Source organism: Halichoeres trimaculatus, unplaced genomic scaffold (genome assembly GCF_033239565.1).
Source record: "Halichoeres trimaculatus isolate MK-OKI-2021-1 unplaced genomic scaffold, fHalTri1.1 fHalTri1_scaffold_6, whole genome shotgun sequence".
NCBI lineage: Eukaryota > Metazoa > Chordata > Actinopteri > Labriformes > Labridae > Halichoeres > Halichoeres trimaculatus.
This window is the reverse complement of record NW_027437184.1, coordinates 27,482,762-27,626,940: the sequence shown is the minus strand read 5'-3', so window position 1 is coordinate 27,626,940 and position 144,179 is coordinate 27,482,762. Positions and strand designations below refer to the sequence as shown.

The following is a 144,179-nucleotide window of genomic DNA, read 5'->3' as shown; positions in this document are numbered from 1 at the left end:
CCATTTAAAAACTGTTTAGAAAAAAAGCATATTTTATCCACTGTTTAAAAAAAAACAACAACAAAAAAATTGATGTTAAAACTTATCCAAAGATAAGCCGACAGAAAACATCTGAGCTATTTTCTACACTTCTTTGTGAAGGCCCCTGAAGTGATCCATCCAGGATAATGACAGTATCAGCAGAGGCATGTTTATTTAAGAAAAAGTAATATGTGCACATAGATCGACTAAATGTCTATAAAACAGCTAAATTAAGTTTCTTTTTGGGGTTGTGGACTGAAAAGCTTGGCAACCCTACGCTATATAAGATCCCCACCCCCTCTTTAATGAACAGTGCTTCATTCAGTTTGTCTGATCTGCTTTGAGACCAGCCCGGCCTTGTCTCTGCACCTCTACAGACAGATGTTCAGACCTGTGAGAAAGTAAACTAGACTGCAGTCTGAGCAACAATGACTAAGCCAACAGAGAAAACTGTTGTCATAAGAGTATTTGTCTCTTCGCTTTTTGATGTCCTGACCTGAATGCTTCACATAAATCCTGGATCCTGGAGCCAAACCGCTCAAACACTGAATGAACTCCCTCTCATTTTCTGGCAGCTGCAGAACAAAGCTGCCCCGTGCTGCTTAGAAGAGATTAACTATGTAGTTAGTCAAATAAATGAAATGTCAGGTATCGGGTGCGTGTTGCTGTTAATGAGTGATTATCCTGATGAGAAAGGAGATCAAACCAGTGAGAGCTGCTGTGAATACACCCAGAGAAAACACAGTGAAGGACTGTTTTTGTGGACAATTAAGTGTTCAGTTCAAAACAAATCACAATGAAAACAAGTCTCAGAGTGTTTTAGGTTGGTGTTAGGATTGATAAAGCTATATACAATTGCCACTTGGTAAAAAATACCTCCATCACCTTCATACAGTTTAATGGTAAGAAGCAAGCAGGATGATGAATCAAAGTGAGTATTGGTTGAATCTGGCATCTGTGATAAAAAGCTGTAGGAATCCAGTTTTCCTCCTTCATTTAGAAAATAATGTGTAAAAACAGTTTCCAGCTGCTAAAAACTGAGGATTCAATGAGGCTAATGTTAAAGGTAGAGTATGCAGGATTTCCTAAAAAAATGGAACTTCTGGGCCTCTACGTGTGTCAGTTTCTGTGTCTGCCTAGGAACCTGCTCCTCTGCCTGTATGTTGATTTTCGGTTATATCGATACGTTTCTGGACAGAAAGTAGGCGCGGTTACCTCAGCCAATCTCAGCGAGCCCCGTGGGCAATGTGTGATGATTGGCGAGTGGGAGGAGCTATCCCAAGCAGCGACAACAGTGGACGTAGCACAGCGAAAGAAAAACACAATCAAACTAAAAAGATATGCCAAAGAGATAAAGCTTTTTCCTTAAAAAGGGTGATGCTTGGCTCGACCTTCACTCGCTTTTGGGCACTTGGGGAGCAGCACGGGACAAAGAGCAAAATGCAAGTTGGCTTTCTACCAAGCAGGTATGTGACAGGTCTCTGTGATTAGTTTGTGCTAGCATGCCATCCTAAGTAGAAATGCAATGCTATGGGTGGTTGCTGGGCAAGTGAGTGTGTTCACGTAGAAACTGTCAGAGGCAGTGCTGCTACTGGCACTAAGGATGGCATCCCCCTTCTATGGTTTTTTTTTTTTTTTTTTTTTTTTTAAATCTTCCGTCCACATACACCGGGCAAGTCTGGTGGTGATGTGGTTTGAAGTATGCCAAACCCATATATTGGCAGTGTTTTTCAGAAACCTGTGCCATCCAATCAGGATGAACCCTCATTTTCAGCTGTAACTTTCGAGAAACAAAAACTCTGTTTCCCAGCGTGTACACAGAACCACGAAACTAAAGTTTTCCAAAATCTTTACTTTGGCTGGAGTTTTCAGAAAACATTTTCAGTAACCTCAAAGCTGCGGTCCATGTGGACAACAGGCCCAAACATATAAAATATGCTGTTTCCCAAACACCCAGCTACGTATGAACATGGCCTCGTTATGAGCTTCTGGAACCCCCAGGTGTGGACAATCCCCCAGGTGTGGACAATCAGGCGTCTGATTGGCACCTGATAGTCAGCACCAATGAGCATGGGTTGCTGTGGTCAGTTTGTGCCAAGAATCAGCACGCTGCATTTGACACAAATAGAGCCTATGTGATAAGGAAACTTCAACCTGGTATTGCACAGAGTGCAGCATTTTTTGCTGTGAGCGCTAGAACCATCTTCAAGGTCAAGGTCAAGTTCCATCTAACGAGAGATGTCAGAGACAACCTCTACCAAGTGGGTGTCCAAAAAAGAAAAATGTTTCTTGACCATGTCAGCAATCAAGGACCGTAGGCGGTACTTTAGAGATCTGCTGCCTAGCTTTAAAGGTTTAACATATGATAGGTCAGCTAACTGACTAGTTGACCTCTGGTTGTCTGATAACCAGTGTGGTTTCTCCTCCTGACTCCAGACTCCTGCTGCGCTGAATCATCAGAGAAAAGCAGGAATAGAGAGAGGTGTAAATGTAACAACACTAACAAGAGTGTCATTGAACTCATCACAACTTTAAGACCAGCACGAGTATATGAAGGTGTCTTTAGCATCACTTTAGTCAAATGTGTGAAACTGAAGATGTGTTGTTTGTCTTTAAATACAGTCACAATATGATTTAACACATTTGATTGGCCCAACCTGTCACTGTCTGTCACGTCACCTTCAGGTATCACAGACAGAGAGCAGATGAAGACAACCTCTGAGATTTTAGCATCACAAAAACATGCACTGTATCTGTTTTATTACAACTCCAACAGCACTCTTATGTGGTCCAAGGACAGACAGTATACTGCAGTAGACTATACACTACCATGAGACCCTGAGAAGCACACAGGCAGTGAACAGACTGAGTGATCACAGTGGCAGAATAAAGCCAGACTCAGGCTGTGTTGCCTTTGTGATGAGGGAGCTGTACTGACAGAATTTGACTTCAAACAGAATGTTAAAATTACAGAAAAAATGGGAAGGAAGTGTTCCTCAAATCTGAAAAAATGTCACCACCAAACCTTGAGGTTTGACACAGAGGGAGAATTAATTTAATTTAATTTGGGAGAAAACGACGACTTGAGGTGTTTGCATCTTGGTGTCATTTCGTAGATACAGTTTGTCAATACATACAACAGTATTGAATCTGCCCACTTTGTGATGTCACAAGGAGACCTGACCCTACACCTGATACCTACACCCTCACCTTTGGGACCTCACCATTATAAACATAGTTTGTTTCTCATGAGTATTATCCTCTAGGGTTTTGAGATCTCACATGTAGCTTGATTTTATTTACATTTGTTTACTTTCTAATAAATTATTAGGGAGATAAAACGTGACATAGGCCTTCACACAAGCCGAACATGTATATGCATAAGGTTGATCTCCAATTTAGCCACCATATTACACTGACATCTGAAACCAGAACTAAAGTTTGTAACTAACAGTTAAAAAACATCTTGTAGCATACTTGGTCTTTACCCTTCTTTGACGGCATTTCTTAAACCTGGCTGTTGTACAATCATATATACTTACCACAAATAGTAAGGGAATTTGTGTTTGTTATATTGGGTATGAGGGTTGCGCCCATTATAGATTTGCCAAATATTCTCTGCCAATGCCGAACGGATAAATTTACCATTACCTCTTGAATTACTGTGGTAGCACACTATAGGACCCAATCTCCATAGCCACGCTCACAGATTTTGAGGCATCCCTCACAAGACTGTGAGGGCTTAAGGCCTATGCACAATGAGTCTGTTTATGTTTTGTTTTGTTTTGTTTTTTGTTCGAAACTGACGTGTGTTTATAGAGATTCGGTCCTGTACTATGTCAATCATGTTTGCACCATAGACTGTGAAAAAAAAACAAATGGACGTCATCTTGCAGCTCAGCTCAAAGTGAGGTCACCACAAACACTGCTCCCCCTGGTGGCCTGCTGGAGTATAGGTCAAAAATTCCATCTCCCCAGACAAAGTTTTGTTTTCATTAGCTAGAGGTTAAAAAATAAAGTTTTATGTCACGTTTCACAATGATTGACAGCTGCCCTTCTTGTGTATTTTTTTCAGGAATTGCAAAATAAGTCAGGAGGGTGAGTGAAGAAGAAATCAGACTCTCAAAAGAAAAAAAAAACATGTTTTTGTCACCCGGGTCCACTCAGATTCTCTCTGAGTCTGTCATAGTCACTGCTACACAGACTCTGGCTGCCCAATGGGGGCGCATCTGTCAGAGATATTTTGGCTACAAAACCGTTCCATTGTAAATTGCTGAACCAAGCTATCATTTTTTTTTTTTTTTTCATTTTTATCCATTCTATATACAGTCAATAGTTTGCACACTGACAACAAAACCTTCATCGGACATATATCTTTTCAGGTTCAATTTTTTGCATTTTTTGCATCCGCCCAGCTTGTTGCAGGGTTGTAAGGCTATGTTTAGATGATGAATGAAGATTTTGTGTATGCGAGTTTGTATGTGTGTGCCTACATCGGTGTGCGTGTGTGCAACCTACCTCAAACAAACTGACAGACGCTGCTGAGGATCAATTGCTTGATGAGTCCATTGTTCTTGTACTCAAATTTTCTCATTAATCTTTGTCTCTATGTCTTTACACATATGTGACTGTGCATTTTAATTAATATAAAAGTTTTTTTTATACTGATAAAGCCATTCTTTCATTTTTGTGGTTAAGCTGTTTTGACCTATTGGGGTGTTTTTGTAAAAAATTCAATAGTTTCTGAACTAAAAAAAAAATCTAACATTGCTGAGGTGAGCTACGTGATGACATCCAGGTTGTGTGAGAAGTAGTAAAGTGTTGTCTAGTTACTACTTATACCACTATGAGCTTACTCACTTTCCGGGTGATGTTAATTAAGTCTGTAAGAGCTCTCAAGATTCAGCCTATCACACCGAGCTGAAGACGAGAGCGGTGTTAGAAGAAGTTCATTTGATTTAAAGAAACACCAAAACCAAGAGTTTAAGAAAAGCTTTTCAGAGCTTTAGAAAACCTCCTCTGATGCCTGATTTATATAATATCCAGACTGAAACGTGGTAAGGATGTTTCATTTAGACATCAGGGTTTTGATGCCACCTTTAAAGCTCTCACCTAAAATAACATGAACACGATATGAGTTACAACATTTTTTAATAGTGCTTTCTATACAGCATGTCATCTGTTTCCATCCCTGATCTTCAAGAAAACATGGGTCATGTTTCATGAGGAGGCTCAGAAAACTGCTCGGTTTATTGTAGAAAGCAGTACATCAAACAGATCAGTTTTCAGATTGCTGCGTTATGCTCAGCTTGCTGCCACAGTTTGTTTAAGAATTTACTCCTGATTGCCATTAAGATTTTCAATCGATGTCTTATCGAGTGCCTGTACATGTGTAATAACACGTGTAATAAACTAATGAGCAGTTTCCCTCAATCTGCAGTGATTTGTCTCATTGTTTGTCACTGTTTTGGAGAATTCTGTTTGGCAACTTAAACGCTTGGTTCAGACTGACAGCATCGATCCCAGCAAGAACACACACAGACAAATACACACACTAGCAAGATCTGGCAACACAAACATCTATTGTCCCATATCAGGCAGCACAGATTGCTCTGTTTTGCAGCTGAAACACAGGATCAAAGGAATTCATTTCTTTTGTTCCAAACCAACTGTTTGGAATAAATGTTCAGTTTGTTTTAAATGATTTTTGTTTGTTTGTTGTTTAACATTTAGGTTTAACTACTTTCATAGGGAAAGGGAGAAAAAGCCTAATAATCACATGCACCATGACCAGGCTACAGTCACTTACAGTGCATTCCTGGTATTTTTGTCAAAAATTAAAGGTGCCTCATTTAAAACAGACTTTTCCTGTTGATAAGGCTGGTAAAGCAGTGAAGATGTATGGTAAAAGGGTGATTATGCAAAAAAATATGTGGACAAGGTGAAACATGACCCTTGTGTGAAGATTTATCTTTCTTAATACCCAGCTAAACATGAAAACAAGTTATCGCAGCAACTTTAACTGTAAACCTCCTTTGATAATTACACAGGATGTATTTTTTTCCCAAACAAATTTTTGTGTAAACCACCTCATCTGTCTGGAAGACGAGACTATGTTTCCCTGGTGCCAAATGCCAGAAGCCACACGCTGTCACTTGAAAGAACGTGGGGTCCCTCAAGGGTTGGTTCTTGGCCCCACCCACAACAATGTTCCATTGTTGTGCTGATGATACACACCTCAACATAAAAACGGACCCTTTCCCATCTGCATCATCATCATCATATTATCATCACCATCATCATCATCGTGATTGGCACTGAGTACCTGTCTTAAAGACATATCACGCTGATCCCTGATTTAATACTTACATATAAAATAATAAATTTGAAAACAAGCCCTTTCACCCCCTGAATTTTCAAAAAATGAGATATTGTATTTTTTCTGATATCCTAGAACAAGATTTGATGCCTCTGAAAATAGGTCATTGACATTTGGCTTCGAGATTTCGACCTTCGTGACGACACAAGGATCCTCTCTTTTTATTGGAGTAAACCTGATAAAGCAGCTCCTCTTCTGTGAAGTCAGTTAGTCACACAACACATACAGCACCCTACCAGCTCTGGCTTACTTGACTGAGTGCTGGATACAGGGATTCTGCTCTGCTGAGCAGCTCGGCTTTACATGGTGAATTCGCAGTTCAAACACTGTAGTTTTAGCAGACGTCGTAATACTTGTGAGACTGTGATACTTGCATGCTTGTTCTGACATGCACTGTGAACCTGGACCACAATAATGCTGCGGTAATAACATAGTGATGAACTGACGGTAGAGGCGATCTTTAGACGACACTTTCAGCATGATGGATAAAACAGACAGAGAAAAGTGAAGGAGCAGGATGGAGCCCTGTTATAGAAATAGTTTATTGGTGAAGTCTGCCTATATTTCCACGTATAAACTATACATGTTACAGTACCGGTGAAGCGTCCTGAGATGATCTGTGTCAAGGTGGATTTTCTTCCTCCTGAGCTGCAGAACCGTTTGGGTCTGACTCGGGGTCCAATACAAAAGGACGTATCCTACACTCTGCCATTTTATTAGTGCTATCAATGCCTTACGGTGAAGTTTTGGCAAACAGCAAACTCGCTCGGTCTGCTCCATTCAATCTGGCGATTTTGTAAATACTGCCATGCTGCAAAAACCGCCCCCTGGCTCTACCCCCTTCGCCCCTCTGATAGAGCTGACCAATCAGAGCACAAAGGGCTGTGACGTTGCGAGGTTACTGGAGGTCATTCTGGAAACGGAGCGTTTCAACGAGATCTTCAGAATGGCCTAAAATGAGGATATTGAGAACGCTATTGTGGGGAAATGAAGGAACTAAATGACTTGTACTGAGGGCAGAAATGCTTTACAGGTATCCTAGTCTGGCATAGTGAAAAGGAAAAACAAGCATGATATGTCCCCTTTAGAAAAAAGGTTGGCGTGGATGACTAAGAACTTCCTGCAGTGAAATAGCTCAAAGGTAGAGTCATGAGCTTGATAAATGTACCAGAGCTCCTAAGGGTTTAAGATGATGAGTATGATCTTGGTATTGATACATGACCAAGCATTAGCAAGGTAAACAGGCTGTTTGTGCTAACGGCGAAAAAAACAACAAAAAAACTGATCAGCGGTATGCGTGAGTAAGGTTCACAGGCCAAAAGAGCATTAAATTTAATGGAGGTATACCTCACCATAACAGACGCTAAAATTGCATCGTGCAATGCATTATCTTTTGAGACTAATTATATTAAGACAGTGGACAATCATTTGGAAAGGTGGCGATGTATAGCCGTACAGAAAAATTTGATTTAGGAGACACAACATTTTTTCAGTGAACAGATGAGATAAGGGAGGCAATCAAAGTCTCAAACAGGCGAGGCTTGTTGCAGTCAGTTTTACCAGTTTGATCCGCTCTTTGTCTTTATACGTCTGGGTCCTTCCAAGATGTGTGTGGTGTAATGTTGGAGTTCATAAACTGCTTCAAAAGTTATTCATTGAGTTACTGGAGCTTTGCTGCAGCGCTTGTTTTGCAAAGCAGCTTTCATATCACTGATTTATTTTTGAGGTTTTCTACTGTACACTTGGAAACACCACACACATTTACTCTGTTCAAGATCTCCAAACTTTCTCTTTCTCTTTGTTTATTCTATTGACTCACTTAAAACAGCTGTTTGTCCACATGTATTTTTGTAATAAAATCTCCATTTCTTCCGCTGAAAAATGTCTTTCTTGATCTTCTGCCAGTCACACCGTTGCCACTCGCCAGGTTTATTGCTGTTTATAAGTGGTCGACGTGCGCAGTTTGAATTTTTTTGATGGGTTTTTCCAGGAGGTTCCCCTTAATTATGATATAATCTGCACCTGCGTCACTTACATGGTATAGTTAGTTAACTGGATGATTGTCTGCGGCTAACGCTGCAGCTTAACGGGCCGTTCCATAATGGAACATTAGGACTAATGGTCCCGCTTGTTTAATGACTGGACTTGCAAACGTCACTCTTGCTATTAACAGGACTAATCACTTCTGTGTGGTTTTAAATGATCAGAAAAAAGTCTTTCACACAGCCAGGTAAGAAGTAACACAATAGGGCAATAACAGATGTTGGATGAGCTGGATTGCTAAAAGTTGCTGTACAAAACTCCACTTGGGTGTTTTTCCACTGAAGTCTATTAGGAGGGAGATATTTGTTTGCTTTATTAAAAACTTTCAGACCTCAGGTAATTTTGGAACTCTGTGCACTCCAAGCGTGACAAATACCAGGCTATTAGAGGTCAATGTGCCTTTGTTTGTCCTATAAAACATTAGTCTTTCCTAAAGTTTGATCAGATTGTTTTCTAACTCCTAAAAACTGCTTCACAGACTCATAATTCAAGGCCTTAACAGCTCCACAAGCACATTAATATGAGCGAAAGCCAACAATAGCTTTCACTTCTTTCATTCATAATGCAGAGTCGGAGGTGAAGCTGAAATAATGTGTTTTGATTCAACAATTATGTCCTTTTCCTTCCTCCCCTCAGACGACAATTAACTATGACTATTAATAAGTAATTAGACATCTTATTTGTAAAAGGGGCATAGGCTCTGGAAGTCTGAGCGCTGCAGTTCCAGCTTCAGTTCCCCCACAGCTCTGTGAGCATGCTGTCTGCACACCAAGTGTCCATCTTTCAAGTAGGACCCCCGAGGAGTCGTCCCCTTTTCAAGGATGTTATCCAGAGCGGCACAGACAGCAGCCATGGGGGACAAAGGAAGGAAGTCGCTGTCATTTCAGGCAGCTAAGAGTCAGCCTTCCAGCAAAGAAAGTCTACAAGTCTGAACAGCCGCCAGAGGGTGAAGCTGGCCTCAGTCAGCCCCCCTCCATCGACTCTGCAGCAGAGGAGTCAGTGTGTGACAGCCGAGCAGCTGATCAGAGCAGAATGACAGCAGGGACGCAGATCCGTGCTCCTTCAGAGATGAATGGAGCACCCAAAGGCCTGTCGTTACCAGAAGGACCTCCCAGCTGCTTGATATGCAGACAGAAAAAACTGCAGGCTGATGTAGCACATGGTAATGGGCAAGAAGTCAGACACAGACGTTGCTGCAGTGAGCAGGGCCCTGAGGGGGAGGTCAGGAGCGGACAATGGCCCCTTCCTGCTAAAATACCCACTTACTGTGCTTAAGTGGGAAATAGAGCAACTCTGGAGTTTCTCAAAATGACCACAGTTTTTAATTTACAGTAAGACAAGGAAAGAAAACATTTTATTTAAAAGAACTATTGTGGGATTCAACAGAAAATCATCTACACATCAAATCTACAAACAAGTCCATCCAATGCTCATGGTCGAAGAAAGGAAAGTTCCGTGCTGCTTTTTTATGTTTTAGACTGTTAGCATTCAGGCTGGGTCTATATGCTTTTCTCGCAATTCGATTCTATTGTGATTTTTGTGGTGCCAATTTGATTTTAATTGCGATTCTTCAATATTTTTTTTTTTTTTGTGATTTTTAGTTTCCTTTAACACCATGTGAAAAAGGAGCCATATTTTCCCATAAAAAGAACATTACTTGAGTCAGAGAGAAACATTTCACCCTCTGCTGGAATAAAGTGGTAACTCTTTGTCTAATCAAATTTACAAACAAAGACTGAAATGAGGAATTTGAATTAAAAAAAAAAAAAAAAAAAAAAAAAAAAAGTTTATTTGACAAGAATCATTTTGATATTGTCCAACAAAAAATCCTGATATATCAATTGTCAATTTTTCCTCTCATCCCGAGTTAGTATAACTAACCCTTACATCCGTGGAGGAAAAGATTTCATTTATCCACTTTTATTTAAGATTTTTGCCCGATTCTCTGGTTTGTCATCGCCAAGCAGAGCCTTTGGTGATATACTGTATACTCTCCCAGTGTCTCCACCTCACCCTCCTTACAATAATGTACTCCATCTTTTTAGATCACGTTAAAAATAAAGACTAAAACAGAGAAATATGGGAAATGACCAGTAAATCCTGAGTGACATAAATTTATTTTGTCTCTTTTTTCTTTGTCTTTTCTCTCCGTCTTTTCTTTGAATGAAATGAAATGAGAGAAGCCAGATATACTCAGTATCAGATGTTAAGGCTGTTTATTGTTTAATTGTAAGATGTGCATCAAACTTCCAGCTGCCGTCAGGTTAACTTTCCATTATGACAAACGTCTTTAATCCGACATCAGATGTGACGGGACAATTAATATATATATAAATGTATATGCTGGTTCAGACGGTTATATTAAATAGTGATTACTGCGATTGTTTATTGCATTAAAATGTGCCTGACACTCTGGAAACCTGCCTCTGAGTGTTTGGTGACATGTGCGCCTGTCACCAAATTACAGCTGCGTGGGGTGCGCTCCGCCTTGCGCCGAGGATAGACCAGGTTGGAGCTGGCGAGCTTTCAGCACACTTTTTTTGGCAAGAAATTGTCACTGCGCCAACATGAATCTGCTGACACCTCCTCCTGGTGCACCGTCAACTCCCCCTGGTGCGCCGTTACACCCATCTCTGCACAGACGGTCTACCAAATTGTCAAATTGGCAGTGCACTGTGGTGCGCAGGACGAAATTAACACTGCGCAGGCTGCGCCAGGCTGGAGCCCCCTGCGCTGCGCCACAAAATTAGAGCCCAATGGCTGGTATTTGGGAGTCTTAACATTAATAAAGTCAGATGACCCTTTTTGTGTGAGATTTGAGTTTGACATGCGCCCTCCAGAAAACTGTGTTTGTCTTTTTAACTCCCACCTCAAACTCTGATGTCAAACCTGTGTGGCTTTAATGACCCCTTTGCAGATAAGTAAGCTTCCCATGCCATGAACACACAGGCATCCTTGCACCATCAGAGGTGCTGATTTTTCACTCTTATCTCAGATAAGACACTTAAGTCTTGATTAACTTTCTAATAAAGAACGATAACGGCTTGTTAACAGTATCTTTTGTAGATCAGTCTTGAGCATGAACACTTCAGAGATGTTTAACCCCAGATTCAGATCTGCAGTAACCTTTTCCTCACATCGGGATGTTTCTTCTGCATCGACCGAACATTTAGTGAAGCAGCTCTGATTGCAAGGAGCAGAGTGACAGCGTGTTATCACAGGAGGTCGAGCTACATAATTAGAACAGTTGTGGAGGCTGAGTGAGGCTTATCAAGCTCATGTTCAAAATTATAAATAGAGAAAGTCACAGACTTGACACTGGAGATATTTAAATTTTCATTCATGAAACAGCTGGTTAGTCCGTTAAATCATCATGTATCTGTTTGGTGCTGGCATATCTTGATTTAGTTTAGTAACTGACTACTCATCTGAAATCTTAATCTTTTTTTCAGATTTGGTGGAAATTCTAGATGTCAAAATGTAACAGACGCCCTAAATTTGGAGCATCACCCTGTGTTAGAGTCAGCTCAGTAAATAAACTGACTAATGAGATAAATGTATTAAACTTTTTTGAAAAAGCATTTTTCAGTTGCAAAAACAACTTAGTTACATTAAAAGCAACATAAATATTCAAAAATTGCTGAAAGTGTATTTTTTTCAATCATGAACTAGTTTCAGTTGATCTCACCTGGTGATCAGCATCTGCCACAAGACTTACCACACACTCACACACAGATTACTCCAGGGGGTGTCACATGACTAGCTAGATTGCAGTTGTTTGCGATGACCACTTGGCTCCCGCACACAAAGGCATCTGTCAGGTGTCAATCCGTCCAGAGACCTTTGTAGTCAGAGCTTTGTGAATGAAACATGATCACATACGCAACCTTCATTTTCTTCTATAGAAGCAGTTTAAATTGCCCTCTTTGATGTCTCTCTGTTTACCTCACACAGCCTTTAAACGAAAGTTATGTTTCTACAAAGTTTAAATGAAAGACACATTGCCCTACAATAATGTCTTAAGGTTGATGAGACTGGAGAATGGTTTTGGAGGAATATTAATCATTTCCATTCTCCTTTTACTCATTAATAAATAATGTTGTAATTGTGTTTCACTCCTAGGAAAAGGTGGTTGGAGTTACGTCCTCTGTGTTCAGACCTGACCTTATCCTGTTTTCAGTCAAATTTATCCTTGAATTTTGTTGTCAGTGCTCACTGAGTTAGTCATCATTTCCAGCCCGGAAGCAGAATCATAGTTCTGTTTTTCATTTCATGTGGACCTGATACCGCAGTGCAGTGCAGGGATTTACAAACATCTTATTTAAAGATGTCATGAAGAGGATCTGTTTTAATTGGGCTGCCTTGCCACCTTCTGGCCCGTATTCTCACGCACACTGTTGTGAATTACTTTTAGCGAGGCATGTGTTTGTTTTGGAGTTGAGTGGAGATACAGCTCGAGCTAATTAGCCTTTAGCCTTTAGCTCGGGCTGTATCACTCTCCCATTTAACTTTCTTCTGCTCTTCAGTCCTTTTTTCTGACAGCTAGGCTCCTGTGTCCACCATCACTACAAAATTAGTCACAGAAATCTTTTTCAGCAGAGAAAAACACAGATCTCTGTGTGTTATGACCCATCAGATGTAAATAATTATAGACCAATCTCTATAATCTCTGTTATTGCTAAAATCTTTGAAAAACTCATCTTTCAACAATTACTTCATTATGTCACCCAAGCTAATATTTTGTCTCCATATCAGTTTGGTTTTCGACCAAATTTCTCCACAACTACAGCTTGTCTTAAATTCACAAATGACTTGTTCTCAGCATTTGACACTGGGCAACTTACAGGTGCTTTTTTCATTGATCTTCCAAAAGCCTTTGACTTGGTTGATCACTATCTACTCCTTGACAAACTCCATCATATTGGTCTAAATCGTAATGCAGTCCTTTGGTTCAACTGTTACCTTCACAATAGGCATCAATATGTTCATATAAGTGATTGTCAGTCTAGACAAATGTTAGTTGATTCAGGTGTTCCACAAGGCTCTATATTAGGCTCTCTTCTTTTTTCTATTTTTACTCATGATTTACCTCAATTGTGCTTAAACAGTAATGTTCATCTCTATGCTGATGATACAATTATTTACCATTCCAGTAATAATATATTACAGATCCATGATAACTTACAACAGGATTTTAACACTGTCCAACAATAGTTCTACAATACTTACTTACTTACATACGTACTTAATATGAAAAAAACTTGTTATATGGTATTTGGCACTAAACATAGTTCATCACACTCACCTGAGCTGTTAATTGATTTTATAGATGGGACTCCACTAGATAAAGTTAATATTTATAAATATCTTGGTATTTGGTTGGACCCAGAGCTTACTTTTCAACCCCATATCGATTATAAAGTTTATGGCTGCCTGGGTTCTCTATAACGATCAATCAGTTGCTTTTCATTTCAAATCAGAAAAAGAATTGTTTCACAACTGCTTCTTCCTATACTCGATTATGCAGATGTTGTTTATTAAAACACCACTGACTCTATCCTCAAACCTCTCAATATCTTGAATAACTCCTTACGTAGATTTGTCTTAAGATGTCCTTTCAGAACTCATCACTGCCTCATGTACGAGGCCTTAAACTGGCTTCATCCTCAATCCAGGCGTCAGTTTCACTGGGTTTTGTTTCTTTTTAAATGTATTCATTTACATGTTCCACCATACCTAAAACAGCTTCTGGTCCCATATACATCTCAAGATCCTCTTAGACATTTGACCAATCTATTTTTCATGGTCCCAAAAATCCGTAAAGAAGTAGGTCGTAGGTCCTTCAAGTTCAAAGCGCCATCTGATTGGAATAATCTTCCTTCCTCGTTAAAGTCAACCACCTCTTTTTTCATCTTTAGATTAAATTTATTTTCACACTTACAAGCAGGGTGTACATGTTTTTGATTTTGATGATTTATTTTATTTACTCATTTATTTATTTACTTATTTCTCTCCAAGTTGCCATGACATTCTGCTGCTTCTGTTGATTGTATTATATTGTATTGCATTGGGACTGTGCATAAGCGCAAGCACAATTTTTCCATTTATTTATTTATTTATTTATTTATTTATTTTTGTGAAGTGGTGATGGGTTTGGAGGAGTGAAGGGTGTGGGTGTGGGGGCTGTGGAAGTTGTAGAGCAGTGTGTTTTGTGTATTACTGTGATGTACATTTTGTGTTTGTGTATTATTGTTATGTATGTTTATGTGTTATTTTTGTATTTGTGTGTATTTTTGTTGGGACCCCCTTGAAAACAAGATGCTGCATCTCAAGGGGCTATCCTAAATAAATTCAAATTCAAATAATCTCATCTCACCACTAAACTTTGTCTGCCGGCGTGTTGTTGTCAAAGAGATCTTGACATGCTGTAAATCAACCTGGTCCTGCTGGACCGGACCTAGAAGCCAAGAAGTAGCAATTTAAAATAACATGTAACCTGCAATATTGGCGCTGATAATTTCATTTTAAAGTGTGGACTGCGATCATGCATATATCTAGAAAGGAGACATTTCCAAGATCACTTTCAAACTCTTTACTGCCCCTTTAACTGGACATTTTTGCGGTAATTTAAAATTAAAAAAAAGCTTCTGGGGCTTTTCTACTGCAGAAACTTCCCCTTGGAACCAGAGACTGCTGCTAAGGGTACTTTTCAAAGGTACTGGAACTCCAAGAGTCAGGGCCTGCAATTCTGGTGACCATGGTAATGTCACAAGGGAGCCCTCCTCAATGAGAAGCCTGGACTCTCAGTGGCACGGTAGAAACATCGCTGACCCACAGAGGGGTTACAAACTAAATCTTTCCAGTCAATGAAGCTCCCTCAGCGTTTTTATTTCACCCTCTGTCCACTCCAAACAGCTGTGCTTCACTTGCTTCAATAACTCCTAAAAATTGTCTTTGAGCCACTAAAAGGAACATGTCTCTGTCAGCTCACGGTGTTATGGTTTAAAGAATGAGCCTTTAAAACTGGAGATTCTCAGCTGAATGTGCCAGTGGGTACACTGAGTGTACACCAGCTGCTGAAACATGGATAAAGTCCCCAAGAATGCATCCAGATCTGGTTCTGTACACGTCAAAAAGTTTTTCATGATAATCTTAAAGTGATATTCTGGGATGGAACAAGTTGGGTCCTATTACAAGGTTTAGGGCAGAAATTACCCCTACAGCAGTGTTTTTGTGCAGCAGTAGCCCAGAGCGCACGCATCAAACACCCCCTCCCTGCTCCTCTGCCGGTTTCCTCTGCACTCAGACGGGGCCATATTTTACTTGACCAAAAAACACAAATAAACGGACTCCCACTGAAAAAATCTGATATCAGTCTGCATTCACGCTTTATTAAGAGAAATTTAAGCGCGTTACTTTCACACAAAAACACCGCTAAATAAGGCTTTAGTTCTCATCATGTCGTAAAACAGCGCTACCTCCGCTGCAGAGTTACAGCTAACTACGAGGCGCTCGCCGCTTAGAGTATCAGTCCGCACACGCAGCGTGCCTGATATAAACAAATGCAGGTAGTCTGCCAGGACGAATTATGCAATAACAACGTAAAGATGAGCGATTATGAGAGCGAGGACGACCTCCCTTTCACTTTGAATAAAGCGTGAATGGTCATTAAAGTCACACAGGTTTTACATCAGAGGTTTAAAGTGATACTCTGGGCTGGAACAAGTTGGGTCCTATCACAAGGTTTAAACTGCAGCAGTGTTTTTGTGCAGTTAACCCTAACTGAAAAAATCTAATATCGGTCTGCATTCACGCTTTATTTAGAGAATTTTCAGCGCGTTACTTTCTAACAAAAACACCGCTAAATAAGGCTCTAGTTCTCATCGTGGAGTATAACGGCGCTACCTCCGCTGCAGAGTTACAGCTGGCTTAGTGTATCAGTCCGCGTGTGAGGCGTGCCAGATATAAACAAACGCAGGTAGACTGCCAGGACGAATTATGCAATAACAACGTAAAGATGAGCGATTATGAGAGCGAGGACGACCTCCCGTTCACTTTGAATTAAGCGTGAATGCAGACCGATATCAGATTTTTTCGGTGGGAGTCTGTTTATTTGTGTTTTTGGTCAAGTAAAATACGGCCCCGTCTGAGTGCAGAGGAAATTGGCTGACGAGCAGGGAGGGGGTGTTTGGTGATGCGCTCTGGGCTTCTGCTGCACAAAATCACTGCTTTAGGGGTCATTTCTGCCCTAAACCTTGTGATAGGACCCAACTTGTTCCATCCCAGAGTATCACTTTAAGTTTAGGCTTGAAGACCTCAATCATTGCTCTTAAGAGCCCCGTTTCCCCCAAGCAGTTTAGTTGGGTTCATCTCTGTACGGCAAGCATTTATATGGCGTTTCCGTCGACTTATCCTGGGACAGAGCACCAAATAACAGAACTGTATAGTCCCACTTTTTGGGACCCTTCTGTTGGGGCGCCAGATGTACTGATCTGACCCCAGAAGGTGGAGCTACAACACTGCAGTGGCTTGACTGGTTGAAAAAATTGTCACTCACTGTGGGAGTGGGCTGTATTCAGCCTTCTCTGAAACAAAAACTTGATTGTGCTTTTTAACAAAGAGCCACATGTAAATCTCAAAGAAGAAGAATTGCTTGATGTCTTTTATTGTTGCTCTTTGTTAACTGTGTCGTGGTTTTCTTCTTCGTTTGATTTATTAGCGGGGTACACTGTGCCGCTGTTATCGGCATCTCACTTACATGCCTCCTACCGAGAAGAGGCACGGTTGGCTGTGAAAACACAAACAGGATCAGAATTTATGGATTCAACCCGTACCAAAGCGTACTAATCCAAACAGGACTGCTTGGTGGAAAACGGGGCTTAACTCTCGTGTCTGTCTCTTGTGTCATAATGCTGTGGTGGCTGACAAGCTTTTCTCCTTTCGGATGTCAATTCTCAAACTTTACCACTAAATTCCTGAGTTCAACAGTTTGCAGCCCACAAATCATATTCTCACACTATATGACCAGATGCTCTGATGTGGCTACACTGCTCACACTATATGTCCACTTGTCAGACACTGTAAGCTTCTTCTCCTATGGGGTTTGGGTGCTGGACTCTTGTATCCAGCTCTGCAACATCAAAAGGAGGAGAAGAAAAAAACCCAGAGGTGGGAGACACACACCAAAGATGCTCAACGAAAACAAACGCACCGCCTCAGTAATTTGTGACATTCAGCGTGAAGAGACAATGAAACAAAAAAAAAATAAGGAGAAGAGGAAGACGTGTATGGACTAGGAATTGGCCGGGAAGATATGGGAAATACAGTCACTCAATTCCTCAGTGAGAACAGGATGTAAGCAGTGACAGCTAACTTCTTCCAACTTAAGGCATCACTTCAGAGATCGCACACCCTCTGTGCAAGAGGTTGAGGCAAGTCGGCTCCTTGTTACTGCTCCTACTTAGCGATACCTACACGAGGAGTGTTCAGGGTTTCAGACATGTTTGATTTTCTTGTAATCAACAGATTTTTGATCAGGAGCACGTTGTGAGCATAGACTGTATATAGAGTGGACGGCGTGGCTCCACCATTTACCACTGTACGAGTTTGAAGCCAAAATTCCCCCGTCGAAGGTGCAGCCATTGGCAGCAGTTGTGCAGCCAGAGTCTGCGCAGTAGAGACTGTGAGGGATTCTGGAAGACTCTGTGGAGCCGGAGGTGACAAAATAATAAGTATTTTTTTTCTTTTGAGAGTCTAATCACTTTTTGACTCTATCTCCCGACATATTTTACAATCCTCGAAAAAAATACACAAGAACGGCAGCTGTCAATCATCGTTAAACGTGATGCAAAACCTTGTTTTTAACCTTGTGTAACTAATGAAAACGAAACTTTTCAGAAAAAAGAGGACTTGATACAAGACAGCCAAATGATATCTTCTAACCACCACAACAATCAGATGTGAAAAACCTTATTTACGAGGTGTATTAATTTTTTTAAAGTCTGACCACAGCCCATCTGGAATGACTGGAGAGGTGGATTTTTTGACCCATACTGCAGCCAGTCACCAGGGGGAGCAGTTTTTTTGTGGCAACCTCACTTGGGGCCGAGCAAGATGACGTCCATATTTTTTTACAGTCTATGGTAGTGAGGTGTCGATCTCTCCTTGTTACCCCACGTTTACTACATAAAGCATGACATACAATTGAGCTGAAATTTGTCCCGATACAAAAAATGGTCGCATGAGTGGCATATCGGCTCACAAAGAGCCAACAATTGTACAGAGTGTGCCCACCTTTATAAAGCACCTTCAGGCATGTAGGCAAGTCCTAATGGCGGAAAGTTAGGGCTAGGGATGGGTACCTAATTAGGTACTTTTACAGGTACTGACCGAATTCTGTCAAAAGTACGGGGATTCATGTCAAATCAAAAGGTACCTAAATGCATCCTTGTGACTGTGAGGGAGTGGAAGAGTAGGTGATTTTCCATGCTGGACATGAACACAGCATTGCAAGGTTATATATTGAAGAATAAATATGTTTAATTAAAAAAAAACCTATACTTTAAAATTAAACAAACAGATATTTTTTTACCACATAAACACAAAAAAGTACCGAAAATTGGTACCGTTGAGTACCGATACCGATTGTCAGGTACCGGGCATCGGTACCGTATGGTTTCAAATGTGAAAGGTACCCATCCCTAGTTAGGGCTGGTGTCTTGATGTGTTAACTGAATTTAACATTTTTTCCATTGATGTCTTCATCAGCTGGGCTTCTGCATTTGAAACCAGTGAAACACAAATTAGTAGATTCTTCCCATCAGATACTTATTTGCTCCCTTTACAGTAAACTGTGTGTTTTCTTGTTATTGCGCAGCTTTGGTCTGTGAGTTCACAAACCTAATGTTACACTGCAGTAGGTTTAATATGTTCTTTGATCATCTCTCTGCTGTTTGCTTTAGACTTAACAAACCTGCATCTCAGTTAGACTTTGACTGCTCCTCTGATGTATGTTCATGTCTCTATGGATGCATTAAGAAAATGAGCAGCAGTGAGTCTCACTGTGTGTGGTAGTAAAGAGATCAGAGCAGAGCCTTTGAAAGAAGTCATTTTTTACAATATCACAGAAAATACAGCCCACGTGCTGTTTGTTTGCACCCAGAGGCTCCCTCCAGCGTCTTTTCTTTGGTGACTGTTTGACTTAGTGTTTGAATTAAAAGTGACCAATTAGAGCAACTACATTAACAAGATTAATTTGTTGTTCTCGATCCAGGAACCAAATCAAAATGGCAGGAAAAAAAAAGACCAAGCAGCATTCATCCGTATAATTAAAGCCATTGATCACATGGTGCAAAAATATCTGTGATTGATTTCTTGCAGGAAGAAATGGAGGGTGTTGCTTAGAGACAGGGCGGTTAATTAATGGCAGGCACGAACACACAAAGGTTGTTTTCTGTGTGCAATTTAAGAAGAGAGCAAAAAGAGATTTTCTGGATGTTCTCTTGTTTTTGCATCCTCACTGATGAAAAGGAGGAGATCATTTATCGCTGGAGTCTCACTCTAGGTAATAAAAAAAAAGACACTGGTGGAGGTTTTCTTGTCTCATCAGTGAAAGTAAAACAAAGACAAACAAGAAATGTCTGACTCTCACTTCCTGACTCTTTGTTTGCACAAAAATGAGCGTTGTGTGGGGAAAGAGATCTTTTGGTAAACAGCAGGCAGATATTTGAAAAGTATCAGTGTTTGTCATCCACACAAAGTCGGCTTTTCATTGACTCTCACAAAGCTTTTATTGATTTTACACAGACGTGTTTTTCTCGTCTTTTATCACCATGTGCTCGTCAAATGGATTTATACGTGGAGCTTTATTGGAGTCGCAGCGTCTCACAATAGAGACAGAGTGTATCAGACACGATCACGGCGGGTTACACTCCTCATAGAGCCGGGGGTTCTTACTTGTCCTCCATTTTTAACAAGAGAACACTGCAAAAAAAAAAAAAATCAGCGCACCTTTGAGATGAGGTTATATCTACAGGTGCGGGAAGAAAATGGCAGCTGTCAGACAGCGTGAAAGAAGGTGTAAGTCAAATTCACAAAGCGCCTGCATGGTAGTAATAGAATATTAATAAACTCTCCTTCCAATACAGCTAGATGTGTTGTATTAAAAACCTCCTGAGACCTGCAGAGGATATTTATGAGTGAGTGAGGACATTAAAAGCAAATAGAGTTAGTGTGCAGACATGGCTGAGCCCCGTGCTGCCTGCATCTATACTTACCCTGATGAGACGGCTCAGAGACGCAGATGACTGCGGGCCAATGGAGATTGCTGTCTGAGAGCAGATCCATTAGTTGACATTTACTTCAGCTGAACAATAACCCTCATTAGAAGATGGGTCTGCTCCTTTTTTGTTACTGCATCCAGTGATTCTTATCGCAGAGAAAGGGAACATGCAGGGAACGTAGCTTAAAGGTAATCTACTTAATTTAATGCTAATGCACCTAATGAGCAGTGCACTTATGCTTTCACTGGCACAGAGCAACAGACGTGGACAACTTCCATCAGAGCAGTGAAAGAGGTTTTTTAAGGGTTTTCACCCACAATATGTAAAAACCGAGATTCAGATTTATTAACTGTATATAAAGACTTTCACTACCAAACAGGGCTGCAGCTATCAAATATTTTAGTAATCGAGTATTCTACTGAAAATTCCATTGGTTTAACAAGTAATGGAATAAAACAATTTTTTGTTCGGTTAAAGAGCATTTTTTTTCCAAATGAAAATTTGTTTCAAACAAAAACAAGGGATTTTAGGTGATTCATTTTGAGTCCAATGAGATTTGACCAGATATAAAAGGTTAGTATTGGCAAGAACCTCATGATAAGATACGCATAACGATACTTTGTGATATTTTGTAATATTCTACACATTAACTATTTGATTGAAAACAACTTTTCTATTCAATTGTGTTTAAAATACTGAAAGTTAGATGCAGTTTTTCATACATAAATTTAACTTAAAAAAATAACAGTGTTTCCCCTACCATTATATGGTAGTGGAGTTACTTTTATTTTCCATACAGCGCCAGATAACAGCAGAAGTAATTCAGAGTTCTCTCTTTTATAAATCAGGTCCATACCTTGTTTTGTTTTAATCCAACAGACTAAGTAGCCGTATGATATTTATCTAATTTTCATGATAGGACACAGTGATGGGCGATACGACGATATATATTGTACATACGATAGAAAACTGTCTATCGTGTCATTTTTCTACTATCGTTTCTATCGCCGTTTTATCAATGAAAGTGAATCTTCACAGCATTGGCTGTACTGCGACTGTGATTTTGCGACATTACGCTGCTTTATGTCAGTCACGTGGTACCACCCACGCCGAAAAACGACCAACAACACATGCACACGAGCAGGGACAGATAAACATAGAGGAGGACGGCTCGGGAAAAGTTCTATCGCAGTCACAATGGACACATACAGAGTCCCAGGAAGCTCCAATCGAGCTTGTGCCGAAAAGAGGGGGCATGTCTGTGGTTTGGGTACACTTTGGGTTTAACGCATCAGACACGGAGCAGAAAACCGCGGTTTGCAAACTGTGCCACAAGGTCGTTCCATTGCCTCACCCAAACACAACAAACCTCTTCTATCACCTGCAGAAGAAACACAAGAGGGAGTACATAGATGTTCAAAAGTTGCGTTTGAGCAAAGAAAGAAGTGAAACAGGGCCATGTTGGGCGAAGAACTGCTACTACACTCAACAGAGCCTGCAGGAGTTTTTTGCACGAGGCACACTGTATGAAAAAAATTCACGGCACCATAAACAGCTCAATGATGGTATTACGCGTTTGATATGTAAAGGTGGTCTCCCAATTGAGCTGGTTGACAAGCCAGAGTTCCGAGAGCTCATGGAACTAGCCGATCCACGGTAATTAATGCCCAGTCAGAAGCACTTCACTCGAGTTGAGATGCTTTGTTTATATGCTGAACGCCGGACTGAAGTAGCGAGGGAAATCAACCATGTGGCACATAATTCCCTGTCAACTGATCTGTGGACGAGCCGACAGACAGAGCCCTACATGTGCATTGATCACTTCATCGATGACGACTGGACCCTCTGTTCTCGCTGCCTACAGACGGCCTACTTCCCACAAGACCACACAGGAGCTATGATAGCCCAGGGTATGTAGCCTACTTTAAAATAATTTACTTGTCTGCTGTTAGTTATTTTTGGTCTAGTTCATTTACCAACATGTGTATTGCAGGGTATACTTGGCTGGTTTTGTATTGTCCTGTTTATTTACTGTGTCATTTGTCGTGTACTGTCATAGTGGTGGTTTTGTGAGAAAGTATTAATAATATTGCCCTATTCAACGTCTAGGTCTGACGGATGCACTGGAGTCATGGGGACTGGAAGAAAACCAGCTAGTATGTGTTACAACGGACAATGCCACAAACAACATCTCTGCACTGGAACAGCTTGAGTGGGAACGTCTACAGTGCTTTGGTCACCGTCTCCAGCATGCCATTGGTAAGTGTAATGCAATTTTTTAAAATGACCTTTTCTACTTTTTTAATGGGAAATATAGTAACAACAATAATAGTAGTTGTAAAAACATTTATTAGTCCTGTGACAGTTTTTATAGACTGCTAGTCTAGTAGTATTATCATAAATTCAGTCCATTAGTAATCATATTAATAATTATAATGTAGAATAAAATGACAAAAAACATTAAGAAATATAATAAAAATATATAATGATTCATTAAGGCAATAAATTAATTTAAATACACAAAAAAACAATATAAAATTGCTCTGGATAATATTTACAATAACTATAATAAAATAATAAAATTTCATTCAGGGAAAAAGTGTATAGTAATTTTAATTTAAATGCATGAAATAATAAATAAAATTGCTCCCAGTAGTATAAACAATTATTAAATCATTAAAATATAAATATGATGATAATAAAAAAAAATCAAGGTAAAACATGAATTGTAATTTAAATGCATGGAAAAACAGATTGCTGTCAAAACATTACTTGCATACTTTTCTTTTTTTGTCTCAACAGATGCTGCTCTGAGAACTCTTGCAGCACCCAAGAAGAATAATGTTAAGTACTGTTGTTGTTATACTGCTCTGACTTCACTACTATTTTGATACCTCAACCTGCCTCTTTAGGGCAATAATGTTAGGTACTGTTATTGATGTACTGCTCTGACTTGAACTACACTGCGCTATTTTGTTATTTTGATAAATAAGGTGATTTATACCATTTGGAATGTACTGAATATGAATCTCCTGAGAGAGAGTAATGTTCAATTCTTTAAGAAGTCAGTTCTTTTGTAAAACTTAAAGCTGAAAATCCTGAATCAGAGTTTTCTTGGGGAAACGTTATCTAACTGCTAAGCTAAGATAGCTGCAGCAGACTAGTCGACGTAAGGCGCAGTGGCTCCAGCACAATGTAAAGTATTGAAAAGAGAACCCTTGAGCACAAAGGCTAATGATATCGATGGATTGAAGCATTTCTTATTGATTCTCAACAGGAACCGGTTTTCGATTCCCATCCCTAGTGGGCTGGATTTCACATTAAGCAGATATCAAGTGACGGGCTGAAATGGTGTAGCGATCTGAGAGTTTGAGGCCCTGGCTCTAAAATGTACCAAAAAACCACTACTATAATAAACTTGACATTCAGAGTTTGGAGCAATAATTCCACAAACATGAGACCTCACAAAAAAACACATGATCAATCGTGACTTCAGGAGATAAACATGGAGGAGTTCCCTCATGTGAGCCTGCTTTTCTAGTGTGCAGGAACAAAAACAAATGAAGTATATGGACAAATAATGCCATGTGTTTGTCTTCATTTTTAAATACTATCTTCTCAGCTCAAGGTTTATTTTGTTTATGTTCACTGCCACGTTCAGGAACTGGAACAGTTTATCAAGAGTTTACGACACTTCCACCACAGTGGGGAGCGGTGAAATGGTCGGACTGACACATTATGTTTCTATCTCTGTATACAAATGACAAGTAATTGCCTCTGTCTTGGTTATGTTAAACTCTTTGTATTGCAGTTCGTTCTGTTCATTGTGTCTATGGGCTAACATACCTCTTGTATGGGTATTCTTTTGTAGTAATTGTTAGGATTTCATTTCTACAGATAAGAGACAAGTTGAGACTGTTTTTCTACACATCAGAAAAGAAATGATTAAAAGTTACTAAAAGTGGATCAAACTATTAAATATAAGTCAACAGAAAACAGCTGGAACTGAAAAATATTTCATTTATTTGAAATGAATGAATCACTTGTCCAAAAAAAGCCGACGCACATTTCTCATTTGAGCACTGATTGTTGGTGAATCCTGAGATTGTTGCAGCCCTAAACATCTTTAGTACAAAAAAACAAAAAAAGAAAAATGATGATCATCACCACATGAATGATGGATTGTTGTGTCACTGCAGTGTAATAATGTCACACATGTACCACAGATTTTATTTGTTAATCAAAGTCAGCATGATGTTGATTTGTCGCTTCTTGTTTTTGTGACAGAAATCTGAAATCCCAACCGGAGGCCGTTTGTCATGTTTCTGTAAACACCACTAACTGACAAATCTGTCAACAAATCCATTACAATAATTAACATGTAAGATTTTCCTGCCTCACAGAAAATGATCTTGAAATTGTACGATTGCCAGACGCACAGATCTGAACTGTGAAATTTGTTGGCTGAGAAAAAGTGTTTGGGGAAAAAAAATGCAAATTGTATCCTGCGCTTTCTGTTTCCAGAGCAAATGATCAAGGAACAAATGCTCACTGAAGGAAATCTTTGAAATAACTATCATAAAGAAAAAAAACAGATGAATCTGGCTCTGTATACATCAGGCCTGAGGCTGTATGAACAGTCTGACTTTACACACAGGCAGTCCAGTTTTCAGGAAACAACAGAAATCACTATTTGATGTGTTTACAGGCCTAATGGCTCAGCATGCTGTGGGAGCTCTGAGATGAATGGAGGCTGCTCCGTCTCTCATCGAGCCATATGTAGATGTTTTTAATTCTGTGAAAGCTCAGAAAGACGGCTGATTTCGAGGACAATGGCGAAGCAACAAAGCCGCTGTTATAAAGGAAACAGAAGCCTGTGGCTGGAAATACTTCATGACTTTAATTTATGATTGTCAGTTTGGAGCGATAACATCTATGAAGTCTGTTTAGTGCAAAGAAATTCTGTTTTTTTCTGAGGTTTCCTTCAACAGAGAAATGTGTTATCAAGTAGTGGAGAGCTGTCAATCATCCTGAGGAGAATTTATATAAGGGCTGAGAAGTAAACTGAAAATCAATGTATCCAGATTTTTTGTTTGACAATATCAAAATTGTGAGTCTTTGTCAAAAAATCTTTTTTCTTTTTTTTTTAATTCAAATTCTTCAGTTCAGTCTTTGTTTTTAAACTGGATTGAAAAAAGTTACCACTTTTCTCCAGCAGAGGGTGAAATGTTTCTGAGTCACATGATGTGCATTTTATGGGAAAATATGGCTCTTGATATAGTCTGTAGACATTATCATCATCATGTAACTTTTTTCACATGGTCTGGGGTCAAGAAAACAAACTTAGAATAGCAAAAACCATAAATATCAAAGAATTGCATTTTAAACCGAACCGGCACCCCAAAAATCGTAATAGAATTGAATTGCGACAAAAGCATCTCTCAGCATGTCTCAGCCCTAATTTATGTTTTGCTTAAATCTTAATTCTACCTGTCTCACCTGTAATGTAAGTCTTGTTTGGCCACAAAAGGAAGACTTCTGCAGTTCTGCATCTTTATTTAGAACCTTTAGAAGTCTTTAAAAGACAAAAAGTATGGAGCACAGATGGCCTAGTGGTTAAAGGATAAGTTCGGTTTATATAGCTTTTACATTGTTTATAGAATGAAGTAGAACAAAATACTAACCCAGAAGGCTTATCTGATCCAAGCAGTGCTTCGGGAGATATTTAGATCCAAAACCGTGCAGCGGACGTCCGTATAATGGGATCCATCGGGGCATAGACATCGCCGCTCCTAAAACTGCATTAATCGTCCAAAAACTCGTGTTTTTCACCAATATTCCATCATGGTCCGCTCCGAGATAGTTCTCTGCTGCAGTCTGTGTCACTCCAGACAGCGCTGTGTGGCTGTAATGACCTCTGAAGTGACGAAGACTTGTTTGCCCCTCGAAGAAAGGAGGAAGTGGAGTCAGCTCTCCAGAGAGTACTGCACATGCGCGGAGGGGCAATCATAAAAAAAGTCTTCGTCAGTTCAGAGGTCAGTACAGCCACACAGCACTGTCTGGAGTGACACAGACTGCAGCAAAGGACTAACCCGGAGCGGACCATGATGGAATATTGGTGAAAAACATGAGTTTTTGGACAATTAATGCAGTTTTAGGAGCAGCGCTGTCTATGCCCCGATGGATCCCATTATACGGACGTCCGCTGCACGATTTTGGATCTAAATATCTCCCGAAGCACTGCTTGGATCAGGAAAGCCTTCTGGGTGAGTATTTTGTTCTACTTCATTCTATAAACAATGTAAAAGCTGTATAAACCGAATTTATCCTTTAAGGGCGCACTCCATGTTGTTCACCCTCGCACAGGTGGCCCAGGCTCAAACCAAGCAGCAACCTCCAGTCTAAAAACATGAGACAATGCGGAAGTGCTGAAATTTGCAGTTTCTCAAGGTTACCGGAAGTCACATACACACAAAGCCAAAAAAAAACATTTTTTAAAGCAGAAATTAACCTATTTACAGCCTGGTTGTAAGAAAGTCTCCTATCTGATGGCTAATTTCACTACCGGCATACACTGTACGGGGGGGGATTTTTTTTCTAACTCGGCCATTCAGAGGATATTAAGATGGCAAGATCGCCCAATCAGAGGCACAGCTCAGCTCACATGACCGATGAGCGCCCTATCGCTGAACTTAAAGCTCCCAACATTTGTAGTATGGCTATGATAGCCGATATGCTTCAAAAGTCAGTTTCAGAAACAGACGGGGACGTCGACGAGACAACATCCATGAATTGCACAGGCTATGCTTGGACCTCAGAGTTGACTCTGTGGTTACTGTAGACAACAGACGATGGGACACTACAAGTGTTTTGATTTGTAGATATAGTCCCAGTTTTCTCTTACTTTTATGGTTGCTTATAAATCGAGAAAAGTCTTGCCAGATTCGAGTTAAAGCTTGCAATCTTTGAAAAAAGCACGACAATATTACAGCAGAATTTGAAAGAAAGTAGAAGAAAATGTTGGCTTTGTAAACCCTGTGTGTGGGAGATGAAAGTGCTGTTCGTGTACTCCTTCAAATAGAGATCCTTGTACCCCTGAAAGTTTGATTTGATAAAACTTGTTTTTTTCTTTTTTTCCATTCTAACATTACAAAGCGGGACTCGCAGGGTTTCTCTTTTTTCAGACAAACCTTTAAAAGAGAAACATCAGTAAACTCATTCTGTCTGATCTCCTCTCTTTGTTTCACGGAGAAATGTTCAGTGGCAGTTTTTTTTTCTTCTTTTGGTTCCACTAACACAGAAAATGGTCAGGCCACTTCACAGAAAAAAGCTCCAGGAGCCTTTGGGTCCCTGTGGATTGTAGTCACTTAGCTCACCATTTATCACTTCAGAAATTAGCCTGGCCCTCCTGTCATTACATTGAACTCCTGAAAGGCAATCAATCTGTAGGCGAAGCCCGAGGAAAAGCCAGAGCTGAGTGATTGATGCGCGAATGAAACAAGACATTACAGAAAGGTGGAGATGGAGGAAAGCAAATAAACATGTGAGCCTGAGACGGGTCTGTGTGGGAGGCTGGGAGGCAAGACAAGAGCTGAATGTACTGGTTCATAGTGTGGAAAAAATCGTTATATTCCTCATCTACACGCCATACATAAGAACAAAGGGATTATAGTGTCTTTTGGAGCAGAACAGACGGCAGAATGATACTGTGGGATTTGGCGTTGAGTCCGCTCAAACATATATGCACACACTCTGTGCCTTTCCATCTCCAAACCGCTCCTCTGAGGCCACAAACTCCTCTTTGAAGCTGGGAGGTGGAACTGAAGCTCCAGCAGCCCGACGCTGCATTCACTGCCCTCTCCACACTGCTGGAATGATCAGCGCTGATGTAGGCGAGCAAGAAAAGAAATGTCACAACATGTTAAGGTTTTGTATAGACGTAGAAATCTCTCATAATGCTTCAGAAGTGGGCGGTTATTGAGTGATGTTTTCAATGCTAAAAAGTTTCCAGCAGCCACGCTCTCCGTCATGCAGCACGAGCAGTCAGGCTCCAAATTGCCCACCCCACAGACCCTCCATTACTACCAGCAAGCAGGCTTTGTGTCCCCACATCACAAAATCAATAAGAGCACACTGAAAACATGACATCCAGGAAAGAATGAAAGAGACACACATACCTGTTCACTGAACCAGCGTCTTTTCTTTAAGCTCATGTCATGCTCTTTCTGTAATTGTAGAATTTCACTAGAGGAGGTTTGCATGATTCAAAGTTTTAAAAAAAATCATGTCATAACTGCAGCAGTCATGAATGGTTACAACAATTCTTCCCTTTTGAAGCCATCTCCTCTGGTCATCCTGTAAAGTGGACACTTGGTCACATCAACAGGAGGGTCATGAGGCAGAGCACATGTTTGTGTACACTGTGAAGCTTTGAGTCCCTGGATACACCATGTCTCCTGTGGTGCCAAGATTCGAGAATGAGCGCCCTATTTACTCAATTATTATACAGCTTTTGCATCTACTAAACGTGTGCAAATGAGCCAAAAAGACATTGTTTGATTCACAAAGAACGCGCACAGGGATACATGCTCCAGCTGCGCTGCACAGGAAACGGCGTCTCTGTGTGCTAGATTTTTTTTTTGCATCCATCTCAATGAACCATTACACATTCATCCGGAGTGACAAAGACCATTTTCTATTTCAGTGAACCTCATGGCAAATCACACCTAATTCACAAACACTGGTGGTAACTAGGAGAGTGAGGATACTAGAGATGGAACGGTTTATGGTAAAGACAGAACCATTCAGTTTTCCTCACTTCGTTCGGGGCGTGTCTGCTCCGTTTGTTTTGTTTTTCTTTTTCCTTGTTTTACAGCTCAGTTTGAAGCAAGTATGTAGCTCCGATCATACGCATGCGCAATTTTAGGCAAAAGATACAGCGGAACAGTTGTGTGGGAAGGCGTGTGTGTTGTTTACACGACGAGCGGAGAATACAGAGTTGGAGGGTGTACCTGGGACGTTGTGTCATTCTGCTGTCTGGAAGCACTTTAGATTAGATTTCAGACACCTCTGCAAGTTTTTTTAAAGATGACGTTTCTTTAGACGTTTCTGGAGTTTGGTGTCTGACGTTGAAGCGTGTTTTGATCGCCTGATAAGCAGCGTGTGGTATCCTGAACCCCACCCCTATCCAAAACACATAGACCGTCCTCACTCACAGCAGATGAAATCACACAAGTGTGTGTCTCATTATGGTCATTTCTGTCAGTCTCCAGCCCAGATAAAGGAGGAGGGTTGATGAATTGACATATTTTAAAAAACAAGAATGAACAGAAGAAAGTTAATTTGGAGTTGTATATTTATGATGTTGTGTTTCAGCCATAGACTGTAAGAAAAATGGACGTCATCTTGCTCGGCTCGAAGTGAGGTCGCCATGAAAACTGCTCCCCCTGGTGTCTGGCTGCAGTATAGGTATATTATTTGGCTGCCTTGTATTCAAGTCCTCGTTATTCCTGAAAAGTTTTGTTTTCATTAGTTATACCAAAACACGGCTTTACGTCACATTTAACATTGCGTACCTACCGAAAGCATTGAGAGCGAATGAAATCAAGTGAAATCGTGCCGAGCTAGACGCTCGAGTTTTGACGCTGGTACAAATGTGCAAAAAACGCTCACCGCTCGCTGCAGCTTCATTGCACGAAAAAGTCCACCATCATCATTTCATCGTTGAATATGGCTCCGATCAACACCATCGCTGCTCTGTACATGCTGTCGAGAAGTCAACTGCGTTCTAGGCGCCGACGTTGGTACTGGATGCATACTACCCTATGGAAACAGTGTGAGCTCGGTGAGTTCCACGTCTCTTGCAGGAGCTGCGTCTGGACGACGGCCGGTTCCAGCGGTGCTTCAGGCTGACTGTTGCCAGTTTGAAGACCTGCTATCCAGGGTTGGTGCCAGGATCTCCCGCCTGGATACCAACTACAGGCGCTCCATTCCAGCTGCGGAGCGCCTGTCCATCGGTGACGATCTCCACGCTGATAGGCTGTCCCGGCGCGTCAAGACACTTGCTCGCTCGAAAAGTTCAATTATTTCAACTTGAGCGGCAAGCGTTGAGCAACGAGTGTTTTTCACTGGCAACACTCGCTGCTCACCGCTTGAACGCTTGACGCCGCTCTGACGCAGCGTCAATTCGCTGTTTTAAATTGACTTTGTATGTAATATCAACGCATGAAAAATTTGCGACGCTTTTGGTGTGCACACATTGTAAGGATGATTTACAGCTGCCATTCTCATGTATTTTTTTCGGATAAAATATGTCGGGAGGTAGAGTCTAGAAGTGTTTAGACCCCCCGAAAGAAAAAAAATATTTATTATTTTTGTCACCTGGCTCCACTCAGATTCTCCCAGAATCCCTCATCGTCTCTACTGCACAGACTCTGGCTGCACAACTGCTACAATGGCTGCGCCTGTGACGGGGGAATTTTGGCTTCAAAACTGTATAATGATAAATGGCCGATTCTTTTCTTTTAGTATTTTGTTGATTTGTATCTCTGTAAAGCACTTTGAATTGCCATGGTTGTCATAAAAGAAGGGCAAAGAACTGAGTTTGATATATCCGTTCTATGGATTCTCCTCTTGTCACTGATACCTGATCTCACCTTTTATTTTTTTATATAGTTTTTAGGCTTTTTGTGGCTTTACTGAAAGACAGGAGAGAGCAGTGGGTAGATCAGGCAACAAGGCAAGAGCTGTAAGTGAGATCTCCATTGAGATCATCATATATATGTGTACAGTCTAGTATCAGGATGATACTGTTAAAGCAGTTTGCTTCACAAGTCGGACTTTGAGAAGGAGATGGTATTCAGGGCAATTGATGTGCAATTTTGATGCTTTTACTGGTAGAGAATCCATTCGCCATAGAAAGTGTAATTTAGTAATGTCTGGTAGTATAATAACGGTACTATAATCTATATGGTGTATATGTATATATAATCTGTAGGCCTGATAAGGTATGATGAAATACACCACATTGCAACTGATATGAAAGTAAAACATGATGCTGATCGTTTTACTTACCTTAACATCTACAGGAAGTGTAGAGCTTACGGCTACAAGTAAAGGTTTTATGTGTGTATCCACACATGTTCAAAACACCTGAACACTTCATGAGATTTTCAGGATCTGCTGTAAATCTGAACATAAACAGAAAAAAAAAATCCTCTTGACTTTAACAAGAATTTTTCCTGCCAGCCCTCGAGTAAGATTCCCTCAAGAAGTTGGACTAGATGATGTAACAATGCAACAGGAATTCACCTCCAGCAAGCAGGTCTGGGTGATGATGTTTATATCATGCAACTCCTGAAACCCTGAAACAGTGAAACGTTGAGACAGTGGAACACAACAGAATGAAGAGAAGGAGAATTAATTCCAAGATGAGAGCAGCTCATCTGTCTCTTACAGGCAGCACTGATCTGTGTTTAAATTGAGCAGCTCTCTGACATTGTGAAGACGAAAAAAAGAGAAAAGCGTATTCGAAAGCTTCCATTTAATCTTCTCTATTTTTCTCCCGAGGATGGACATTGGATGTTCGCAGTCTTCTCTGAATCTGCAGATTGTCCATCATTTGTGGTTCATTTTCTGAATAGCCGTGCACGGTGGGTATGAAACTAAATGACAAAATGTTCCACATCCCTAAAATATCTGCAAGAAAGGCACCAGGAGGAGCAGATGAGATAAGTTTTCCTGCAGTCTTTGTCTCCTGATGAGAGTGTGACAGCGGCGAAGGGATGACCTTTGATGGCGCCGGGAGGAGCCATGAATGGTGAGTCATTATAACCGTGAATAACAAGTAATGCAACGTGGTAGCGCAGTACGATTCTGCCCAAGGTTGAAGAAAAACTGCATAAAAAGATGAAAAGACTGAGGAAAAAAGAGAGGCTCTCACCCAAGGTAGGGCCTACAGTCAGTGTGTGGAGAGTGATTTCAAATTAAAGTCTTCAGCCTGCATTTCAGCTTTAATGAATGGTGCATCTGCTCGAATGTAATCACTATAACAGCACGACAAACCTGGAGCAGGTGGCTCCTCACTAACACACACTTTGTCTCCTATCCTCTGATTCGGTGATGGAGAAAGTGCTCTAATAGCAAGCACCTCCCTCTACAATCGTCCCTCTGCTGGAGCGCTGGAGCCCGACTGATTAATTGAAATGTCTATTGGAGTAAAAAGCTGCTGTAGCCAGAGATCATAGGCTGATTTAGCGACAGCTATAAAATCCAGCCTGAGCCATAAAAATAGACGAGAGAAAAATAGACTTTTGTGTTTGCTGCTCCCACTCATTGCCTCTCCTCCTCCTCATAGTAGTTTCTGTTCCTCTCTCCTCGGTGTATCATTTCTTCTGGTTCTTCAAAGAAGAACACCTGAAAAGAGCATTTTAGAGGCCCTTTGGTGTGAAAATGAAAGAAGAAAATCACGCTGTGAGGTAACCAGCTCTCTGTGGCTGACGATGAAAAGATTTCACTTCTCCTGAAAGAAGCTTTCGTCACACATGCAACTGCTCTCTTTGAAAGTTTCCAACATTGTCCAGGTGGGCTGCACGTGTGAACGCAAACAGCAGAAATAAAAGCCTGACTGAAGTTAGCGGGAGTAGGTTTTTAAAACAAGCCAAAGCAACAATCAGTGTCAGCAGCTATTGAATAAGTGTCTTAGCTGTGAGCAGTTCATTAACTCATGTAAACTAGATGCAACATTTGCATCTTTTTACACCTTTAAGTAGGGATGGGTACCTTTCACATTTGAAATGATACGGTACCGATGCCCGGTACCTGGCAATCAGTACCAGTACTCAACGGGACCAAGTTTCTGTACTTTTTTGTGTTTATGTCGTAAAAAATATCAATTTGTTTAATAATGAAATATAAAAAAAAATCAATTTAACAAATTCATTCTTCAATATATAACCTTGCAATGCTGTGTTCATGTCCAGCATAGAAAATCACCTACTCTCCCACTGCCTCACAGTCACAAGGATGCATTTAGGTACCTAAACATGGTACCTTTTGGTTTTACATGAATCAATACCTGATACTTTTGACAGAATTCGGTTGGTACCTATAAAACTACCTAATTTGGTACCCACCCCTACCTTTAAGGTCAGATGCAGCGTGTGGGTCGTTTCAGAAGGTGTCATCTTTTTCAAGAAGTAATCTGTGTTGGGCAAATTACTTTAATCAGGCATTAAGTTATAGTTTCTTGTTACTTTCCTAAAAAAAAACTGAATTAGTAACTGAATTCCTTCTTCATAAATGCCATAAGTTACCAGGAAAGAACATTTTGCGTTACTTTTTTAAAAAAAAACTTTCATTATGCAAAAAAAAATCTGTTCTTGAGCAGGTTTTGCTCTTGAGCATGATGTTTCTGTCTGTTCTGTTCATGTCTGCTTTTATATCATTGAGGTTGAAGTAGTGTAGGGCTGCAATGACGAATCGATAAAATCGATAAAAATCGATTAGTAAAAGCATTGACAACGTTTTTCCATAATCCATGCACTGTGCTGCACCATTATTATATTAGTTTGTCTTCAGTTTATTCGTCTTCTTCCTTTTTGTTGAATTATTTAGCGGTTGGCAACTAGCTGAAGGTGCATTACCGCCACCTACTTGGATGGCAGAGGACAAGTCGAGCCGGCATGTGAGGGAAACAAGTGAACAAAAAATTCCAGAGTTTGGAAGTATTCAAAATGAAGTAGGAAGGAGTATTCAAAAACCTCGGATGGCACGGCTGTACGACTGCAATGATCAGTAAATATAATTGTCAGAGTAATCGATTACTAAAATAATCGTTAGTGGCAGCCCTAAAGTAGAGCGTTAACTTCCATCCCAAAAACACAAGTTTTAACCACACTGGACTTGCGCAACACTCCCGATTTAAGAGGAATTCTCCCGCTTTTTAACCCTGTCTCTTGCTCCACTCCCAACTTGTAATTTCTCCCGATTAACCCCTTAATTTTCATGTATGGTCCTGTCAAGTCAGCTACCACCCCTCTCCCTCTGGTTGGTTCGATCCAAAGACGCTGCAGGAGATCCTCTCTGACTGCAGGTTACACAGACGCACACAGGAAGCTGTGTGATATTTGTTGCTGAAAAGTTTACTTTAGCATCAGCTCTTTGCTAAAAAAAAACCAAAACGTGTCAACATGTTTGTTCTTATCATTACTTGTGTGTCTGCCACCTTTCCCCACGTTTTATTTGCAGAGCCTCTTTTGAGCCTGGCTGAGCGAGCCAGGTCGATAAAAAGTAATGCGCCTCATTTTACTGTCGCTAACACGGTCATGACATTTGAAATAGTAAGTAATTAGATTACCCGTTAATGGAAAAAGTAACGCTGTCAGTAATGCTGTCATTTTTAACACAGTTATCCTCACCACTGCATGTGACTCATGGAATACTCTGTGATTCGCTGAAATACAGGTGGAAGGAATGCTCTGCATGTTTGGGATTGTTTTTTAAATTCAGTTGAAGTAGGTGAAAAGTTTGTGCTTAGTTTGGTTTAGTTTTATATTCTTTAAGGACAGACTTTTGAAAGCTAATACCAAGACACGGTCTGAAATGTCCCACATGCATCCAACTCAAAAGGATAAATATGTACATGTGGCATCTGGCCTTAAAGGAATATATATGTAGCTGTTGAGTCTGATTTAAATGGGTTAAGTGGGCTGTTACATCCTCTTCTTAAATGGTGGACCGGGTCCTGTCAGGGTTTCATGGTTTGACAGTTTCTCTTGATAACAGCGCCTATAAGGAATGACTCATGGCATGCTCAGTGACGCTCAGTTAAAATTCTCTGTTGTGTTGGATAAACGAGGAGAATGACTGGATGTGAGCATAATGATACAGGAATGCAGGGGTTGTTTTACGTGGACCTGTTTGGGTTTTTCATAGAAAGTGAAACCAGCTCTATCTTCAGTTATCTTCAGACTTCTGTTGAAATTTAGACCCAAATACTACAGATTTATAGACACTAGTCCTGATACACACACCACTTGGTTACTTGGTTTCTGGGTTGGCATCCCAATACAATGTTCAACGACATTCTTGCAATAGAAATAGAACAGCTGGAAACAATATACCAGTGTTCTTTGTGCTGGTCTCCTTCTCCTGCATATTGTTTTCAGATATCCTGACGGATTTTGGAGTCTGTGTTCACTGACATTCTTTAGAAAGCATCAGAGATCAAGTGAAAAGGGGGCAAGAGAGAAAACCAATCAAGTTTTAACAATGTCTCAGTATAACAAAAAGGAATTCACTGTGCCTTAATTATAGACAACTTTCTCTTCAAAGCTTTAGCAACTTATGCACAAAACTCCCATCCATTTGCACAGAGCCCTTGGTATAAATAATAAAAAAATATATATACTTCACTGCATTGTGCTGTAGGCTAAAGACACAGTAAAGAAAAAAAGACAGTGCTGATGGTTTATACTAGGGGTGTAAATCACCAGTTTCATGACGATACGATACGATATCGATTCTTTGGACAACAATATGATATTTGCCGACATCACAAAGTCTGTCACGATACGATACGATTCGATACAATTCAGGGGCCTCCGATCGATTTAAGACGATATTATGTCCTCACTGAACACAATCAGCAACATTTCTCCTGAGGCAAGAAAGAAATACAAAACAATTTTGATAGTTTTATTACTGAAACGTGGAATGATGTGCTGACCTTTGGGTATGATAGTTAGTAGAGGATTATAGCCATCTGTATGATCTCATTATGTTTTAAAATTAAAACTGGTTAAATTCAGGTAAGGTATTTTTTTTGCTCCTACAATTACCTTATGGGTCTGACTGTTATACTGTAATGTTTGATCATTATATCAAGTAATGATGCAACACTATAATTAAAAATTACTGATTACATAAACTTTATTATTGACATCTAACATTTGACCATTTTCTATCAAACCAAAAATGTGAAGCTTTGATTTTAACTAAACCCCAACATTTCTATTGTTCAAAATTAGAACTATCAACTTAACTAACTTAACATTGATAGTTTTTTTTTTTTTTTTTACTGTGATGCCTGATAACCACAGTTTGTATGTCAGTGTGATCAGACTTTGTTTCACTGTGTAATAGTTGATGTGGAGGAGGAATGACACTAAGCTCTCGCCGTTTTACTTTACAACTAAATTAAATTTCATGAATCAGTGGCTACAAAATCAAATTAAGAGATAACTCACTGCAGTCGTGTGATGATGCACTCCTGTCGTGTGTGCAGCATGCATCCTCTGCAGTCAGGTCGACCGTATCTTACCCGGATACAGGAGAGCTATTTTATGATTGGCGGATATGACTGGCTCCCGTTTAGCTCTGTGATGCTAACAGCGTCTTGCTACACGTTCGCCTACAGCGGTGTGACTCGGTGGGCACTGAACAGTACATTTTACAGCAGGAGAAATATCAGGTGTGGCGTGTCAGAGAGTGAAAAGGTTCAAATGTGTGTCTTATACGATGAGTGCGTGAGGCTTGAGAGGAAACTTAAGGACGACTTGCGGTTGTACGGAGACAGACGTGTGTCCGGTCGGGATTTCAAAATAAAGGCGTACATTAAAGACCACAATGATGATCGATGTTTAGACTTTCTATCGATGTGATTGGATCATTGCTTAACCAATCGATGTATATCGATGGATCATTACACCCCTAGTTGTTAATGTACTTAGCAGCAATCTTCAGTCTTGGAAAATGTAAATGTGATGCAGAAGTGATAAAATTTACAGTTAACCATCGAGTCCGCTTGAGGCATGGGAAACAACAAAGACACAAAACCACAAAAAGTCAACTTCACGGCAAAATAAAACAATTTAACAGCCTGGTTAATAAACAGTCTGGTCTAAGTAACTAATTAAGTCTGTAGACGATATATTTCAGGATGAAGAACAAGGCCTAGGCTGATAACAAATTTTGCTGGATGATATATTGTTGATGATCAACTATATTGTTGACAATATTATTTTGAGACCAATTAACCACTAATATATTGATGATGATATAATAATGCAATAAATCCTTTCAAATGCAAGAAATTTTATTTCTCATGAATATGTTTTACTGTTGTAATCTATATATCAATAATATAACAATAAAAATAAAACAGACCCTCAGTCAAAAATAGCACTTCAATAAAAAACGGTTTAAGTGCAGCATTTCTTTTATGATGAACCAAACTACACTATCTGTGTCCATGTAAATTTTCATCATTCAGGTCAGAGTTATTCTGAACACTCCTAACAAGGGAGCTGGACCGTTTGGAGTTTGTGAAGATGTTTCTTTTCTCATCCATGAGGCTTCATCAGCTTCATCCCAAACTATAAACAGACCAATTGTCTCTGTTTGAAGCGTTCAGAATAAACTTCCTGTGAGTGCACACCATTTTCTGCTGTTCAGTTTGTATTTATTTTATGTATGCATTTCAGTTGGTTGTGTTTTAGGTGGGCATGTGAGTTTGTTGTGTTGCCTTTTTTTGTTGCTGCACACTGGCTCGTCTGTGGTGATGGGCTCATCTTGTTCATTCAGTTTGAAGTCAAAATTTCTACACTGAGGATGTGGCGTTTTGCTTTAAGATCATCTTTTTTCCTCCAAATTTCTGCTAAGTTAACCTGCTTTGCCTCTGACGCTCAAGAGGCTCACTTGCTGCGCTCTGTGTGTCTATGCTAGCCTGTTGCTGGCGGCCCCGCCTTCCCAGGAAACAAAGATTCTGGATGACTGACAAGAGGGTTCACTCTTTTCATTTTGCTACAGAACAAATGCGCCCAAGTGCTGAGAGCAATGCACAGTGAACCCTCTTGACATCCAGCCTGTTTGGAGGCAAGAGACGAAGAAAACAAGCACACACGCAAACAGCGAAGAAAACAAGCACACACGCAAACAGCGATATATTCAGGCTGGCAAAATTATCGAGTTCATTTCATTTATCGTAAGATTGATTTATTAATTTATTGACTATCGTTCCAGGCCTATCATGAACCCACCCTAACATTAAGTATTGGAAAGCTTTAATGCTACTACAACAGTAAAAATTACTTGAATAAGTGACTAGTTATTCTAGTGCTGACAGAGTTTAAAGGGGACATATCATGCCGATCCCTGATTTAATACTTACATATAACATAATAAATTTGAAAACAAGACCTTTTACCCCCTGAATTTTCAAAAAATGAGATATTGTATTTTTTCTGATATACTAGAACGAGATTTGATGCCTCCGAAAATAGGTCATTGACATTTGGCCACGAGATGTCGACCGTCGTGACGACACGAGGATCCTTTCTTTTTATTGGAGTAATCTGATAAAGCAGCTCCTCCTCTGTGATGTCAGTTAGTCACACAACCGCCACCGAGGGATACACCCACCAAGAGCAAAGTATAAATACAGCTCCCTACCAGCTCTGGCTAACTTGACTGAGTGCTGGATGCAGGGACTTTGCTCTGCTGAGCAGCTCGGCTTTACATGGTGAATTAGCAGTTAAAACACAGTAGTTTTAGTAATAACATAGTGACGAACTGACGGTAGAGGCGATCTTTAGACTACACTTTCAGCATGATGGATAAAACAGACAGAGAAAAGTGAAGAAGCAGGATGGAGCCCTTTTATAGAAATAGTTTATTGGTGAAGTCTGCCTATATTTCCACGTATAAACTCAACATGTTACAGTACCGGTTTGACTCACCACACTGAAGCGTCCTGAGATGATCTGTGTCGAGGTGGATTTTCTTCCTCCTGAGCTGCAGAACCGTCCGGGTCTGACTCGGGGTCCAATACAAAAGGACATATCCTACACTCTGCCATTTTATTACTGCTATCAATGCCTTACGGTGAAGTTTTGGCAAACAGCAAACTCGCTCGGTCTGCTCCATTCAGCGTGGCGATTTCGTAAATACTGTCATGCTGCAAAAAACCGCCCCCTGGCTCTACCCCCTTCACCCCCTCTGATAGAACTGACCAATCAGAGCACAAAGGGCTGTGACGTTGCGAGGTTACTGGAGGTCATTCTGGAAACGGAGCGTTTCAACGAGATCTTCAGAATGGCCTAAACTGAGGATATTGAGAACGCTGTTGTGGGGCAATGAAGGAACTAAATGACTTGTACTGAGGGCAGAAATGCTTTACAGGCATCCTAGTCTGGCATAGTGAAAAGGAGAAACAAGCATGATATGTCCCCTTTAAAAAAATTCCAAGTTTAGGACAGAATGAAAGTGCTAAGGACCAGCCAGACTGGCACTAAATCATCTTTCAAATCAAAAGATATTAGCTTCCTTGTTTGTGCGGCTGTATGATCAGAAGAAGAATTTCTCCCGTCTGCAGAGCTCCTCTGATGATTCCATCAATCGGCTCTGTATCATCGCAGTGATTTGACCCCAGGCATGATTTAAACTTCTTATTAAAAAGACCTCACATGCAGCGAGCAGCTCCATCAGGGTGAATCATCTGGTATTCATGACAGGAAACAGTGTGGATAAAAATAGCTGCACTCATATCACACATGAGCACCACACACAGGTGTGAAAGCGCTCTGCGTGAGGCAAATAATGACAAATGGTGATGAAAGGGACATAAAAATGGATCACATTCAGAGCTCAGCGTCTCTGAATACGTCGAGGGAATTGTGTGTGGTTTTCGTAGGTGCTGTCATCCAGTTCAGAAATGAGGGGGTATAAGTACTTCATGTGCTAAAAATAAATATTGTTCAGGAAATGAAACACAGGGACATGTAATCACATGTGTGCAGATCTTGGTTGATGCTGGCTCTGTAGGTGTAATAGTGTAACCGCTCAAACCAGTCTTTTCCGCATGAAACTCAGGACAGACACTGAACCAACGAGGAGCTGCTCAGAGACATTTTCAACCTTTGATTACGGCGGCCTTCTTCATCTGACCATGAGCCCATTAAAGCAGGTTAATAGCGAGTTGGGGAGGAGGAGGTTGAGTCAGCTTTCATTTTTACCAACTGTGATCACACTGTCAGCCACTTTGAGGCCTGTCTAATTAGCTGACACTGATGATGTATATCAGGATCTGGACTTCCTCATTAGCTCCATAATAGCAGCCCTGACCTCAGAATCACTCAAACTCCGTCTCATTTGTAATTTCAATGAGAGAGAGAAAAAGTCCCACAAGAGATTAACAACAACACAAAAAGCCTCCAACAATAGACACTTGATGCATTCGTTTTTTTCAGTGTGAACCTCAGCCTGAATACGCAAACCATCCCTGTAATAGAAACATGTTTTGGCTCTGTGCTTCTCATCCAAACCACTTATCATGATAATTATTAAATAACACAACATTTGGGAGTTGAAGAATGATGCTTCCTGCAGAGCATCACTAATTTTTCCATCAGAAGTCTCATTAAGCTCTCTGCGAGGGAGAGGCTGTGATTAATCAGAGGGTTTCTGTGATAAACAAACATGTTGGATCAAACACATATGGTACAAATATACAGAGAAACTGCACAGGGAGGGAGGAGAGGAGAAAGGGTGGATGGATAGATGGATATAAGCATAGATGGAAGGATGGATAGATGAATACAGTATTTCCGTAAAAAAGTGAAATCCTTGAATAGAACATATCTTACCTGCAGCCAAAACATTTCTTGACAGTTCACCTCAGGCTGAGGCAGAATCCTCAGCAAGCAAGTCACCTCTCTCTTAACCAAACAACTGACCAGGGCACAACTTCAAAATATAAGGACTGTGTAAAAACAAAGGTAGTCTCTCCACAAAAAATAAATAAATGTTTTCTTCTCTTATATCAAAGATTGCATGTTCATGTCTCTGGTAAACTCAAGTCAACAGCTGTGTGCCACATTAGCTGCTGATCCTTATTACAGGGTCATCTCCTTCACAGCAGAATGATGTAAAGGACATCAAGTTAAAAGTATTATCCAACTGTAAAGGTTGAGTCTGCAGGATTTATTTAAAAAGATAAAACATCAACTTTTACAAGAATGATCTTGCTCAATCGTCTCCTACAGGCCTCTGTGTGCGCCTGTGTCTGTGTCCGCCTCTCCTCAGCCTGTTTGTTGATGTTTTGGTTGCATCAGGATGTTTCTGGGCGGGGAGTAGGCCTGTCACGATAATCAATAAATCAATTAACCGAACGATAAATAAAAACGTCCTTGGTAAGTTTGCCAGCCTCCATAAACTGACACGTGCATGCATGTTTGTTTTCCTCCTCTCTTTCGACCAAAGAGGCTGAATGAGAAGATGGCTCACTACGTCTATCTTTCCTAACATCGGGGTGCATAGGTTCTATAGCTGATTAAGCGGATTTATAGCGGAGTGAGCATCTGTCAAAAATGCGACCTTTGGGGTGAAGACGGGGCTGCTCGCGCGTACACACAGAGAGAGCTGAAGCGAGCGTCCTGAAGGGTAAGGAGGAAACACACACTAATATGAGTGATGGCACGAAAGATACGGTTCTTAAGCCGCCTGCCACAGTCCCAGTGTGGGAATATTTTGTTTTTTATCAGAATGAACAAAGTGTGAGCTCATGAACACCAACGAGCTGATATGTCGCATTTGTTTGAAAATAGTGGCGACGAAGAAGAAGAAGGTGAGGTGCAGCGGAGCCTTGTTCTTTGACAATCCGCTCTTACTGAGGCTTTTGGTCGGCAAAGTAAATAAAAATAAAAGCACCAAATGGTGGGCGCTCAAAGACAGCTACACTGCCAAAGAAATGCATCCCTTCAGTACGGTTGAAAGCCAGAAATGTTCAAAATGTTTGACAGACAGTACGAATTGACTGGGAAAAAGTACATGCTACAAACAATTCAGGAACTGTATAAACTCCTTTTTATTTAGGCTATAGTTTATATTGTTGGTTTTTTTCAGAGTTTTGTTTTTTCTTTAGAGACAGGGTCTATGTTTTATTGTTTTTGATTAGTATTAATTATTTTCATTGACGTATTTTTTTCTAAAAGAGAGTCCATTTCATTTTAATTGTATTTTTTTCTCTTTCTTGTTTATTAAATTTATTATATTTTTCGTTTAATTTATTTGATTTAAAAGATCCTGACCTTTTAATTACAGTTCAATACTCTTAAGAAATTAAAGTTTCTCGCTTTTGAAATGGTGTACTCACTTTATTATCCCATTTATCATAATTACATCAATGAAAAAATGAAAAAATGAAAAAAAAATCAAAATAATATTGAAAATAATATCCTATAGCAATAATATTTTGGAAAATTATCGTCTAGTAAAATTTGTTATCGTGACAGGCCTAGCGGGGAGTAAGCTTGGTTATATCAGCCAATCACAGTGCACCAAGTGACCAAGTGACTGTGTGTGTTGATGATCGGGAGTGGGAGTTAATTGGAGCAGCTATGATGGTGGATGTAGCTCGGAAAAAGAAAAACAACCGAAATAAAATGAAACCCCAAACAGATCAAGCTTTTTTTTCCGAGAATGAAGCTTGGCTCGACTTTCTCTCACTGAAAAAAAAAAAAATAGGTGCACCTGAATTTTGTGCTGTTCCACCTAAAAAAAGTAAGTAGCACCAGAGCGAAATGTTAGTCTGGAGCCCTTCTAGATCCTGTCAAAATAATAATAATAATAAAATAAAATAAAAAACAAAAAAAGGTTCAGAGAAGGTCTAAGTAATAAAATTCACTGAATGAAATCAATCAGCAACTTTCAATTTTTTCAATCTGGTCCGAAAGGAACGGTTGGGGATCACCACCTAAAAACAACACTGTGTGCCATTCTGTGGTCATAGCTGTCAAGTTTTTGTCTGTTGGGGCTTTTTTTGTCTCAAAGATTGCTATGGCTATGTGTAGCACCCATTTTTAGGACAAAACCAGAGCAGATAATCGTTTTGGTGCTCTGAACCTTTCTGCTTTTGTTGTTTGTCCCCAGGCTCACAGCGCTCTCAGTTGAAAGTAGTTTAGTTTGTGGAACATCGTGTAAATGAACATGATAGATTGTGATTATTGGTGTAGGAAATGTGTCTTTTGTCTAGATGTACTTAGGCACTGATTATAACTTGAACATAATGAACAAAGCTGAATGGGGTATTTTTGCCCAAAGCAAATTTCCTCTGGAGGGAAATAAAAAAAACTGTATTTTAAATTCCCCTTTTCCTCACACATGAAACAGAATCAGGATGGTTTGTCTGATCATTGCAGGCGATATATCCAGAGGATCTATCTGGTGTTTAAAATCATTGAAGTCTAATAAAAAATAGTGTTATGAAGAAGGAGCATAGAGTTAGCAGATTGAACGCTATGTAAAACATTTTAATCCCAAAGGTAGTGTTTTTTGGCCACATATGCTTCATTTCACATCTTTCTCGCATTCATTCGCCAGTATTCACCTGACAGTGTATTTGGCAAGAATACTATGTGTGGCAGGAGGATTTTTGTGCCTTTATAAGCCAACTCTCCCCAAGGGAAGTCACTCCAAGAAGTATCTCTGTAAATATTCATGAGACAGGCTCTCACAGCTGAAAGTAGCAACATGAATCAGAGACAAATATATGCAAATTGTGGCTGTAAGTAAGGCAAGACTTTCCTTCCAGTTGTTGAAACAATTTCAATCCATTACACCAGCGAGATCCCTAAAGATACACCCACACACAGAACAATCCAACGTTTTTTCCTCTGCATATCTCACTAAACGAATCAGTGTGCACCAGAGTCACATGAGGAATGAGGAGAGGAAGAGTTAAGCTACCGTTCTGATTTAAGTTTGTGCAGAAAGATCGAAGAATAAAACACAATTATGAGGTTTTGATAAGAGAGGGGATTTTGATAATCCTTGTGAAAAACATTTTGCACTCCTCAGTAGTCAATACATATGATCTATGTGAGCGTTTTTGAGGCGCTCGTGTGCAACATTTCTCCACTTGCAAGTTAAACTTTGCAGCTTATACTCCTGAATGCGGTTGGCTACAGTAATACAGTCCTTCTCTTTAATGACTGGATTGATACATCAGATCAGTCAAACCTCACTTTTGGAACAGAGTGACCACCAACACTCTGGAAGATGCTGTGCAGAGGATCTGTTTTAACTGAACTGCATCGCCACCTTTTGGCCTGGAGTCCCACGCACACTGTTTTGAAGACGTGACAGGTTATGTGTTTGTTTTGGAATTAAATGGAGATCGCATAAAAGCAATTTGTCTTTGTTCAGGACAACTTTTTATTCGATACAATCAACAGTTATGTAGCACTACAGTTTGAAACGTGGCAACAAGCAAACATAAGTTTGTACCATAGTTTAGTATCCGGCTATATTTAGCACTGCTGACAGCCTGTTGCTCTCAGACATTTCCACAATGTGTGATGTTAATGAATCTTGGTTATGTCCTGCCAGCGCTCATCAAATCTGTTCCTGCTCGACCAGATAGGGAAGCTGAGAAGTAGCATTGTGAAATAACCTTTGATTGGTGCTGATAATCTCATTTTAAAGTGTGGATTACAATGAGGCATGTTTCTAGAAAGGAGACTTTTTTTTCCAATGTCACTTTTTAATTTTTGTGATCTCAATGTCACTTTTTATTTAAGTTTCAAACACTCATTCAAACATGAGGTGAAAAGTTCACGTTGGAACTCTTAATACCCTGCTGGCTGCAGTCTCTACAAATGAATAAGACAAGTTGATGTAGTTTGCCTGGTTATCCAACAGATAAGAATTCACTACCATGTTGACACATGCCCTGATGAGCTATCACTAAACAAAGCTACACAAGCATACACAAGTGGGAGAAAAGGCAGCTCCTACCCTGTAGGGCTGGACAATTAATCAGATTTTAATCGTGATTTCAATTTTGCCATCTGACAATTATAAAAACAATATAATCGAAGAAAAACAATTAATGTGCCACACAGTGTAGATGTATGCAAGTTCCTGTGCTTCATAGCTCTTCTGTGTTCCATGTGCAGCCACAGCGAGTGTGTGTGACTTATGTGCATCAATAATACTGTATGTGCCACTTACTGGTTCTTTAAAGTTGTGTTTAAATCAGAACTGAAGTTTTTGAATAAATGAATAATTGTGTATATTAATTGTGATTTCAATATCACTTAAAATAATGGGGATTCTTATTTTTACCATAATCGCCCAGCCCTACTACCCTGGGTGAGATGGGGAGCCTGTTTTGGGAATTGTGTCAATCTAAAGACTTTGGTAAAGGCAGCGATGGCGACATCCTGGACATGCAAGCCTAAGTGAAGGAGACAGACAGCCGCTGCTCTGATGAAGAGACATTAGGTACCACCAACTCTCAAAGCTGGCCCATAAATACCTTTGTGTGCCAGGAATGTCTGTGCGCTATGGCTTGCGTTTGGCTTGACTTTCGGTTTGACCTTGTTACATTTTCATTTTGGAGTAGTTGGAGCTCCCTTCGTTGGACGGGTTGTTAAGTTAATCAAGAAACAAAAACAATGAGGTTGTGCTGTGGTGTTTAAAGGGAGCAGGCAATTTTTTTAAAGGAGGAGGGGAAGTTTGAATTTTTCCGAACAAACTACGGGTCATTCGAAATTCTTTTGAACTAGATTTGTTTGAAAAAGTGAAAGCCCCAATGTGTAGTGATAGTGCAACATTTAGAGGGACTGTGACGAGTACACACTGCGAATGTGCGTCTTTTGTCTTAGAGAACTGGGCTGCCAACAGCACTAAGAATGGACCGCCAATAAACTACGGTACAAGCTTACGTTTGCTTGTCATTTGCAAACTGTAGGGCTATGTGATTGTACTGATAAATACCTTACCTCATCGAGTTGTATTCAGTAAAAAGTTGTCTTGAACAAAGAGAAGTAGTGTTTACAGAAGATCTGGGCCCTGTTCTATGAAGCAAGTTCAGCCTAGAGAGATAGCCTTGGAGCGACCTCGCTGAACTGAGCTTGGTAGCCCGCAGTCTCGCTATACGGTTTTACGATGCTGGTTATCATCCTCATAAGTGGATCCAGCTAGGCAATGAGCGCGTGCACGCATATAAGGCGGAGCCCGCTGCATCTGACCAATCGCGAACATGAAGCAGTCTGGAGCGTCAGAGCAGGCCTGAGAGAGAGGGAGCGCATACTTCACACAGGAGGAGCAGGAGGTGATCATGAGGAAGTATGACGAGGTGAAACATGTAATTAACGTTAAAAGTAACACCGTCGCCGCTGCTAAAGCAAGGAAGGAGTGCTGGCAGAAAATTGCTGACAGTCTAAATGCGAAAGTGAAGTGCAAAAAAATCTTTTGTGCCATTATCATCCTGAAATAGCACTGTTCACCATGCACTTTTACTGTAACATGCAACATAGCTAATTTATTTCTTAGATGAATTTATTAATTTGTTCATTCCTATCGTGTTTACATTTTTAGTGATATGTAGCCCACATGAGCCCTACATGAATTCCTGTCACAGTTTTAATACGGCAATAAAATATTGTCATAGAACAGAAGTGTTGGCATTAAAGATCTTATTACGGCAATGAGAGTTCTTCATTCCCTTTAACTACCCGTAGAAGTGTCATGTACTGTGTTGTGACTCTAAATCTGAAGATTTAGAGGGAGAAGGTCGGTGTGGTCCCTGAAAACTCTCGCGCGCTGGAGTGCTCCTCGAACAATGCGGGCTCCGATGTCCCCGGGATCCTCTAAGAACGGACAAGCCATTTTTTAGTGTGGGCTCATTGGTCATTGGGCGGGGTTTTTATAGTCCACGAGTTCAATCTGGAACCTAACCTGCCCCGGAGCAGATTAGCCGTTCAGCATATGTTGCCATGGAGACTCGCCTCACTGAGGAGTGATCCCGTGTCATAGAACAGGGAATCCTGAACCTATCCTCAAAGCTACCTCGCTAGGTAGTAATCCTGCTTCGTAGAACAGGGCCCTGATCTCCATTCATTTCCCAAAACAAACACACACCTTGTTTATAGTCACATCTTCACCACAGTGTGGTGGAGACTCCGGCCAAAATATGGTGATGCAGTCCAACTAAAACAGATCCTCCTTACAGTATGATCAAGTGCTGTAAAGTGAGCTAAAGGATATTTCCATTAAGTTTTTATTGTTTTCGCAGAATAAGACGTTAAAAAAGCAGAATTAAACCAACATTTATTCAGCTTCGAGAGGACACACTTTCATGAAGTTAGCACTGCAGAGTATCTGACAGCTGTATCTGAACTCTGGCTGACAATGACACATATTTATTTTCTCCTGCCATAAAAGAAAACACAACAAATGTATGTGTAGCGTAATAAAGTGCAGAGTGTAACGTGGCTATCCACAGGCTCTTTCTGTCCTTCTCACTCCCCGAGGCTCCCAGGTTTGACTGAGCGCTGTGTGAACGTGTGTGCGTGCAGAAGATGAAAAGGTTAGAGAAGACACAGCAGCTGAAGTGATACAGACGGCAGAGAGCTCGGCTCACGCAGTGGGAGTCCCACAGATGAATAAAGAGCAGACTCTTCATGTATAAGTCATACAGTATGACGAGTAAACACTGGAGGCTACCGCTGCAGCTCTGGAGAGCACAGAGAAAGACGGGCTGAGGAGCAGAGAAAGGCGGGGATGAAAGAGCAAAGGCCTCACAGAGAGAAATGTAACCTCATGCTTCAAAACATGTCCTTCAGCATTCATCCCCAGAGGTCATCGTGTGGCTCTGAAAACCAAACAGGTCGCACCAACATCACTGACAGGCTGCCTGAGTGCCTGAGCCTCTGTGGAAAAAACTACACCTTAAAGAAACGTAGACCACATTAAATCCACATTCTTTCACTGTTTCACCGATAAAATCAAATCTCCCGGTATTAAAATAAATCAAAATTTTCTCAAACTTGAACAACTTTTTTTTCCAACAGTTTACTGATTTAAAGTAAAAATCCTTTCCCTCACAGAGCCACACACACTCACTCACTGGTTACCTTGCCCTGGGATTGGTTAATTGATTAAAGAAAGATTAAAAACCTAAGATTAGTTTGGTGTCTCCCATAACAATATCAACACTTTGAGCCTGTGACACGCGACGCCGTCCTAATAAACGGTTTCCTGAAGGAAAAACTCATTAGGTTTTTTTATTAGAGTTAATGGATCTGGAAATTATCACAGAAACAAATCGGGAAAAAGAGAAGAAAGTTTTTTTTCAGTCTCTGTCTCAGCCTCAAACTAATGAGTCAGTCTTATTCTTATTTTCTTTCAAAGTGTTTGTAAATTATTAAGACGATGTTGGCAACACTGCAAAAATAAAAATACACACTATATATTTCTTTGCAAACTTAAACAAAGCACTTTCCTTTTGCCTTTATTGGATCATACAGTTACACTTCTTTGTTAAAGAGAAAAGTAAAATTAAGGACTTTAGTCAAGGTAAACACAGTATGTGCCAGTTGTTCAAAGAATTCAATCAAAATCAAGTTAAAATTATCCAGATCTGAATTACTAATTTTATTTGGAATAAAAAAGAATCCCAGAATAAAGAAAGACATTCTACAAAGACACCGCCAACATGGTGGATTTTCTCTGCCCAACTTCCAGTTTTATTACTGGTCAGCAAATATTGAGAATGTGTTATACTGGATTCATCTACCGCAGGGTGAACGTGGTCCAAAGTGGTTACAACTCCAACATGCATCATGCCCTCTTGTTTCCTTGCACTCCCTGGCTTGCTCTAAGCTGCCTCTTTTAGAACCGTTATCCTCATACTGCAGTAACCCAGTGGTGAAGCATTCTTTAAAAATATGGAACCAGTTTAGACGTGCATTTTCTCTGACTGATACATACCCCATTAATCAGGAATAACATGTTCAAACCTTCTGTGACAGATAATGCTTTTGAAATCTGGGTCAGCTGTGGTGTGAGTATGGTTAAAGATTTATACCCAAATGGAATTTTTGCGACTTTTGACTATTTGGTAAATCAGTTTGGTATTCCTCGATCACACTTCTTTAGCTATCTCCAACTCCGTAGCTTTGTTTCATCTCAATTGAAAGGTTTTCCATCACTTCTCGCAGATACTCTTTTAGATGAAAAATTTTAAAATGCTTCCTTGGTCTAATGAAACCATTGTTAAAATGTATTCTTTACTTAGCCTCTATAACTTAAAACCTTTGGACATATTAAACTCTAAATGGGAAAAGGAACTTAATATTGTATTGACAGATGAAATGTGGCAGAAAGCCTTAGATGCTATTCACACACCCACAATCTGTCAACGACACAGGGTTATTCAGTTTAAAGTGGTTCACCGCTTATATTGGTCTGAGATTAAACTTTCTCGAATACAGTCTAACATTGATGATGTGTGTGATCGTTGCTGGGTGGAAGCTGGCACTCTATCACATATGTTTTGGAGCTGTTCAAGGTTGGGTGAATTTTGGAAATCAATTTTCAATTTTTTTTCTAATGTTGTAAAAATTTGCATTGGGCCCTCGTCAACGTCCACAATTTTTGGTATTGTACCACCCAGGTTAGGTTTAAATACTGCAAGTAAAACAATTATAGCTTTTGGTACTCTCTTGGCACGAAGACTCATTCTCAGACAAAATGGAAGGACAAGTTTCCACCCACATTCCAACAATGGATTAACGACTTGATGCAACATCTGACACTGGAACAAATACGTTATACTATACATGGCAGAACTCAAAAATTTGATGAGACTTGGCAACCGGTGCTTCAGACTATTAAAGAGATAGATTCTGATGTTATAATGTCTTAAATTCTTGGCCTAGCATTAATGTATGCATATATTTTATTCAAATTTCATACACACTTGATGTTTTTTTTTTTTTTTTTAGAAATATTTTAACAACTTTCTTTTTTTTTTTGCCCATTCATTTATATACTGTTGTTATCTAAATTGAGAGAAATTATTTTTCTGTTAATTTATTGTATCCCTAGTAGGGATACAAGTCATGATCCACTGGTGCAGTGGGGAGGGGGGAAGGACGGAGGGTTGTTATTTCTTCTTTTTGTTATGTTTAAAAATGAAAAATAATAAAAAGATTTTTTTTTTAATTATCCAGATCTGGAAATCCAATTTTCTGCTATCCAGGATCAGGTAATCTGTCTCAGTTTTATACCAGTTTTTCAAAGCAACATTGGATTGGGTCACCCTGATCTGGATACACAGTTTTTAAGATTACCAGATTACCAGTGCTCTAAATGGGACAGAAAATCACAATATGGGCTAACAGCTCTGTAAAGAACAACAGGTAGAGGAGCCAAGACTCAACTTAAGTGTTACTTATTTTGAGACAAAACACAAAAATAACATAAAACATCCACTTTCTTCATAATTTCTTTGAACCCTCATCTGAGCCACAACAAATAATCCAGACTAAATCTAAGATTACATGATCTAATCTGATTTCAAAATCCTTCTTTGCCCTTTCAACGTTTCAATTTTTAAAGTTTGATCAGATCTCATAACCAAAATATGAACAGATAATCTTAGACCAACTGGCCCTATATGAGCAATCCTGCTTACTTTTCCTCCTCCTGTGTTTCCCAGTTACTAAAGCAACACTCGCTTTATAAGTTTCAAACCCCCTTTTGTCTTTATATCCTGCAGGAGATTATTACAGTTGTTAAGATGAAAAGGTCAGAGAAGACAGCGGGGGTGTTGTGTCTTTTGGGGTTTTCAACAGCAGCAGCTTTACATAATTTACAGCTAAAAGAGAAATCTCTATTCTTCTCTGACTGGCCTTCTGGAAAACTCTTTTATCAGCTTCTTTCTGAAACACTTTGTTTGCTTGACGCATCCATGAGGTCCACACAGCTTTGTACGGACAAATTATGTCATTTTGGCAGCCTGGCCCCCTTGTGCACTACTTTTCAAGTAGAAAATTTTCCCATCGTAACTTCCACACAGAGACGTGTGGACAAACAGGAGCTCCTAGTGTCTGAAGTACAAAAAGTACAAAAAGTATGAGCATTTATATGAGTCATCACACAGAGAATCACTGCTAAATTCGTCAGAGAAAAGGAATTAGCAAAAAAAATTTTGTCAACAATGTAGACATCTTCCTCTACTCTAGTTTGGTACTGTGGTAGAGGTGCATTCACGATAAACTGATCCCTGCAGTTTGGGGAAAAGTCTAAAAGCCACAGGCGGTCTTTTTTTTCACAACCCATCTGATAAACAAAGACTAACAAAAAAAAAAAAACCACAACCGTCCAACACGTGCGTGCCAAGACGCATGTCTTTTGGGAAGATATGTTATATTATGTGTGATTTTCTCCGATATGTATCTAGGAAGAAGAAAGAAAAGAGGAGGGGAGGGGGGAGGTTAGATGGGTGAAGAGCATGCGTGGACTGATACACTGAGCGGCGAGAGCCTCGTAGCCAGCTGTGGCTCTGTAGCAGAGGTAGCGCCGTTTTACAACACAATGAGAACTAGAGCCTTATTTAGTGGTGTTTTTGTGTGAAAGTAATGCGCTGAAAATTCTCTGAATAAAGCGTGAATGCAGACTGATATCAGATTGTTTTGGTGGGAGTCCGTTTATTTGTGTTTTTGGTCAAGTAAGAAATGGCCCCGTCTGAGTGCAGAGGAAACCGGCGAGCAGGGAGGGGGTGTTTGGTGTGAGCGCTCTGAGCTTCTGCTGCACAAAAACACTGCTGTAGGGGTAATTTCTGCCCTAAACCTTGTGATAGGACCCAACTTGTTCCATCCCGGAGTGACTGGCAGCAGTAACGGGCAAAAAAAATCCATCTCCCCAGTCATTCTAGATGAGCTGTGGTCAACCTTTAAAAATAAATATACCTAGAAGAAATATTTCTTACATCAGATTGTTGTGGTGGTATGAAGATATTTTTGCCTGCCTTGTATTTAAGTCCTCTTTTTTCCAAAAACTTTCTTTTCTATTGGATATAAGAGGTTAAAAACAAGGCTTTGCGTCACATTTAACGATGACTGACAGCTGCTGTTCTTCTGTATTTTTTCAGGGATTGTAAAATACATAGGGAGGTAGAGCCAAAAAGAGAATAGACTCGAAAGAAAAAATATAAATTTTTGTCACCTGGCTCCACTCAGATTCTCTTTGAGTCCCTCACAGCCTCTACTGCACAGACTCTGGCTGCATAATTATCTTGACTTCAAAACAGTACAATGGTAAAAGGCAAAGCCACATTGTCCACTCTATGTACAGTCAAAAGAAAGAAAATTTCAAAATAGCATCAAAATTTACAACAAGTATTTACTGAATAGCTAAATAAGTTCATAAGTAAAAAATAAAGAAACATTACAGCCTCAAGATTGGTTCATATGGCCAGTCATATCACAAGGTAAGTTTCAGTGGATCACCTAAAGATACCAGGTTTAAAGTCTTAATTTAACAAGGCAGAGCTCTTTACATTAAACTGATGACAAAATGATAACAGGGCAATTTTCCAAGAAGGAAAAACTAAAACAATTTTATTCAAATACTATCAAGTTTTGTATGTTTTCTGATCCCTTTAATTGTTTCTGTTGATGCATTAGAGTGGCCCACAAAAACACAAGTTCAGCTCAGTAACGTCTGGTTTTCCTGGAGCTCCTAAAGAAATGTCAGAAAGTGAGGAAACAAAACTCTGGTCAGGATGTTTAGAAAGCTTTTGCAAAGCCGTGGATGTTACACAATTACTGGTGCTGGGCCCAAAGACTGCCCGCGCCTGTTTTGCATCCAGAGTTTTATGGCCGCCATGTATCTGTTTTTCTGCATAATAGTGCAGCTGGTCTCTGCTGTGAGTCTGAGCGTGTTTGACGTGAACAGTGCCAGTTTAACAGTTGTGAGCAACAGAGGAAAAAAAAATGAGTCATCGCTGAGCAGAAATGCTTTTTACAGCACTCGCATGCACAAACAAACACACACACACGAGGACAGATGAATGAGCCACAGGGGCATCCTGAGGTTTTCTGAGTGTGCCTCTGCTGATTTAGTTTTTTATGACTGGTTTATTCTTGGTGGGCAAACCAAGTGGATTGACCCTGGGGAATCTTTGGAGCTAATTACATTTGGACTACTTTGTCGAGCCACAGTCACATCAGGCCATGAAAGATGTTCAACTTGTCAAACAGAATGGATGTAACCAGCATTCAATCCTGAGACCCTGTTTTCATCGGTTTAACATGTCAAGATGTTTCATTGTGACCTCTTCGTGGATCAAATGAAAAACTGTTTTTGAGCTGCCGCCAGTCTCAGACTGATTTCTTGAGGAATGGAGAGGGATAAAAAGGTCCTGAAGTGCTGTTACAGAGTCCCAGCGTGACGGCAGCAGCTCTGGGTCCACAGGCCTGGACTCAGTTTTTATTCCTGGACCAAGAGGTTACTTTGGATCTCCCCAGCTCTCCACTCCACTCTTTCTTCTTAAGTCTCTTAAGTTTCAACTTTGTCTTCTGTAAAGTTTGAAGATGTTCTCTTGTAAATGGCCTGTCAACATCACCATTAGTCACTCATCTTTGAGTTAAGTCCTATTTTTAGCTCTCTTGAAGCCTGAGCCAAAAAGCTGAGAAGTGCACTGAATTTGACAGAACATGTATGTGTCGCATCCATGAATGGAGCAAAAACAGGGAGACTTTCAGACAACTTATTTAAAAAAAAAAAAAAAAAAAAAAAACTTTCTACAGAGCGCACTCTGACTTCAAGGTTAGCATTTAGGTTGCCGTTTCTTAAAATGAGCTAAATATGTGATAGAGGTGACCCCATCTGATAGATCAGCTTCTGTTGCAATTCTCTGGTCAGTTTCTCAGTCTCTGATCATGGTCTGTAAAAATTAACGGACGTCATCTTGCTAGGTTTGTGGTCTGGTCACAAAAACTGCTCCCCCTGGTGGCTGTCTGGAGTATAGGTTAAAAAAAATCCATCTCCCCAGTCATTCCAGATTGGCCGTGGCCAAACTTTAAAAAATTAATACACCTCGTTGAAATGTTTCTCGCATCCCCTTGTTGTGGTGATTTTAAGATATTATTTGGCTGTCTTGTATTCAAGTCCTCTTTTTTCTGAAAAGTTTCGTTCTCACTAGTTATATGAGGTTAAAAACAAGGCTTTACGTTTACGTTTCATGATAATTGACAGCTGCCGTTCTTTTGTATTTTTGGGGAGGATTGTAAAATATGTCCGGAGGGAGAGACAAGAGGAGATTGGATCTTTGAAAGAAAAAAAAAATATTTTTGTCACCTGGCTTCACTAGTCTTTATTGTGTAGACTACTGCGCCTGTGATGGGGGTATTTTGGCCTCAAAACAGTAGAAGGGTAAATGGCGGAACCATGCTGTCCACTCGTAATACATTTACTATTGATGAGTACCTAAAACAACCCCACTTTAAAGAAACAAAACTATTCCTCCACAATATGCGGCTCAACTCTGGCTGAATAACAATTTTGGACAATAAAAGCATGAATTTAGATAACTTGACGGTTATACTGAGAGTATTAAAACTATAATCAATCAAGCAAACACAGATGAGCATGGTAAAATTTTTGTAATACTTTCTTCTCTTGTTTTGTTTTCATTTACTGTTTATATTTTTCAATCATTTTTGTTTCAATTTTGCCAGCGTTATGTCCCTGTATTGATCTGTTACCCACCTTTTTTCCTCCTTTGTCATTAGCCTGACTTGTATATAAACTTCAGTGCTTTAAACACCCCTCGGCTGGACTGTCATTGTCACACTTGTGTGTTCACACTCTCCAGCTCATAGTTCCTCATGTTTTTAGCTTGATTTGTGACCTTGCATTGGGTATTGGAGTTTAACCGGTTGTCACATGTCTAGAGTTACAATAACATCTGAAAAATATAAAATGCAAAATTTTTTTGTCCCTCTATTCAAAAATGATTTCATTTTTGTTCCTTTTCCTGTTTTTAGGACTCATTGCTCTACGTCACCTTTTCGCAGAGGTTTAGGGTTTTCAGGGACATGACGCATTTGAAGATACCCTAGAAACAGACTTCAGAATAAACACAAATACCCATGGATACACTGGTGGACCACTTCGCCAAGTTCAAAGGAGACACAGGAGAGTCTGATGTGCTTTATCCTTCATGCAACATTTACTGAGCCCAGAGAAAACAAGGCTTTGAGCTTAATGGTAACTTAGAAAGTAACACCTTTAATATTCATGCCTTCTGACTGTCACATCTGGGGTGTTGCTGTTCTTATTATTAACATTTTATGTTGATTTCTACTGAGAATGATTATGAGCACTGAGCAGAGGAGATCTGAATCCTCACACATGTAGCGTCTAAGAGAGATATCACAGGGATCATATCTCATGCTGTTGTCTCTCTGATTTGCAGAGCGCACAGGGTTTCCATTTGTTCATGATTGCTCCTGGATGATTGAAAGAGGCAGGCCATGTAGAGACATGCTGATTGTGTTTGCCATCTCTAAAGCTTTAACTGCTCGGCCCTCCTAGTACCTTAATCCAGTTTATCCCTCTGAGGCAGAAACAGCCAGCCTGCTCATAGTCAATCTCCTGATTGTTCACTGACCTTGAGCAAGCAAATAACAAGAGCGCTCGGTTAGCGCGGGCCATCGTTTGGCAGGGCTGTGACACAGAGACGGACACCTGAGGGAAAAACGAGCCCTTCATTAAAACTAAAACCTGCAGATTAAATCAGAAGAGAGGCGGGGAGGAGAGGGAGCCTCAGTCTGTGCACCATCTGTGGGCACCGTGGATACAACGCATGAAATAAAAACAGCAGTAAATCAGTAAATTAACTCTTTAACCGACGTGTATAAGGGCTGTATGATGGACTCTGTTTGTTGACCTCCCCATTGAAGCTCTGACTGCTGTATTTGGACGCTGCTTGTTACGCTCCAGCGTAAAGGTTGAGCATCACTATTGGCTGATATTTGCCCTGTAGACAGATATCAGCCGATCTGCAAATAATGAGCCATGTCCTGCTGATGTTAGTCTGTTGTGTGGCAGTAATTCAGTGCTGGAAGACCTTTACCCACCGACTCAGAAACAAGGGTTTTATTGAGCAGTAGAAGTCACCTGTCGGTCAAACTCCTGTTTGCTTTCTTGGTCAAATGAAAGAAACAAATAAGTGTGGAAGAATTACACTCTCTATGAGCATGATCAGCATCAGACGTGTCTCGTCTCATGGTTCATTTGAGAAACACTGGCGCAAGAGCCCTGAATCCACCAAGCAGTTCAGTTTGTCTCTGTACAGCATGCATTTTGGCCTTTCCATTGACTAAAGCCAGGACAGGTCTCTGAATTACTGATCCGTACTGTCCCACTTTTTGGGACCCTTATGTTGGGGGGGCCACATTAAACCAATCCGACCCCCAGAAGGTGGAGCTAGAACACTGCAGACTGATGATTGGTTGAAAGAAACGTAACTTACTGTATGTTGCTCTTTGTTTACTGTGTTGCTTTTTTCTTCTTTATTGGATTTATTCCAGGGGTACACTGTGTCGTACGTAGCTGATTCGACTACCGGCATTCGGCTTACATGTTGCCTACCAAGAAGCACAGTTGGCAGTGGAAACGCAAACAGGATCAGGCTTAACAGATCCAAACCGTACCAAACTGATCCATAACAGACTGCTTGGTGGAAACTGAGCTTAATGGTACGGCCACACCAAATGCGAATTTGCGGTAAGATTACATACAAAGTCAATGCAAAGGCGCATTTTGACCCCGGACAGCGTGTTTAGAGCGTTTGGCGCAGCGTGTTCGCGCGTATGGAGCGTTCGTGCGTTTGGGTGGCAGACGCAAATTCGCTCGAGTTGAAAATATTGAACTTTTGACGCGAAAGGCTGTGCCGCGGCAGCCAATCAGCGATGAAATTCCCCCACAACGTCATTGATTTGATGACGCCACTTGCTCCAACTCCAACCCCGCTGGGAGATGGAGGAGAAAATAATCTGTGCGGTGTGTCATCATCCAGAGTTATACGATACGACGATTTCCTCAGTGGAGTTTTGAGTCTGATAGAGAGGAGGGTGGAGCGGGGCAGGGGCAGAGCCAGAGCCAGGGGAAAGATATAAGTTCTCTGCGGTCCTCTCTTTCCTCGACCCCTTCAATACCTAGGGAGACCTCCGGGAACATGGGTCGGGGGTTCGGGGGGGGTCAAGGATGAGATCGCAGGGAACATTCAGGCAGGGCTGGTGGAGGTGGATTACCAGGGAGAAGGCAGCAGGCATTGATTGTGATCTCCAAAGCTTTCACACACTCTCCTGTCATACTTTTGAAACCACAGCTCATTGTTTTTCAGATGCTCTTTTGGACTTTCGGTCTTTAAATGAACGGGCTCTCTACTCCACATGCGCAGGAACGCGCTTACGCATGTTCGCCCCTCAGCTTGTCAAAATAGTCCAGCGTCGAGACTCGGGCGTTCACGCGGCACGTGACAGGCGTTTCGGGTGATTAAATTTGCAAGTTTGCGTTTGGTGTGACCGCAGCATTAGAGCTACAATACCTACGACACCTATGTTGTAGTCACGTTGTAACGCTCAGCCCAAACCTCGCCTTACATCGGGGAAAAAAAGGGGACTCCGTGGGCGCAAATAGTATAATAACTCTCTTTTTTTTCTTTAATTTACACAATCTCAAAAAATAATTTTACAACCCCTCCCGTTTTTTTTACAACTAAATAACACGCCCCCCAAATCAGTATAAACCAAAAAAAAAAAATTACAAAAACCCTTCACGCGTCAGCGTGCGTCTCCGTCATAAAAAAAAAACTAAAAAGAAGCACAAAATAACCCTCAAAACCAAGACTTCAAGAAACAGAAAATATCCCCCAAGAACCCTCTAACGAAAAACAAACGTTCACCACCATAAGTCCAATGTACAATAGTTTTTTTTTCTTGTTCTTAACAAAAAAAAAAAGATCCTCCTTCGCCTCCTGCCCCGAAGGTTTGGGCTCTTGAAACACAACGTCACCGCAAAAAGGAAAAATAGTCCAGCAAAAAGGAAAAAAAAAGATCGATCAAAATTAAAACTCTGGTATACCAGGAAAAAATTTGAAAAAGAAACCACAGCAGCGACCTCACCCAGGTCCGGGAGGGATATTCCACGGCCACGCGCTCCTTTGTCCTTTCCCGGCGGGGACGTCCGCAACCCGAGGAAACAGCCCCACAGCCGGCACCGCAGCTTAACGTCCGTTGACTGTAATCACCAGTTTTCTGGTATTGATCATTTCCTGTTTTTTTTTCCTTTTCTTTTCTTTAACCCCCGTTAGTCCACAGTTTCTCTGCGCGTTCCTCCGGCCCCTGTTTCTCTCGACACCTCCCGGTCCTCCACACACACACCTCTTCCCCCACGCCACATCCTCCCTTTTATCAACTTGGCTTCTAACATTATTTTTATTGCCCTCCTCAACTACTATTTGTACAGGGACTTACATCAGGCCTCCTACAATGAACTAAGCCTACCTTTTTTTTCCTTTACTCAGTTCATTTATTTTTCTATCATTTCCACTCATTTTTTTTTTCCATCACGGTGACCCTGTCACAGTTCCCCCCCCCCCAGCCGAAGGTAATGGAGGCTGAACCCCAAAATATGGCTTTAGGTTCACTATGTTGACAGTATCCACCCTTTTACTTTGGTCATTCCACTGTACTATGTAGTTTATGGGGCCTAACTTTCTCATCACTGTGGCTGGACCTGACCACTTGGGCGCAAGCTTTGATGAGAACTGATCAACAGCTTTTGAAAGTGGGTGAGAGCGAACCCAGACCTGGTCTCCCGGCAGGAGCTGTGCACCTCTCCTGCGGGTATTATAATACCTGGCTTGTCTAGCCTGACTCATTCCCACTTTCTTTCTGACTTCTTCTGACATTTTTTGTTGTCTTTCAAGGAGCTGATAAGGCGCCTGCTGGGGTGAAGGCGGTGGACTGACCAACCTCTCTAATGGACCTTTGAGAGTTCTACCCAGGGCGAGCTCTGCAGGAGTTCTACCTGTAGTTTCATGTCGTGCCGCATTGATGGCAAAGCGGAACTCTCTGATCCACTGGTCCCAAGTGCTGTGTTGGTTTCCCACATAAGAGGCAATCATGGTCTTAATTGTGCGGTTGGATCGTTCTGATAGATTAGCCTGGGGATGATAGCTCGTTGTAAACTTCTGCGTCACGCCCCAGGCTTTACAGAGACTCGCCATCTCGTGGCTCTTAAACTGTGGACCACGATCAGAGACCACCTCCCGGGGAACACCAAAGCGGGTGAAAATCTCGTCTTTTAGGATGGTTATGACTCGCTGTGCCTTGCTGTCCTTCAGGGGAAATACTTCAACCCACTTGGTGAAGTAGTCAACAATGACCAACAGAAATCGGTTCCCTGTCTTACTGCGGGGAAAAGGTCCCATGAGATCTATTCCGAGTTTCTCCCAAGCACTCTCAACTGTGGTTGACTGCAAAAACCCGGCTGGTTTTTGGTTTTCAGGCTTGTATGACTGGCAGGTATGACAACACCGCACATGGTTCCACACGTCCTCCCGGACTGTTGGCCACCAGGCCACCTCCAGGATCCGCAGGAGGGTCTTTAGCCTGCCAAGGTGACCACTTAGTGGATGATTGTGAAAGTACTCAAGGAAGGCCGGTACCAAGCTCTTGGGAACTACTAGTTGGAACTTTTCGCCATCATCCTTGACTGGTGACTTTCTATAGAGCAGTCCCTGTACCATTGAGAAGCTTACTCTGCCGGGCCTACCAGGTGTTGCAGCGCTTTTCTCCATGTCCCTCACTTCAGAGTCTTTTTCCTGTGCTCCCCGAATCTCAGCCAAAGTTGTTGGGAGGTCAGAGGTCCACCTGGAGTAATTCACAGCAACCAAAGCTGGGTTTTGAATTCCTACTCCTCTGGACAAGGCGTCAGGCACAACATTTTGCAACCCCTTCCTATAGCAGACCCTAAAGTGAAACTGCTGTAGACGTAGGGTCCACCGTGTTAGGCGGGAGGAGGTTTTCGGACAGTTAAAGGCCCAAGTAAGAGCAGAATGGTCTGTATACACAGTGAACTCCTTCCCCTCCAGGTAATGTCTCCACTTTTCTACTGCCCACACGACAGCCAGACATTCCTTTTCTGATGTGGAGTAATTGCATTCCGCTCCTCTCAGCCCCCTGGACGCATAGGCTACCGCCTTTTCTCCTTCACTAGTCTGTTGCACCAGCACTGCTCCCAGGCCTACATCACTGGCATCGGTGTGTACCTCAAATGGGAGTGAGTGATCAGGCTGTACTAGGACGGGAGCCATGACCAGAGCTTGTTTCAGCCGATCAAAACTTTGCTGGCACTGTTCTGTCCAAACCCATGCCACGTCCTTCCTGGTCAGTCGATGCAAAGGGGCCGCAAGGTCTGCAAAGTGAGCAATGAATTTGTGATACCACCCTACAAGCCCCAGGAACCGCTGCAGAGATTTCACATTGGTTGGTGTGGGATAGGATGACACAGCTTGTGTTTTTTCAGGGTCCACCTGGACACCCTTACCCGAAACCAAATGACCAAGGAACTTTAACTCCTGGCAAAAGAAGTGACATTTCTTGATGTTGAGGGTAAGGTTCGCCTGATGGAGTTTCTTCATCACTGCATGCAGGTCTTTCAGGTGCTGTTCTCGTGTAGGGGAGAAGATGATTACATCATCAATATACACGAAGCAGATTTTCCCCCTGAGGTCTCCCAGTACCTTCTCCATCAGGCGCTGGAAGGTTGCACCTGCATTCTTCAGCCCAAAAGGCATGCACCGGAACTGGTACAAACCCACAGGGGTGATCACGGCTGTCTTTGCTTTGCTTTCTTCAGACATGGCGACTTGCCAGTACCCAGACTTGAGGTCCAAGGTACTGAAGACCGTAGCTCCATGTAGTGACTCCAGCAGGTCATGAATCAGGGGCATGGGATAAGCATCTTGTTGTGTCTTGGCATTTAGAGGCCGGAAATCAACACAAAACCTTGGTGACTTGTCAGGTTTGGGCACAAGGACCACTGGTGATGCCCAGGATGACTGTGAAGGCTCGATTATGCCATCCTTAAGCATTTGCTCCACCTGCTCTACAATGATCTGCCGTTTGTAGGGTGACACTCTGTATGCTTTGCACCGGACGGGCCTTTCATCTGTGGTGTAGATTGTATGCTCTTCTACAGAAGTTTTCCCTAGCTTGCCTGAACAAACCTGGGGCCAAGCTGTAAACAGTTCTCTTACTTCAGGAGAAAGCTCTGCAAGATCAGAAAGGGGGTTGCCTTGAGCGGGCTCTGCTTCTGGTAATGGAAGGGCCATAATAAGACTGACAGTGGACCTAATATTGTCGGAGGGCTGATGCATGAAAGGATAGAATGTGTACCCTCTGGGACCCTTGACTCCATAAACCCTGTCCCCTAGATTAATGATGGTCGAGGTCTTGGTGAGAAAGTCTAGACCTAGAATAAGGGGGAACGCTAGGTTGGCATCTGCAATGATGTACGTCTCCAGTGACCACATCATATCATGCCAGTTATACAGAAGTTGTATTTTGCCTAATGCTCCATGACATGTTTTGCCATCAGCCAGGGCAAAGCTCTGGTTGTCACTGGGCTTTAACATCTCACCTTCCTGAGCTATCTTCACCCACTGACTGTGTCTCATAAGTGAGTAGGTGCATGCTGTGTCAAAAACAGCACTGCACTGGACACCTCTGACTCCTATCGGGACGTGTAAGAGAGAAGGGACAGCTTTCTTTCCTTGCTGCACTATAGTGACTACATCAGCCGGTTTCTTGGAGGACCATTTTTCTTGAGGTTTCTTTAACATTTTCCCTTTTGCCTTCTGCTGGTCTACTTTTCCCCAATATTCTTTTGCTGCAGTGCAGTCTTTCTCTACCAGACTACCAATGGACACCAGATGCTCCACTGTGGTCACTGTGCCTCTAAGACACCCAGCTATTCTTGGATTACAGTTATTGAGAATTTTCCTGACTAGTTCTGCCTCTGTGATTTCCGGTTTCCATCTCAAACAAAGAGCACGATAGTCATAGGCAAAATCTCTCAAACACTGGTCAGGCAACTGTACCATGTCTCTGAGTTTTTCCTCTACCTCTGCAAGGTAATCAGGGGGCAGAAAAGCAGACTGAAAAGCCTCCCTAAACTCTAGCCAGTTGTGAACTTTTGACTTTGCTACACTCCACCAGCTATGAGCTGGCCCTTTAAGGACACTGGACAGGGCTCCTACCAGCTCTGCTTCACTCAAGGGGCGTACCGCCAGAAATGTTTCACACTGATCAACAAAATTAAGGACATCAGCTACCTCTCTAGACCCGCTGAAAGAGGGAAACTCCATGTGAACTGCTGGTTTAGAATAAATCACTGGGGCTCTGGCAGACTGGCTGCCTGAGGTGTTTCCTTGGCTCAAACTGGTAGCTGGAGGTGAGATCAGAGCTTGAGGGTGACTGCTAAAGGAGGCTGGAGTTGACGTGACTGCGGAGTAAGAAGTGGTCTGGGCAGTTCCAGGACAACCCTGTGGAGGAATGGCACCCTGCATGCATGGTGAGGGCAGATGGGAGACAGCAACCTTGGACACACATGAGGTGTTCGTGTTACTATTCGGGGTGAAAAGGTGTTGGTCCGTCGGATCAGGAGCAGCTTGACCCCGTGCAGATCGGCCATGGCCTGGTTGAAAATCAGATCCAGTCGGGAAGAGAGTCTTTTGTAAAGCAGGGAGGCTGGCGCGCTTCAGCCGTTCAAGCTCTGCTTTCCACTTCTCATCACGTCGCTGTAAACACTCCACCAGTTGAACCTCAAAATCTCTCAGTGTTGTCACCATGCGATGTTCCAGCACTTCCAGGCTTTTGTCCACATATTCTCGGAGACTTGCCTCACGGTTGATGGCGCTCCCTACAGAATCTCTAAAATCAGTCTCCAAGGATGTAACCTTCTCTATGACTGACCCTAACTCTGAGCTAATAGAGGCTAGGGCTGGAAGTGTGAGATAAGAAGATACTTCTCCCTCTTCATCCCTGTCATCGAGCTCTTCAGATTCAGACAAATAAAGTGAACTGATAAGTGAAGTCACCTCTCCTACCGGATCTCTTCTCGTAACCCATTCATCCCTTATCCTGTCAGTAGGATTCTCATTATCCTCAAACCCTACAGTAGGAGAAGACATCCTGGTTTCTGCCTCAGTATTATCATTTGCCCCATTGCTATCCAATATTCCCCCCCGTGGCTCCAGATTTCCATCAGCCATGTTTTTTTTTTTTTTTTTTAACTGTGTGTAATTGTAAATCTTTTACCTTTGCCTAACAAATAAATCATCAAAAACAAACAAACCCTGTTGTTTAAAGTTCAGTCTAACACTCTTTTCCTTTTAAGAGAGATCCCACTTACCTATCAAACAATTTCCCCTTTCCCCGTACGGGCCACCATATGTAACGCTCAGCCCAAACCTCGCCTTACATCGGGGAAAAAAAGGGGACTCCGTGGGCGCAAATAGTATAATAACTCTCTTTTTTTCTTTAATTTACACAATCTCAAAAAATAATTTTACAACCCCTCCCGTTTTTTACAACTAAATAACACGCCCCCCAAATCAGTATAAACCAAAAAAAAAAATTACAAAAACCCTTCACGCGTCAGCGTGCGTCTCCGTCATAAAAAAAAAACTAAAAAGAAGCACAAAATAACCCTCAAAACCAAGACTTCAAGAAACAGAAAATATCCCCCAAGAACCCTCTAACGAAAAACAAACGTTCACCACCATAAGTCCAATGTACAATAGTTTTTTTTTCTTGTTCTTAACAAAAAAAAAAGATCCTCCTTCGCCTCCTGCCCCGAAGGTTTGGGCTCTTGAAACACAACGTCACCGCAAAAAGGAAAAATAGTCCAGCAAAAAGGAAAAAAAAAGATCGATCAAAATTAAAACTCTGGTATACCAGGAAAAAATTTGAAAAAGAAACCACAGCAGCGACCTCACCCAGGTCCGGGAGGGATATTCCACGGCCACGCGCTCCTTTGTCCTTTCCCGGCGGGGACGTCCGCAACCCGAGGAAACAGCCCCACAGCCGGCACCGCAGCTTAACGTCCGTTGACTGTAATCACCAGTTTTCTGGTATTGATCATTTCCTGTTTTTTTTTCCTTTTCTTTTCTTTAACCCCCGTTAGTCCACAGTTTCTCTGCGCGTTCCTCCGGCCCCTGTTTCTCTCGACACCTCCCGGTCCTCCACACACACACCTCTTCCCCCACGCCACATCCTCCCTTTTATCAACTTGGCTTCTAACATTATTTTTATTGCCCTCCTCAACTACTATTTGTACAGGGACTTACATCAGGCCTCCTACAATGAACTAAGCCTACCTTTTTTTTCCTTTACTCAGTTCATTTATTTTTCTATCATTTCCACTCATTTTTTTTTTCCATCACGGTGACCCTGTCACAACGTATTGGTCATATTGTTACTTCAAAGATCTGTATAAGCCAGGGTTGTCACAAGTGAAGAATTTCAAGACGCAGTCGTTTTGTTTTTTCCTTAATGCAGAATTGTTTCTCTGTCGTCTTTTCCCTCAGAGATTTAAGGAGACATACAAGGAAATGAAGAGAGAAGAGATCAGCATCCAATCAGTGAAGTCGCCCCCTGCTGTCAATAAAAAGGTCCCAGTTAAAAACACCCACACACAAGCATGACTCCTGAAACCAGAAGATACATAAGATTCTTCAATGCACAATTTGGTTCAAGGTATCTGAACAGTATGTGTGGATTCTTGTCTTTCTATTCTGTTTTGTTTAGTACATTTTCAGCCATGCTTAGGAAATGAAAATCTGACCTGCCTGACTTTGATCCATGCTGAAATTTCCCTAAACTTTTTCATCTTCTGATTTCTCTTCTTGCTACACGGACACTGTTTTAGTTTAGAAAAATGTTTCATCCTGAGCAATGGCAAAATGGATCATCTTCAAATTTTGTCCGTGCATTTCACAGGAACTGGTTTGAAAGCCCCCATATGCACACAATCAGTATAAGGGGTGTTTTGATCAGCTGGGACAATTATTTCAGCCGTTATAGCACTGCTACTGAGCACACCTTTCAGCTCCATGGAAACCATGAACATAGAGTTTAAATAGCTGGTTACTTGATCAAAAAACAGAGGGCCTCCTGGAGCTCTTTACAAAGGATTTGCTCTCTTATCACCTCTGGGTGACTTTAAAATGATACGACTGTAGGTTTCACATGTAATATATTACTTTGATATTTCTTCAGTGCTATTAATCAGGAGCTAAATCAGTCTGGGGCTTTGTGAGATTGATATACCAGCTATCTGAATGAACTATTCTTTGCTCGGTCGCTTAAGGAGGTAAACTTAAAATGAACTTTGAAACTTGTCACATCAAGAAAAAAAAAACAGAAAACAAAAAACAAAACACAACAAAAAAACAGGTAGTAAGTGTTCCTTTATGAATGTTATGTTGAGACAGGGCAGAAAACAATGTGCAAAGAGTGATCATTTTTTCAGGCTTCACCTGTCTCAGATCTACGTGGCCAGTTTTACATTTGCAAGACGTGACATAAGCAACAATCAACCTTTTTTTTTGCTTCTTTCCCATTTCCAATAGCATTACCCCTTTCTCTGGCTGCTGTTTTCTTCCTGGATATTTTGACTTAATGTCTATTTTGTTGACAAAGACTATGACAAAGAATATTAATCCACAAACCTTTTTCACGGTTGAAAACTAAATAAAAAATCAGATATGATGACAAGCACTGTGACAGAATATAACTGGCACTTTCACCAGCAAATAAAGACAAGACGTAAATGTTTGGGAGGGACTCAGGCACTGGGTTGGAATGTTTAATGTAAGCCGATAACGCTGTCCCCTGGCTGCCTGCACCAGAAGCTCTTGTTTTTTCGTTTGTAGCCACCTGTTACCTTGACAACACGTCTGTGCACGCCGAGTGGTGCTTGTCAGAGGCTCATGAGAATGAGTTCAAACCTTTATTACACAGTCTATGATACAAATGCAGTAACGCAGACAGTAAGAACGGCAAGTGTGGGGCTAAAAAAAAAGAAAACAAACAAGAAAAACAATACAGTCTGATGCCAACAAATGTGCCAAGCATAGTAACTTTAAAGTTAAGAAGAGCTGAGGGATGACACACCAGATGGTGCCTATACTGGCTATTGACTAAACGCTGCTGGTCTGAACGGGTCGGCTCTGTCAATAGATTTTAGCATGAGTTAGCCACACATCTTTAGCATTGTAAACTGAGCTGGTGGAGACAAAAAAGTACCTAAATCGGTACCCATCCCTAGTGCCAAGGTAGCTACCCTCGCCAGGATTCCTACCCCCTCCACGGCAGAGACCGCCCCAGGAGAGCGCCTGCCCTGGGTGACGACTACGGCAGATACAACAACAAATTGAAACGCTTCTAAGCTCACAAATCAGGGCAGATACAACAATAAAAGCGCACCTGCACCGCAAAAGTAATTTTGGAGCGCGCCTGCACTCACTAACTATGGCTACGGACGCATACAAGATTTGGATTTCATGTTTTATCATGTGAATACTGCCAGAATTTCTAAATAATAACTAAATATGACTAAAACTAAATGGTGTGTTGTTTGAGAGACTAAGACTAAATCCGAATTTGCTGTCAAAGTAAACACTGGTTCGACTATGTTGCCAAGATGGAAACTACCAAGTCTCAGGTTTGCTATGTTTTCACCCTCTTGGATATTCCACCTGTTCACTGGGAGTTAACTGTGTTTTCCTTAGTGTTAACACTGATACACTCTGGAAATCAAGCACATGTACAGAACAGGAATGCAGAAGTGTAAAGACCAACAAAGGAGTCATCAGTCCTACTCCTCTCAAGCATTTTTACTCTGATTTTGAATACAGCACCACTTTGGAGAAAGAATTCATCAAATAATTTACTTATTCAAAGCAAACTTTCAGCAGCCTGTTAGAAAGCCTCCTATAAAGCATGTTTGTGTCCATGAAGAAAGGAATGGTAGGTCAACTTTCAAAAGCGATCGGTGTGAAAAACAAAATGCATTCTTTCCTCAATGACTCACTCTCACACGCAGAAAAGAAAGATCTCTTGGCAGAATTAATAACACAGTGAACAGTGGAAAGATGGAGGAACCATCTGCAGGACGAACTTGCCAAAGCTGGTTTAGCTCTGCAGCGTCTCATTCTGCACACAAACAGGGATGCCAAAGCGAGTTGTAGCGAGGAGGCTGAAACGAGCTGCTGGCACAGTAAATAGGAGGGAGCATAAATGTAGTGTTACTGCAAAGTGTTTCATCTCTTCTGTTTATAGTTGTGTGCTCTGATCAGCGCTGTGTGCTTGTCTTTCTGTTAAACAAATACTGCATACTGCAAGAGTATTGATTTGACATAAAGTACCATCTAGACACAAGCTAACAGGGGGCTAGCTTTTATGATTTCCTGTCAGGATTGGGTCTGAGACAGTTTGATGTCTTGATATCTTTCTTCACATCTATTCCACTTCAGCTAAAAGAGCTTATTCACCAGCTTAAGTGCTGCTGAGGGATAATTATCCTGAAATTAGTCTTGAGCTATAAAACAAGCCTGTTAACGTTCTATGCTCTGTTGTGGTTTCAAGCTTCACTGCCCCTCTGGGTCCTCTGTAGTCTGAGGCCTCTGAAGGGGGAGGAGGGGGAGTCATGGGGGGGAGGATTCCTCACCAAACAGCCACAGCCCCATGGAGACCCTGCCACATAAAACATTCAACGACTCTGACAGCAACTAGCAACAAGTGCAAGTAGAATTCCTCACTTATTCACAGCTGAGAGTAACAGTTAAACTGTAATTCCTGTTAGTATTGGAGATTTACTCTCCACACATTCACACATTCATAATTCAAAAAACATATTAATGTCAGTTTCAATATATTTTCATTTTCATTTGATTTACAAAGTTAGACAAACACAATTCTCAGTCTTACCCTCGTAAATGTTGGTGTTAATACTGGCATTGGAACTGATCAGTTTGGTATCAGCCAGAACCAAAGCTCAGCAATTCTCATTGGTAGCGCAAAACTTGGTCGAAATACCACCAAGAGACTATCATTGACATCAAAATGATACTCAAAGCATCTCTAGAGAAGGATGAAGTTGTATAAAGTTTATTTTCTTTTAACAGGCAACTAAGCAGACTAAATGTTTAAAGACTCTGCGAGGAGGGTCTGTTTAGTTGGACTGCATTGCCACCTTTTGGCCTGGCCGGTACACAAAAATCACGGTTCGGTACATACCTTGGTTTTAGGGTCACTGTTCGGCACATTTTCGGTACAGTATGGAACAACGCAAAACCATTTGCTTGTTTAGCATGTTTATTAAACCAAAAACTTGCCATTATACAGCGAGTGGGGAGGCTCTTCAAGCTCCGGTTGGTCATTAGCAGGAGCCATGATGCACAATTCAGACACAAGCTCCTGTGGCTATGGAAGCTCTTTGATATTCATCTTCTGATTGGCTCACCGTGAGACGTCACGTTCACATGATCGTAAAGAACGAATCACAGACCACTTTCCTCATGAATATTTAAACGCCTTCCCTGCTCAGCCAATCATAGGCGAGTACTCACATGAATATTAAAGAGTCATGTGCAGTGGCTAACGTAAACTTACTGTACTCGTTCGAATACAGCATTTTACCAAACCGAACGGCCTTATGGAGTGGTGCGGCACGAATACATGTACCGTTACACCCCTATTCGTTAGTAAATCCTGGTTAGCTATGTCCTGCCAGTCATCTACCAAGCAGAGCTAACGTAACCTCACTCTTCATTTTCATTTTTCTTCATTTTATTGATAGACTCTTAAGTTTGAACAGACCACTGCAGAATAACTGCTGACTGTTGATTGGTCAAATGAATTGTCACTTAACCCGACAGCGGCTGCATTTCTCCTGGCGGCACACAGACTTCTCTGAAACAAAGCTTTGTATCAAAGAGCTACATGCTAATCACAGAGAGGATGAAATGCTGCATGACTTCCAACTATGCTCTTTGTTTACTGTGTCGAGTTTTTTCTTCTTCGTTGGATTTATTAGCAGGGTAAACTGTGTTGCGCTGTTACAGCGTCACGCTATTGTTTAACAGCTGCGGCTTCCGGCATCCGGCTTACTCGCCGCCTACCACAAGAGGGCACAGTTTGCTGTGGAAACGCAAACAGGATCAGGCTTAACTGTACCAAATGAGCCAATCGTACTGAACCGACCTGGACTGCTTGATGGAAACGCAGCTATAGAGACCTAGAAAGTAAATCAATCCGGTCCTGCTCAACACAATTGGGAAGCTAAGAAGTAGCATTTGGATACAACCTGTAACCTGTAATATTAGCACTGACAATCTCATTTTAAGTTTGGATTACAATCAGGCATATATCTAGAAGGGAGACATTTTCAAGATGACTTAGAAACTCCTCACAGCTCCTTTAAGTACTGTTTACTACTTTTTATAATGTAAAGTACTCATTCTGTTGTTATGTTTGGAGGAACACATCACAACTCATTTTACCACCATTAAAACCAAACATATCTTGACTTATTGAATCTGACCCCTCAATCAAAAACACACCGTTACTTCCAGATATGTCAGCAGTCAGACCTCAAAATGCTAACGCTGCAAGATAACACCAGTGTTATCAAACTGAAACGACTCGCGCCCTCCCCCGTCCTTGAGGTAACTCTCTCGGGTCAAACATTGGTTAAGTCTTTTCTCACCCCTCCTGTGTTACTGTGCAGTCTGTGTCTGTGCTGGATGGCTGCACCTGTCTTATTCTGTGTCCATGTTCTTCAACCTGTCTGTGATTCACTTCAGGCTTATATTTCTCCTCACATACAGCTTTCTACTTACAAAAAACAACAATATATATCTCCATGATCCTGCAAGAGGATGTTTTTTAACACCTAAATTTTCACTCACATTGAAGAAAAGGGAACAAACCAAAAATGTGTTGTGTTTTTTTTTCTAAAATATACAAAACTACTTAATTCAAGTGCAAATTAAAACCCAGTTAATCTGTAAGATAAGCAGCCACCTGTCTGCCAGGTGATAAAAAATCCCCTCATACATCTGTACTTTTGGCACACACACACACACACACACACACACACACACACACACACACACACACACACACACACACACACACACACACACACACACACGGTTATAATCTGTGCCCATAAATTCATAATCCATGCCTGCTGATTTTCAATCTTTGTGCATGGTTTCGTAATCCATGGGGACTGATTTGCAAATCAGCAGGCATGGTTTTGAGATCTGAGGGAATGGATCTGTAAACCGGTTTCACATTCCTCTGACGATAATTTCTTTTCCCATGTTGTGGGAACGTTTCAGCAGCTAAAATCAGGGTGCATTTTTCTGTGTGAAAGAAAACTGATTAAAAGAGAAACTTTTAAACAGGCTGAGGAAGAGCTTTGTTTGAATGTTAAATTTCAAGACGAGATATCACCAGAAAATCTACTTCAGCTTCACAAACTCAGCCATTTTCTAGATGAAGTTTACTTTTCTGTTTTTAAGTAGGCAGTGTATTTAGGTTACTTATACAAACTTCACTCAATAAACTGAGTTTAAAACCTACAGGCATCACTTTCACTCTACAGCTTCTCGCAAAAACCTAAACACTTCTTCTAATAGTACATCTCTGGTTTTTATTATGAGAAATCAATCAATTTAGACCTAATCAGATCACATAAATCATTAACTACTAGGGATCACGTGACCTGACAAAATAAGGCGATATGAGTCATGCTTCCAGCCTCTGACTTGGCCTTGGTGTTTTATGTATCAGCTCCCCCCACATACTTCCGTTTGCCGTTGGCTGTGGTCTGATTCAGCATAACAGTTGTCTTGTAGGGTTTGCTGCTGACTGTATTGGCAGGTCAATAATTGATTGGACATCCAGCCAAGCAGCTAAAACTCTAACTGCTGCTGTTTTCTGCTGAGCTAATGCCACTGTCTGGCTCTTTTGAAAAGTTAAAACCCACTAAACTGGGATCAGAGGAATTAAACACACTGCTCGTTCTGATTTAGAAAAGTAACACCAGGAGTAATTAGAGAGAATCAGGACTTAACTGTGTCTTTGTTTTCTATTTCCATGCCCCCAGGTGATCATTACATTTTCAGACCTCCCCCACTATGATCTTACCTCGCCGGCATTCATGAGAAGTTAAAAAGCTGTTTGTGCAGAGTGGCTGATGTTTTTGTATGCCAAGGATAATCACAGTTTTTGTTTTGTTAGTTTGAGTATTGGCATCTTACTTTCCCTGAGTTCAAGTTATTATTTATCTTTAATTTCTTTTCACAATAAGCTTTAAACAAGATTTTATTAGCAGCTAGTAACAAGGCCGTAGCTTGAAAAATGGCTCTAACTCAATCCTCAAACAAAGACTGACTGGATCTATATTGTGTCTCAAATTGAAAATATGGAGAGAACGACTTTCTCACTAAATCTAGGAGCAGAAACTTTTTTATAACACTGGAAAAAATGGATAGTTTATATAACATTGACGGCTTAGTGAACCATTACTGTATGAACTGACTATTTTTCACCATTGGGACGTATAAATGACCCATTCTTTGTTATTTTGAGCTGAACTGCTTTCTTATGCTTTTTTTATTTGAAAAAAACGACAACAACAAAATTTAGTACAAAAAAAGTTTTTAAAATTCTAACTTTTTTGAGAAAGGGGTGAGGGCACACTTTGAAGGGCAGAGAGGGATTGTCAAACCAGTGACTAATGCGACAGAGACTGTAGCAGTCCAAGTCAACCCAAACCAGTTCTTGGGATAGAGTCTCTGGGAATGAGTTAAATGTGTAACAGACTTGCTAATAAAACTGCAGCCAACCCTGTGTGCTGTTCCTCCTGACAGTTTCTCACTGAAAGGGCTGAGCTGGCTGGCATCCATTGTGATTTGTGTAATTACCAGGGACATGTAATTTATACAACCCCACTTCAAAAACACTGAAATATCCCTTTAAAGGTAAGCCAACAGGCATTTATCCTGTGGAGCTGGCAGGTTAAACTCAACCTCAGATCAATCTGGGGTGGGAGGGTGAAGAGGTTTGAAGCTAAGGCGAATGTAAAGCAGCAGCATCCGCCTGGAAGCTCCTGTGGTTCAGTTGTTTTGTTACGACATAATGAGAAAATACTTTGTTGTTGTTTTGTATTGTTTCTCACAGAGAGTAAGGAGGCCAATTGTGCTACAAACAGGTCAGAGACATAGACTGTTTTATCAATGGATGTAGTCTAACCGACACCACCTGTCGCCTGAAACTGATTTTTGAGGCAAACTGGCTGGAGTGGAAGTGGGGCAAGCTTTGGGTCTTAACGCTAACAGCTACAGGGCGCCCATCAGTCACATGAGCTGAGCTGTGCCTCTGGTTAGGCAAACTCGATCTTAATCTTTTAAACTGCCCAGTTAGAAAAAAAATTCACCCTCGCACAGTGTGCTGATAGTGAAATTAACAATTGAGATTTCAGGCAGACACCTGAGAAACTGTAGATTTTATTCGTTGAGCATAGTCTTATGTTTTTAGACCAGAGGTTGCCGCTTAGTCCGTGTATGAGATACCCTTGAAGTAGACTGAAAGGGGGTGACACATATGACTACCATTGACAGTATATAAAACAGGGACGTTACATCTGGCTTTGAGCCTCCTAGCAATCAACTACAGCATGTCCAACTGTTGGTCAGATCAGTTGTGCCTCTAAATATGCTGAAGTCATATTCTTAACATATCTTTTCAACTACTGAATTATATATCCAAAACTCATACTGTGTGTGTGTAGTTAAGAGAACGAACCATTACGGATGAAATTGGTTTTTTTTTTCATACCAGGCTGTAAACTGTTGATTTTTGCTGTAAAGAGACGCTGTTTTGAATCTTTGTGTATGTCCAGAGTTAGCCTCAAGTGGACACTTGAGAAACTGCAGATTAAGCACTTCCATGTAGTTAGTTGGTCTGGTCTGCAATGTCACTAACTTCACTAGACGTTTTAATCCTTAACTGGCGACAGCCCACCCACAGGCCTTTTGGACTTTGATTTGAGTACAGAGCCTTGTAGATTCTGTGAGGTGTTTCAAATGTCAACACTACAGTGTTAACATTGTAGTTCTTTTGATTGACATCTGGGTCAAACTATGGTCTCTCTAGAGCCAATAATATCCCTGAGTGTCACATGTTGTGAAAGGACATGTGTACTAAAATTAAAATTAAAGCAAATAAATCCAAGAGAGGCCAAAAGTGTTCAAAGTTGGTGTTCATACTTCAATAAGTACATACTGGTTTAAACAACAGTAAGTTTGACTGCTCAGGTTAAATTTTCCAGCACAGCATCTAATTTAATTTGGGCGTGCCTTTTACATATGTATGTGTGTGAAGGAGAGGTAAAAGGTTTGAAAGATGGCATCATTTAGGGCTGGGTGTTATGAACCTAATGATTCAATTTGATTTGATTTTGATTCAGATCGATACTGATTTAAATGCTTCAATGTAGATCCGGTAATAAGTAGAAATACACAAATAAAGTTTCTGTTGAAAGTTTTTAAATACATATATTTTCTTGGCCATGTGAACATATGCGGTATATCTCCATGGTATGTGCATCCACATTTTCGAGCAATGAAACAACCCAATCATTAGACTCAAAGGTTGAAGGAGCTGGCTTTACGCTGCTGCTTCTTGCTTTGGTTGCCATTCTGTTGTTGTTTGGTCTAGTGCAAATTCAAATTCAAAGCTCTTCTTCTGGCTTACAAAACATTAACAAGAATGGCTCCTGCCTACCTGGGGTCCCTCATCCAGGCATACACTCCCTCTCGCCCACTACACTCTGCTTGTGTGAAAGACGCCTGGTGCTCCCAGCCCAGCGCGGCTCCAAATCACTAGCCAGACTCTTCTCCTCTGTTATGCCCAAATGGTGGAATGAATTACCAAACTCTATATGATCCGCAGAGTCCGTTTCTACTTTTAAGAGAAGTCTGAAAACTTATCTGTCCAGGGAACACTTGTGCACTTAATCTGACCCTAATCCTCTTTGCCCCAGGGGTAGAATGAGTCAGAGGGTCTATGACTCAGCTCTTATGTTTTTTTTAGCACTATTACTGAATTTTGATTAAGATTGAGGTAAACTGTTGCAGCATTGCATGCATTTGGCTTGTTGATTAGTGGGAAATATTGCAATGCATTGATTAATCAGTATTTTTACCCAACCCTAGTATCTCCTACATATATACTAGCCCTGTAGCTGTTTAAGGGGTTCTGAGATCAAACGTAGAGATGCTTTAACTACCATGAAAAGGGTCTTTAACCTTAAAAAAAAAAAAAATTCCTTACATGAGCTTTAAATGTTGATGTTATTTCAACAGGTTACTTTATAAAATTCAACCAGCATTCATCAAAAACATCGAAGTTTAGCAAACCACGTGTCTTACTCAGGAAACAGTTCATGATAACATGGGGCTTAAAGGGGTTTGACTCGCCTTTGGGATCAGTCCAAGAGGGCACCAGACAAACTGCAGGTTTGTGCACCTGTTGCATTTTGCTAGTCCGAAGCTTTGCATAATCATGGGAAAAATTAATCTGTGTGTTTTACTTTTAGAATAGTGTCAAAAAAGGTCTGCAGGCTGATTTTAAAAAGCAGATATTGATATATGATGTTCAAAGTTTCAGATCAACCAATGCACTGATCTCTGAGTGTGGAGCATGTTACAAAGAAGAGGGTCTGCCAAGAAATGTAGCTATAAAAAAGCCCCTGTTTTAAAGTAAAAGGAGCAAGATGATATACCAGAGCATGAGAGAGAAGCAGACAAAGGTGGACGTGACATGTTTTCACTGGAGAGGTTTTTTTTTGTTCAGGCTTGGAGAAAGCTGCTGCGCAGTCCTGTCAGGGGCGGGGAGGTCATCGTACCACTGGGAACACAGGGAGAGGAGAGCTGTGGTTCTGAATTTAATATGAAGAGCTGAAAACAAGGGAGAGGGGGTGAAATGGGAGAATTTAGTGTGGATGAAATTGGGACAAGCTACAGTCTTCTGTGAGGGCTGCAGAGGCTGGAGAGAGGTCTGCTGGGAGCTCAGCCAGAGGGAGGTGTAGCAGTACCAACAAGTGATGACTAAAATTTGGACAAGAAGAGACGATGAGGAGGAGGTGGAGGGAGAGGAGGTGGCTGTGGCTGCTTGGTGTGAGATTTCACACAGAGATCTTGGTCATCTGGGTAGAAGATGGTGTGGTGCTGTCACTGATGGTTTCTACAGAAAGTAAAGGATTTGCTGAAGAGGAGAACAGTGTTGAGATTGATGCTTCTGGCAGGAATCCAAGCGGAGATGTCAGCTCAGCAAGCAGAGGTTCAAGCCTCAGTGTGAGTGTTGACGGGAGAATAGAGGAGTTTAGTGTTGTCAGCACTAACAATGGTTGGAGGAGTTGTTTTCTGTGATAGCAGAGAGGAGGAGGAGGAGGATAAGGAGGAGGAGGAGGTGGAGCCCTGGGGATGTCAGTGACAGCAGAGACCCTGGTGAGGGCAGAGACTCTGTGGGGGGAATTCACTTAGAGTGCAGTGCAGTCACTGACAGCACCGAGAATCTTCCATCTTTTCTTTAGCTGTTTGCTCCGTCTTATGGTCTGATTCGCAGAGCAAACTGTGCTGATGATAAACACCCACAAAGCTCTGCAGCTCTCTGCAGTTTTGCATTTGCAATGGCATTATTTAACTATTTACCTCTATGAAGTCATTTGTGTAGAGACAAATTATAAAAATGTTCAGTGCTCAAACGCTGCTGTGAAAAAACTTGAGAAAACCAAAAAAATAAAAGCAACACATCTGATGTTCTGTATTTTCACTGCCTGCCCGAAGATGTTAAGATTACAGACTTTATTAACAGAAGCACAGCTGACCTGACGGACAGATTGGCAGACTGTAGCTGTTAGCAAAGAAGCTCAATGCCTGTCCTTACCCGGCCTCTCTACCTCATACTAGACCAAACATGGGCAAAATACAACCCACAGGCCACATCCGGCCCAATAGACATTAGGCATGCAACGATTGACCGATTTTACTATTAACCGCGGTTTGAAACGTCACGGTAAATTAATCCCAGAGGCTCCTCTACAGCGAGTATTTCTGTTCTCACCCGCAAAAAACGGACATCTTGTTGGGACATTATCTTCGGCACAACCTGCGCAAAAGGAAAACAAAGTTACACCAGCGGTGCATCTGCTTTTAGTGCCGTACTATGCTAAGCTACATTAGTTACAATGGCAGAGGCATCAAGCAACAAAGCTCTGTTTCCACCAAAGAAAAAAGTGAAGTCGGCAGTGTGGAGCATTTTGGGTACACATAGAATGACGAGGGAGTTATTCAGGACGACGGTTCACCTGTATGCAAGACTTGCAGAAGAAAAGTTTCAGCGAAAGGCTCAAACACGTCGAATTTAATGCAGCATTTCCGGGATCACCACCCTGCTTTACACGCCGAACTAAAGGGAAGACCAGATAACTGAGTAAAACCTTTACAGCATTTTACTTACATAGATACTGAGTTGATAGGAGTTAAATATAAAAATGTCGCCTACTGTCAGTGGCGTTGCAGTGGGAGGAGAGCTTTCAGCTCAGTGTAAACAAACAGCAGCAAAGCAGCATGTCTGCCTACGGAGGACAAAATACCTCCTCTCAAGGCTTCTGTCAGTGACCATTTAACGTTACAGTCTGCTTCTTCCCTTCTGTGTTGAATAAACTCTGGGTATTGTAGGTTAATATATCAGTTAGGTTAATATATCAGGTTCAAAACACTACAATAACATCAGGAGCTTGTAGACTTCCAGCACTGTACCATGGGAACAAATTAATTGCATTTCAGTTGCTATTAACACATCACAAGAGATTTTTTTCAACCTAATTTTTTTTTACTAAAACTTGTAAAGCACTTTGAATGTCAGTCAAGGATAAAACGCCATATAAATGTAATCCATTATCATTATCATGTTTAATCTTCAACCAAACAATAACAATGATCATAAGAGACAGAATTTAATCAGACCACATTTAAAATTAGATGATTTTATGAAGGTTATTAAAAGAATATTTAAGACTATTAAAAATGAATTTAAAAACCAGCATGGATGACAATAAAACTTAAGTTACTTACACACAAATAACATTTTCCTCTGGGGGATCAATGAAGTTAAGTTTAGTCTTATATTAATAATAATATTTAAAATACTTTATTTCAGATAATCAAAAAATTACAACTTAAATCATTACTGCAAATCCAATCAAAGTTCATCATGGTATGGATTATTTGTTTCATTTTTCTTATTCATTTTTAGCCTAAGACTGCAGTTCAACAACACTGACACTGACAGACACAGACACTGTATATATTTGTTTATTATCAGTGTTATGAAATTAATGTACGATAATCATTATAATCGTGAAACCGAGATTATTCCTCAGACTATAATCGTGCATTTAAAATCTATAATCGTTGCATCCCTAATAGACATCAATGTCTGGCCCGTGTGAGGTCAATCATAAATTAAAATTTAAAAAAGAAAATTATGCCACGCCGCAATACGACAGTGCTGCTTTTATTGCACAGATTGTGTCCATAAGGATGCACTTTGGCACTTTGTGAATTTTGCATGTGAACAGCGACAAGTGTAGTTCAGCAAATCCAAACACAGATCTTTTCAAGCCTCAATTACACCACATACGTCTGCAGTACGTCTCTGCTCCGTTGCAAATGAGACGTTCCCTGTGCTTCCCACTCCATTGATGCGTCTTTCTTCGATGATATTCAGCTGTTAACCCTCAAATCTGTTGTCTCCTGGTCTGGCCCTGCTCAATATGTTCATTTAACCTTGCAGTCAAGCTAAATACAAACTGATTTTGTCATGGCTTATTTTGAAAGTCGCTGGGTGTTATTAGGTAGTTTCTGGTCACAACTTCCTGTCCTGTTTGAGCTTCTCTACGCTGGATTTATGTGTCACAGCTCCGCATATGGTGATAATAGGATGTGTGTATACTACCTGCAACACGACAGACGAGCCACACAGACGGACTGACTGCAACAAAACAGATCCAGTGTAAGTTGACAGATTGACTTGAAGGGAAACCTTTCTGATTCATTGCCGTGACGGAGCAGAGACGGACTGGAGATGCATCTGGTGCATTTCAGCCGTCAGCTGTCCTTTGCATAACCACCACAGAAATTCATCAAGCTTTCAAGGATTTCGTCCAAGCCCAGGACTGACTGGATTTTTCTCACTGCAGAGGTAAAATGCAGTAAAAAACGTTCAAGTTATTTATTTTTGGATGGAGTTGTTATTTAGTTTTTCAGTATTTGTTGAGACTAACAGGCTGAAAATAAAACTGAACACTAATGCTAGGGATGGGTGAGTACTGGTATCAGGTATCAGGCTGATATCAGCGTTTATTTACGGTATTGGTACTCACAAAGGCTGCTGATAATAGCAGCTGATACTCAAGATAAAAAAAAATCTTACATCAAGAAGTCCTCCTTACCAGTAGTTGCCACTACTTAGTTTAACTCCACAGCAAATATTCATGAGGTCCTGTTCAGACAATACGAATGAACCAGGGAGAGTTAACAGTTAAACTGTTTTATTTTACACTTCAGTTAATTTAATAAAATACTTAAACCCTGACAGTTGTTAGTTTTACTTTATTTTTTTCTTAATTTTTCACTTTTGTTAATTTATTTTTTTAGATGTAAACTCAGAGGGAGTTGATTTTGTTTTATTTTAGACTTAATGTTAGAGTGACTGTGCTGTCTTTGTTCAAAATAATGTGTCCCTATGAATTGAAATTTTATGTATCTAAAGTACTAGTACTGCTATGATTGTATTTCTTTTTACTGTTTATTACTTCTTTAGGAATATTCTCCTGTATATATGTGTATATATTATACACATATATACAGAATATCCTAACTATTCTGGTTAACAGTAACATCTAGGGATGGGTACCTTTCACAATTGAAACAATACTGGACAGTAGGGATGCACAATATTGGATTTTTGCCAATATCCGATATGCCGATATACCGAAACTCCTTTTGGGCGATACCGATACCGATATGGATAATCACAAGTTTGTTTGTTTTTTTCACTGTAAAGAAAGCTAAGTCTATCCTGTAATGTAATTTATATGTTACTCTTATTGTGACGGTCTTATTTGTTTAAGAAACACACATAAAACAAGACAAAAAACATTTGATTTTACCATAAATAAGAAATGTATTATTTTTTCAAACTCAAGACATTCAGTTTTGAAATACAGAAAAATAATTTCTTTAGATCACATGAACTTTAAATGTACAATGCATTTTTAAACAGAACCAAGTTGCATTTGATTATTTTAGAGCTACTGTAACAACCTGGTGACAGACACAGAGCTCTGCAGTGCAAATAAATGAAGTGCTACATTTTTATATATTGAGCAGAATCAAGTTTATGTTATCGTTGGCCCTCTGACACAAATCAGGTTTTTTATGTGGCCCCTTGTAAAATTTGTTGTCCACCCCTGCACTAGACTGACACAAGTTTGGTTGCGTCATCATTTCCAATACAGCACCTGATGAAGACGGGTTCTAAAACTCTGCTTCAGAGACAAACAGATGACACTGCTGAGAGTGTGTCCAAGTTTTATACATGGTGATTACAACACAGCAGAAACAACAACACAAATAGAAAGGGAGTCTAATTTTGCACGCACCATCATGTGGTCGAAATGTGCTTTTTCTCTTCCCCCATTTGTGTTTTTGAATCGGCTGCAGAATGGCTTTGCAGAGATGACTGCTGTTTGCTTTGTACATGGACCCATTTTTGTGCTTTTTTCTGCTCCATGGATGCATACAAAGGGCCAACTACAGGACAAGAGGCCTGGATGGAGGCAGTATGAAGCACAAGCTGTACATCAAAGATGCTGTGTTTCATAATGAGGATGCAGTGTCAGGCGAGGTAAAGGAAATGTTTCAGAAGAAGAATCAGAAGAGCTCCAGTTGACTCTAATCTGAGAGAGTCATCCGTGAGAGTTGATGGAGAGTGAACTGATGAGCAACCGTAGCATCTGAAGGGGTCAGGAGAGCATTTGTCGCCGCTGATGGTGGAAAAAGATTCCTCAGCTTGGGATTGTAAGGCGAGGGGGGAGAAAATGTCACTTCTAATTTACATCAGAGGGGTCAAAGAAAAATACAGGGAGGGAGCAGAAGAGGGCCCTGGATAAGAGAAGGGCAGGATGCATGGAGAGGGCGAGAGCTGGGTGAGGACAGTTGGAGGCCATGTCTGTGGTTTCAGAGCGTTGTTTCAGCTGAAATATCAGCAGACACAGGTGTAAAACACTGAGAGGAGGAATTAAAAGTGCATTTCCTTTTTGTCAGCAGAAGGGAGGATATTTCAATAAATTTTTCAAGGTTTCCAGGCAGCCCTGCTTTAGGAGGAAATGATGACAGGGAAGGTCAGAAGAATAAGAGAGGCCAGCTGCTGAAGGAGGAGTACAGTCTGAAGAGTTACAGAGGAAGAGTGCTGACTGCAGATTCTGCTCAGCTCTGACTGTGTGAAGTGAATCCAGACTCAAAGAACGAGGGAAACATGAATACAGAGGACAAAAAGAGATGGAAAATGAAAGAATTTGACTACTTAGTAGAAATGTTGAGGTCAGCAGATGCATCGTGTTTGTTAGGAACCACTAAGTAGAGCTGAGGGGTAAAGGAGGACAACAGCTCAGGAGGAGCAGGTTAGATTCTCTGCTGTAATACTCTCTGTGTCATGAACTCTAGTCCCTGTACATTCACTTATGAGAAAGCAGAAAGCTTTTGAAAAGGTGAACCAGACATAACTTTTAACATCTGACAAAAAAAAAATTCAGTTTTCTTTTTCTGGAAATTCAATCTGCCAGAAACATCTCAATCCCTGTCGTAGAAAAATGAGTTATTTTTTGGAAGAGCTCCAAACCAATGCTGCATTTCTGTGTCAATACATTTTATTTAGCTTTGCCAAAGAAAGTTTAGAAATAACAGGGTGGCCCCTCTACAAGCTGAACAACTTGTCAACATAACATAAGATTCATAACACTGACTGGCCCTCTAAGAGAGCACAGCTCAGTGTGCTGCATAGTGTGATTAGGATTAGGGCCTGTGTCCACAGCATTCTGTGCTAGCAGCACATTTTTTTCCAAACAACACATCAGAGTTTTTATCCCTTAGCCCCTTACAGTACAAGATTTCTCTGTCATAGCCTGTGTCTTGTTGAAAGGGGACATATCATGCTTGTTTCTCCTTTTCACTAAGCCAGACTAGGATGCCTGTAAAGCTTTCTGCTCTCAGTACTAGTCAGTTAGTTCCTTCATTGCCCCACAATAGCGTTCTCAATATCCTCAGTTTAGGCCATTCTGAAGATCTCGTTGAAACGCTTCGTTTCGAGAATGACCTCCAGAAACCTCGCAATGTCACAGCCCTTTGTGCTCTGATTGGTCAGTTCTATCAGGGAGGCGGAGGAGGTAGAGCCAGGGGGCGGTTTTTGTAGCATGGCAGTATTTACATAATCGCCACATTGAATGGAGTAAAACGAGCGAGTTTGCTTTTTGCCAAAACTTCACCATAAGGTATTGATAGCACTAATAAAATGGCAGAGTGTAGGATACGTCCTTTGTATTGGACCCCAGGTCAGACCCGGACGGTTCTGCAGCTCAGGAGGAAGAAAATCCACCTCGACGCAGATCATTTTAGGACGCTTCAGTGTGGTGAGTCAAACCGGTACTGTAACATGTATAGTTTATATGTGGAAATATAGGCAGACTTCACCAATAAACTATTTCTATAACAGGGCTCCATCCTGCTCCTTCACTTTTCTCTGTCTGTTTTATCCATCATGCTGAAAGTGTAGTCTAAAGATCGCCTCTACCGTCAGTTCCTCACTATGTTATTACCGCAGCATTATTGTGGTCCAGGTTCACAGTGCATGTCAGAACAAGCATGCAAATATCACAGTTTCACAAGTATTACGACGTCTGCTAAAACTACAGTGTCAAAACCGCTGTGTTAAATGGACAATAGACCTCCATCTCTAATAATCATGTGATGTTTCCTCAGACCTGAACGTGTCACAGGTCTGTAAAGCGTCTGTTCTGGTTAAATGTTGAGGCACATGTAAACACCAGACCAGAATAAATCACATCACATGTGAACAGTTGATCTGAGATTTTCAATCGGGATGACATTAATCAGAATGAAAAAAAGTGCGTAAGTAAACCCAGCTGGTGTTAATGTAGAGCAAACCAACCACACTTATTTTCCAAGGTAAAATCTTTAGGTTTAGAGCTGCTGCTAATAACCAAAATGTGTTTTCAATTAAACAGTTTTAACATTTTCTTTAGTGAATTTTCTTCAATGAGGACGAATAAGGCACACACAGAGCATTATTAAACTCATGGGCACTACAATTGTAAGCAGAAGCCCCAGGCTGTTTCATGACCTTGCAACAGTAAGCACAGGTGAGAATGTGAGAAGCACCCTGAGAGTCAGTGTGTGTGGGTGCTATCAGCACAAAAAAAAGCCATGAGTGGCCAAAGTCCTGATTCATTATTTGATGTAGCTGTGGCCACATACTCTGCAAAACAAACTGCCCCACTTTAATAAAAGGAAACTGTGATGTGATGCCCAGTGACAGTATTTTCTTTTAGCGAGAAGAGTAAACCAGCCTCTTTCTAATAATTGCAGTCATGTACTTGAACGCAGCACACAAAGACATTTGACTCTTGGTCGAACTCTGCTTCACATAACTTTGTTTCATCAAAATCACATTACACTGCTTCTACCCAAGATCTTTCTTTCACATTTGGAGCAACTGGCAACGAGCATCATGAATATTTCAGTACAAAACAAAGTGTGAGCAGGGAGTCATACAAAATCAAAAGTTCATCTCACTAATCAAGATTTGTTTTTAAGTATGACCCAGTTACATTTCACTCCTGCTACCTGATGATCCGAGTTCCTCATCTGATACTGTTGAAATATGTTTGTATGCCCAGTTTCAACTGAAGTTATAAAACGCTTGCTCCACTCTGACTTTCCCAGAAAAATACAAAAATCGAATCAGTCTACCAGAAGATGTGAGATAGGCCTCAACTCTGACATTGTTCACATCCAGACACATTGGATTCTCCCATTCCAAAGGGAGAGGTAGACTTTTTGTTTATCTGTTCTTATTTTGCATTACTTGATTACTGAATTATTTCTGACAGCAATAAAAAAACATATTAAAATCTCTATTGAGAGTTCATGTGATTTTATACATTTGTTCATTAATAGTGTTGTGAAATAATAATCGTGATTACCGTGATTATTCCTCAGTCAATTATCCCACAGAAAAAAATCTATAGTTGTTGCATCTCTCAGAGACACCAAAAGTCTCCTGTTACTTTAATATTCAGAACATTACACGCAGGAAACCAGACACCAAACAAAGATTAGAGCACCCTACATCCTAAGACCAAGATACCTCAGTAAAGCTCTGAATTTCACAAGTAGAAACTTGAATTAAATTGTGATGAGCTCTGTGAGAAAGCTGTGAAGTACAAGAAACAAATGACCAGCTGAAATGAAATCAGTCCTAGACTTAAAATCTTTAAATAAATGTTTGCTGAAAGCAACACAAAACTTTATTGGTTTTGGCTTGAGATACTTATTTTTTACCACTTATTTCAACCCCAGTGAAAAAATCAGAGGGGTGTCGAGATGTTAATTATATTGCAATTTCAATCCAGTATTAACTCTAGTTTTTATTCTCATGCCATTTTGGCTCTGGGACAGACTGTGGTTAAACTGCTGCAGTCTTCCTACTGCTGCCAAGATGGGAAAAAGGATGACATACATTTCACACCGAGTTTAGTCGACAATTCACAAGATAATATGGCGTTTCACCAAAGTACCCACCTATGAGCGAAGCATACAGGTGCAGCAGATCAGACGGATTTCACCCTAAAGCCTGTAGAGCGCTATTGGAGGTCTTAAATTGTCAGATGAGCAGGAAAAACTCAGATATCGAAATTTGTTGCTTATTTTGTACATAGGCTTTGCAAATTTCACATTACAAGAAATAAAAACTAACCCTCTGTTTGACAGAATCAGCTCTTTGAAAACGTCATCTCGCTCAAAGCCAAGGTTTAAGACCCCACTGTTGTAGCCCTGCAGGACTTATTTGACTCATAAATCTATAAGTTGGGTTGCATTTGTTGTTTTATGTGTAATCTGTTATTTTTTATATCAAAATTAAAAACACATATTTGATGTCAAACACTGTTTTTTTTCATAGTAAGTCACTTCTGATTCCTTCACTCTACCTGCTTAGTGAACCACAAAACTCCAACGTTTCTTCTCCCTTATCATGCAGCATAAAGTATCAATATTTAGTGGATCAGAGTGATTTAACTGAATATTGCATGCACTGCTTCTGTATTAACCGTCCAATGTGTGAGAAACTGAGGAAGGGATTCAGACTTTCTCTGCTCTCTATTAAAGGAATGCAAATAGAAAGTAGCAGACATGTGGGATGGAGGTGAGGCTGAGGCTGAGGCGCCGTGCTGCAGAGAGACAGCAGCAAGTGTTTCTGTCTCGTCTGAGGTGATCAGTGTCTGTGAGCAGCATGGGGAGGCAGAGGCCGGAGAGACGGGCCGCTGTGACTGACTGACAGCTCGGCATCCTGTCTCTACAGCAGTCTGAGCTTTAGCTGACCCACAGGGCTGAGCGAGGTTAAATTGACTGCACTGCTGGCGACAGATGGCTATGTCCTCTTAAAAAAGAAGCGGGGGTTAGAGGAGGGGGACAGATGAGGATACTGAGATGGAGAAAGTAAAAAACAAAAAAACAAAAAGCAGACTAGGGTGGATTTACTCTGCCGTTCTTCTGTTGATAAGCTCTGTTGTTTCTGTGCAGCTGTCTGTCCTCGGTGGGGGAGTTACACAGACCACAGTGGAGCCACAGGAGGAGGAAGTGAGGCCACGCTGTATTAATTCTGATTGTAATAATAACAGGAGCATTAAACCCAGTGGGGGAGGCTGTGTCACTCTTTATAACCTGGATAAGGAACAAGCCCACAGCGAGGCACCTGTCGACTGAGGGTAACAGCAAGCTAACAGCTTACTCCCACCAGGCAACATACCACGCACATCAACACACACACACACACACACACACAGACACACACACACACACACACACACACACACACACACACAGACACAGACACAGACACACACACACACACAAACACACACACACACACACACACACACACACACACACACACACACACACACACACACACACACACACACACTCACACACTCACACACATACAAAGACAAGCTTTGGCTGCCTCCCAATTCTACAACTTAGTCCCACTTGGCCTTTTTCTGTGTTTTACATGCCACAGTCTGTCCCAGTTCTTCTGAGAATCAAGGACTTGTGGTACTTTAACCCCCCCATACAGCATCAAAAAAAATTCCCATAATGCTTTGTGAACTGTGGCAGATGGCTAGCTCTGTGGTGAAGAAGCCATGCCTTAACAAATAATCTCACAAAACTATCAGAACCAAGCTGGAATGTCTGTTTTATACTTTGAGTCAGAGAAAAATATTAGATTTGTTATACAGCAAAAAATATGAAATCATCAGCTGTTACCGGATTGGAGGGTTAAGATTTCAAGCCTCGCCCCTCTTTCTAAAGGGATGATACCAGAACAAGGATCACCTGCACAAAATGCCCAACCCTCTCAAATCTGACACTTATAATTTGAGACAATCTCACATACATTTAATCTGTTCAGAGCAGAGAAGTCTGCTAAGTAAATCATCACCCTATCAAAAACAATGACCTAGGTCGTTCTTTTAGAGAAAATGATTTTTTGGCTTAAATCATCTCTTGATCATGCTGGCCATCTCTGGTATAAATCACTTAAATCTTTAGCTAAATACACTATCTGGATAAAATGTGTGACTTGGGCACTATTTAGTTGCAGGCATAGACTATAAAAACATGGACGTCATCTTGCTTGGCTTGAAGTGAGGTCGCCACAAAAACTGCTCCCCCTGGTGACTGGCTGCAGTATGGGTCAAAAAATCCAGCTCTCCATTCATTCCAGATGGGCTGTGGTCAAACTTTGAACAATTAATACACCTCGTGTATTTCTCTCTCCGGTTTGTGGGGATTTGAAGATATCATTTGGCTGCCTTGTATTCAAGTTCTCTTTTTTCTAAAAAAGTCTCATTTTTATTAGTTATAAGAGGTTAAAAACAAGACTTTACATCATGTTTAATGATGATTGACAGCTGCTGTTCTTGTGTATCTTTTTCGGGGACTGTAAAATATGTCAAGAGATAGAGTCAAGAAGTGATCAGAGTTTCGAAAGAAAGAAAAAAATTAATATTTTTGTCACCAGGCTCCACTGAGATTCTCCCAGAATCCCTCACAGCCTCTACTGCTGCCAATGGCTGTGCCTGTGACAGGGGTATTTTGGCTTCAAAACCGTACAATGTTAAATGGCAGAGCCACGCTGTCCACTCTATATACAGTCTATGGTTACAGGTGCTACCTATAAGTGAAGGAAGATTGTTTTATTTCTTTTTCATGTAGAATAATGTAGCCAACTAACCACAGTTAGTTGCTGCAACAACATACTTCAACCTCTAATTGGCAACCTGGTCCTAATCAGGTTGTAAACTGAGTATTATTTTCTCCCCCCACTTTCTTCTGCTGCTGTAGCCAAGCTAAATGAGATCTATAGATTACTGGCATGACAAACTCTAGATCTGGGCTATAACTCATTTTGGACTCTAATCCTGCTACATAAGACGCCCCTCTGGTGTTCAGGATTAAATAATGACAGTTAGCGGGCATAGATGGGAGAGCAGCCTGAGGAGCCACTGAACCTAACCATCTCTTTTGCTCATGTTCAACGGTTGATAAGAATCAGTTGTGCTCCAAGTACCACCAACTGCAGTACTTCAGAGACTGTTATTTAAAGCTGTATAAACAAATCTTTTTAATCCAATCAAATCAATCTGTGGCCACTAAAATTGTCCAGACATGCCCCATCTATAAAGAGAAATTACATTACCAACAAAAAAAAGAAAAAAGGACACAGAAGTTGAGCTGCACAGTGATACTGGTCTGATTATTTCTAACCCTCAGTCAGGATGAGGAGACTGTCAGTGTTGAAGTGATACCAACATGTCCTGACTGCTGTGTAGTTTAAAGCAGAGGTTATCTGTCCTCCACATTGCTCCCTCCACAGAGTAGTTAGCATACCACTGAAGACAAGCCATGATTTGATCTTTTTTTGTCACTCTGTGCCACTGATCAGCAGATGTCACAGCTTTGTTACCATGGAAACCTGGCATTTAGCTCTCAGATAGCCAACAAGTCCTCCAAATTAAAATGACAAAATGAGTCATTTATTGGTGCTTTTCAGGATTACATTGTCCTCACATCACTGATGGAAAAATAAATCCACTCAGTGATGTGTCAACACTGGCGTTAAGATTTGTTGAGTTAAAACACACACACACACACACACACACACACACACACACACACACACACACACACACACACACACACACACACACACACACAAACACACACACACACACACAAACAAGGATTTCTTGGATTATGTAAAGATCATGATTCAGATAAGATGAGTTCTTTGCCAAGGTTTTGGTTGATACTGTGTATTCACCATCACGCTCAGGATGCAAAACCCAAATCCCATTTATGTGTTGTACACTGCTCTGTTAGAGGCTGTAAATCATATGAGCACGAAAAAACAGACAATATAACACTGATGGCCAAAAAAGACAACAGAAAAGAGTTGAGACTATTTCCCAAAGTTCAACAACACATTCAATATGCCAAGATAAGAATTCAACCACTTCTTTGCTTTCATTACTGCTTAAAAGTACAGCCGCTAAAGGATGGATGACATAGCAGCTCTCCAGAAACAACACCAAGAGCTTCTGATTGACTGCAGCAAAAATTTGCAAGCCAAACTTTTCACCAATCAATCAATCGATCAGCATTAAAGGATAATTTCAGTTTATACAGCTTTTACATTGTTTATAGAATGAAGTAGAACAAAATACTCACCCAGAAGGCTTTCCTGATCCAAGCAGTGCTTCGGGAGATATTTAGATCCAAAATCGTGCAGCGGACGTCCGTATAATGGGATCCATCGGGGCATAGACAGCGCCGCTCCTAAAACTGCATTAATCGTCCAAAAACTCGTGTTTTTCACCAATATTCCATCATGGTCCGCTCGGGGTTAGTCCTCTGCTGCATCTGTGTCACTCCAGACAGCGCTGTGTAGCTGTAATGACCTCTGAACTCACAAAGACTTTGTTTACATTTGCCCCTCCGCGCATGTGCAGTACTCTCTGGAGAGCTGACTCCTTTCTTTGAGGGGCAAATGTAAACAAAGTCTTTGTGAGTTCAGAGGTCAGTACAGCCACACACTGCTGTCTGGAGTGACACAGACTGCCGCAGAGGACTAACCCGGAGTGGATCATGATGGAATATTGGTGAAAAACACGAGTTTTTCGACCATAAATGCAGATTTAGGAGCGGCGCTGTCCATGCCCCGATGGATCCCATTATACAGACGTCAGCTGCACGATTTTGGATCTAAATATCTCCCGAAGCACTGCTTGGATCAGGAAAGCCTTCTGGGTGAGTATTTTGTTCTGCTTCATTCTATAAACAATGTAAAAGCCGTATAAACCAAACTTATCCTTTAATATAATGACTGATTATTAAAAAAGACTCAACATCAACACAGGAAACATCCTATTCAGTTTTGCTAACAAGAGTTATTTTGATTCCATTGTTATTCATTATGAACTGTAGTCAGGGAAAATTATCCAATACTTGGCCTGTCTGGAAATAAAGCCTTACCAAAAACATTTAGAAAAGTAGAACTATGTAAGCAGAAGCTGGAAAGGCAGAGTGAGCCCAAACTCTGTTCATAATGGTGAACATCCTGCAGAGGATGAGGACCTGGAGTCCTCACAGAGTTGACAACTTAAGATATTCAAAAAAGTAAAGGAAGATAAATTTTCCTCCAGGAGTTGAATCAAGAGCTACTCATGTATGTTGTTAGACACATTTATGAACACATCGGCAAAGATGTTCTTGTGCTACATAATTAAGTCCAAGATTTTCTCAGTCTCCACCGGCTATATAGCACTTTGCTGTAGGGCTGGGCGATTATAGAAAAAATCAAAATCATGATTAATTGATCCTTCTACTTTGATTTCAGTTCATTTATGCTTATCCCACTCTTGAATCAGTTTATTCTGTAATTCTGAAACATGTAACTGAAATAAATGTGCACTGATGAAAAATTAATGGTTATCTATTTAAGTAATGGAATTGGCAATACAAATTCGCTAGAATAGAAATGATTTGTGGAAAGAAAATGTCAAAAATAACTAACTTAGTGAGAGAATAACAGGGAGGGAATGATTAAAATAATAAACCTGGCATTTTTATCTAGTTTGGAAGCTCTAAATATTGGTTTTGATTACTTTTCGATAAATCGCCCAGCCCTACTTTGCTGCATCTAGCAAGTTACAGTAGCAAGGAAAAGATTCCTAAAAGGCCACAAACCTCAAGCAGAACCAGACTCATGTTGGACACTTCATGTTGATGTCGGTATTGGAAAGAGAGAGCTGTACTGAGAACTCCTAACAATGACATCAAAAAACACTAAAAATCCTTTTGCTGAGAGATATGTTGATTTAATTATTGAGTGTTTGTACTGACATCCCGATGTGGGGAGTTACCCGGATGTGCGGCCACATTGGCGGTACATGAAAGTCATAGAATGGACGAAGATAGAGGTGCGCGGTAAATAGTATAATAGTATGATTTAAAGTCTTAAATGTGGAAAAATGCACGTAGCACACTAAAACCTGTAGTGAAGGACGTTGGCAGCACATGGAATAATGCTACAGTCACTCACCCACAGCGTGCAGTTGGTTCGCCATTCTTCTTGTGACACAGCCAAGGGGTGAAGTCCAAACAACCCAGCAGCACTCAGGAAAACTCCACACTCCTTCCAAACAGTAAAGAAAGAGTCCACACCTTTTTCTCCGTCAGGACAGCGCGCCACGGCAATAAACTGTCTTCGCCACGGGCGGTCTGAGGCTACGCGCCCGCCCAATAGTCCATAAGGTACGAGAACAATATTAGCTTGGCGACTAACAGGTAGTAGCCAGGACGTTACAGTTTAGCTCTCATTAGCAGAACATGATCAAAGTTTGAGGCTATAACGCATTCTTCTCCATTAATTAGATAGGTACCTAATAGACGCCTTCGTGTAACTTCGTTAGCTAGTTAACGGCTCGTTGACTTCACTCTCAACACGTCACGCGGACGGTGTGGAAGGAAAAGTGCGCGTGCACCCGCTTCTCTACGCTGCTGTCACTGTGTCCCGCCCTTTGACCAATCATAGACAAAGAAATGTGATGTCACTCAACCCATTGGCTTTAGTTTTCTCGGCATCTATACTGAAATAGTTACAATCAACAAGATACACACACTGCTGTATTGGTGGTGTTAGGTCTATGCTTTAAATATAAGTAGAGGCTAAAACTGTGGGCTTACTGAATAAATACACCAATACTTCCAATTGACACTTTATAGGACACATTTTTTTAATCCAGTGATTAAGTACAAATAAAGGCATATATTTAAACTGAAAAGTAGAGTCTGTTTACAAAAACATATGTGAGGACTAAGTGCTTGAGATAATTTATGTGTAAAGATATTTCTGCTTCCTCTTTCAGATATAGGATGAAATCATAAAAAAATATTTAACATATCAAAATGATTCCAGATGACTAAATTGTAATAGCTTTTTTTTTTTTTTTTTTAAAGTCAGCGGAAAGAATTAGCTCACTTGACACAAATGTCAGTGACTCTGTAAAAGGAGGCAAGTCACTTAGAGGGTGCTCACAAACCAGTAGTATATTGAGAATGGTGTTCTTGGCCGTGTTACAGCTCCTACTAGTTATGAGAACATAAGGTGAGACCAGAAAACTGCTTTTTATACGTCTGTGAATATGTAATAAAACCTCTGACTGAAGTAGATGACAACTCATGACATTAGGTCAATAAAGTAACCACTGGATTACCACCTAAAGCCACTTCTTTTTTCTGACCATTTCTCTTAGCATACTGTTAAAAATACATGAACCTTGCCTTTGCCTTCCCGGTTTGGGCAGGTAGACACTGTGACATCAAATGCAAAAGATCAATGTCTATCTGCTGTATTGAGGGGCATAAAAAAATATATATATATTAAGTAACATAGCCAAAATTCATATTAACTGTAGTGTTTCTTCTTTTAGATATTTCTCAATCATAACCGTGGGATTTATCCCAGTGTTACCAACAATATCAAGTGTAGAAAACGACCATTTGACATCTGTTGTTCGTTGTGCACTCAGTGTGAGAAGTGGTTGTTTGTGGACACACAAGCTACCAACAAAAAAATACTGTTTTCCTGCATCCTGACTAACTGAAAAGTGAAGAGACATTGGTGTATCCAAAATGAAACTACATAAAGAGCAGTTAATTATAGGCTCTAGCCAAATTTGGTCTAATAAGGAAAGACAAGTTAATGATTTAGAGGAAAGCATTTATCTTACAGCGCTGATATGATATTGAATTATGAAAAGAGCCTCTGCAGGGAGATAGAGTGATCGAAGAGGGTCCTGCCCGGAGCTGCAGCAAAATTTTTGACCTCCTGTAGTCCACAGTCTGGTGGTGGAGGAGGTGTTGGATAACGATGACGTCTGAGGCTGATGAAACTGATGAAGCTGCAAAGACTAGGCAGTGATGGGGAGGTTAAGGGTTGCATGCATTGAATACATAAATGAGGAGAAGGAACTAAAACTCTTTTCATCTTATAAGGTAACAGTAAGTTTAAGAGACAGTTAGCAGCAGAGATGTGAGAGCAGCCTGAGGAGCTACTGGCATTTCTTTAAAGTTACCTCAACCATAAGTGGTGGAGACATTACCAAGGATACCAAGTTGTGACATATGCCTCATTTTTTGCTTTAAAGGTATTTTAACTGAAAAACTCTGCGAAGAAGAAAAAGGTGACCCTAACCAGGACTGAGGCATTAGCTTAGATACCCCTGCATCAATCCCAATCTTAGCTGTATGATTTTGAAATTCTGCCTCATGTCCATTGAGACTGTTGCCTACATTTTTTTCTGTGTGATTAGTTGCCTGTGACTCAGAGAGAGGCTAGATTGACAAGAGTTACCAGATTAATTGAGGCCTTCAACCAGGAAAAGAATGATCACCCTTTTGATTTCCTCGTAGGTTTTATACCATTGAGGGAAAAGTTGCCATGTACGTGGGCTTAGTGGATTAGGTGAGCAAAATCATCTTGGTTTTAGTAATTAATTTGAAATAATGATAAATTATTGTTGAATAAACTTAGAGGAAAAAAGGGCTCTCTTCTACACTGTTATTCATATATTCCCTGACTGACCCTGGACCTTCCTTGAGGCTTGGTTAGCTGCCCACCTCTTCATGACCTGAGAGATTTGGCAAGACTGTATCCTGTTGAGTGAGTAATTCACCTGGTAGCCAAACCAGGACTAGCTCTGAAGACTATAAATAGAATATCTGAAGCTGATTCTGTATTGCACTGGGAGCCAATTAAGTGATGAAGTGCTTGTGAGGAGTCTGGCTGCTATGTTCTGGAGGCTTCCTGTTGTTTTTTCTGGGAGAGAGTTACACTTATCTAACCATGGTGCAGAGGAAGAATGCAGCTTTAAACAGTTTTGATATAAAAATCTACTGAAGTTTATATGCTGTCCAGGCGATAAATACCTGTTGTGGTCATCAGCGATGTTCCCCTCTGTGTTTGTATAGGATGACAGAAATGTACAGCTAGGCATATGTCAGTTCTTATTTTCAGCCTGCCTTTGTTATATTTCTGCTTTCCTTGCTAACAAATCAAATATAATTGGCCTCCTGTCTGCCATCAAATAATTGGAGCTGGAGGATGGCAAGGAGGCAGAACACTTTGGCTATGAGATAAGTGGTTTAGTCGCACTGTAGATGCAGAGAAGAATAAGTGATCCATGAAATAAACAACCTGCTGTCACAAGTGGTGAAAAATAACAAGTGTTACCGTCCTTGAATATCTTTATAGAAGGAATAAAAACATGATAACAACTGAAAACTGTCTGAAATAGGCAGAAAACATCATGAATGGGTCCCTCCAGGGATTTCTCAGTGCAGGATAAACAAGGCTCTGCAGGTGGAAATGGGGAAGATAACCTTTACCCAGCTTTAGTTCTTCATTTTTAATCTGTCAGGCCTACTGAAATTGATGTTCATGATCAAAGTACAAGACAAACTGTTCGCCTTGTTATGTTTCTCACAGTTTTTTTTCTTCCTAATCGGAAATGATGCACACACAAACTGGGCTTTGGTTGTTTTAGTTTTGCACCCAAGACATTTTAAAAAATGGATTAAATGCCTTTGAATTAGCAGTAAATTTTACACTTCTGTTATTTCTATCATGTCTTCTTTAGATTTGATTTTTTAGATACTCCAAATTCCTCTTTTGCTTCTCTTCTTGTTAATCTCACTGATAGGACACTTCATACCTCAACTCAGAGGTTATAAAACAACTGCAAGTGAGATTCTCTAAGGGGCTCCTTACAAGTCACTACTTATACATTTGTTGTTTTAATTTGTACTTACTCCCAAGTGGGCAAGATGAGAAAGCTGTTGTATATTTGATCATTTTATCGATGATAAGCTATCCATGCTGCAGCGTCCCATCTCCACCCTCCCTTGAAGAACTCTTCAAACCTCTTAATTTACACTTGAGAAGTGTGAAGTTGTCTCAAAGATCTCTTAGATTTCCTCTGATGTATTTCTAAGATATGGAACTTCAGAGTGAATTAATTTTTGAAACTCCACACTCCACTGAAAGTCTGGAAAGATGCATATTTTTTGCACCCCTCTGTAGGCCGTTCTCTGTGTGTGTATGTGTGTGTGAAGGCTGTGCAGTTTGAAGGTCAATCATGCGTGGCAGAACGCTTTGTTTCACGCTGTTAATTTCTCTTGTTCATCTTGCAGCGCGCGGACGAGGCGCTGTTCATGGTGCTGAAAGCTCGCGCTGGGACGTCGACACCGTGAAGCACGGATGACTGATGCCACATCCATGACTCATGGCAAAGTCTATTGATTCAGGGCTAGTAATCCACTGTTACGTGCAGAGGTGAACCCAAGCGAGGACGTTTGGATGAGGACAATAAATTATTGCTACTGGGGCAAATGGTTATGGTTTTGGATCTCCAAACCAACAGAATCTTACAGACCATCAGACAAACCTCAACGGAATGAGTGTTTCATGATTTGTTGCTTGTTTCAGTTGTCCTCCAAGGGGCAACCTCGGATCCTGAGAACTGAAACAAAAGCTCTTTTATTATAGTTCTCACAAAGGCAGATGTCCTTCAAATGAATGATGGGTGGTTTACAGTTATGCAGCTATTTCCGAACAAAACCAGGAGTCTATGAGCCGCATGCTGCTCGGGCGTTTTCCTCCTTATTCATGACGAATTCAAGGTCCGTTTGTGCAGGGTGCATGTTAATTGTAGGTACAGTTTGAACGCTGCTCGGTGTCAGGAGAAATGGGTCGGTAAACGGCCCCTTGTCAGAAGCAGTCTGAGCTTAGTGCTGCTGGACAGCACACAGTGAAGGAGCTGTGACGCTTTCGGATCACCAATGCAAATGAGACTGACTCCCCTCCTCCCCCTCCTCCTCCTCCTTCGCCACCTCCCCATCACCTCCTCTCTCTCGCTCTCTCTGAGAGGCACACACATACACACACACACTCGCACATATACTGCCTGTGCTTTCTATCGCCGTGCCAGCCTTCCGGAGAGCGACGGAGAGCAGCACAGGCAGGCTGAAAGAGACCCACAGAGAGCGAGAGCTTATATAACAACAGCTCTGGGAAATGCCGGAGCCCCAGCCGAGCCGAGGAGACCTTCGCCGGACAGTCAAAGCGGGGAAAGCAGCGAGGGAAACGGCCTCAAACGGATCGCGCGGTGCAGGGATGCAGCGCGCGACAGTCCTCTGCTGAAGGTAAGCCGCGTGCTCAAACATCCTGTACTGTAAATGGTGGAGGGGCTTTTTTTAAGATGGAAGACCTCTGGGTTCTTTAATAGATGCTCCGTGTTTACTCTTGCTGTTTCTTCATGTGCTTTTAGTCTGACGTTTACCCTGCTGCATAAAAACACACAGTCGTGAATGTTTCTGCATTATTTTGCGTGATTTAATGCGTGAAATGTGGAGTTGAGCACAACTTGGGCACACGGACTTGATCGGAGAGAGTGTTCTTTGTGCAAACTGTTGCTTCTTTCCTCGGGAGCACCACCGCACCCCTACTTTTTATTGAGGAGAGGGTGCCCAGTATAGCTTGAGAGGAGAGGCCCGAGATGAAAAGTAGAGCTGAAGGGCATGACAGTGTGTGACGGCCACCGAGACAACCGGGCTTTTAATGGATATCAATGGATGTGCAGAGTCTGAGGTGTGCAAACAGAGCCGGTGTTGCATAGAAACCTCTTCAGGCTGAAAGTGAAACCAGCTGAAGCAAAAAGAGACATTCATGACAGAACAAACAGACAGCAGAGGGTCAGTCCACTGCTCCTCTCTGCAAAGTGAAAGACTGCCAATACTTCTACAACCTAATCAATCAGACATCTCCAACGTCCTACTTTTGCTTTCCCCTAATCTCATCCCTAATTCATCAGAGGTCAAAGATCTCCTTCATTCTGCTTTAATAATCCTCATTTCATAAACACTCTCAATGCGCCTTTCAGACTGTTATTTTAATCACATGATGTCATTTCAGTGTATAAACTCAGATTATGATATTGGGGCTGGGAGATATCGCTGGTGTAAAAATAAATATAATCCGACAGTGCAGGGATTGAATGCATTGAGAGAGAATCCAATTTAAAGCAGAGAGGTTTGGTGTCATCGAGTCAGTTCTCCCCCCTTTTTTTTTAATATAAACTGGATTAATGTGACAGGAGAGCTCGCAGAGGAAACAGGAGCAGCAGAACAGAACTTGAGGCAGGGTTTTTGAATGAAAAACAAACGGCAGGAGTGAAAGCAACGAAGCTGCACACACCAGAGGGATGTGCTGCAAGACGCTGAAAGAAAGAAACACAAGCCCATATGTCAACATGAGCTGTGCATCTAATCCTCCAGGCATATACCTCATTTCCCTTTGATCATGTACACACACGAACACACAGGAAAAATACACACATGCTTTAAATCCATCTGCTTGTGTTTTCTCTCTGTTTCCAGCTTTTCCCTGAGGGTCGTCCTGGATTCAGTGCCCGCAGCCTTGGATATTAAACCCTCTCTGTTGTGACACATCCATTGTTCCTCTGCTGCTTCTGGGCTCTGTGCTGATGAAGAACCGAGGCACAATGTCAACACTGCTGCCAGATGCTGCAGGTCCTTCCCAGATTATGAAGTCATAAGTAGGTTACAGATCTCCTCCCTCCTGATCCTTAAGATGGCCTTCTACTGAAGTGCGAGACCAGAAGAAGGATGGCGGCACCCTTCTGCAGACTACACTGCTTCCTGAAGCGGGCTCACATGCTGCTGCTCTGCCTGGGCATCGCCTATCTAATGGCAGGCAGCATCTTGCTCCTGCAGCGCTCCAGCATCAGAGTGGCTCAGCAGAACCTCGTCAGTCTGCCGCCGTCGTTCTCCCTCGCAGCCCCTCCAACCGTCCTCAGGGCTGCTGGTCTGGGCGTGAGGGCGCGCTCCAGATGGGCTGTTCAGCCTGTTTACGGAGGGGGAGCCAAGACAGGGAGACACTGGCCCTCATCCCAAAGCCTGGGGGTCCAACACTTGCATCGCCGCTGGTTTCACAATCTGCTGCCAGAGAGTCCAGAGCAGAGAGTCTCTCTCCACAGGAACAGCAGACATAAAGGTAAACAACAAGACAGACTCCACAGCCATTATTTATGAGAACAAAGTCAGCAAATAAGACTTAAAGTCAGGTGGATGAGTTAGATTTGTCCACACTTGAGTTCTCAGTCTGCTGCAAACAGGGCTACAGTCGCTGATTGAGTGATGCAAGGAAAAGCGATTTGGCTGACGGTTCACAGACAGCTCATGTTCAGCGATTCATTTTGTAAATTTAGTGCTGAAAACTAGACACACAGTCTCTCACATTCAAACTGTGGCTTATCCAACTAAACAATGAGCTATGTTCCAACTCAGTGAGTGCAAGAGAGTTTTGCTCTTATCAATTTTGGTGCTAAAACTTTAAACAAATGGTACCAATGATTGGGTCCTAATAATTCAGTCCACTGACTCTTTTTGTGCCCATTACAACGTAGAGGTTAGAGAGTTCAGGCCTCTCCTTAAAAAAAAAAGGTCTGCTGACTCATGACTTGTACAAGGACAGGTTAATGAGATAGCATAAATGTTTTTACTTTCTCCAACCCAGTATTTCTATTTAGTTAGTTTAAGCTTGTTGAAGACTATGTTTATGATAACAGTGCACAGGCTGGGTGTCTATTAAATGCAGGTATTGAATTTGACTATCACTGCCCCATTTACACTGACGAGTGGTTCAGCAAAACTTTAGTGGCGCAACAGTAAACATCAGCTCTTTTTTATCCAACTGAAGAATATAGAAGTATTCATTTTCACAACAGGTTGTACAAACATGAATCAGATTTTAGAAACTCTTTAAAGATCAACAGCCCAAGATGAAAAATTGCAAGTGCAGTGTTCCAAGGATTGTAGTGTTTACAGTGGCCACATGGGGCTGGGACAAACCAATCTACAGTTTTTCACCAAGCCCCCAAAAAGCATGTTTACAGTATGTTCAAAAAGTAAAAAAGCTTAGGTTAGAATAGCTTATTTCTCTATTGGCACTACCCAAACAAGGAATGAAGTTTTTTTATAACCTGTGATTTTTAAACTCACAAGTTTTCCCATAGAAGGACATGGGTAACTTGGGTGACAGATAGGTACCAGTTGTCAGCAAAAAGGCCAAAGCCCAACTCTTAACCTCATCCTAAACAAGCGACATCCTGGGGTCTAAAAATATGAGACAATGCTGAAGTGCTAAAATCTGCAGTTTCTTGAATGACTGATTGAGACAGACACCAAGCAGAAAAAGGTGTTTTCACAGCAGAAATAAACCTATTTAAAGCCTGCTGAAACATCTCCTGCCAAAATCAAAATTTCACTTTTGGTACACACTGTTTGGGGAGAGGGGTGAACTTCTTTCAAACTTGGCAGTTATATAAGGTTACAAGTTTGCTCAATTAGAGACCTTACCCAGCTCTCGTGACTGATGAGTGCCATTTAGCTGTTAGCGAAGAGACCATAGACTGTAAAGTTAATGGTCGTAGTCTCCCCAGCATCACCCAACGAGGGGCTTCTAGTACAGCTATAGGGCACCAGTCAGTCACATGAGTTGCTGTGCCTCTGATTGGGCTCTCTAAATCCTCTAAACTGCTTAGTTACGAGAAAAAAAATTACTCCCAGTACAGTGTGTGCTGATTGTGAAATTAAGGATTCAGACAGTCTCATATTCATGGAACCAGAGGTTGCTGCTCGGAAGGGACTCAAAGCCTGTCCCACTTCCAGTACGGCCGTACCAGCTGTTTGGCTCTCAAAATCGTTTTCAGAAACACACAGGCGACGTCAGAGAGACCACATCCTTGCATGTTATGGTCTAAGATCCTAACTCAAACCAAGTTAGATATGGCATACTTCAACGGTGTGCTTCCAAAACTTATACCATAAATAAATGGGTGACATCACAGATGCTTTGTCTATACATTATACAGTCTATGGTGCAAATGCTGCTCAATCTCCATCTAAAGCCATTTTGAACTGCATAGCACATGGCGGAGTTACACGTTATTTGCTGGTTAACAAACTTTATAAAGCAGTGATTGGCAACTGAGCTCATCTCAGTCTATTTAACAGCTGCAGTGTTGTTCACACATTGATGAATATCTGTCAGAAGTGACAATAGAGGGGCAAAGATGAGACGTTATTTTCACAAGCTTTCTTGTTAGCAAAGAGCTCTGTGGGAATCACAGCAATTACTCACTAGTTTTATCGTTAGCTAATAAGTCTGTAAGGACTGTAACCCTATAAACTGTTATTAGCTGACCAATTACTTCTTCCCATCTTCTTTCCTTATTTTGGCATGGCGTTATAATGGCCAAAGTTACAAACAAAGGCATTTTATAACCAAAGGACATCATGATGTCTTTATCCTTTATTCATACAGTCCATGGGGCTGTTTGTGAGGTTGTGCTGAAATGAAAATTTGATGAGCTGCTGGTTGTTTGCTTCTTAAAAACCCTGTGAAAAGTGTTTTTTGATTTTAGTCTGATCTTAATATCTAATGCAGCCAAAACACTCCAAATCATTTACCGACCCTTTATTTTTAAGATTTTAAAAGCCAGTATCCGAAACTACCGACTAACGACAGTTTAGCCTCTGGGCTGTATGGGAGCTTTCACCAACTTTTCTGGTCTTTTTGCATATCCAGAGTCAGGGGAGGAGAGATTTCTAGTAAAAACTTCCCTTGAGTTGCTTGAAAAGCCTGAATGGAGTCAGGGTTGAGAGATGATGTTTGAAGCAGTTTGTTAGCAGAACTTGCCTGCAAATATCTGCTAATATTTTTAAAACTTCTGTGAGGAGTCTCCTGGTTGTGTCATGTATGGCCCCCCCTGTTGACAAAGCAGTACTGACATCTTTGCTGACTTTATCCCGTAAAGATATGAGTAGTATTTTTTTTGACTGAAATCTCATCACGTTATTTCACTGTAAATCAAAAAATGTCCATTTATCCTGCATGCTGTTAAAATCACCTCACTGTGATAAAAGATATTTAATTTTTTAATACATAAATCATCAAACCTGTCCTTGATGGTGGGGTTTGCTTTCAGGGGTCATAAAGAGACATCCCTGTTAATATCAATCTGTTTCATAACCGGTTAATGCTCCTCACAGGAGCTTTAAAGCTGAATCTTTGTCAGGTGACCAGCAGAAGGCTCCAGTGTTGCCCAATGGGGAAGTCTACATTCTGCCATTTCTAGTCTCCAAAAAACACCTTAACAGCCTGGTTCAAGAAGCAGTTTGGGTCTAAATGGCTCATTTTTCTATTAACACATACTGTACAGGTTTGTTCTGTACTGCATGATTTTCTACAAAGTTTTTAGAAGTTACTCAACATAAGTTTTTTTGCTCCTGGACAGTGATGTGCAAAATTATTAGAACAGCTTACGGATCTGAAAGTATTGATTTTTTTTAGCCTTCAAAGCATGATCATAAAACATGCAAATGGTTGCTCTGAGTGCAACAAATATCAGACGAGGTAAGTCCTGCTGGTTTTGATATTTGGCTCGTCCGCCTTTTGCAGCAGTCACAGCTGCACATCTCTGGCAAAGTGTCAAGATAATATTTTCTGAGAACTTCAACAATAATGTTATCTCATGCCTTCTACAATGCAAACCAAAGGATTTCCTTTTAATGTATTATAAATCTGTCCACTTTATTTTCCAACTCAACCAAATTTCCTGGATGGGGTCGAGGTTCAGACCATACAGGGTCAGTCCATCATTTTCAGTGTTCCTTTGTATAAGAAAAATGGCCAAATCTCCTCATGATGGCTCTATGCACTGTGGTTTATAGAGCATAATGATGAGTTTTTAGATTGGTAGATGCACTTTCATTCCTGTAATGGGTATTTTGATGGCCAATCCAACAAAACAACTGAAACCTCTGAAATATGCCAAGTGTTCTAATAACTTTGGCCACTGTAATGGCATGGCTGACTTGACCCACTGTGTAAAGAGACGTTCAAAAGATGTGTTTTCATCATCATTTTCGGACATCTAACTTTGGTCTCCTGAAGGTGCAGACTGTTACTCAAGACAACATCTTTTTATCACATCAAACATTCATTTATGACGCCCACAGAGCTACCCAAAAAGAGAAAAATCTTTCCAAAGTCAAGTCCCTATGAACTGAACTATTATCGGTGCTGCTGCCACTGCAGTCGTTTTAGGCATTCCTATTGTTTTTATGCTACTTCTAGTTTCTGTACATAACTGTAATGTAATTTCTGAAGGTGGTGTTCTGTTCTGGTTCAGTTTTCTAGGCGTTATATTTCTACTTCAAACCTGCTGCTGAGCCAAATGAAATAACAGGAAAATTAACCAATACACGATAATTTAAAGGCAAATTTAAAGGCAGGGTTGGCAGTCCTGAAAAACTAGCATGAATTTGAATGTAGCATCTCTTCAGGACTCTGCCTAGCCCCTTCTCCCCCTCCCCTTGGAGCTCCTTCAAAGCAACGCCCCCACTCACATGCATCAGCGCCGCTGATTCGTTACTATAATTATAAAATGACTGAAAGAAAAACTCAGCCGTCAGACTGTCAAGTCATGTCTCATTTAGAGGTTAGGAAACACCAAAACGTCAAAATATAAAGCTAAAAGACAAATAAACAAACGTGACTTTTGTTAGCACTTGCAACTGTCATGCTAGCATTATCCACTTTTACCTGTGACACGATATCAGGAGAAAAGCTATAATACAAATAGTACATGTACATTTTCTCCAGTACTTACTAAATAGCACAAATTTTTCTTTTGCTTGTCAGAGCCCCTGTGGTGAAAGTTTATTAGACTCTGATCCAGACTACAGCCCAGAGCCAAGTACCTCATAGGGTCAGAGGGGACAGGCCCGAGGTCGAGCGAGAGGGGCAGTAGTTAGAGGCAGGGGAACAGAAAAAGAAAAGAAAGCCTCCGTCTTTCTTTTCTTACTCTGTTTAGCCAGAGGAGCGGTTACCAGTAATCGGGGTATGGGTAGTTTCTCTGCCGTTCTTCTGCTGAGTGTGAACCTGTACACCGCTAAACTCAGGAACACGCTTTGAGTCAGGGGCAGTGCTCGCCGGTGAAATGTACACGCAGGAGGAGGGCAAAACGACAGGATGGGATTCGATTGGTTTAACAGATTGGATCCTAATCAATGTGATTGGCTGATGTTTTCCTGGGTTTTCTCCTGCTGTAGATGGAGGATATTATTCTCTCTCATTTAAGAACACATCATGTATTGCTTGCCATCGGGACATATAGATCATTTTAACCAGTATAACAAAAAGCGTATCTAAATCAAACTACCAATTATACCTTTAAACAAACAACTGAAACAGTACTTTTATTCAACACTAATTTTGCAATTAGACAAAAACGATGTTTAAAGGACGTCCTTTGAGCGTCTCTTTGTGCAGTCGGCCCACAGAGTGAAGAGTCCAAAGGCTCACCTCTTTACTTCAACCTAAATTCAATGGAGCTAGGTTTAGTTGAACATTTCTAATATGACCCCTGTTGTGGATAGACTTTGAGAGCCCTGTATTATAAACAAATGGATGATGTCATGGAAACTACATACAGTTAGACACTTAAGGAACTGCAGGTGTTTGAACTTTCACAATTGCTTCTTATCTTAACGCAAGTTGTTGCCTCTTGTCCCCTCATGGATATGAACTGTGCAAAAGCCTGCTGAACACCAGTGGATGATACAGTGTGTTTTTCTTTCCAAAAGCAAGATAACCCCAAAACCCCAGTCCAGTCTGCTGCCTCGGGTTCTGCTCTCTCAGAATCTGTAAAAAGAGATTAGCTAAACAGCAGATATAACAGAGTCGGTTAAAGAGTTTCACCTCTCACACCATTATTCTGTGTGAAATGGAGGCGTGAAAGTGAGAACATGAGGGAGGAACATTTCTCTGTGTAGATGTGTTAGCGGAAACGATGGTTTTACAGGTAAATACAGCACGACGGAGCACTTTTACATGTTTGTTTTCTGTGTTATGTTGCTTTTTTGGTCTTTAGCTCAGAGGCACTGCAGCTGAGGTCAGACATCCTCTGTTTCCATAGTGATTCACAACAGACTTCATAGTAGATTTATGATCAGATAATCATCCTGAGAACATTTAGAAGGGCTTCATTATACATTTATATGACATTTTACGCTCGGGTGCCTCACATCTTGTAGAAAGGGGACAAAGCTCAGTGATTCTCTGAAAACCAGAGACGGAAAGAGACAGGACGGCTCTGAAGTAGTTCAAGAAAATAAATTGCCAACATAAAATGATACTTAACGTTATATCCCTGGAGATTTGGTCAATCATGGGTGTCTGTCAGAGCCTGTGCAGTTCAGCAGAAATGATAAATAGAGCAGAATTACCTCCAGTTGAATGATTGTTCTTCCAGCTTGTTCCTGAAAAGCATCCTACAAAAGCTCTTAATCCTTTTTTTAAACAGACACTACAGAGCAGCTCTGTATCTAAGTAGGCTAATACTGATGAAAAATGTTAGAGGCAGGAATGAGATCAGTTTCAGCAGCAGCCATCTGGCTAAAGTTCCCTTAAAAAGTAAAACACAGGACACAGAAATAAATTGGCGGCGTCTGTTTGACCACATGGCCAAGAAAAGAGAGCAAGTGAAAGTTTGAGGGAAGAACTCCAGGCCCCAGATATTTCATTTTCCTCATGAATCTCTTCAACACACAAACAATACTCACATTTATCAGTTCAGGGTTGTGCTACATAGAGCGATGGGCAGAAATTGTTGGGTGAGTTTCCTGAAAATAGATTTTGTGTAAATAGACTTCAGCTCGCCTGCTCAGAGTCAGATGACAGCACCGAGCCTTGTTTTTCTTTAATTTGTTCCAAAGAGGAGTCTAAAGAAAACTCAGATTCAGATTTATGAAGTCATTCTTTAGCCCAAGATGTGTCCTTTTTTTGTTCCAGTAACATTTTTTTTTTAAATTTTCAAACAATATAACAGTTAAAAGACATGGACACAGACATAACTAAGATGTCTTGAATCAACCATTACAAAAAAAAAAAAAAAAAAAAAAAAAATAGACAAAAGAATTATAACCATAAAAGACATATAGACATAAAACATCAAACACCCTATTCCCTCATCAGCTCACTTCAAGGTTTCGTTAACCTGCCATACTGCATTATATTTAAATCCTTAGCCTAGGTCAGAATGTCCAGTGCCTTTGTTCAGTCCAGAGAGCTTCCTTCAGGTAAGAGGATCCTTTGGACAATAAGTCAAGGCTCTCTGTGGCGAAGTAGTCCATGAGTGGTTTCCAAGTGATCAAGAATAACTGGTTGTTTCCTTTCAGCACCGCGCTAATCCTCTTGTGTGGAAGTAAAGAAAAAATCTCTTTGTACCACATAGAAACAGCAGGAGGTTTGTCCTTGATCCATCTCAGCTGTATACATTTTCTTGCCAAAAGTAACAATTTATCTCACAATTTCAAGCAATTTTAAGAGAGGGCAGTGCCACAAACTTGTATGGCAGCCCAAGCTAAAAAAAAAAAAAAAACAGGGTTCTTGGTTACGTTAGTTTTGGAAATACCACTAAGCTCTTAACCGTGATGTGTATTTACACTGCCAAAAAGATGAATGTAGTCCCCTCTCTCTGAGACATGTCAGACATTGTGGTGACAGGTCTGGGTCCATCTTATTCTGGAAAGAAGGTGTGATGTGTGATCTATGAAGGATTTTTTTATTGAGAGTTTTCTACATTTTTGAAACAATTCAGGGCTTTTTGCCAGTCATCTTCAATGTACTCTAAGTCTAGAGCTTGCACCCAGCATTCGGAATAAACATGAAAATTTGCCCCCAGTGCATTTCTGAAACAGAGATAGTTAACAGGCTGCTTATCAGCAACAGTAGTTAATATTATTGAGTGTCTGATTACACTGTCTGATTATACTATAACACTTCTATGACTCCACTGCTGGTGTAGCTTTCCCTTTCAGTCTGTTTTCACTCATCACTTTCTCACTTGATGTCCTGCCCACAACTTTATCTGATTGGCTACAGCAGTGCTATAAGTATAACTGGTTAAACTGCTAACTGGTTGAAATGTTAGGGTTTTTTTCTTAAAAGGAAAAGTTCTTTACACATCTATTATTTAGGACAGGTGAGTAGGAGGTTCAGGTATCCCATAGAACAATTTTAAAGAAAACACCCACACCGTTCATCTTGCAAAAAATTATTGTTTAATTCTGCAGCATTTTTGTCCTAGACCTAAACCAGCCTGATGAAGGTCTAGGAACGAAATGTTGCAGAATTAAACAATTTTTATTTTTTGCAAGTCGGACAGTGTACGGGTGTTTTTCTTGAAAGTTTACCAAAAACATTTATTCAGAGTCCTGTGTTGGCGTTTCAAATCTGTAGCTACTGTCTCTTTAAGCCTTCCCTGCTCCACAAATCCCCTCCTTTCTGATTGGTCAGCCATTTGGAGGGCTATCGGGGCAAAATTGTGGGTAAACTTTGGTGTTTGACACCAATCACACCAATGTGTCATATGTATGTCACATATTTGAAGATAACCCGCAATTTTGGGGTACTTGAAACAGACCCACTCGAAGGTGTTTTTTTTTCTTTTCCTTTTTTTTTTTTTAAACTGAAGAAGTCTTATTGGACAATAAGAATTAGATAACTTACAGTGGACCTTTTATGGTCTAAATGTAAAATTCACACTTAAAGAAAAAAAGGAGAGGGGCTTAAGTTGACAGAGGACAGTGACAGTGGACTTTGGTGTGTTCAGAGTGACAAAATACAAAAGGTACACATGATTTACAGATGTTTCAGTATTAAAAGGAAAAACAAAACTCAACTCAGTTTATAGGGATGATTGAAGCTGCCTTGAACAGATGCTCCAGTGTCTGTGACAGAAGATAGATGATGACAGTTTTTCAATAAGACTGTGCTTGATATCTGTTAAATAAAACAAATAAATCTTCATAACTTTTGGAAAACATGATCCAAACTGCTGTATCAGGGTACCTCAGGGCGTTTTTCAAAAGCTGTACCTGCCAATGCCCTCTAGTGGAATAAAAAGATAATAGCCCAAGTTAGAAAATTATCATATGTGAAATATAAAACTGATTTTGTTATCACAAGCCTGATCCGTCCCTCTGTATTTTATACCTCAGATTTGTCAGAGCTCTGTTATTTTTCATTCATTGTTGACTCACAGCACCACATCAGTGAGATCATCACACAGCAGGGTGGAACAGTTTGCTTCTTCAGTTTCAGATGTTTTTACACAAAGAAACCCCGTCTACTCCAACATTTTACAATAAGAGAACGAGATGTGTACCACTTTGAGTCTGCTGCTGAAAACTTTTGTGCCTTGCAGGGATGAGTCACACATTCCTGGTTAAGTTCACATCAGAAGTATTAAACACTCAGAGAAGAATCAGGAGACAGAAAAATATTTCAGAGGCTCGGTGAGAGAATTGGTTTACGAGACTGTTAGTATCTGAAGAGTTTTTGTTGATTGATGCTGATTACAGTCACATCAGTGAGCTGATGATACAGAAGTCAAGTTAGGGTGAGTGACTTTTATCCTTTTATTTTCTCGAGATGTGTCCTTCCAGGTTCAGTAACTGGCTAAGGGTGCTTTCACTTATGTAGCTCATTTGTTAATATGAAGATGATAAAATTACCCACTGATTCATTTTTCCTTGTGTCTTTTTGTGTTACTCTGTGATATCATTAAACAGGCCAAATTAGTCATCACATTACAGTCACTCACACTCTTTCCTGGCGTTAGAAGCAACAAAATGAGTCGTGGGTTGATCTGAAGCAGCAAAAAAGTCAAATAGCTCATCATTGTTTGATAAGATTAATACATTTGCCACATACTGTATACTTCTCACTAAAGTACATGTTATCAAGTCCTAAAAGAACAACCAGTAGCCCCTCTGTTGAGAAAAAGCAATTTCAATATTTATTTACCGGTAACAGACTATTACTACCAACTGTGATTGGATGAAACATTCTTAAAGCACCTTCCAGGTTGCTGGAAATATGATTTTCTCATTTTTAGTAACAGCTTGAAATATTTGATAACTTTATCACTTCAAGTTTATTTTAATTTGTATTTTTTTTAAAGCACATGTCAAGCAAGTTTACGCCAAGCAGCAACCTCTAGCTGATGTGTAAGAGCTAAAAAGCTGCAGTTCAGCAAGTGTCCACTTGAGGCTGGCCCCAGAAGGGCCAGAAACCACATACACACCAATTCAAAAAATCAGATTTTTACAGAAAAATTAAAAATGTTTGCAGCCTGGTATAAAAAAAAATCAGCCTGAATAGCTAATTTCTCTAACAGCACACACTCTCCGAAAGGTTACTTTTTTCTGATTCAGCAGTTTATAAGATATGAAAATTAAAAGTTTGCCCAATCAGAGGCATGGCTCAGCTGACTGACAGGTGTGTGCCCTGTAGCAGTGAAGAAGCTCAAAGTCCATCTCTCAAGTTAGTATTTCCAGTATGGCTTCTGATGACAACAGGCTTCAAAACTTTGCATCAGAAAGAAATGGGTGACATCACAGACACTATGTCAGTTTTACAGTCTAAGGTTTAAACTAAAACAGCTTATAACAGGTCTGCATATGATATGTGCAACAAGTATTAAACAGGTTTCTGATTAGGAATCATGTTTTGATGTATGCTGTTTAGAACGTGTTGAAAACCATAACGTGAAACAGGTCCCAAAAGAATACATACCGTAGGTTTAATTCAAGACACCAAGGCAGTCATCAATGGCACCGTCTTGAATCATAAGTTGAGTGAACGAGGGATTTTCACCAAAGTCAAATTAAATTTACTTGTATTTTCATTTCACAGGTGACACAGTCTGAGCTGACCAGAGTGTTTGACAGACAGAGGCAGAAACAAACAGTGACATGAGACACGAGCAGTTGTTTAAACCACAGACGACTGTACATAAATATAATGTACTTGTAAAGGATAGAGGTGCACTCTAAGCTCTTATAAAAAATAAAGTTAAAAAATTAGTTATTAGAGATATAGAGATGTTAAACCAACATTATTCATTCAAAGTATCAGAGATAAAATTGCAAGCAGGGTTTTAGTACTAAGAGGTTTAAATACAATGTAGTCACAAAAAATGATTTACTCTTTTGCAGTTTTCCGACTTTATTTTTTATGTTCTTCAATCCACAGCAGTCCATCTGAAAACCTCCACATACTGTAAATTTGCACACTAATCTTTAAAACAATCTCAAATGTAGAGTGGTGATTGAAAGAGACAGCCCACCATGTGTTGACCCCTCTGCTCTGGCCTGGATGACACACATCTGTGAGGGTATCTGTGAACTCTCCTCAGCCCACTTTGGTGGACACACACACTCCATACACATATGTTCCCCGTGGCTGCTGCACATGTCCTCGGCCTCGGCCGTCATGTCATTAGCTCCTCCATCTCGTCCTGCAGGGAGGAATCGGCTCAGAGCAGCCATCTGTCTTCGTGTTTGAAAAAGCGACACAGTGTTAGACCTAAGTGCACTCCTTTCCATCATGTCTGGGAATTCAAGCTGCTTCCCTCCATTAACCCTGAGCTGCAGCTGCCTGGGGCCTCTCCTTCGCTTTGATTAAAGAAATGACCCGGCCTGCTGGGTGGGTGAGGGGATGCTGGGGGGACTTACCTTGATGATGCCTCTGGAGATGCCCCCCCTGCTGCAGACTGGGGCAGGTCGTGGTCGATGTCTTCATGCTCACAGCTGCTGCTGTTCTGTTTGTTCCTCCTGAAGCTCGAGCGGTCAGTGACTCAGCTCTGTCTGACACAACCGGCTGGACGAGCTTCAGAGGACAGCGTCACACACTGATTGAATCATGAATTCGATACGCCGATGCTCGGCCTGCCAGAGATTTCATGCTCCATTGCTCGCTTCCATCTTGTCAGAGCACCTTGCTGCTGCTTCTCTTCAATCCTTGTCACATTTCTTCCTCCAACTCTGTTTTAATCTTCTCTGACCAGCTGGCATCAGTCTTTATTTTTAATGCAGGTACTAAATATTGAAAAGCAGGAGCTGAGTCCTCAGCGTCCTTGAGACTTTGCCGAGTACCACTTGTGTTTGTGTAACAGACCTCAAAGGGATCATCGTCAAAAAGTGAAGCACACCTGTTGCTGGTGTGAAGGTTTCTTTCTGACATGGTTGAGGACATATTGAGTAGTTTTAGAGTCTTCTTCCAGGAAACTTTAACCTAAAAAAAAACAGACAAACCTGAATGCACCATATTCTGTGTAGCACTACCTGTTATAATTTGTTGCTTCACTTCAATCTGTGAATGATGCTCCCTTCATGGTCCCTTTATCCTGCTATAATCTATCCTCTGCACATCTCATCCTTCTGTAATGTCCTCAAGGTGGGATTAATAAATTTCCATTATAGATTACAAATCTTAAGACTGACCTGAGAGATGATTCCCTTAATTTCAGACCAACATACAAACCGTCTTCACAGCTTTAAGAAAGTCCCTTATCTAAAATTTTACTGTAAAAGCAATATTAGAATGCCTTGGCTATCTACCTCTTCTGATGATGATGATATATGCTTCTGGGAGCAACAGCCTTCTTTTTAGGGCTTCAGATGGAGCCAGAGGTTAAAAACTTTCAGTTCTGTTGACTTTGAGTAAGAGGCAAGGACAGAGTTGTTATGAGAAGTCTTCAGCTGTAAAAACAAATGGTAATTTGAAGTATTTACTTACAGGTATCTGTTAGTAGAGAACGATTTATCCTTAATCTGTAAAAGACTACTGATGGGTTCTGGGATTGTATTTCAAACTGTAACTCTCTCTTCTAAATACAGCACAAGGACTAAAACATGGCTGAAATAATGAGGTCATGTCATGTTGGAGGAGTTGGCCTCATACCCAAAAAGTCTGCTGGCCAATGGGAGAAAAGGGGGGTTTGTGAAGCATAGGGCCTTAAAGATACAGCAGATAAAAGGACGAATCTCAGACAAGAGGCTAAAAGTCAGTTTTTTATATTCTGAAACACCAATGTGAGATTTTTTTTTTGTTGTTGTTGTTCAAAAAAAAAAAGCCCAATACTCCTCTTTATAGACGGGATCAGCAGGGTTTTCCTAAAATATAAAATGTCGGCCTCTACAGGAATAATCCTGCTCAATTGTCACTTCTGAGCCTCTATACATGTGTGTCAGTGTCTGCCTCAAACCCACTCCTTAGCCTGGATGTTGATGTTTTGGTTGTATTGGGCATTTCTGGGTGGAGAGTATGCAACCAATCACATCGTGGCTTGTGCACATGTGACTTTGCATGTTGGTTAGCTATTGGAAGAAGGTATCTCAAGTGGCTAAGATGGTGGATGTAGCATGGAGCAAGAAAAACACAACCAAAGTGAAACTAAACATTAAACAGATAAAGCTTTTTACTTCATGTGAGGGTGAAGCTTGGCTCGACTTTCATGGACACCTAACCTGCTCCACTACTTTAAGATTCAGAGATCAGCTATAATGAGAAGCTGCGCCTCTTGAACGATCAGCTCACTTGATTGGAAGGGATACAGCTTCACAAGTTGTTGGCTGTGTTGTTGCCCCCAGAGATAAATCAAATGAGGGAGGGATAAAAGAGAGGGCTGGGGTTTAGCATGTGGGCAGTAGAGACCCAACACAGACTGACACTTTGTCATGAAGCCTGATGTCACCTGAGCTCTCAGGTTTATCAGTGTTGTGTTGCAGCTAATCTGCAGGTTGAATGTCAGCTGACGATGACAAAGTGACAGCGGTCCTGTATGATGGAGCACTCTACATGCATTGGTGGATTTGTGCTGTATCTTTTCACGTTCTGAGTAAATAATTAGAGTGGACAGTTCAGTTTTTAACATTAATGATAAAAACAGTTCAGCACCACCCTTACTTCTCCCTGCTCGCCTGAATGCTTGGAAACATCCAGCATATAAAAACTAAAAATACACCAGCCTCAGACCCGAGGGGTGAATGTAAATGAAGCCTGCACATAAAAGACATGCATATACTTCTTTCCTCACACAGACTAGTATTTCAAAAAAAGAAGACTTTTATGTGTCAGCTGAGCAGAGTTTGATGCTTCAATGTGCCAAAGACGTGGATAACATCAAAGACTAAATTTGGATGACATTTTATATGGAGCCTTAATCTGGGCTGCACATCATTATAGTCTGTCGAGGCCCATTATGTGTTACATCCATCTTTAGACAGGGCTGATCTTTCCTCAGAATAGGCTCACTTTACTGCAGAAAAAAAGAATAATCTGTGCTGGGTGATAAATTGGGCATCATCCTGTTATAAATTTGTTGGAAATAATGGCTCACAATGCATGCTGATGTGTATAATTACTGTGAGTAAGTGATGACGCAGAAGCTGCCCTGGCACACAGAGAGGACTTTAATGGTGCCAGACCTCAGACTGAATGAAGTCTGGTGCATGTCCAAATCAGGTTAAAGAGGGGTGAGTCAACGTTCACTGACATCTGGCAGTAGGTGTGTGCATTGTGTGCCTCATTTTGCATAACAAAGATTAAATTGTTATCAGGACTTCATTATTGTAATAAGAGATTGTTCTATCTCAGCAGTATGCAGCATTTAACAAATTGGAAGCTACCGATAAAAAGAGTGAATTATCACTAAATATCTGTTCTTCTCAAAAATTACAGGAAATTGTCAAGGGTTACTGGTATTTTTAGAAAACCCTTTTCCAGCCTCTGTCTGAAACTCTTTCTGCTGCTGTCACTTTAAGGATCCCCACTCCACGAACCCCTTCCCTCTGATTGGCCAGCCCTCTGGATGCCTGTCAGGGGCAGACCTTTGTGTCAAGAACCACTAAGGCGATCTTTATGTGATGACCTCATCACTTCAACAAATCTCATGAAGATCTTGTGATATTTTTTGGATGGACCTTTTTGAGCAGTTTACAGACAGATTCAAGGATTTCTACACCATATAAATATGCAGAGGTTTGAAAATCTACACAAGCTTAGTTTGAACATCCAGCATTGTTACTGTATATCTATGTTTGACATATGGGGAAGCACAGTACCCCCTCTTTAAACCAATGAACTCGGCTGCCAGCTATTTTAGAGCATTCTAATCGACCTTTCAAGATCTTTAGAGTGTTGTTTTCTATGACTATGTAAACATTGAAACTACCTAAAATTAGACTCTCCTCTTTCATATTTCTCTTCCAGCTTTTCATCAAAAAAACAGAGAAAACAGTTTTTTAGATTGCGCTCATCTTGGGTGCTCTATCCTTTGATCCTCTCCATGATTTGTTGTCTTTTCTCACGATCGCACCACTCTTTTTCAGTTTGAACTGCAACATATTCTTTGTTCAAATGTGAGCTGCCTGAACTTTTCTGACTTACATCTCACCATGTCTCTGTCATCTCACATTTTCTCATATTATATATTCAATATTCTCATATTGATGCTGATCTCTCATCCAAAGAGACCGCTCTCACCTTTAGTAGTTTACAAGCCTGATATTGATTGAGTCCCCTGCTCCACTAACCCCCCAGAAAAAAATTTGACTTCCATAGATACAGTCAACAGTTTTACTCGAAATTGACGTCTATAGACGTCAATGACAGCCAATAAGTTAGTCAAGAAAATAATCAGAAATAAACAAAACAAACGTTTGTCGTATTAAGAGTATCTTTAGTTGGAGGAGATATTTTCTTAGCACATAAGATGACCTCATCACTCCAGCAAAGCTCATGAAGATCTCGTGATAAATTTTGAATTTTAGTCTACAGACAACTTCAGGGATTTCTACGGCATACGAATATGTAGAGGTTCGAAAATCTGTTCAAGTTTGGTATGAATGTCCAGCATTGTTACTTAATATTGTATTATATACTGGTGGAGATATTTTCTTGGCACAAGATCTATAACCAAGCAGAGTCTGTACTTAACTCAAGCTAACAGGCATTTCCAATAAAAGATACTAAAGTACAGGGAAGCGTTAGCCTAGGAGTGTTGGCATGTACCCCATGTACGCCAGGGTCTTTCTTGCGGCAGTCACTGCCTGTACCCCCAGCCAAGGCCTTTTGCATAATTTCTTCCGAACTCTCTGTGTTTCCTGTCTCTCTTCAGCTCTCCTATCTAATAAAGGAAAAACACCCAAAGATAATTAAACAATAATTAAAAACACAGACCTGCTGCTCGATTTCAACCTTGCCAAGTATGTGTGTCAAAAACTTTTGGACAACCCACGTTAAAGTAATAACTAACTAGTAATAAGCTGCTCTAATCAGAGCTGGATGTTCCTCCTCTTTTCTCTGTCAGAGATGCCTGAGGTCAAGTAGCTCCTCAACCTGCTCTTACATGTGTCACTATGTCCTGATTCTGACAAATCCACAGGTAAAGGTGAAATATGCTAGAATCTTTTCAGATTATTTTGATCAGGTTGTCTCTGCATAGCGCTGCTTTCGTATTGGTCACTGTCATTCATGGGTTATGACCAATCAGGATGAAGAATTTAACACAGCTCTGTAATAAGAAATCAAACTGACAACACAACCACCTTCAGGTGTAATAATCAGAATAAACAGAAACTCCACAGAAACCAAATATCTTGTTATAAGAACAGAGAGATTCTGTCAGTGCAGTCTGATCTCTGAGTGTTTAATACTTCTGATGTGAACTTTACACATCAAGGAATTTTGTGACTCATCCCTGCGAGGCACTAAAGTTTTCAGCAGCAGACTGAAAGTGTTACACAGCTCACTCTCTTATTGTAAAACGTTGAAAAGGCAGGGTTTCCTTTTGTGGGAACATCTGAAACTGCAAACTGTTCCACCCTGCTGTGTGATGATATCAACGATGTGGTACTGTGAGTTGACGATGAATGAAAAATAACAACAGAAGCTGAGATAATCTTTTGGGGTTATAAGTATAGCAGGATGGAGCTGGCTGAAGAGAGGCTCAGGTTTTTTATTCTCAGTGATGTTATGGTTTCTGTTTGTGTGTGTGTGTGTGTGTGTGTGTGTGTGTGTGTGTGTGTGTGTGTGTGTGTGTGTGTGTGTGTGTGTGTGTGTGTGTGTGTGTGTGTGTGTGAGTGTGTGTCTAACAAATGATTTAGTCAAGTTCAAACAGCCTCAGTGTTTAAATGTTTTCAATAGTTCCCTATGACAAAGTGTATTATTTTTCTGTACTGAATCTATCATATCATATCATATCATATCATATCATATCATATCATATCATATCATATCATATCATATCATATCATATCATATCATATCATATCCCATCCCATCTTATTGTATCATAATGTATCTTATCATATCATATCTTATTGTACCTATTATATCATATATCATATTGTATCATATATCATATTTGATCATTGCACATCATATCATATTATATCATATCATAATATATCCTATCATATTATATCCCTTCCCATTGTTTGTAATGTATTGTATCGTATGGTTTTATATTGTATCATATCCTATTATATCATAAACTGTAACCTATTGTATCATATCATATAATATCATATCACATTGTATCATTTCATATCATATGGTATCCCATTGTATCCCATCCCATCGTTAGTATCTTATCCTATCATATTATATCATGTATCATATCGTATCATATCATATATCATATCATATCATATCATATCATATCATATCATGTCATATCATGTCATATCATATCATATCATTTCATATCATATCATATCATATCATGTCATATCATGTCATATCATATCATATCATATATCATATCATATATCATATCATATCATATCATATCATATCATATCATATCATATCATATCATATCATATCATGTCATATCATATATCATATCATGTCATATCATATCATATCATATCATATCATATCATATCATATCATATCATATCATATCATATCATATCATATCATATATCATATCATATATCATATCATATCATATCATATATCATATCAGGGCCCATTGAACTCATTCACTGCCAGCTGTTTTCAGAGCAGAGAGCTTCATACTGCCAGCGGTCAAACGCCATTGACGTCTAAAGACGTCAATGGCGTTTGTTGTTTGATGTTGAAATGACGTGAAGCAAAAGAGTTAAGGTACCCTGTGTTTGGGTCTGTGAGAAATAGTCACCCTTTTTTATGGGGTTTTGACTAATCAGAATCAAGCATGAAACCCCACTCGGTCAGAAGTAAGAAAGCTGCAGTCAAAACCTCTATAAACACCCATTTATTCTGAAAGTTGGAATCACATAGTAGAGAGTTTTACAATATAACTCACCATTATTTGCTCAGTGCCTCATGCTGCACCACGAAAACCAAACCGCCCATTAAATGTAAGTGCAGTCACAAATATATATTTTATTGACTGTTTTCAACACTTTGGGACAGTGAAGACACTGACGCTTCCCTCCTGAGAGTTTTTAAATCTGGATTATTTTCTCCTCTGGTTTTTATAACAGGAACCTACATGGGCTGCTTCCTGCACAACGCCACCGATCGAGCCCTGGGGGGAACGATGCTTTATGACCTGCGCAAAATGACCAGCTCTCTGTGTCAGGACACCTGCTCAGAAAGGTAATGTGTGCTGCAGGCTCCTGTGAAGGGACCACAGAGGGCCCGCTGTTTGAGTAAACGCTTTGGAGCTGGGTCTCTTCTGTGAATGGCCTCCTGTGTTTGGTGCCTCAGAGAGCCAGGTGGCTGGATGACAGTAAAAGATGAGGGTGTGCGGGGCGGGTGAGGAGCAGGACAGAAGGCTTGATGTGTCGCAGGAGGAGGAAGGAGGAGGAAAGTGTGTGTGTGTGTGTGTGTGTGTGTGTGTGTGTGTGTGTGTGTGTGTGTGTGTGTGTGTGTGTGTGTGTGTGCTAGAAAGCTTAATGAGCTTCAGGAAGCCGTTGGCGATTTAGTCAGAGGAGTGATCTGTGCGTCCTTATGGCCATGCAGCAGTGACACCAGGAAATTGTGATGGTTGAAGATATGGTGGTTGAATATTTTATAGCAGATGCTGATAATTCAACAGATAAAAAAGGAAAACAGCACATTATAAAACTACAACAGAAAAAAAACATATCAGGTATCATAAAACCTGCTCTATATCTCCAAACCTATCAGCGATCATTTTATGACAGTATCACCTTTGGTTGGACCAACAAGGCTTGCAATGTTGCCACAAGGTCCTTTAAACGGACATCTCTCTACATGACGTGTTAACAGTAAGATAAGCTTTTAAGCAAGACTCAGACCTCTCTATGTGTATAGTTTTGCTGCTCTTACCTGCAGTTGTCTCATGACAGAGTCAGCACAGACCAAATTATTGTCAAACATTAGCTGACCGGATTTATAACTGCAGTGAGACAGGGGGTTAAGCCTCTAAGTTGTCCATACAGACTTCTAGATGCAGTTATAATAATGATATTAATAATTGATAGGACTTGTACAGTGCCTTCCAAATGCTCAAATATATCAGGGACATAATGTAAAAGACAGATAGTTGAAGTCATGTGTTTTGGCTTCCTTCAAAAGATGCTTTCTATTTATTGATACTGCATGGACAACCAAACTAGAGATGCAGTTTCACTTTTACCACATTTTAAGATGTCACATTCATTCAACTGCAAAATACTCTGCAACACCAAGTGTTTCTGTTGCCACTGTTGAAAAGAGACTGGTACATCTTGTTTGGTGCAACCTGCACGGAAAGAAAACAGAGTGACACTTGTGGTGCAGCAGCTTAATGTGCCGTGCTTATCAAGAGACATCAAGGCCATGCTTCATTAGCTTAACTATGGCAGAGGGACCAAGTAGCAATGTTTTGTATAACTGAAAAAACTACTGATGGCAGCTGTGACAGGCGCATTTTGGTTCTACATCAAGGATGACCAAAGAGGATTCAAGATTAAGGATCTGCAAAAGTAAAAGAGTCAAACACATCAAAGTTGATGCAATGTATAGATGCAGGATCACCGCCTAGCACTGCACGCCTAATTAAGAGACTGTTTACAGGACAACGGTTTTAGGGTGAAACGCAAAAGTTTTGTTGCGTTTCAGCCTTGCGTTTCCATGGAAACAGCGTTTTAGCCGACCTAAAACGCGAACTTTTGTAAATGGCCTCCAGAGTGGAAACGCTGCCGACACCGTTGCAGTGTAAACAGTAAGCTGGCGTTTTCAGTGGAAACGCTGACGTCACACTCAGCTTTGCACGAGCGCATAAGACAGTACAACAAGTTCCGTTGTTACAATCGTCACAAACTACCGTGTTGTGCTTGTGCTGCTCTATCTGCTGTATCTGCTGACTGTCTTTCAACAAAATGTGCATCTGTTGCTTCACTTTTGAACTTGGTATTGCCCAGTACACCAGGTGATCAGCTCAACTCTACTTTGGTGGAGATCTACCAAAAGCGGCTTCTGGACAAAACAGTTATAGCGCCTGGCATGCTTACTGCAGCATTTTCATTCCACTGCGTTTTAGCGTTTTCAGATGAAATGATGTTGTGTAAATGGGGCCTAATAGTAGGGCATAATAGCCAAGTAACACAACAGGGTTAGTTACCTGCGCCAAGGAGGTTATGTTTTTGGGAGAGTTTGTTTGTCTGTGAACAACATAACTCAAAAAGTAAATAACGGATCTTGATGAAATTTTCAGGAAATGTTCAAAACAGGACAAGGAAGAAGTGATTGAATTTTGGAGCTGATCCAGATCACTGTCTGGATCCAGGACTTATAGGATTCTTTATCATTGTGAGATAGGGCTGTTTTCACCATATGTGTGTATAACTCCATGATAAATGGTTGGATTGCTTTGCAAAACGATACAAGACAAGGTCACCACAATTTCTGACGGATGTAAAAGTAGGATCCAGATCCTGCCAATATTCTGGATACTAAGATCTAGAATATGAAATATGTACTGGGCCATCATAATTTTCAACACTGTCAGGAAACAAATTATCATGAAAACCTGCAGCTAACACCAAATTGTAGCAGACAGTCTGCTGAAAGGGAGTATAACATTAAAGTAGACTAAAGTGTTGGTGACAATCACAATATGCTTGGCAGAGGTCTGCGCTCTAAGTGCTTTTCGAGTTACTCAATGAAACACTGACAGTTAATCATAAATCAGAGTTTTTCCAGAATCAGTACAACACCTGGGTAATTTTGGCATACTGCATACTGCCACCTTTTGCTAAATCAGTACAACTGTTGTACAGTAGGTGGTTTCAAGCAGCCTAGCTTTACTTTAGCTTATTATGCTAACCAACAATATTAAAGCAGCCTCCTCCACTTCCTCCTCATTAACCTCCATGTTTGGCTGTCTTCCTCTTGTCAGCAATTAGCATTTCTGAGTGGGAAGAATAAGAAATCTGTGAATCATAGCCATGGACAAACTTGTTGTTTACAGAATAAGCTGTTGTTTTGTGACTTCCAGAGTTGATGTAATCTCACACTCAGATAGCAGCCCTTAAAATGAGCAGCAAAGGCTGACATTGAACAGTTCAAGTTACTCAAGCATCATTACGCGAATGAAACATGTAGTTTGAGCATAACTTTTTAACATAATACACTGGTTTGGTTTGTGACACTTTCTGCAATGAATGTTTCATAGATTTTCTGAATGGTTTGTGGTCCCAGCCTACTTCAGGGAGAGTTGAGTATCTCTGATTAGGAGAGAGCACACCACTTTTGGGAGAAAACATCAAAAAGCAGGTGAAAATTTACCGCGAAGTCTCCAGTGAGTGAGTGGTTTGAATAATTCCCTCTCCTTTTCCCGTGAAGTGTCGCCCCACAGAAACAGAGGTGCTGAGGACAGATGGATGCAGTCAGAAAAAAGACAGAGAAAGAGTCAGAGCTCTCATCTTAAGCCCACTGAGTCACCACCCCCCTCTTTCTCCCCATCCACAGAGAGAGCAGCCGTGCTCGTTACCTGAGCGAGCCAATTACCGCGATGAGTACAAGTAAAAAGTCAAGGCAATTTATGAGGGAGCTTCAAAGGACATATATGAAAAGGTCAATTTTGATGAGGTCTGTGTCCGTCCAGAGAAGGGGGATAAAGAGGAAGGATGAGTCACAACAGCCTTGATATGTAAAGTACAGATCAGAGGCGACTGCGGTTCAGCTGAGAGAGAATAACAGTGAGCGGAGAGCAGGAGGAGAGGAGCGCCAAACACCCAGCTCACAGAGTTTACTCTGGGTTCAAAGCTGCAAGTTTGAGTTCAGTGAAAAGTTTGAAATGTTAACTTCTATCCTGTGGGAGAGCTGAGCCTGAGGGTGATGGTTTCAGGGTATTGAACGCCCTCGGCAGGGACATTAACTGTGTGCTTATCTCTGTGTGTGTGTCCCTCTGTGTGTGTTAAGTGGGTACCAGTTTGCAGGTCTGGAGTATGGAGCTGAATGCCACTGCGGGAACCGGATCAGCAGCCCTCGGGCGCCTGAGGAGGACTGTAGTCTGGTGTGCCGAGGAGAGAGGGGGTCTCCCTGTGGCGGTGTGGGCCGCCTCTCAGTTTATAAAGTGGAGGAGCAGCTGCCCGGGCACAGAAAATGTGAGTCAACTCCCCCCTCAGGGAGGACACAGGACTCAGTGCTATTTATTCTCTGCATGAGCCGCTGCGTGGGGGGGCTGCACACGCGAGTGAGGATATGAGTGAACTTTTAAACTGAAATCCTCAAAAGAAAACATAAATCAACATCAGCCACAGAGTGTAATGTCTGTAAAACAAGTGCACACTTAGAATCAGCAGCAATCACAGTTATTTGGATTGTATTCAAAGAATGATTGTAAAATCAGAGTAAACTTGCACAAAAGGAAGAAAATACACAACAGCTAATGTAAAATGCATGATATGTAAACGGCTATAAATTCGCAGGAATGATAAATCATCAAATTTAGTAACACCAATAAATGGTGGGACCCTGCAAAATGCAATGTTGCTGCTCTGATTAGGAGATGTGTACATATCTCATAGTCCCTGTGAGGAGTTTAAAGCTGGCCATGAAACAAACTGGAACCAACAGTAATCTCTCCATGTCACCTTTAGAAGCAAAAAAGACCATCAGCAAAAAGCTTTACTGAAACAATTAAACTTTATTTGATCCTTAAAGATGCTATGAGGAGGACCTGTTTTAATTGCACTCCTTCGCCACCTTGTGGCCTGGAGTCTCCACACACTGTCGTAAATTACTTTTAGCGAGGTGTGTGTTTGTTTCGGAATTAAATGGAGATCAAATTTTCTTAGTTCAATACAACTTTTTACTGGATACTACGTGCCGAGGTAAGATACTTATCAGTACAGTTACAAAGCTCTACAGTTTGAAATGTGATATCAAGCAGACGCTGTAGCAGCTTGCTATATGTTAGCGATGTCAGTAGCCCAGTGCTCCAATGTATCTGTAGTCTAACGTGACCGTAAGTAAGCACTGTCAGTTTGTAAGTAGTTTAGTAGCTGTGGCTACTAGTTAGCTAATGGCTAATTAGCCTTCAGCTCGGGCTGTATCACTCTCCTGTTTAGCTTTCTTCTGCTCTTCTGTCCTTTTTCTGTCTGACAGTTAGGCTCCTATGTCCACCGTTACTATAAAATTAATCACAGAAGTAATTTTCAGCAGAGATAAAACACAGAACTCTGTGTTTTATCTCTTCTCACTACTAAACGTCAGCTAGCGTTGTATTTTCATAGAGACCACGATGTGGTGTAGAACGATCCGGTCCTGGTCGACCTGATCTGGAAGCCAAGAAGAAGCAATTTAAAATAACCTGTAACCAGTAATATTGGTGCTAATAATCTCATTTTAAAGTTTGAGTTACGATCAGGCATATATTTAGAAGGGAGAATTTTTCAAGATAACCTTCAAACTCCTCACAGCCCCTTTAACTTCATGTAAACTATTATAAGAAAGTGAAACAGTTAATGTTGAAAAGGGATGAAATTAATTAGTTTCCATCAGGACGTACTTATGTACATGCCAAAATTTTCGAAGAGATGAGAGGTATAAATATGTCCACAAGGGGCGCCAAAATTCACACAAATAGAAAAATACTCAAATATGCCTCAAGGCAAACCATCATGGGACAGTATAAAGAAAATGTCAAAGCATCAAAGTATTCTAAAAATAAATACCCCAGAAAAATCACTCACCATTCAGAAGAGCTTATTAATGATGTTTGCAAGATTTAATCTTATACATCCAAACAAGCACATACAGATCAACAGATCAATAGCAGATAAATAAAGATGAATGAAAAGGATACCCCAGATAAGCTTCCTAAAACCTCTGGGAAAAATAATGACAAGTGACGCACATATTACAAAATACACCACACAAGCAAATGACACAACAAACAACACAACAGCCCCCTGACACTGACAACAACAGTTCACTGACAAGGGTTTTAAAATGACGTATAGCAGCTCAGGGTCCCAGAAGAGAACTAGGCCAGGAGCCTTTGAGCATAAAAAAAAGTTAACGAGAACCACACATGGTGGTTGTGGTATCGAGAACAGGAAGTAATCATGCCACAGCCATCTATATACCAGCTTCAGGAAATATCCAGATACATAAAGACAATACAACTGCACAGACAAGTCAAATTAATCATGTGACGTTAACAGCTGCTTTTCTCATATCTCGAATGAGCTGAAAAAGGGATGTTTTATGTTTAAGTCAAGCTCATGGCAACTTGACTTTAACAATGTAGCCGGTGCAAGTTTAAAATTGGACTAACAGGAAGTTTCTCTAAGAAGCTTTAAAACAAACCAAAAATGCTAAAGTACGCTGAGAAAGAGCTAACCTCTGAACCTGATTGGCCACCCCAGATTCCTTGTTTGGCTTTTACCAGGATGAACTTGTGTTTTGATTATTATTCATACCACAGTGAACTTTAGAAATACATCTTCTTTAATCTCCTGAAAGACATTTGGCCACTGAGTCTATTCATACACTAAACAAAAAAATTCACCCAGAAAACGTCACAGCAGCTTTTTCCCTATCATGACCATTTTCTTTCATGGTGTGATTTTATGTTTTATTAGTAATCTTAAACATATCTTCACAGATCAACACAAACAAACCCACCATGTCAGACAGGTAGACCAGAGACTTCTGAGCTCTGCTTGGAAAAATGACTGTTTTAGTCTGGTGCCTTTGAAGAGCGGGATGCAGCTAATGGCTGTTTCTGGCCAAAAATGGATCTTATAATTAACAAAAGGTCAGCCTCTGCAGGGATCCCTTCTTTAATGTTGACAGACAGCTTTAATAACCAGCAAGACAAGACACCCAGAGGCACCACAGTAAACTCTGCATTGGAGCACCACATGTTTACCAATCTGCAGCACAAAATATGCCCACATAAAAGGACTGTTTTTTTAAATGATGTGGATCCCATTTCATAGGAAACATGGATCCAGATTATTTACAGCCTTCAATCTCTGATGTGTTAAGATTTTGTTGGATTTCCTCACCTGTTCATGCCTATAAAAGCATTGTAACATCTTAAAGGATCAGGTCTCTTTATCCTTCTGATTAAAGTTTGTTTTGTAGTCTCTGCCATGTTATCTGGTTTCTTTATGACATTTACTCTGAGTTTTCTCTCAAGCAGTGACTGTGGAGTCACAGAGAAATTTCTTTTTAACAGTTTATCAAAGGAAACATGTAGTCTTCTTTGGTACTTCTCTCTGCTCTTAATGCACTTTAATCAAAACCACAGTTTCTTTGAAAAAACAACAACAAGAAAAGTCTCAACATGTTTCCTATTATTCCACATAAAGCTCTGTTCTTGCCTTTAAAGCCTGAAACAGTTCATTAAACGCAGACAAAATGCAAAATTCAACAAAGCTTCTTATACATAAACATGCCTTTCTTTTCTGTGCTTTTAAGAAACGCATCTCATTACTGCTGGCAAGGTCACATATATTATATAAGGCGTTTATATCATATACAGCATTAATATTCATGATCAGTCGCCTCAGTGTCTCTGGAGACCTGCAGCTGAGAGATGAATATATTAAACACCGGGGTACGGATTAGTTTAAGAATACATTTCAAGCAAAAATACTTAACAGGTGAGTTATTTCAGTTCAGATCGACTTCAGCTGTTTTTCTTTATTGATCTGATCGGTTAAGAAATTCCTCTACACTCAGATGTACAACACCACCTTTAGCAGGGCACTGGTACTTTACAGTAAACCATTTCTTTTGAAGAGGGATTTTGTATTCCTGGTTAATTTTGGATTTTTCAACTTGACAAGGTGACCCCTATGAATCATTCAAATCCATGAAATACATGCAAGGGGAACTGAGACGTGGAGTGAAACAAAAAGGAATTCAGGGAAACTGATAGAGGGTGTTTTATTTCACATGCAGTCATTAACACTTTCATGTTCCAAATATTAGCAATAACCCGGTTAAGCACAGCTGTGTTAACACTAACAACCCTTTTGACAAAAAACAGAACATGCTCACATTCCCTTTTCTAATAACCCAAAAACCACCCCTGGGTCACTCCTTTTCTAATCCAAATATTTGGTCATGTTTACGCCTATCGGGATATCCCCATCCTAAGGAACATTAATTTGTGTTCTTCGCATCTTCTGTTCACAAGGACTTGGTCCTTTGAGAACAGAGTGTCCGAGGGGGCTCTGGTGGAAACCGGTAGCATGGATGTGGATGGTACTGCTTCGGTGCCATTTTCAATTTTTTCACCGTCTTTCCTTCGATTATTAAGGAAATTTGACATATAATAGTGTCATTGTACGGTTTTGAACCCAAAATTTCCCAGTCACAGCAGTTGTGCAGCCAAAGTCTGAGCAGTAGAGACTGTGAGGGAATTGTGGGAGAATCTGAGTGGAGCCAGGTGACAAAAAAAAAAAAAAAAAAAATTCTTTCGAGAGTGTAATCACTTTTTGACTCTACCTGCTGACATATTTTACAATCTCAGAAAAATTTACACAAGAATGGCAGCTGTTAAACGTGATGCAAAACCTCATTTTTATTCTCAAATAACTAATGGAAATGAAGCTTTTCAGAAAAAAGAGGATCTGAATACAAGACAGCCAAATGATATCTTCAAATCACCACAGCAATCAGATGTGAGAAACATTTCTACCAGGTGTATTAATTTTTTAAAGTTTGACCACAGCCCATCTGGAATGATTGGGCTGGAATGATGATTGGAGAGTCAGATTTTTTGACCTATAATGCAGCCAGCCACCAGGGGGAGCAGTTTTTGTGGCTGCCTCACTTCAAGCTGAGAAAGATGACGTCCATTTTTTCTCCGGTCTATGGTCGGTACCAAAACAGAAGCACAAATAAAAGGCCACTGCTACCTGCCCTGGGCTGTTCGTTTTCCACCATGCTGCTGCTGTTGCTATGGATACAGGAAGAAATGTGGAAATAACGCACATTGTGTCATGACGTTAATGCATTGAAATGTTGTCCATGTGTCACTGTTTTGATCGGGATACCATGTAAACAGGAATAACCTGTTTGCTCACGCATGTAAACAGGTTATTCTGAATGTTTCAGAAACCAGGATATTAACCTGAGTATTGACTGCATGCACTCAGCTTCAGACTGCCCCCTGGTGGCTGAGTAATTGCTATGTGATTGCCTCTGCTGTCAGTGTTTAATTTCCAAAAGGCTGCCCCTATTCTTTTCTTACTTCAGTTTTTTTCTTGCTTGTTTTTCAGTCAGAAACGTTCACTTTCGAGGCTGCTTCAAACTGCCCAAGAACACCCTCAGCACCTTCCCCATCTTCTCATCGGAGCCCAACCTGACCACGCAGGCCTGCATCGAGACCTGCACTGACAAGGTTTGATCAGCTCTCTTTTCTAAATCACTGACCTGATGATCAGTTCACGGCACACAGCTCCCTGCAGAGCATGATCGGCTGTCTTAAAACCCAGAGAGCTGCACCCTCAGGAGATCACATGTAGGAGCTGCTCAGATTCTCTGAATATTCAAGGTTTAATGTGCTGCTAATGAGGAGAGAATATGAATCCTGCGCTGACATCTTACTGCTGCAGCTGTGCCTCGTTGAAAAACAGAAATGGAAATATTGTGCACCATTTGGCAGTCACTGCATTGTGATTAATTTTCAGAGTGTCCATGTGTGTGATTATGCATAATATTTCTGAAAAAAAAGAAAAAGAAGCTCTGCAGTCTCTGTCCTTCTGCTCTGACTTTGAGGAGTCGACTTTGAAACACGAGGAAAAAAAATACAAAAGTGGTCCAAAGTGAGCATGAAGTGAGTGCGACACTGGCTCTCCTCCTGAACTGATCTGACACATCACCCATGGGTGAAATGTGTCTTTGGAGAGGAAAGGATAAGATTGATGAGTCTGAGAAAAACATGGAGAACGTTTGTGTCTGTGGTTTCCAGGAGCTCCCGCTGGCTGTGTTCAAGAAGCCCTGCTGTTTCTGCACGTGGACTTCGTCTCTGTTCAGCCTCAACCTGCAGTCTGACAACCAGGAGTGTGCAGGAAACGCGGCTGTGAACTCCACCAGCACCTCTGCACCATCAGCTCGCTCTGAGGATGAGCACTACCAGGTGTACCACACACCTGTGCTGGGTGAGATATCACACATACATGTAAAACTCTGCCAGTGGTCTGTGTCTGAGTGTCTCATTCAGAGCTTTGATCATCAAAATAACCCTTCCCTTCTGTTTCCCAGAATAAGTGCTGAAGTAGATGATGTCTGTCTCTATTGACTTAGGTCCAGGCAAAAATGTTGAATGTCATGGCAGCATGAGAGTATCTAGTATGTTGGCCATATATGTAATACACTAACTAAGCTCATTGTGTTAAAGTCGACAGACTTTTACCTACTATAAGGACACGTTATTTAGTTAACCTAACCCTTGGGCCAGTTTGCAGTCCAACACCTTACCCTATCCCTTGCCCTAACTTTAAAGGTAAGGTCTGCAGGAATTTTTACTTGTTGATAAACACAAATTCAAACTGGGCTCCTCCTCCTTGGCTCAGTGCCAGCGGCAGCACACACCCACAACTTTCAACCATGGCTATGTGAACATACTCACTAGCGAAGCAACCACCTGCAGCATTGGGTTTCTCTGTGGGGGAGACTTGAGAGCTGTACAACTGACTTGGCATGTCAGCACAAGCTAATCACTGGTATTTGACACATAGCAGAAAGCCAACTCACATGGCTTTTCACCCCGTGCTGCTCGCCAAATTCCTGAAAACGAGTGAAAGTTGAGGCAAATTTTACCCTCAACATCATTTCGTTTCACTTCGGCTGTGTTTTTTTTCTTCTTTCTATGCTACATTTACTATCATAGCTGCTTTGATTATCTTCTACTTGTGATCATCGACACACAAAGTTACTTGCGCACTGGGATTTGCCGAGGTAACCATGGCTACTCTCCCCCAGGAAATGTCCTGAAAAGACCAAAACATCGTCATACAGACTGAGGAGAGGGTTTGAGGCAGACACAGACACTTACACACAGGTATAGAGGCCGAACTGGGGCGATTGAGCAGGATTATTCCTATAAAAGTTGTCTTTTTTTTTCTTTTTAAGGAAAATCCCGCCGACCCTACCTCTAACCTTTGATTGTGACCAGTTGACTTTGTACCTAACTCCAACCTCTACATCAAGGATCTCCAACTCCTACCCTGAAAGGCTGAAAGGCTACAGGTTTTCTTTCCAACCAAAAACTCCACCAGCTGATTTCACTGATTAGTCCCTGCTCTCTGCTTGAAGGTGAGGTAATCAGTGAAATCAGCTGGTGGAGTGTTGGGTTGGAAAGAAAACCTGCATCCTCTCGGCCCTCCAGGGTAGGAGTTGGAGAACCCTGCTCTACATTTTACCTTCGGCCTGGATTGCAATCTTGTTCCTTACCCAAACTCCAAAACTTTTTGCCCTAACTCCAACCACTTAGGCTTAATTACTTTCTCTAATCTTTGATTATTGTATGTAGATGTAGTGCCTGACCCTAACCACTGATCTTTTAAGACCTACCTCATTGCCAGAAGCAGGAGTTATGAGAGAAATAACTGTTTTGGCTGTTTCCATAGACTTCTTTGAGCTTTCTTTGCTGCAAAAGTATGAAATATTGAAGAGAAAGTCCCTCACTTATTGTATAGGATAATTTCATACTGAAGGGAAATACTAAAACTAAAATGTGTGTTACTGTGTCAGAGTTTACTTTCAATATTTTAAACCCTAAATTGTGACTTTGAACAGCATCTCATTTTCAAGCCCTTAAAGAACTTTGCACAGGGGATTTAACTGTGGCCGTGATTACACCGTCCTTGAGGTGAGCCAAAGCGGGCTGGATACAACCTGACACAATGACATCTCAGCTCTCATTAGGGGACATTAATTCATCTCTATGAACAGAAATCTGCTTGGAAGGTCAGCTCATAATCTGTTCCAGATCAGCCATTTTAACTTGAACATCAACATCTATTCAAAGTTGAAACCTCTCGAGGACAAACGTTAGAAACCATTCACTTTCACTTTTCGCCAGTCTGCATCATGATGATTTTATTTTCTTAAAAAAAAAAAAACTGTTAACCTTTTTTTTTTTGCAAGATCATGTCTTGCAAAAAACAAGGTTCATGCTGCTAACCTGAGCCAGAATGATGTGTTTGTGTAACTTAACTATATACAGTGAAACTGAGACTGCAGAAACAGATGATCAGTTTCTCCATCGGAGGATAAAAGGGACGAAGAGAAGGTTGCTGTTATTTCACAGACACTGTCCTCTGACTTTGATTGCTTTGATGACGGCTCATCATGTTGCTAAACAGACTTCAAAAAATGCCGACCATGAAAGAGAGCACTGCCATAGTCACCTCATCACTGGTCACACTGGGAGCTTTGAAAGCCACTCCCATCAGCTCTTTGTCAGACTATAGAGGATGGTATATCTCTATTACATCCTCCTCTCTGTGTAATGTCATACCATAAAGCATCTCTCTCTTCAGTGCACACGATAATCTCAACACTCAATACTTGGTCTGTGATGCACCATCATTTAGATCCTTCAGTGCCTTCATGTGTGAGAACATCCGTTGGATTTTTCTTTGTGTTTCTGATGAAATCTTCTTTCAAAATGGTTTAGATTCAGAGACGCTTCTCTCGTCTGATTCCCGCCCTTAATACATGATTAAGGAGGAAATTGCTCTCCAAAGCATCTTGTTATTCTCAAATTCAGATCTGACCCAAATTTCTCTCTATGGCCCTTTTGTCACTGTTGCAACCGTAATGCAATTTTTTATCTCATTATTCTGACTCTCTTTTGTTCCGAAAGTGGATCCTTGTCTGACTCTCTGCGTTGAAATGGAGCATATTTTTCTCTCATCCAGGACTGACATTTAATTCTCTGTGCGTTCAGACTCCAGGTGCAAAGAGCGGATGTTTTTGCCTCAGAGATCCAGCTCCCTCGTGGCTTTGTCTAGTTTTCCTGGAGCAGGGAACACCTGGGTTCGGCACCTGATTGAGCTCGTGACTGGCTATTACACTGGCAGCTTCTACTTTGACGGCACACTGTACAACAGAGGTGAGTATGTAGGGGTGTGTGTAACTGGGTGTGCGGACAGCTCCTTTAATAAGTGTTAGAGTGAGCGCTTGTTGAAGCATCGCCTCACAGATGACCATCACTGATTCATGTATTCACTGTCTCAGGTTTCAAAGGAGAGAAAGATTACTGGAAGAGCGGCCGCAGCGTATGTGTGAAAACTCACGAGAGCGGTCAGAAAGAGATTGAGATGTTCGATTCCGCCATCCTGCTGATCCGAAACCCGTACCGCTCCCTGATGGCTGAGTTCAACCGCAAGTGTGCCGGACATCTAGGCCACGCCACAGACGCACAGTGGAAGAGCAAAGGTACAGCAGATATTTAATGCTTGGGTGGTTTGTGGCTTTGTGGGAGGATCCTGTAGTTACTGCTGCATGATATCCTCCCGTTGTAGCAGCAGAGCAGAGGTCATGCTGTTATTGTGACCGTGAGTGCATCAGGAAGCAATTAAAGTCTCATGTTCACAGTTGTGTCACAGCTATTATACACACAAACATGCATATATGTGCTCTATGAGAGCTTTTCTATTAAGTGGCTCACAAAGCAGAATGTTGGCTTCATGAAAAATGAGAAAAATGAAGTCTCTCAATAAACCCAGCTGAACACAAAAAGCACCACCTCTGACTCTGAACCTCTACTGGTTTTCCTGCAGGGAGGGAGTTTGTAATTATTACTTCAGATTATGAAGTGGTGTGCTCCTTAAAAAACACAATCACAGCACAGGGAATGAGTTGCAGCTTTAATCACAAAGAGTTCGGCCTGGGGAATACATCAATTTTATCAATTTGAGTTTTTTGGGGGGGGCAATCGAAAAAAAAAAATCTGTTTTTTTCTCCCCCACTATTGCCCGCCTTTTGTGTCGTAGCAAGCCTCCTTAACCACCCATCACACACAATAACGACATGGCTACCACTGACAAGAGTGAAAAGTTTGGTCACACATTGCTAAAGATATAATTTTTTTTTATTTATTTACCTTTATTTAACCAGGAAAAAGTCTCATTGAGATTAAAAATCTATTACGAGAGAGTCCTGGCAGGCAGACAGGCAGCAGCACAAACACAGAGTTGCAAAAAACACACAACACAGTTAAAAACAAAGCAGAAAGAACAAGTACACAGTTGATTCAACAAGCCTCTTTTTGGAATCAAAGGAAAAACAGGCCTTGTTTCTAAAATAAAAACCCAGTTTCAGCTTCAACTTTTTGATGAAATGCTGAATATGAGGCTTAAATGACAGTGAATCATCAATTATATATCAAAGATACCTAAATTGTGACACTGTTTCAGTTGTCACAATTTAGGTATCTTGGATAGTAGGGATAGACCGATTATCAGTCACAGTATTTAGCATTTTGAGGCATATTGGCATTGGTCTTTTTTCAGTACGGTGGCCAATAAGAAATTAAAATTTTAACTGTGTTATTTTGGCTCCAATAAAGCCGTGTTTCTGTCTGCAGTCACAACTCTGTCGCTAGCATTGTACCACCCACAGTAAGATCTCACTGGTGACATGCAGGGCCATTTTTTGGAAAACTTGACTTACTGTAGAAAAATGTAAGGAACTATTTAATTTTTTATTTAACTTTATAAAACATGCTGCTTAGCCTGGGAGTTGTTCAATAAACATATGCTTAAAGGCGTTTAAACAAATTCATGTGTTGGAGTTGGTATCATCCCAAATTTTCTACACCAATATTTTCACTTTTACTGCAAACGAATATTGGCCCCAAATATTGGTTATCGGCTCCCTTGACCACTGATAATCAGTATTAGTATCAGCCCTAAATAAAACCCACCAGTCTATCTCTATATGGACCCCATATAAACAGAGAAAAAAATTAGTGCGTCCCAAATCGCATACTTCCATACTCAAATACTCCAAATTTTGAGTTTACTGCGTCAAAATGAAAAACAGTATGCATAGTATGCGAAAAATGAGTATGCAAAAGTACCAGGATGATGTACTCAAATCGGCCCGGATTTTGAGTATGCAGCTGTGGACACTTAAGGCACTCATTTCATCCTCTGGCAGCAATGTATAAGTGTAAGTTATTGATGTTGTTTTTTACACGTGTTGTTTCCACCAAGCACCATCAGCTGTTGACGTTGTGTATGTGGTGTAACTTGTTTTTGTTTGTTTTGTTCTGCGAATGATAGGCTATGCCAGTGTTTCTCAAATCTGGTCCTGGGGACCCCCTGCCCTGCATGTTTTAGATGTTACCTGACTCCAACACACCTGATTCAAATAATCAGCTCGTCATCAAGCTCTGCTCGAGCCTGATAACGAGCCATTCATTTGAATCAGGTGTGCTGGAGTGAGGTAACATCTAAAACATGCAGGGCAGGGGGTCCCCAGGACCAGGATTGGGAAACACTGGGCTATGCTAATGCTAGTTGAGCTAACAGCTATCTCAAATGCCAAAGCTCATTGGGCTAACAGTTACCGGGGCCCTAGCATTACCCGGTGAACCAGGTAAATATAATAACAAGCGGGTTAGACCCTGCACAGTGAATACATGACCAGAAGCACCACTCAGACATTTAATTTGTGGATGTATTTTAACTGCCACAGCGCCCCGCGTAGCTCTCTCGGTAGCTTCAGTCAGCTGCACCGACCCCCGTTAATAAACTCTACACCGCTGATCGTGTTATTAGCTGTGTTTAATATACTACTGAAAAGGCTTTGAAAATTCGCTGGCAAATAGTGGTGGTGTTTGGCGGAAACTGTCACAATTAGATGTAGAAGAAGAAGAGGTCGACATCATGTCATCATTCCCGGTAAGTACGGCGCTCGGCAGTATGCGATTTGGGACAGCACTACACCCTCAAAATTTGCGCACTAAGCCAGTGAGTATGTAGTTTGCTTAGTACACTCAATTTGAAAATTTTGAGTACACAGTATGGAAGTATGCGATTTGGGACACACTAAATGAGTTTATCCACTTGCTAAATACGAAAGACTCCAGGTTTGTGCTACATACCTGCCCGTATTTTGCCAAGTTGCTTTGCCCTATCTGTACGGTACTCACGAGAAAATCAGCAGAGAGCTGGAGGGAGTGTTGTTTCATTCTGCATTAACAGACGCAAACCAATGAACCATGTAGAGATAATGAAAATGTCATTGTTGTGTCTATTTTCCAGATTCAGTAAAGAGAAATTCTTTGTTAATGTTTTGAAAGTTGTGCTGCTTTCAATATGAAACTGAACAAGTCTATCTCCCTTAAAACTACACAGTGTAGTTTTTAAAACAAAAACACAGCTGAAACTTCAATTCCAGGAGTCAAATAGGGATTACATTTATCAAGTTTATGTTAAAGTTAAAACAAAGCTTGTTTCCAGTTGTCTGTCATTTGTTCTTGATTTCTTTAAAAAGTAGGAAAAATAATAAGAAATCATAAAAAGATTTTTTGTGAAAAATCTGAGTTTTTTAAAGTCATATTGCCCAGCCCTACAATGAGTACTTTCTGTTTATGAGCTTCTTTTGAAGGTTGATGAAAACTTACCCTTGCATTGATGTTGGTTAGTATGGATGTGAAATTGTTGCAAAAACTCACAAATATTTACAAATGCAGAAATTGATCCACAAACATGTTGCTGACAGAAATATACACAGATCTGTTGATATGTAAGCCCATTTGTAAATGCATTCACAGTTATTAATAAATCATCAGTAACAAAGGTTCGTTTTCCCTGGGCTCAGGCTCACAGGCTGAGTGTTTATTACTTAAGGCGTCTGCGGATCTGTTTACACATTTGCAAACTGTTTTGCTCAAATTAACCTTTAAAATGGATGGGATTTGTTCATTTTGAAGGTTAAAACACTATAAAAACTATACAATCTACAGAGAATCCTCTACAAGCCAAAAGCTTAAGTCTAATGCCTAAGTCTTTCACATCATTATCATAATGTGAATTTCATCATTAAAGTGCAGTCTTCAGCGTGCTCATGCTTTAGCGATTTGCAGGAGGGGGCCATAATCTTGTCACAAAAGGAAATTTGAAAAAACAACTCCAAAATATCTTAAGCTTATGCTTTTTGAGTAGTGACTTGTTTTGCTGATGATGTGATATTCTTTTACATTGTCAGGTTCAAAATTTAATGACAGTACGGCAGAGTTCAGCCACCATCTGGGGATGAGACATGATTGCTTCCATAATCTCAGCTGAATTGATCTGGGATGAAAACAAAAAAGATATTATTTTTAGGTCTTATTTAAACTCTAGGATAACCTCTTTATATTGTTTGTTGCTGAGTTTATATGCTATATTGTGTTGCTTCCAAAATAAAAGCACAGAGAGAGGTTGTGGGAAATGGGGCAAATGCCATCCTGAAACAGAATATGTTTATTTGCATTAAAAGGTAAAAACATCCACAGCTCAACCTAAAAAACTTAATTTCTCTCAGTTCAGTTTTTGGGCTGTGATGCATTTACAGGTAGGGTCTGCAGGAATTTTTTGTTACTTGTTGGTAACCACAACATTCAATCTGGGCTCCTCCTCCTTGGCTCAGTGCCAGCTGCAGCACACACCCACAGCATCCAACTGTGACTACGTGAACACACTCACTAACCCAGCAACCACCTGTAGCATTGTGTTCCCATGTGGGTGAGACTCGAGAGCAGTGCACCTGACTTAGCATGTTAGCACAAGCTAACCACAGGTATTTGACACGCACACACCTGGTTAGCAGAAAGCTAACATTACCAGCATCACTTTTGTCCTGTGCTGATCTTCAAGTTCCTGAAATCGAGTCAAAGTGGAGCCAAGCTTCACCCTCGTTTAGGAAAAAAGTTTTATCTGTTTGGCGTTTCGTTTCACTATGGTTGCGTTTTTCTTCCTCCATGCTACGTCCACTATCGTAGCCGCTCCACTCACCATCATCAACATCCAAAGTCAGTCGTGCACTGGGTTCACTGTGACTGGCTGATGTAACCTCACTTAAGCTGCGTTTCCACCAAGCAGTACGGGTCGGTTCAGTACGGTATGGGACGGTTTGGGACAGTTAAGTCTGATCCCGTGTGCGTTTCCACAGCAAACTGTGCCCTCTCGTGGTGGGCGTGGTGTAAGCCGGATGCTGGTAGCCACAGCTGGTAAACAATAGCGCGACGCCGTAGCAGCTTACCCCGCTATTAAATCCAACAAAGAAGAAAACGCGACACAGTAAACAAAGAGCAGAGATGGAACACATGCAGCATTTCGTCCTCTGTGTGATTGGCATGTAGCTCTTCGATACAAAGTGCAATTATGCTTCCTTTCAGAGAAGTCTGTGTGCCGCCAGGAGAAATGCAGCCGCTGTCGGGGTAAGTGACGATTCTTTTGACCAATCAACCGTCTGCAGTGTGTCGCTCCACCTTCAGAGAGCGGATCAGTTCAGTCTGGCACCCATACGAAAGGGTCCCAAAAAAGTGGGACGGCTCGTCTCGGTTTTTAGGGATCCATCCCGGGATGAGTCAGTGGAAACGCCGCTAAAAGCGCACCGTACCGAGACGAACCGGATTGCTTGGTGGAAACGCGGCTTTACTCTCTGCCCAGAAACATCCAGAAACAACCAAAACATCAACATTCAGGCTGAGGAGAGGGTTGAAGCAAACACAGACACTGACACACATGTTTAGAGGTTGGGAGGAGACGATTGAGCAAGATTATTTCTGTAAAATTTGACGTTTTATTTTTTTTTGAAAATTCTGCAGACTCTACCTTTGAAGACACAATCAAGCTCTTAAAGAAAAAAAAAGTACTGGTGACAGACTGTATTTTTATTGCTGGTGATCTCATCAAAGCATCTTTGCACTGCTGAAAAAAATAAAATCTAGAATTTGAAAAATTATTTCACTTCTTAAGTGTGAAAATAAAAGAAACATCATATTCTAATCAACAGTAAGGATTAATGAATATTAGAGCATATGACTTATGGCAAGCTGCTCTGTCATTGCTCCAGCTTCCCCTGCTGGCATCACATCTATCCTCAGAGTTCTTTATGTAAAATAAATCTACATGGTCTGTCTGAAGGGCAGAGACTAGAAGCACAAGCACAGACTATGCTTTGCTGCTGTAAAAAAGAAGACATTACATCATAAAAAGTAGAAATATCAATGTAGGCACTGGTAGACCATTTCTCTGAAGAGTTTTAGGGTTAAACATTCAAACAAGAGCTTTTCTCTTCAGACACAGTGTCCCACATATACACCATTAGAGGACCTCAAAGAGTCCCCCTCAGACAAAATCAAAACAGAGCTTGATTCTTATAATTTATGACAGGAGCTCTTAAATATTCAGAGCTTTTGACTTATATGTGACGTTTTAAAAAATGTATTCAAGCTAAACTTGTCTCAGAGTAAAAACACCTCAAAGGTATCTTTTTCACTTCTTTGTCTTTGTGTGAGGAAATAGACAGAATATTTAGACAGAGGTGTGTGTGTGAGAGTCAGAGATCAAGGCTGCAGCCAGGACTTTGACTTCTGTTAACGCACCAAAAAGAACCATTTCATACTGAGTTAAATAAATGCTTCAAAGATGCGCTGATAACCTTCCTCGGCGTACTTTGAGTCAGTCAGTGCTGCACAGTGTGAGCTCTGCTGTGATCTCTCTGTTACAAAACCACTCAAAGACCATTTGCAGATGAATAATTTCCATCCAGAGAGTCCATGGAATAATGATTATAAAGTGTTTGCAGAGATGCTTGCAGTGTGTCTTCAGAGCCTGTTTTGATCTTTAATTCATACAGATCAAGTGGGTTTCACTGCCGGACACCTCACATCTAAGAACATGAGGAGACTTTTCAAATAAATGTCAAGAGGCATCAATAGAGCAACCAGAGGAGCCAATATCCCTGCAGCCTCTGACGGGTTGAGAATTACTGCGATTATTCTCACTCAAATTAAATGTGGCATTGGTACAATGTGTGCACAGCAGATTACAGCTTTTAGTTGCTGTTACTGCAACATTACCTCGTCATTTTCTTTTCAGCTTTTAGATCGTCGGCACAATGTTGTCCTTCATCTCTTTTTTATTTTTGTGATGGTACCATTAGCTAGTGCTGTTAAAACATCCAGACAGAGCCAGCATCAGTCTGCCTTTTCATTAGTCTGAAACAGTCTGTGCACCGAAGACAGTTAGTGCTTCTATGCATACGACTCAGTTCTTTATATCAGAGGAAACATTTAAGTATTTCATACAAGTCTGCAGCTGACACAGATGATCCAAACACAAAAGGAGGACACAAAGAGAAAAATGGTTTTCAGCTGATCAGCACGTCTGCTGAAAAGGACTTCACATTTGTTTCTCCTCAAGTTTATCCGGTGGTGCGTCCTGAAAACTACTTGTTCTTCAAAGAGAGAAACTAAAAGCTCAAGTCTCAAAAAAAAAAAAAAAAAAATTCAACTCAATACACGTTGTGTTTTGGAAATGTGTGCACTCCATTAAGCTACACCTTGTCAAAGTTACATTTCTTTTGGCATAAAAAGCAGCAGTGAATTGCAGCAGCTAAGCATAAGTTAAAGCAGTCGTTCCCAAAGTCTGGGTCCTGACCCACAGGTGGGTCGCCAGAGATTTTTTTATGGGTCGCCAAATTAGTTTCCAAAATGTCAACATGAAATTCATGCTTTCCTTAACCAGAAGAAGTCTCCCCTTGCTGATTTGTTCACTGATGATTGGCTCCTCATACTGTCATATCTGGTTATTTTCATCATAAAGGGTTATCCCCACAATGATTAGTGTAACTGGAAACATGTAACTGCTTTAAAAAAGTCTGAAGCCATGAGCTCGATTAGCCAAAGCCAAACCACCTTATGTTTCCTACTGTTTTACAGCACAAAACGCTGTCACTGTGTCACCATCACACAAACTGAAGAGCTGATCTGTTGATTACTTTGATCACTAGTTTCCAAAAGAGAGATCTGAAGTTAGATTTAAAACCCGTTTGACTTTGAAAGTCTAAAGTCACTGCTGGATCTTGGACGGGCACCAGCTGCAGAAACGGAGTGTGTTACAGGTGTGCAGTGACGTCACGCTGAAAAAGAGGCATGAACAGATCCTTAACTTCATTCTGGATGAGCATCGCATCTGAATATTTAGTCCTGAGTCTGGTATTTTGTTTTTTATCTCTTTTACAACCACATAGAATAGAATAGAATAGAATAGAATAGAATAGAATAGAATAGAATAGAATGGAAAATATTTTTTTTCTTGTCTGTCACGACGAGGCTTTGACAAGACCGAGACCACGAAAAAGTGATCTTGAGACCGGTCTTGGTCGTGAAACTGCTTCAAATCCCTCCAAGACTGACATGTCAGTCCGAGACCCATTGAGACCAGGAGACCCGGAGACCAAGACAAGACTGAGACCAAAGACTGTTGAGGCTGTGACAAGACAGAGACCCCAAAATAGTGGTCACGACTGACAGAAACTTGACTTTGACCGGCTCATTACAGTACTGAGTATACGCCCAACAAAGTGTAACACATTTGTCAAATTAGTCTCTTAGGTCTGTTAGCTGGTAGAAAAGATGTAAGATGATGCAGAAACATCATTAGAGAACCTTTATTTAATCTCTGCACAGTTATCCTGTCAATCGATTTACAGGTTGGACATATTTTGGATTGGGTCGCCGTGGCTTGTTCCTCCAAAAAATGGGTCGCCGGAAAAAAAGTTCGGGAAACACTGAGTTAAAGTATATAGAGGGATTATTTGTTTATCAACAACACCAGATGAGCACGCAACCTGGGTGCAGAAGCACTGCAGAGTAAAACAGTTTGTCTGCTTTATCTTTACTACTTACAAGCAATGTACGTGTTGTTTTTATCTTTTAATGTCTTGAAATAAGAATTTATTTCAGTTTTTGAAGTACACATGTACAAGGACCAACTCCTGTCAGGTAGTTAATGTTGGTTTTTCTTCAAAGTTTAAGTTCTTTTTTTTTTTTAAATGGGGTTGAATACAGGGCGTGTCAGTAATAATGTATTACACACAGAGGATCAAAGTTGGTTCAGCTCCTTTGTGAAGACACCAGATGAAGAATTTAGACAGAAGCCAGGTTATCAACTGCTAAAGACCAAACAGCTTCATTTCCAACCAAAGAACATTGGACTCTATTTGGATTTTATGAGCATTTTGGCATGTACGTGTTGCTCTGCCTGCTGTACACCGATCACTTACATGGGTCCTTTAGATGAGTTTTGATAAGAAAAGGTTTTTTATTATCATTGTACAAAGACGTGCTTTGAAATATAGATGCGCTCAAGAACTGCATTCAAGCCAAATAAAATAAAGAAAGAAAATGGAAAACTGGAGAGAAGTGTCCTTGTGTGTCCACTGAGCAGCCTCTTACTGAACACGTCAGTTCTGGATCCAAGGACAGAGCACAAACTCCATTCAGCTTCCTGATGGCAGAATAAAGTGACCAACATTTTCTGCCTTCCTGCTGTTTCAGGTCTCAACAAAAAGACTGAGCTGTCCTGAATCACCTGTGTGTGAAACACTGACTATTGACAAGTACCTCATAAAACTCCACTTAGAAATAAAAAACTATCCCTTTAAGAAACACCCGGATGTGGCTGCTGCGTGGGTGTTTACTGCCTGGGGGGACATGGACTGACTGATGCATTGATTTCCATTTGGAAGCAGAAGTGTAAGCTGAGGAGAGGCTGCAGCACGTAATCCACAAACCCTAACTCCACCCATGAGGGCGGTGAGGGTGCTTGATAGCAATTAGCTTCAAGGGCTCTGAGGATCTAAGGTGAATGGAAACATGACAAAACAAATGCTCCGGGCCTCTCAGCGCTCAGAGGAACAGTTTACTAGTGACATGAAATGTTTCTTCCTCACTGTAACTCCCCGTGAAACAGACAGGAAACTGGATTCATTGTTAAGACGAAGTACAGCAAGAGGGAGTGAAGTTAATATTACTATAGCTGCAGGGCTGATTTAGCTTCAGAGCTAATACACCTAATATATTCAGAGCACACACCAGTCAGAGCCACTTAACTGTACTGTTAGCTGTGTGGATAAATAAAAGTCAGAGCTGTGTGGTTTTCGTTTTTTTTTATCAATTTGTGTTTTGGCACATTAGTCAGTGAGGCCCATCAAAATCAAACAGACACCATGGTCCCTCTGTTCCAGTGGAGTCAGCTGTTGTATGGTTTTGTGTTGAGCTAACCAACTCACTTCCTCATTTTTTTTTCAGCAACAAGAAAAAAAAAAAAAAAAAAGACTCAGGATGCAAAATACCTCAGAATCAGACAAGGTTTTTGCTCTCAAATCTTTGACAAAGAAACACTCCGAATCATACAGAAATAAAAGCTCCATGACAGAAACCAACTAAAACATCCGCACACAGACATCCTGGATTCAAGACTTTTCACAAAGGATTTAGAAAGAGGTTTTAGCAGCAGAGAAGGAGAGAAGTGGGCAGATAGGGGCTCTTTTTTCAGATGAAAGAAGGTGGTTTTGGAGACATAACTAACATGTTATTCATATATCACATATATGGCATTATCTGTAGTGTATATCGTCTAACCACAGCAAAGAAAAATGTAACATCTGGAGCAAATCAAATCTTGGAAAGGGGTTGACTTTAATACTATAACACAATAATATATATGATAATATATATAGTACTAGAAATGCACTCAGAGATTGCAGACCTCCACCAAGCATATTGTGATTGTCAGGCAACACTTCAGTCTTACCTTAATGTGGAGGTCGACCGATATGGGTTTTTGGGGGGCCGATGCCGATGCCGATGCCGATGCTTTCCAAATTTGGGCAGCTGATGCTGATATGCATAGCCGATTTTTCCAATTTGATATTCAGGCCGATTGTTAAATAAATATATATTTATCACATTTTTGTGAAACGCAGCGATTTCTGAGCAACTAAAAGAAATCTATTACAACAAGTCGTGTCCAGTCCTCTGAACATTTATTCAGCTTTCAAAACAATGAAATATTTTGTCTGAGTAAACACACAATGTAACAAGCAGTAGTAAACATTCACACTCTTCTTAAAATGTCAAAAAAGAAATTTAAACTTATTAATATAATTTGAACAAAAGTATGTAATGTATCCAAGTGGTTCCACAAGTTTGAGGTGCTCATCTTTTTTGTGCCTGATCAAAAATTGCGTCATTTTATACAACGGATCAAAAATCGGCTTTTTAAAAGAAAATACGGCCAATGGCCGATCGAGACAAATGTCCAAATATCGGCCCCATATATCGGTCTACCTCTACTTTAATGTTATACTCCCTTTCAGACTGTCTGCCACAATTTTCTGTTAGTTGCAGGTTTGTGCAATAATTTGTTACCTGCAGTGTTGAAAATTATGATGACCCTGAACATATTTCATATTCCAGATCTTAGTATCCAAAATATTACCAGGATCTGGATCGTACTTTTACATCTGTCAGAAATTATGGGGACCTTGTCTTGTATTGTTTTGCAAAGCAATCTGACCATTTAGGGTGGAGTTATATACACATATGGTGAAAACGTCCCTATCTCACAATGACAAAGAATCCTTTAAAAAAATTCTGGATCCAGACGGTGATCCGGATCACCTCCAAAATGTAATCACTTGTTCCGCATCCCATTTGGAATATTTCCTGAAAATTTCATTAAGCTCTGTTTTTAACTTTTTGAGTCATGTTGTTCACAGACAGATAGACAGACTCTCCCAAAAACACAACCTCCTTGGTGGAGGTGATAACATGAGAAAGGGCCAGTTGCTGGTCAAACAGGTGCAGCACTGTGAGATTCAGCACTAAAGAAAGTCATAAACTTCTCAGTACCAAACAGTTCTGGGACAAACTTCTTCAAAAGAATGAAGTTTGCATAAATTCATGCAGGACACAGAAGTCATATGCACAGATGCTATCAGCTGACAGGCTGATGATCGAATCACTGGTCCCCACCCCAGTCGACCAATCACAACAATCCTGTCCGTGCACTCTGCTACTGTCTAGAAGTATTACCTCCTCCTACCCAGTCTCCTCCTACCAAGTCTCCATGTTTGTATCCTTTTAAGTCTGTCTGTATGTATTGTATGTAACCCCGTGGGGGATTTCGTAATGCTGGCCCTGGAAAGCCTAAGCAGGCTTCTTGGCTAACCCAGGGGGTACTCTCAAAAGCAGAGCTTTAACGTCAGCTATAACTGTATTTACATTTGGCAATAAATGCTTTAAATCTATGACAAGAGTGTTCCTGACTAAACTGAGCTGATGTGAAAACTTTGCCAGGTAAAACTAAAACATACACATAGATCATACCCGTCTGTTTATCATATTAAACTAGCCTGCAACAACTTTTACATTACATGAATCCCTACCACCTCATGTTTGCATAGAGGTTTGAGGACTATTTAAATTATCTACCAATAGCTAGCAGCAGCTATTGAGTAGTATATTTGCTAGAAATGTCCATCCTTAATTATATTACAGTGAGGTAAAGTGTTCTCAATATTTGTCCTGCTCTGAGTGATAAAAAATGCTCCAGATTTTTGCTTAAACTAAAAAATCGTCCCCACAGTTTTGGGGTTTTGATGCCCCTTTGGGCCTCGAGCACTTCTGTCATCCTGTCTTGATTTGCAACTTGTTTTTTTTTCTTCTGCTTGTATTTTTTTGTGTTTGGTTTAAATCTTTTACACTTGTTTTTGACTCTTGAATCTGCGTATACATCTGAACAGTTTCAGATTTTTCAGGGCACTTCTCTCAGTGAAAGTCTTTGGGTATTTACTAACAGTCCAGCTCTGTCAGACATCATAAACTCCTCACGGAGCCACAGAAACTCCCAGTACAGATGTTTATAAGACACACACAGGATAATCCAGCTGGTCTAAATGTCTGTCTCTTTCTCCTGCAGAGTGGCCAGAGTTTGTCTCCAGCTACGCCCCCTGGTGGGCGTCTCACGCCCTCAGTTGGCTGCAGTATGGACGCCACCTGCTGGTTGTGCACTACGAGGAGCTGCAGCGCTCTCTCCTCCCCGAGCTTCGCCTCATCACTGCCTTTCTGAACGTCTCCATAACAGAGGAGAGGCTGCTGTGCGCTCAGACCAACCAGGACGGACACTTTAAGCGCTCAGGGGGACAGAGACCCTCTTTTGACCCTTTCACTGCGGACATGAGGGACATGATCGACCCCCTCATCCGATCCGTGGACCAGGCGCTGCAGAGCAGGAACTTTAGCAGACTACCACAGGAATACTCGCCCAGATGATGAGAAGAGGTCACAAGTTTAAACGGCTGGTCCTGCAGAGAGCAGGTCTTCATGGGGAACCTTTACACACTGTCTGATGTGACTCTTTGATAACCACACACACACACACACACACACACACACACACACTGTGAAGAGAAAAACTCTGGATGTCACAGGAGGAAGCATGACTCAGTGTGACTCTGCTGAAAAAGTGAGGAAGACCTCGAGCAGGGCTGCCTCTCTGAGAACAGAACATGATGAAGACTCAGAGAGGATTTGACATGATTTGTTGGCCTGCAGAGTCAGGATTATGCAGCAAAGTGCCGACTGCACAAATACAAGTGTGTTAATCCCTGATGGACTCAATCTGGATGAAGAGGGTTTTCTGTGGCTCTTTATAATTTCACTTTAGGACATTTAATGTGTTTTTATCAAGCAGTATACCCATGTTACTCAAAGGTCAACTTCATACTAACACAGACGACAACCACGGCATTAGCATTACCCGGATTAGACTGAATCTGTGGGAATCTTCTGGCTGCTACAGGTCTGCAATCTTGTTGGATTAGAGCGCTAAAGCTGCCACACGAGGCCGAGAGGAAACTCCATACAAAAAGTTCATGAACTCAGAAATATGATTTGTGCTTTATGCTTTGAAATGTGACCATGAGTGGATTATTTCATTAAACTCACTCAGTTGTTTACACTCAACTCATTTGAAATGTCGTATTTCAGATATTATCAACATCAATTTTTAACCAGAGTGATTGAACATGATGAAAATGAAAAAAATATATTCAAGGATTCCAGGTTTTTAATTTGCCATTTGTACATGGACCAACAGTTCAGACACATAGGTACTCTTGTGCAGGGCTCTCAGAGTCGACAATATATGAACATTTGAATAAAGACTATGAAACAATTTTAAAGGTAGAGTCCGCAGGGTTTTCTTAAAAAATAAAATGTCAACTTTTAAAGGAATAATCATGTTCAATCATCACTTCTGGGCTTCTATACATGTGTGTCAGTGTCTGTGTCTGCCAGGAACCCTCTCCTCAGCAAGTATGTTTACGTTTTGATTGTGTTAGGATGTTTCTGGGTGGAGAGTAAGCGTGATTACATCAGCCAATTACAGCACGCCCAGTGGGCGAGTGACTTTGTGGGTTGATAATAACGAGTAGCAGCTAGAGAAAGAAAAACACAGCCAAAGTGAAACAAGACGCCAGCTTTTTACCAAGCAAGGGTGAAGCTTGGCTTGTCTTTCACTCTCCTTTAGGCGCCTGGAGAGGAGGACGGGACGAAGAGTGACGCGAGCAGGTACGTGTCAGATCCCCATGATTAGCTTGTGCTAACATGCCAAGTCAGGTGCATGGCACAATGCTACAGGTGTTTTGCTAGGCTGGTGAATGTGTACAGTACAGTTGGAGGCTGTGGGTGTGCGCTACCGCTGGCACTGATCAAAGGAGGAGGAGCCCAGTTTGAATGTTGAGTTAACTAACAAGTAATGGAAGAACCAACCTTCAAATAAAGAATATAAAAAATACCAGAGCACTAAAACACTATAAAAGGGAGGTAATGTGTACTGGTTTAGTGGTGATGTGTAAACAAGAGGTGGTTTTATATTCACAGTAGTTTAAAAATAACACAGTTGGTGATATGTACACAATAATTTAAAGAGGGTTATATGAGAATATTGCACAAATGAGGAGGGACAATTAATTTCTTACAGTCATGTTTACTGTCATTTTTAAAAAATGTACTTACTGCAGTCCAGTTTCAGGAAAACT

At 40.9% G+C, this 144,179-nt stretch overlaps 1 protein-coding gene across 1 annotated transcript; it reads left to right on the top strand.

The window, feature by feature from the left end:
* The first annotated feature begins 95,546 nt into the window (after positions 1-95,546).
* wscd1b (WSC domain containing 1b) lies at positions 95,547-143,238 on the top strand. Its single transcript, XM_074673122.1, has 9 exons — positions 95,547-95,860; positions 97,094-97,730; positions 116,129-116,243; positions 120,018-120,202; positions 125,342-125,463; positions 126,034-126,223; positions 129,019-129,183; positions 129,309-129,509; positions 142,058-143,238. The coding sequence occupies exons 2-9, from the start codon at positions 97,343-97,345 to the stop codon at positions 142,408-142,410; spliced, it is 1,719 nt and encodes a 572-aa protein (XP_074529223.1). The 5' UTR covers positions 95,547-95,860; positions 97,094-97,342; the 3' UTR covers positions 142,411-143,238.
* Positions 143,239-144,179: the final 941 nt, after the last annotated feature.

Bases quoted from the DNA above. Each gene is read 5' to 3' on its own strand.
- wscd1b (XM_074673122.1), top strand. From the start codon at position 97,343: ATGGCGGCACCCTTCTGCAGACTACACTGCTTCCTGAAGCGGGCTCAC. The intron at 125,464-126,033 runs GTTTGATCAGCT...TGTGGTTTCCAG, and splicing joins TCGAGACCTGCACTGACAAG to GAGCTCCCGCTGGCTGTGTT. The intron at 129,510-142,057 runs GTACAGCAGATA...TTTCTCCTGCAG, and splicing joins CGCACAGTGGAAGAGCAAAG to AGTGGCCAGAGTTTGTCTCC.